We start from the raw sequence: 125,313 nt of genomic DNA on the forward strand, positions 1-125,313 counted from the left end.
GACTGTAACTGAGCACTAATGAGCCAATGTGTTAAGAAGGCAATGTGACCCACACAGAGGGTGGCAGTATTCAAGTGAACACAAAGTGTGAGTGCTAAGAAGACAAGCTAAGAGCCATAAGATGCATCTTATGCAGATACATGACAGGTGTGTGTGTCCCAATGCCCAAATTAACCTGGCAGAAGCATGCAGGTTTGAGACATACCTTTGATGGCCAGGGGAGCGTATTCAGTGAACATACTCTGATTTCCATGTCAAAGTTCTTGGAGAAGGGAGGAGAGTTTGAATTGGGGTTAAAGGTGAGTTTAATGAGATGAATTTCATGGAGATAAGGTATTGTGGCCCATTGGTGAGATTCTGAAGTCACCTTTAAGGCTTGAAGGAAGAAACAAAGTTTTCTCAAGGTTAATGTTTCTAATTTTCTCACTGTCTCCTTTATTCTCGACATTTGCTCACACCACATCAGGGAGGAAAACACTCTGCTCCATATTTCCAACCCTGATTATGCAGAAAATGACAAAGATACATTTAGATGAATTCCCCACTGGAAACCCCTGGACAGGAGTCTCCCCATCCAAGAATCTAAACATGGGCTAGTGGGAAGTTCAGAGTGGGATATTCTCTGCGGCATGGACTAAACTGGGAAGATCAGAGCGGGATATTCTCTGTGGCATGACCTAAACTGGGAAGTTCAGAGTGGGATACTCTCTGCGGCATGACCTAAACTGGGAAGATCAGAGCGGGATACTCTCTGTGGCATGACCTAAACTGGGAAGTTCAGAGTGGGATATTCTCTGCGGCATGGACTAAAATGGGAAGATCAAAGCGGGATACTCTCTGCAGCATAGCCTAAGGTGGGAAGTTCAGAGTGGGATACTCCCTGCGGCATGTACTAAGGTGGGAAGTTCAGAGTGGGACATTCCCTGTGGCATGGGGCAGGCTGGGAAGTTCAGAGTGGGATACTCCCTGCGGCATGGACTAAGTTGGGAAGTTCAGAGTGGGATACTCTCTGCGGCATGGACTAAACTGGGAAGTTCAGAGTGGGATACTCTCTGCGGCATGGACTAAACTGGGAAGTTCAGAGTGGGATACTGTCTGTGACATGGACTAAGGTGGGAAGTTCAGAGTGGGACACGGGTGTGCTGTAGCAGCAGAGAAGGGAAGTATTGGACTGTCTTTAAGTTATCTTTTTTGTTCTGTGAATGGCAGTTATGTATGAGTGACAATACACACTTGTCACTGTATTTTATATAAAATGCATGTGACAATAAAGGATATTCGATATTCATGACCAACAGGAAAGCGGATCAATTTAGAAACTAGGTTGTCTTTTACAGCGCTAAGTTTCTTTTTATTAACTCGTGAGATTAGACATCATTGGCTGATTCAGTGTTTATTGCTTGTCCCTGTTGAAATGGCCATGGATTTGGAAAGTGCTGTCTTAGGACCCTTGTTTAAATTTCTGCCATGCATTTTGTAGATGGTACACACTGCTGCTACTGAGCATCAATGGGGAAGAGGGTGGTTGCTTGAGGATGTGGTGCCAGTCAAATAGCCTGCTTTCTTTTGAATGGTGTCACGCTTATTCAGTGTTGTTCGAGCTGCACCCATCCAGGAAAGTGGGGAGTACTTCATCACACTCCTGACTTGTGCCTTATAGATGGTGAATAGGTTTTGAGAAGGCAGAAGGTGAGTTTCTCATTGTAATACTCCCAGCCTTTGACCTGCGCTTGTAGCCACCGTTTGTATATGGCTAGTTCAGTTAAGTTTCTGGACAATGGTAAGAATGGTATAGTGTGCTGTATTCTATTATTTAAATATCCAATCGTACATTCTACCCTCCATACTCCTTCACAGTAGCTCTCAGTGTGGGGCACGTGTGTTATTGTGCCAAATGGACAAGTAGGTGATGAGGGAGTAAGGTGCCAGGAGGGAATTAGCTAATAGCCCTGTTCCCAGTGACTTTTGAAAGATCTCAACCAATGCCTCTGCTATTTCCTTAGCCACCTCCCTCAGAACTCTAGGATGTAGCCCGTCAGGGCCAGGAGATTTATCAATTTTAAGACCTTTTAGCTTTTCTAGCACTTTCTCTTTTGTAATGGCAACCATACTCAACTCAGCCCCCTGACTCCCTTTAATTGTTGGGATATTACTCATGTCTTCCACTGTGAAGACTGACGCAAAGTACTTATTAAGTTCTCCAGCTATTTCCTTATCTCCCATCACTAGGCTTCCAGCATCAGTTTGAAGTGGCCCAATGGCATCTAGGTTGTGACCCACTCCACAACATACTTCTTGTTGTGTTCATCAGAATTTCATAAATTTAAAGACTTCTATTAGTTCAGCCCTCAGCCTTTTTAAGTGAAAAGGAAGGCAGCATGTCAGCCTTGTCCTGGGAAGTATTTCCATGCAGCCTGTGCTGTCAGCTGCTAGTTCAGGCCACAGGAAGTGTTTGAGGACTGTAATCATTCCACCTTTTCCAGCTACTCCAGTCAATTTGCCCAGGGAGAGAGGTGTCCTTCCTGGAGCTGGGAGACAAGGCTGCAGCTGCACCTACTCCCCTCCACCCCTCTGATGATTCAGGCCTCCCAATGCTGGATTCCTTTTCCTTCAGTTTGCAGACTATAAGCGGTGCCATTTTTCAAAGCAGCTGCTGCTTTCCCTCTGTCAGGTCCTCACTGTGCTACATGCCCTTGATCTCACCAAGAAGTGACGTTTGCAACAGACCCAAACTTTCCAGTCTCATCTTTGTAAATCTTTTATCTTCTCAAGTGCTTCTGTCTGCTTTTCTAAACAAAGCAACAATAATTGTGCTCTAACTGAGGTTCAATACTGGTTTATCCGAAATTCCGCATTTTTGTTAAGCACATTGCTCTAGAAATAAAACTCTCGACTTGATTTGCTTTGTTTATTGCCTTGAGAACCTATGACACAACTTTCAATGATTGATCTATTGACATTCCCAGATCTCTTCATTCCTCTATCTTACTTAGCTTCACACCTTCCAAGTAATAATTAATCTCCTGCTTTATCCAAAGAAAATATATGCCTCCCATTTATCTGTGAAGTTCAATTGCGAACTAATAAACATCCAGAATCCACAAGTAATGTCCCATAGATTTCAACCTACTGCGAATCCTCTTACAAGGATGCCTTCCTTAAAGAAGCTCTCTGCCTCTCTCTCTCCTGTTCCCTGGATGCTGCCTGACCTGCTGTGCTGTTCCAGCAATAAAGTTTCAACTTTGATCTCCAGCATCTGCAGACCTCACTTTCTCCCCATAGATTGGAGACCTCCTTAGTATTGACTATGTTCTCCCTCACCCAAAATTTGATGTCACCCTTGTTGTTGTAACAGATTGATTCACTGTGGGTAGAACTCATTATAAATTATGAAGTAGACTGTACTGCAAGCAAACGGATTTCTTGCAAATCCAAAATAGCCACACTGCTAGGAAAAGTGACAATATTGTATACACACAGCACATGTAGTCCTGAACATGAACTATCATGCATACATGCAATGACTACTTTTAAGGAGTGTTGTATTTTTAAAATTCAAATCCTTAATATAAATTGTGACCAGCAATGGCTACAGCACTCTGTTTTCTGCCTCGAAGCCAATTAACAGTTGTAGGTATATGGCTTGGTGGGAGCGGCCACGGTTGCGGTCGGGGGAACGAGATAAACAGCAAGGGTTTTACTGCCCTGTGCGTACAGATACGGGATGTGTGGAGACTATTTCGCGCACAAGAGGAGGTCACGTGGAGACTGTTTTGCGGGCAGAAGGAGGTCACATGGGGTCAGACATCCGGGAACACGAGAAGGCGGAGAATGGAGTCAGATCAACAGCCAATCAGAAGACAATCCCACCTCAGTGATTGCATGACGTTCTGTATAAAAGACTGGGAAGACCTAGACCCAGAGCTCTGTATGTTTTATCCACTTACTGCTAAAATAAACTAAGAGTTTGAGACCGAATACCTTCTCCTATTGCTTCATTGAAAGAACACGCAGGACTCGGGGTACACATAGAGGAAAGTAAGCTGGTAGATTGAGCCAAAGTCCAACACAGTCCATTGTCATTTGGCCCAACTTCACATTCTGCGGCCTTATACAGATTTATTACAGGGAATTTTATCAAAAGTCTCTTTAAAATCCAAATCATTTGTATTAATTGTCAGCATTCTTTACATTCTTCATTACCTCCTCAAAACACTAAACATTTAGTCAAGCAAAATTTCCCTCTGAAATCTGTGTTGACTTTCTGTTTACTCCTTTACTAATGATTCAGTTATCTTTCCTACCACTGATAGTGAATCTGACTGATCAATAATTTCCTAGGGATATTTTAAATGTAGGAATTACATTACTATCTACAAGTTCACTGGCACTACACATTTTTCTAACAAATGATTGAATAGGAGTCAATGTTTCTATTATCTCTTCTTTTAAATCCTTTGAAACTTTATGGATGCCATCTATCCAGAGTAGGGACTTTGTCGTACTTGAATTTATTTTATTTGTTTTAAAACATCCTGCTTATCTTAAATGCGTTACCACATTATTCATATCATTATTCAATATGTCTACCTGATTGATCGCCTTGGTAACTACTAAAATGTGTAATAATTATTTACTATTTCTGCCATTTCTCAATGTGGTATATTATGCAGTCTCTACTAATATTCCTATCCCCATCACAACTGTTGTTTTAATATTGATATGCCTGTAAGAATCTTTACTGTTTTATTACATATTCCATTATTTAATCTCGCAGCTTATTTTACCAATTTTTTTTTTGCTTCTCTCCTAATCTTGTTCTTTTGCATCAAAAGCTATAGAAGCGACTGCTGGGCCCTCTGCAGAGATATTTGTATCATCATTAGTCACAGGTGAGGTGCTGGAAGACTGGAGGTTGGCTAACGTGGTGCCATTATTTAAGAAAGATGGTAAGGAAAAGCCAGGGAATATACTCTGGTGAGCCTGACGTTGGTGGTGGGCAAGTTGTTGGAGGGAATCCTGAGGGACAGGATGTACATGTGTTTGGAAAGGGCTGATTAGGGATAGTCAACATGGCTTGATGTGTGGGAAATCATATCTCACAAACTTGATTTGAGTTTTTTGAAGAAGTAACAAAGATGATTGATGAGGGCAGAGCAGTAGACATGATCAAATGGACTTCAGAAAGATGTTTGACAAGCTTCCTCATGGTATACTGGTTAGCAAGGTTAGATCTCATGGAACACAGGGAGAACTATCCATTTCGATACAGAACTGGCTCAAAGGTAGAAGACAGAGGGTGGTGGTGGAGGGTTGTTTTTCAGACTGGAGGCCTGTGACCAGTGGAGTGCCACAAGGATCGGTGCTGGGCCCACTACTTTTTGTCATGTATATAAATGCTTTGGATATGAACATAGGAGATATGGTGAGTAAGTTTGCAGATGACACCAAAATTGGAGGTGTCGTGGACAGCGAAGAAGGTTATTTCAGAGTACAACAGGATCTGGACCAGATGGGCCAATGGGCTGAGGAGTGTCAGATGGACTTTAAGTTAGATAAATGTGAGGTGTTCCATTTTGGAAAGGCAAATCAGGGCAGGACTTATACACTGGGCGGCACAGTGGCTCAGTGGTTAGCACTGCTGCCTCACAGCGCCAGAGACCCGGGTTCAATTCCCACCTCAGGCGACTGACTGTGTGGAGTTTGCACGTTGTCTGCGTGGGTTTCCTCCGGGTGCTCTGGTTTCCTCCCACAGTCCAAAGATGTGCAGGTCAGGTGAATTGGCCATGTTAATTGCCCGTAGTGTTAGATAAGGGGTTAATGTAGGGATATGGGTGGGTTGCGCTTCAGCGGGTCGGTGTGGACTTGTTGGGCTGAAGGGCCTGTTTCCACACTGTAATGTCATCTAATCTAATCTTAATGGTAAGGTCCTGGGGAATGTTGCTGAACAAAGTGGAGTGCAGGTTCATAGGCCAGACTCCCTCAAAACATTTCAAGAAGGTAACCCAGTCCCTAACTTTGCTCGTTGTTTTAAGCAGGTGTACAGTGGATATTCCAGGGGAGAATCAGCTGGTCAAACCACTTAGTTGAAAACAAAACAGAATTTATTTACAAGATTACTGAATGAAACACTAACAAAAAAAAACAGAATAACTTATCCAATCTGAAAACCCAACAGACTATCCCAACTTAATGATGCTGTTCCAAATACTTGCAACAATCCCCATAAACACCCCTTGGCATAAAAAGGTAAAATCAAACACAAGCTCTAACAGGATAGAAGTCAGAGAGAGAGAGAGAGAGAGAGTACCAGCATGGACCTGCTTCTGTTTGTCCAGCTGCCTTTCTTTACACTACCTACTCAAACCAAACTAGAGAAAAGCTGAGCTGAGAGAACTGGCCACTCCCCTGTCATTGTACAAGTGTTTTATTTAAAACTGGAAAGCCTTCTGCCTGAGGCAGTATCTGTTAGCTATTGATCAATTGACCTTAAAACCCTTTAGCCTCCAGGCTTTTCGGACATGTGACATTTATGACTTTGCTGAAAAAAGCCAAGGATTGCATAAATTCGATAAAAGATCAGTTTTGTCACAATAGTTTCTTGAAAGTAGTCACTGGTAGATAGGATAGTGAAGGAGATGTTTGGTATGCTTGCTTTTTTTGGTCAGAGTATTGAGTACAGGAGTTGGGAGGTCACGTTGCAACTGTACAGGACATTGGTTAGGCCACTTTTGGAATATTGCATGCAATTCTGGTCTCCTTCCTATTGGAAGGATGTTGTGAAACTTGAAACAGTTCAGGAAACATTCACAAGGATGTTGCTAGGATAGGAGGATTTGAGCTATAATGGGCTGAATAGGTTGGGGCTGTTTTCCCTGGAGCATTGGAGGCTGAGGGGTGATCTCATAAAGGTTTATAAAATCATGAGGGGTCTGGATAGGGTAAATAGACAAGGTATTTTCCCTGGGGTGGGGGAGTAGAGAACTAGAGGGCATAGGTTTAAACCTGAGAGTGGGACCTAAGAGACATCTTTTTCATACAGAGGATAGTGCATGTATGGAATGAGCTGCCAGAAGAAGTGGTGGAGGCTGGTACAATTACAGCATTTAAAAGGCATCTGGATGGGTATATGAATAGGAAGGGTCTAGAGAGATATGGGCCAAGTGCTGGCAAATGGGACTAGACCGATGAGGGAAGGGGCCATATTGGACCTGGTACTGGGGAATGAGCCAGAACAGGTGGTAGAAGTTGAGGTGGGGGATTTCTTTGGGAACAGTGACCACAACTCTAAGTTTTAGAATACTCAGATAAAGAAGAGAGTGGTCCTCAGGGAAGAGTACTAAACTGGGCCAAGGCCGATTATATCAAAATTAGACAGGAGCTGGGAAATGTGGATTGGACACAGTTATTTGAAGGGAAGTCCACATTTGAGATGTGGGAGGCTTTCAAAGATAGGTCAACGGCAGTGTAGGAAAGGCATGTTCCGTTGAAGGCAAAGGATAGGAAGGGCAAGATTCATGAACTGTGGATGACAGGAGAAATTGTACGACTAGCCAAGAGGAAAAGGGAAGCGAACATAAGGTCTAGGCAGCTGAGAACAGAACGGGCCCAGAAGGAATATCGGAAGAGTAGGACAAGTCTTAAACAAGGAATCAAGTGGGCTAAAAGGGGTCATGAAATAGCTTTAGCAAGCAGAATTAAGGAAAATCCCAAAGCATTTTATTCTTATGTAAGAAGCAAGCGGGTAACTAGAGAAAGGATTGGTCCACTAAAAGATAATGAAGGAAGGCTGCGTGTCGAACCTGAGAGAATGGGTGAGATTCTGAATGATTACTTTGCATCAGTGTTCACTGAGGAGAGGAACATGATGAGTCTTGAGATTAGAGATAGAAGTTTGATTAGTCTGGATCACGTTGGCATAAGTAGGGAAGATGTGTTGGGTATACTAGAGGTTATTAAGGTGGACACATCCCCAGGACTGAGGGAGGTGAGGGAGGTGAGAGAGGAAATAGCTGGGGCCCTGAGAGATATCTTTGTGGCATCGTTAAATACAGGTGAGGTGCCAGAGGACTGGAAGGTTGGTCATGTTGTCCCCTGGATCAGTGGTGCTGGAAGAGCACAGCAATTCAGGCAGCATCCGAAGACAGGCAAAATCGACGTTTCGGGCAAAAGCCCTTCATCAGGAATAAAGGCAGAGAGCCTGAAGCGTGGAGAGATAAGCTAGAGGAGGGTGGGGGTGGGGAGAGAGTGGCATAGAGTACAATAGGTCAGTGGGGAAGGAGATGAAGGTGATAGGTCAGGGAGGAGAGGGTGGAGTGGATAGGTGGAAAAGGAGCTGAGCAGGTCGGACAAGTCCGGACAGGTCAGGGGATCGAGTTGCTGGAGGTTAGAAGCTAGGATGAGGTGAGGGAAGGGGAAATGAGGAAACTGTTGAAATCCACATTGATGCCCTGGGGTTGAAGTGTTCCGAGGCGGAAGATGAGGCGTTCTTCCTCCAGGCGTCCTTCCTCCAGGCGTCTGGTGGTGAGGGAGCGGCGGTGGAGGAGGCCCAGCACCTCCATATCCTCGGCAGAGTAGGAGGGGGAGTCTCCCATTCTGCCGAGGATTTCAACTCCCCCTCCCACTCTGCCGAGGATTTCAACTCCCCCTCCCACTCTGCCGAGGATATGGAGGTGCTGGGCCTCCTCCACCACCGCTCCCTCACCACCAGACGCCTGGAGGAAGAACGCCTCATCTTCCGCCTCGGAACACTTCAACCCCAGGGCATCAATGTGGATTTCAACAGTTTCCTCATTTCCCCTTCCCCCACCTCATCCTAGCTTCTAACCTCCAGCAACTCGATCCCCTGACCTGTCCGGACTTGTCCGACCTGCCCAGCTCCTTTTCCACCTATCCACTCCACCCTCTCCTCCCTGACCTATCACCTTCATCTCCTTCCCCACTGACCTATTGTACTCTATGCCACTCTCTCCCCACCCCCACCCTCCTCTAGCTTATCTCTCCACGCTTCAGGCTCTCTGCCTTTATTCCTGATGAAGGGCTTTTGCCCGAAACGTCGATTTTGCCTGTCTTCGGATGCTGCCTGAATTGCTGTGCTCTTCCAGCACCACTGATCCAGAATCTGGTTTCCAGCATCTGCAGTCATTGTTTTTACCATGTTGTCCCCCTGTACAAGAAGGGTAGTAGGGATATTCCAGGTAACTACAGACCAGTGAACCTGATGTTGGTGGTGGGGACGTTGCTGGAGCGGGTACTGAGACATAGGATCTATTTATATTTAGAAAAGAATGAGCTTATCAGTGATAGGCAACATGGTTTTGTGCGGGGAAGATCATGCCTTACCAACTTAATAGAATTCTTCGAGGAAGTGACCAAGTTGTTAGATGAAAGAAGGGCTGTTGATGTCATATACATGGACTTTAGTAAGGCATTTGATAAGGTTCCTCATTGTAGACTAATGGAGAAAGTGAAGTCACATAGTGTGCAGGGTGTTCTAGCTCTGTGGATAAAGAATTGGTTGAGCAACAGGAGACAGAGAGTAGTAGTTGAAGGGAGTTTCTCGAAATGGAGAAAGGTGACCAGTGGTGTTCCACAGGGGTCAGTATTGGGGCCACTGTTGTTTGTAGTATACATAAATGATCTGGAAGAGGGCACTGTTTGTGTCATCTGCAAACTTGCTGATCATACAAAGATTGGTGGAGTAGCAGAAAGCATAAGGGACTGTCAGAGAATACAGGAGGATATAGGTGGACTGGATAGTTGGGCAGTAAAGTGGAAGATGGCTTTCAATCCAGACAAATGTGAGGTGATGCATTTAGGCAAGTCTAATTCTAGAGCGAATTATACAGTGAATGGAAGAGCCTTGGGAAAAGTTGATGGGCAGAGAGATCTGGGAGTGCAGGTCCATTGTACCCTGAAGGTTGCTGCACAGGTGGATAGAGTGGTCAAGAAGGCATATAGTATTCTAGCCTTCATTGGACGGGGTATTGAGTATAAGAGCTGGCAAGTCATGTTAAAATTGTACAAGACATTGGTTCGGCTGCATTTAGAATACTGTGTACAGTTCTGGGTACCACATTACCAAAAGGATGTGGACGGTTTGGAGAGGGTGCAGAAGGTTTACGAGGATGTTACCTGGTATGGAAGGTGCTAGCTATGAAGAGAGGTTGAGTAGATTAGGTTTATTTTCGCTAGAAAAAAGGAGATTGAGGGGGGACCTGATTGAAGTTTACAAAATTACGAAGGGTATAGACAGGGTGGATAGAGACAAGCTTTTTCCCAGGGTGAAGGATTCAATAATGAGAGGTCATGCTTTCAAGGTGAGAGATGGAAAGTTTAAGGGGGATACACACAGCAATTACTTCACACAGAGGGTGGTGGGCGTCTGGAAGGCATTGCCAGCAGAGGTGGTAGAGGCAAGCACGGTCGAATAATTTAAGATGCGCCTGGACAGATGCATGAGTAGGTGGGGAACAGAGGGATACAAATGGTTAGGAATTGACCAACAGGTTTAGACAGTACATTTGGATCGGCTCAGGTTTGAAGGGCCGAAGGGACTGTTCCTGGGCTGTAAATTTTCTTTGTTCTTTGTTCTAGATTGGGTTAAGTGATCTGGTTGGCATGGACGAGTTGAACCGAAAGGTGTGTTTCCATGCTGCACATCTCTATGACTCTGTAACTGACAATTCATATCTGCATATTTTGCCACCACTGAGAATACAACTCATCAATTAAACAATCACGGTCACAAGTTAAAAAACTTAACCTTAACGATGCCAGGGACTTCTAAAACTGCAGCGTCTTTACTCTTCCTCGCTGTACTAGGTGCATTTTAAAATTTGTACCTATGTTTATTCATGTGTTCAATGTTGAATTTTATGACTTGAAGTTAGCAAGTAACAAAATTTCTCATTCTTTCATTTGAAAACTTTGTAATTGGTTTATTTGTGTTGATTTAATGAACTACACTTTCATTGAAGTGTGAGACAGCTACGTGCTAAAAAGAATGCTGTCAAACAGATTTCATCCCCACTGTTATTAAACCAGCAGCCATGATCACCACAGCAACAATAACCACCACAAACCCTGGGCAGAATCACAATCAGAACAGAAAGATACATTTTTTTTCTTGTATAAAAATAATAGTTACAAAACCAGACAATGGAGTCAATGTCACATTTTATTAAATTAACAAAAATATAAATACATAGTGGATAATAAAAAAAAACTTCCTTCCCTGTTAAATACACATTGTCAATTTGTGGCACAAGTGGGCTAGTCTCCTTTCAGCCAGCACCTCAGACTGGAGCAAACCCAGTGTGCAGAGTTAAGAGTCTTTACACTGACACCTGGAACAGTCTGATGTGAAAGAAACCTTAATGTTCTCACCTCGGCTGCTAATGTTTCAAGATCTTAAATTTTAAAGTCTTCATATTTCAGCATTAATGTTCACTGAGAACTCAGAATGAGGATTCCCAAGCAGAACGTAAGGTAAAACTAGGACAGGGGAAGAAATGTTTTGTGTTGAAGCTTTCTGCTTTCCTTTGACAGATCCATCACCAGTTTCCGTACACTTGTTGCAGGCACGATATAGTATGACCATTTCCTGACCTTGGGAAGCCAGTTTTCCTACAATCTGCCCTCAAACGCGAGTGACATTAAATACATTTGGCCTTATTTACTCTTGTTAGATACTTCGCTTTTACATGATTGGAAAGGAAAACATTCATTTCACAGCCCTTAACAACTATGTGCAACAGAAGATTAATACTACTTTATGGCACAAATGCGCGAGTCACACTAAGATTCTATCTGGACAACACATGAGAAATTGCAGATTTTTCGCAAATGTTGAATACTAAGAAATATCATCATTTTCTTGTTTAATCCTTGCACTACACACCCATAGTTCAGCAGGCAAAGGACAAATCTGCACCTCCCCTACTGTAAAGGCAAAACTAGATCAACAAAAGGACAAAGTAACAGGCATATCAAAAGTCTACTACATTTCTAAACGGTTTTACTGCATAATAAACAAAAACGCTGATTTTTTTGATTTAGTTTTCATGTTTTATACAGATAATTTGAAGAGGATTTGAATGACTTTTAACTAGCCAGTTGGAACAACATTTTATCACTTACTGATATAAAGACGGTGAAGAAGCAAGAGACAAACAAAATTCAAGCATCAAAATGTGAGAACCATTCGATCAGGCTCTGTGGTTTATGTAACAGAATACAGAACAGACAACTGCTGTTGCCTGTTCTATCAATAACATGGGTACCCATTAAGATCAGTTGACTTTGAGGTGAGGTGCAGTGTTTGTAATAGTGTTTATGGCAGCACCTCATTAGGCAAAATCCTAGAGGTGAAGACCTGGTTGTAGTACTCAATCAGTAGCTCAGTAAACATGTTTATTGGAGTTAGAGCATGCAACGTTGCAGGTCCATTCGTGGGCCAGATCAGGTTCACTCCAAAGACACATGCCAGGTTTGATGGGTTCATTTTATTGAAGATACTTTCCTGCGATACCTATAAGACACAATGGACTTTATTAGATTTTTGCAATATATCAATGCAAAATTTATCTACAGATTTAGTTAAGAGTTGTTATGGTTCTAGTCTAATTATTGTTCTTGCAGGAGTATGGGGCAAAGATGGTATCCTCAGAGCAGCTCAATATGGAGTGGGTGGAGATTCAATGTAATCTGGGATAATCTGGCATTATTGGTGCTTTTGAAAAGACAATAGGTTAGGGAATAAACAAGGAGTAGATTTTGACATATACTTCATTGCTATCATTTTTGATTTTGAGAGTCCCATTATTCACTTTCAAGACTGTCTTACAGCGCCCACATCTTAGATTAGATTAGATTTTAGATTAGATTACATTACAGTGTGGAAACAGGCCCTTCGGCCCAACAAGTCCACACCGACCCGCCGAAGCGAAACCCACCCATACCCCTACATTTACCCCTTACCTAACACTACGGGCAATTTAGCATGGCCAATTCACCTGACCCTGCACATCTTTTGGACTGTGGGAGGAAACCGGAGCACCCGGAGGAAACCCACGCAGACACGGGGAGAACGTGCAAACTCCACACAGTCAGTCGCCTGAGGCGGAAATTGAACCCGGGTCTCAGGCGCTGTGAGGCAGCAGTGCTAACCACTGTGCCACCGTGCCGCCCACAGACATCAAATTTACCTTAATGCAAAATGGCAATTTTCCAAAGGAAAGAGAAGTTCTCCATTGGTTGGAGTCATGCCTCATACAAAGAAAGATGGCTGCCATTGTCAGAGGTCAATCACCTCAGCCCCAGGACATCTCTGCAGGAGTTCCTCAGAGTAATCTCCGAGGCCCAACCATCACCAAGCTGCTGCTTCCTTCCATCACAAGATACGAACTGCAATTTTCCCTCCCACACGGTTGACAATGCCCTCCAGCGCATGTCCTCCACTTCCCACACCTTTAACCCCACCCCTCCCAATGCAACAAGGACAGAACCCTCCTGGTCCTCACCTACCACCCCACCAACCTCTGGATACAATGCATCATCCTCCGCCACTTCCACCACCTACAAACAGACCCCACCACTAGGGATACATTTCCCTCCCCACCCTTATCAGCATTTCGGTGAGACCATTCCCTCCGTGACACCCTTGTCAGATTCACACCTCCACCAGCCCACGCCCCACTTCCTGCCACCGCAAGAAGTGCAAAACCTGCGCCCACAATTTCCCCCTCGACTCCATCCAAGGCCCCAAAGAATCTATCCACATCTGACACAAATTTACCTGTACCTCTACCAATGTCACCTATTGTATCCACTGCACCCGATGTGGTCTCCTCTACATTGGGGAGACAGGACACCAACTTGCGGATCGTGTCAGAGAACATCTCTGGGACACCCGCACCAACCAACCCCACTCCCCTGTGGCTGAACACTTCAACTCCCCCTGCTACTCCACCAAGGACATGCAGGTCCTGGGCCTCCTCCATCACTAAACCCTAACCACCCGATGCATGGAGGAAGAATGCCTCATATTCTGCCTTGGGACCCTGCAACCACACAGGATTAATATGGATTTCACCGGTTTTCCCATTTCCCCTCCTCCCACATTATCCCAGTCCCAAGCCTCCAACTTGGCACCACCCTCTTGACCTGTCCTTCACCTTTCCCATCTATCCGCTCCACCTTTCTCTCTGAACTATCACCTTCTCCCTCATCTTTATCTACCTATTGCCTTCTCAGCAACCATCCCCCACAACCCCACCCCCCTCCCATTTACCTGTCAGCCCACAAGCCTCATTCCTGATGAAGAGCTTATGCCCGAAATATCAATTCTCCTGCTCCTCAGATGCTGCCTGTCCGGCTGTGTTGTTCCAGGACCACACTCTACTCTGATCTCAGCATCTGCAGTCCTCACTTTCTCCTAGGTGCACAATGTCCCGCAGTATTCTGCAGCTCCTCAGATACAGAAGCAGCCTATGTCTATATGCAGAGAGACCTGAACCATATTCAGGCATAGGCAGACAAGGTGCCATAAACACTTGGATCACATGAATGCCAGATAATGACCAACTCCAACAAGTGAGAATCTTATCTTGCCTCCTTGATGTTCACTGGAAAACCCATCACTGAATCCCTTCCCATCAATAATCTGGGGTGTTACCATTGACCAGAATTGGACCAATCCTATAAATATACAACCACACAGCAGGTCAGAGACTTAGGAATTCTGAAATGGGTAACTTCCTGACTTTCCATAGCCTTTGCACAATTAACAGGGCACAAGTCAGGATTGTGATGGGATACTCCCCACTTATCTGGTTCAACTCCAGTAGCACTCAAGCAGCTCAACACCATCATGGATAAAGTAGCCTGTTTGACTGGCGCCTCATCCAGCATCTTAAACATTCACTCCCTGCATCACTGATGGCATCACAGCACCAGCAGTTTCAACCATCTATCAAAGATGCTGCAGCAGCTCGCAAAGCTTCCTTTGACAACACTTTTGAAATCGACACCTCTATCAAGGGCAGCAGGTACATGGGAACACCACTACCTCCAAGTTCCCCTCTAAGGCACACTCCATGCTGACTTGGAACTATATCTTTGTTTCTTTACTGTTACTGCGTTAAAAACCTGGAACTTCCTTCCAAAGATTATTGTGGGGGTGTACCTATACCATGTGGACTGTAGCGATTAAAGAAGGCAGCTCACCTCCCATTCTGAAGAGCAATTAAGATAGGCAACAAATGCTGCCCTGTGACATGGAAACACACACACACCAGTACACAGGACAAATGGACTTTTGAAAATTCATATTGACACGTCATGGCCCAGACTGGCACAGTGATAACAGCCAAAAATCTCATTATACACCAGAGGAACAAGGTCTGCCTCACTGTCTCATTAAGCATTGAACCATAGTGAAAGAAATGTTTCCAAATATACAAACACTTTCCAAAAATGAATGGTGTGAACTGATGGGGCCTGCCAGGTCTTTGAAAAATGGAATGCCATTGCATGTTGCTCAAGTGTTTCTCAGGCCAACAAAAATCAACTACTTCAAGAATTTATACCAAAGAGTATAAAGATGGTATCTTTTCATTTTTCTGTCTGTCTGATTGCAGACTGAAATGCAAAAGGAGCTGGTTTAAAAACCAAGGATTGTTGAAGGATGATCGCATTTTTAAAAACAAGCAGTTGACATAAAATCAGTGAGCAAGAACAGGCCATTTCGCCCCTCACGCTGCACTGCCATTTGAGAAGGTTATGGCTGATCCTACTGTAACCTCCAGCCCTACGTTCCCACCTAGCACAGAATATTTTTAACATGGAACGGAATACATTGTTAGCAAGCAAAGGAGCAGAAGACAATCAAAGACTTCCTTTATGAAAAGATGGTGGAAGCAGCATTCCAAAGATGAACAAGTCCCAGAAAAAAGAAAAATGTCTCACCCCATCTGAACAGGTCAGAGGTCACATGACAACTGATCATCTTCCAACAGATTTATCTGAAATCATAAGCTTTCGGAGTGCTGCCTCTTCATCAGGTGAAGTCTTCGCCTGTTGAAGGAGGAGCATTCCAAAGCTTGTGCTTTCAAATAAACCTGTTGGACTATAACCTAGTGTCGTGTGATTTCTGACCTTGTCCACCCCAGTCCAACAGCAGCTCCTCCACATCGTGGCTGTCTTTGGAAATGTAACCATCATGAGTGAATTAAGTAATGGGCCTTTATGTGCACCCAGGAAGCCAAATACTATATTGGGATTTGAAAGACTAAAACAACTAGCAGTTTCAGCTTGAGGGGCTGCAGGCAATTAATTCAGAACAGTACAAAATTCAGTAACAATTTCAACTGTTTTCCCAGTTTAAAGTATTAGTATCACCATCAGAATCTCTGCTTCAAATCAATAGGCCAAAGAACTAGAATTCTGTTTCAGAACTGCCTTTCCATGAACATAAATAGCCATTAATCTTGGGCATTTCAGTGATTTGTCTAATGATAGGTGTATACCATGTTAGCTCCTCCATCTCACAGATCAGCAATGCCTCAAACAGCACCTCCACACTGCACAACTGTGCAAGGGTTACGCATCCACCAAAGGCCTACAGATACTGAAGGCTGCAGATGTCAACCCCAACTTGTGCTGAATTCCCTGACGTAATATTTCTGTGTGAGAGAGGGGTGGAGTTAGTCAGATTGCCATCTGGTGACCTCTGCTGAAAATCGTACATCTGGCCTTCAGAGAAAGGGACCAGACCCAATTCCATCGCAGTTTGAATGGGCCACAGCCATCTACCATCCAGGCTGATATGCAAGCCCTGGCAATTTGAATATGTTTTGTTTTAAGAAACAATTGCCTAATGCAAAGGAACAGTGGTCTAACAAAAATAAACACTGAGAAAGCCTGAGGGGGGTGAGGGAGAGAGAATGATCAAGGTGCAGCACAAAGTGGTACAGTGCCCACTTCCCTTTGGCTGTTGGAGAACACCCTTTCAACATTGTGTTAGCTCACCAGGTTTGTGCAAATGCTTCTTTACAAATCTGATTTAAGCTGCTCTACTCCACTGCATATCACTGTACTTATGGAACCACATACATATAACAACCAAATATCAATCTTTACAAATGACACATAGAGCAGTGCACAGTTTCTTTTTCAATACTCACCATGTTAAGAAAGCATATCAGGTATTTTGCCACAATGTAGTTGTGTTCTGGAAGTTTTTGTATTATTTGTTTGCATCGAGTTACTCGTAGACTGCTTTCAACACCTAGAAAGAATTGTTTTAAAAGTGAACGCATCAGTTAAAGCTCAAGTCAACTGCATAAACAAAAACAGCAGTGACATGTACATTGTCAGCTGCTAACAATATGTGCCCACTTGTACCACGAGGGAGTTGGTCCTGTACCAGGAGGCTGCAGATTATCTACAGTAACCTGGTGTGACAGTCTGAGATGCTGATGTACTGGTGCTCAGATACAGCCTTAAAGGTGATCCTTTGTCTGTAGGCCCTGTGTTGAGGTTCTGCCTCATTCTAGCCAAGTGAAGGTGCACCTGGCTGAGGAGAAGGAAGCTGGTGGTGACATGATACGTGTGTGAAGTACCTTACTACACACTGGCCATCAGCTGCCAAGCAGCAGAAGCACTCTCTCAGTGGCCATGGCTGAACTTATTTAGTTTCACTGATAAAAGTCTTCCCAAGCTTGTCAGTCTCACAGAGAAAGCTCTTTGCTCTATTCACTGCGTAGTTAGCTCCATAACCTTTAACAGTGGTAAAAGTAGGAAGTAGGTCAATCTTGAAACTTCATAAGTGACAGTTAATGCCATTTTTATATTATCTTACTAAATTACCAACAGATCAAAAGATTCCCACCCCACATTGTCTCTCACAATAAAAGATTATCTTGGACTTTGCCTTTGAGTGTACAACACAGCTTTTACCCTCGGCCCCCAGGCATTCTTCCTAACTGTATCCAATTGTTATGCAAATGCAATGATCATTTCATTCTCATCAGCACATATATAGATACCTCTGCTTGCACCATCAGAAAGAATAGTTCTGTATATAGAGTGATGAAGCAGAGCAATTTTGGCAGTTTTCTTTTAATGAGAACAGTTTAATCGCTTTAATAGCACAGATTTCCTGCTGACTGATCCGCATTAACCAATCTCATTATGACCCATTTGACATAAAGTTATTTTATAGTTTAAAAACAAGTGAAAACTATCAGCCAAACGTCTGCAGCTTTAAAATATTTAAAATGAAGCACGGAGCCTCAGTGGTTAGCAACGCTGCCTCATAGTGCCAGTCAGGGGAAATGCAAAGTAATAGGGGGGGGGTGGGTCTGGGTAGGAGGCTCTTCGAATGGTCAATGTGGACGCGTTGGGCTAAATGGCCTGTTTCCACACTGTAGGGATTTTATGAATTCTATGAATTAAAAGGATCTTCACAGCCAGTGCCACAGACTATAGAGCCCTGGGGCTCTCACTTTACCAGTTGAGCAGTTTTTGAGGAGCTATGGTGCTGGCATTTATTTAAGGAAATCTGGAGGGGGGTTACAGCACAGAAAGTGGACCCTTGCATGAAGACAGTGGGTTTAGCATTTTATTAGCGGGAGCATTCTGTTCAAAATATGTTGCAGAATGTACCCTCTATCTCCATAATTGTCTGATTTTCAGCCAAGTATATAAAGAGTGTCTTTTCCCTGGCCGTCGAGCTCTGGTCTTTGTATGCTCCTTCACTCTCTCTCTCCTTGTCGACAGCAGAATCTTTTGTGCTACGTCATCCAGTGAGCTGTCCTTTAGCTGATCAGTTGTGACTCGCACAATAAACTTCTGGGCATCATATCCAGATTTACTAAATTAGCATGTACAATTTGGACAGGGATTACCTAGCAGTGATCAAAAAAGTTCATTTTTTCTACTTCTGAACTCAGGGACGCAGAATTCAAATATTGCAGTCTCCTCTTCTCTCACTTGAGAAGAGACTTTAGTTTTTCTTGGAATAAAAATGAACATCACTTTCAGAGATTCTGTATACAGCACACAAGAGCATTGTGAAAATTCCGACTGTAGCTGTAATTGATTGTAATACCCCCATTTATTTCCTACATCTCCTGAAGGAAAGGCTTCACATTGGGATACAATTAGGCACAGTCAGTCCTGACAATGGTGGCTGGTATACAGCCCCTGTCAGCCCTTCAGTACTCAACAGTTAGAGAGTTTCAGTGCTCCTCGAAGTAAGTTGACCTCTTCATGTTTGACCTGTAGATTGTTTACCAGCAGTTTGAGGCGATATCAGCATTAAGGTCCATGCATAAATATCCACTTCTCAAAATGGCATTCCCAACAAATTTGTTACCTTTCACCCACTCTAGCAACCTTCACAGCTGAACAAGCCACTAGTACAAAGTATAGCACAGGGCAGAAATGTAAAAGGGTCCTTTTTGATTTGCACGCTTAGAGTAGACACACCAGGACAGAGGAAAGTCTACATTGTCAATCTGTTGAAATATAATGAAACCAATACAGGCCAAAAAAAAAACTGCTTTTGCAATTATCAGCTACTTTTGAAGCCAAGGACAAATTACGGATTGAATGGCAATTGTTACAAATTTGTTTGGTGATGCAAAAGTACTAACTTACTGCAACTCCAACAGCTTTGATCTGGGTTCATTCATTACAAGTTGTTGATATCAGCCAAGGTGACAGCTCATTAGTGGTGTCTCTGCGGAACACTAACTGTAAGGCTGAACCTACAAGATATCCCTCAGCCCTTGCACAAAAACTAAGCAACCTATTGCGCCTTATTGTAATACCCATTTTTCATGCATTTATCTCTACAATAGCAGATTCAGCTTATATTTCACACTGCACCAGAAACATTACTCCTCACCACTTTAACCTTGCAGATTACTCAGAGAAAACCATTAGTTCTTTTTGTGAGATAACTGAAAGGAGCAAAACCTGTACCAACACTGGAAGGTTTATTATCTAGTCATGATGTAAAGATAACATGCTTGTTACATTTCAACTGATTAGAGCTAGCTCTAAATTCTAGTACCTGCATATGTCTGGAATTGCATGTCAGATCACGCACATGTTAGAACACAGAACAGTACAGTACAGGCTCTTCAGCCCTTGATGTTGTGCCGGCCTTTAATCCTACTGTAAGATCAGACTAACCTAAATAACCCTTCCATGTCGCTGTGCAAGAGTCGCTTAAATGTCCCTAATGTACCTGACTTCTACTACCATCACTGGCAGTACATTCCACGCACTCACCACTCCATGTTGTGAATATTTAGTTCATCATTCATAAGTTTTAAAAATTAAAAACAAAACGCTATTATAAAGTTTTAACTATACAAATGGGAAACTGGTGAAACTAACTTCGAAGTAAATGAAACACAATCGATGAATAATTAATTTTCTGAAGTTTGTGAAGGAACCAGGGAGTCTGGACGAGTTGTAAAAAATCTATGAGCAACAGAAATTATTCACATTGGTTGCAGAATCAACCAGTTGTGCTGGAGGTAAAATAATTTGTTGGCATTTTTGTTTGAATCATCTGAAAGCATGCCACTTCAAGGAGGGAGTATATCTGGGTTTTGCTTAATGAATTAGTGTGTTTGCTGACATAAGCAAATAGTTTTGCCTGGGCTTTGTAAGGGAAGAGCAGTTGGAAGATTTGCTCCAGCCTGCAACTCAGTAAAGGAACCATCAGGGGGGAATGGACAAAACTGTCTACAGCCTGCGCATGGAGCTGAAGAGATCAAGTCATGAGGTCTTTATAAGATATTGGAGAATCACTAAGCCAAAAGTGAATTGCTGTATAATTTGTACCTCAGGAAATTCCAGAGGTGCTGTTGCCTTTTTTTAATTTCTGGGACCAGCCCAAAAGGTCTTTAAAATTTCACAAGTTAAGGGAACTCTTGGGGAAAGAATAAAACTGGCTTTATGACATAATTTCATAAAACTATCATGTGAAGTTAATGGTTTGTTTTGTTTCAGTTCTCATCATATAAATGGTAATGTTTGGTGTGTTCAAAACATGAAATCTGTAGCGTAGATCTGTCAGGTAATTGCTGTGTATTCAGACTTCTTTTACAAACATTAAGAGACCCTAACAGGATTGTGACACAATGTTGCTCCATATCAGAGGAACCGAAAGTTCCTAGAGTACAAGATACAGTTGGATCGTCACGTTTTCCACACAATTATATAAGTATTAACAATACGTAGATGATAGCATTGATGTATACAGGGTTCTGTTCATAAAACTAATGGCTGTCACTAGTGGGCAAGTTCTGATATACATCAAGGATTTCCAAAAGAAGCTATTTTGAGACATCACTGTAGGGTGCTGGGAGAGGGTACAGAGAGATAATTATCTGTGGCAGGATTTTGTTTATTTCATGAATTTTTGTAATGAATTTCTCCAAGTCCTGAAACTGTGGGAATGTTATATAAAATAGTTCATTAAAATCAGCATGCACTGAAGAGGGTACAGAACCACAGGTAACACATTATACACAGACCTCAATTCTACTCACTGTACACTATAACGGGGCTTCAGTTGCGTAGCAACTATCCAAACAAAGTGAGCTCAGAACAGACTCAAGTACTTTCTTTTCCCCAGTTGTGTGCATTATTCCTACCATGGTGTGACCATGAAAAATCAACACACAGTTAAAGACAGAAAACATGAAGGAAAACACAGAGGTTATCAATGTTAAGGAGCATGATAATGAATTTTTCACATCAGTACCAGCTGACATTGTGAGGGAGACAACTACTGATTCAAGATGCAAATCCCATGCTATGAAGCAAAATGCTGAGACAAGAAACACAACAGGGCCTACATCAGAGACATAAGGGCCAACCTCACCCGGGCCATCAAAGAGGCAAAGCGTGCACACGCACAGAGAATACACAGCCACTTTCAGGACAGCAGCGTTTACGTGGAGCATGTGGAAGGGCATCCAGACCATCACCAACCACAGGACAGCATCGCCTGCTTGTGCTGGTGATGCCTCCCTCCCGAATGAGTCGAACAACTTCTCTGCACGGTTTGAAGCATGGAATGATGTGGCAACGAGGAAACCTGCCTCCCCACCCCCTCCCAATGACCAGGTATTGTGTCCTACCATGGCCAACAATGAGGAAAGCCTCTATGCAGAGTCAACCACAGAAGGCTGCTGGACCAGAAAACATCCCTGACAAACTGCTTAGAGGATGCTCTGACAGACGTTCTCACGGACATCTTCAACATCTCCCTGAGCTGTACCATGGTTCCAATGTGCTTCAAGGCCGCTACCATCATCCCCGTCCCAAAGAAGCCTTCAGCATCCTGTCTCAATGACTACTACTCCCTGCTGTACGTACACCCATCACCATGAAGTGCTTCCAGAGGCCCATGATGAGGCATATTAAAACCCTGCTGCCCCCTCACTGGACACCCTGCAGTTCATGTATCAACCCAACCGCTCAACAGATGGTGCCATTTCCACACCCTCCATCTGGCCCTCACCTACCTGGAGGTGGAGGACACCTACGTCAGACTTCAGTTCATAGACTTCAGTTCTGTATTTAACACTACTGTTCCTCAGCACCCGATTGGAAAGCTAAGTCTGCTGAGTCTAAATACCTAAGTAACTGGATCTTGGACTCCCTGACTAGGAGACCTCAGTCAGTCCGGATTGGCAACAGCATGAACACCACGGCACTGAGCACACCCCCCCCATCCCCCGGGCAGCAATGCACAGGTCGAATCACATCATCAAGTTCACTGACGATATGACTATAGTGGGTCTCATCATCAGGAAACACAAGTCATCATACAGAGAGGAGGTGCAGGGGCTAACGGACTGGTGCAGAGCCAACAACCTGCCTCTGAACGTGGACAAAGCAAAAAGAGATGGTTGCTGACTTCAGGAGGGCACAGAGCGACCACTCTCCGCTGAACATCGTTGGCTCCCCTGTGGAGATGATGAAGAGCATCAAATTTCTTGGCGTACACCTGGCGGAGAATCTCACCTAGACCCACAACACCAGCTCCATAGCCAGGAAAGCCCAGTAGTGTCTCTACTTGCTGTTCAGGTTGAGGAAAGCCCATCTCCATCTCCACCTCCACCCCCCCCACCCCACCAACCCCCCCCCCCCCATCCTCATCACATTATACAGAGGGTTCATTGAGAGTTGTTGCATCACTGCATGGTTCGAGAATTGCACTGTCTCGGATTGTAAGACCCTACAACAGATAGTGAGGACAGCTGAGAGGATCACCAGGGTCTCTCTTCCCTCCATTACGGATGTTTACACCACATGCTGCATCTGAAAGGCTAACAGCATTGTGGAAGACCCCACACTCCCCTCACTCAAACTTTTCTCCCTCCTGCCATCTGGCAGAAGATACCGGAGTATTCTATCTCTCACAGCCAGACTGTGCAACAGTTTCTTCCCCAAGTCAGACTCCTTAACACAGTATGATTGGACTGTTTCCATCTGAAATTCTTTGCATGACTTCAAATTGCTGCTAGAAAAATGTCTATTATGCATCATTTTTCTATTATACTGTAACTTGTGTGTTTTGCACTTCTAATGCAGTTTATGCCATGTACAATTGTGTAGTTTGTGTCGTCCACGTAGCACCCTTGGTCCAGGAGGAATGCTGTCTTGTTTTTACTGTATCAGTTGTATATGGTGGAAATGACAAATAAAAAGCTTCTCTCTCTCTCTCTAAATGTGACAAAACGTACACTACAGTGGGATTCATTTGGGCGGAGGTGCAGATGCTGGAGATTACAGTCAAGATTAGAGTGGTGCTGGAAAAGCCCAGTAGATCAGGCAGCATCCAAGGAGCAGGAAAATCGACGTATTGGGCAAAAGCCCTTCATCAGGCAAAGTCCCACCATTTCCTGATGAAGGGCCTTTGCCCAAAACATCGATTTTCCTGCTCCTCAGATACTGCCTGACCTGCTGTGCTTTTCCAGCACCACTCTAATCTTGACTGGGATTCATTTGGACCAGGGAATATTTTTAACTGCAGTGTGTGATAGATAGATAGTGGAATCATACCATATAATCCCAGCCCAAGAACGAGCAGCAGGATCTTTCTGATGGGAGAGTTTACAGCCCATGCTGCTTGCACAGGAAATTTTTACCCTCTTCCCCATGTCACACTCTTGCCAGACATGTTCCCCTGGAGTGGGCCTCCTCTTGCTGCAGGTACATAACCACAGGGGCAGGATGGGGCACTAAGGGCTTCAAATGGGGACAAGGGTACCCCATTGCCCGATGCCATTCCACTGCTTCGGCTCAAAGACTGGTCAAAGCGGGCGAGTTGACAGACCGCAGGCCACAGCCCTAACATTTTATAAGCCCTCCCTCCATCGACAGAAGAGCCTCTTTAAACTATTGAGAGCAATCGAAGGCTTCAGGAAGGAGGCTACGTTTGCTTAGGAAACAAAAAGGATATGGTAGCACTGCAGGGCAACTGTTTCAATAGAGTACCCAGAGGAAACGGAAGGGAAAAAATTGTACACACATTAAAAGAAAGCAGCAACTAGAGTAAAGGATGAAAAAAAATTATAAAAAGTTAAAGATGACAGCCCTTTACTTAAATATGCTTGCAACGACAAAGATTAGTGGTAAACCAGAGGATTGGGCAAGTATTAAAAGCTAACAAACAATGTCCAAAAGTATAGGGAGAAAGTTAAATCTGAAAGCAAACTAACAAGTAATACCAAAACAGATAGTAAGAGCTTCTTTAAATCTTTTAAAAAGGAAGAAAGATGCCAGAGTGAACATTGGCACCTTGGAGAACAAAGTTGGGGAAATGAGAAATGGAGAGCCAGGAAATAGTCATAGAGATGTACAGCACAGAAACAGATCCTTCGGTCCAACCCATCCATGCCGACCAGATATCCCAACCCAATTTAGTCCCACCTGCCAGCATCTGGCCCATATCCCTCCAAACCCTTCCTATTCATATACCCATCCAAATGCCTCTTAAATGTTGCAAGTGTACAAGCCTCCACCACTTCCTCTGCCAGCTCATTCCATACATGTACCACCCTCTGCGTGAAAACATTGCCCCTTAGGTCTCTTTTATATTTTTCCCCTCTCACCCCAATCCTATGCCCTCTAGTTCTGGACTCCCCAACCCCAGGGAACAGACTTTGTCTATTTATCCTATCCATGACCCTCTAAATTTTGTAAACTTCTATAAGGTCACCCCTCAGCCTCCGACGCTCCAGGGAAAACAGCCCCAGCCTGTTTAGCCTCTCCCTATAGCTCAAATCCTCCAACTCTGACAACATCATTGTAAATCTTTTCTGAACCCTTTCAAGTTTCACAACATTTTTCCAATAGGAAGGAGATCAGAATTGCAAGCAATATTCCAACAGTGGCCTAACTAATGTCCTGTACAGCCATAACATGACCTCCTAACTCCTGTACTCTGACCAATAAAGGAAAGCATACCAAATGCCTTCTTCACTATCCTATCTACCAGCGACTCCACTTTCAAGGAGCTGTGAACCTGCACTCCAAGGTCTCTTTGTTCAGCAACACTCCCTAGGACCTTACCATTAAGGTGCATAAGTCCTGCTAAGATTTGCTTTCCCAAAATGCAGCACCTCGCATTTATCTGAAATAAACTCCATCTGCCACTTCTCAGCCCATTGGCCCATCTGGTCAAGATCCTGCTGTAATCTGAGGTAACCCTCTTCACTGTCCACTACATCTCCAATTTTGGTGTCATCTGTAAACTTAATAACTGTACCTCTTATGCTCACATCCAAATCATTTATGTAAATGACAAAAAGTAGAGGACCCAGCATCGATCCTTGTGGCACTCCACTGGTCACAGGCCTCCAGTCTGAAAAACAACCCTCCACCACCACCCTCTGTCTTCTACCTTTGAGCCAGTTCTGTATCCAAATGGCTAGTTCTCTCTTTATTCCGTGAGATCTAACCCTGCTAATCAGTCTCCCATGGGGAACCTTGTCGAACACCTTACTGAAGTCCATATAGATCACATTTACCGCTCTGCCCTCATCAATCCTCTTTGTTACTTGCTCAAAAAACTCGATCAAGTTTGTGAGACATGATTTCTCACGCACAAAGCCATGTTGACTATCCCGAATCAGTCCTTGCCTATCCAAATACATGTACATCCTGTCCCTCAGGATTTTCTCCAACAACTTGCCCACCACCGACGTCAGGCTCACCGGTCTATACTTCCCTGGCTTGTCCTTACCACCTTCCTTAAACAGTGGCACCAAGTTAGCCAACGTCCAGATAGTATAACTGTTGAATAAATATCTTGTGAAAATCTTTTCATGAAAGAACGCTTAATAACATTCCAAAGCTCCTAAATTAAGGGGCTAAACTTGAGGGTAGTGATGAGAAGAGGAAATAAACACAGTACTTAACACGAAAAAAAGAATTACTAGGAAAACTGATAAGTCTCCTGAACCTGATGGACTGCAGCCTAGGATTTTCCAAGGGAGTTGGTACGGTGGTAGTTGGCACACTGGTAGTAAGTAACCTTTCAAAAAATCCCAGGGAATTGAAAACCACGAAAGTATCACTCTTATTCAAAAAGGAAGGGAAATTAAAATTTAAACAGACAGATAACTATAGGCCAGTTAGCTTGACATGTGCCCCTGAGAAAAGAGTCTCTTATAATAACACAGAACATTTAGAAAGATGTAATATTACCAAGCAGAGTCAGCGTGGATACATGATGGGGAGATATGCCTGACAGATGCTTTAGAATTCTCTGAGTAGGTAACAGGCAGAGAGGATAGATAGAGGGGACCAACAAATGTAATATATTTGGATTTTCAAAGGCATTAGTAAGAGTCCATGGCACTGGGAGAAATATATTAGCTTGAATTGAAGACTGGCTAACTAACAGAAGAAAGTTGGGATAAAGGCGACGATTTCAGCTAGCAACGTGTAACTAGTGGAGTAACTCAGGCATCAGTATTGGGGCCACCATTATTTGGAATATATATGAATGACTTGGATGAGGAAAGTGAATGTACAATTGCTACATTTGCAGATGACACAAAAATACATGAGAATGCATAAAGTGAGATAGACAAAGTCGATAGATGGAGAGTAGGGGGAGGTGATGGCCTACTGGTTTTAATCGCTGGACTGGTAATCCAGAGATGCAGGTGATCTCCTGCAGACCCTTGTTTGAATCCTACCATGGCAGGTGGTGGAATGTGTATTCAATAAAAATCTGGAATTAAGAGTCGAGTGATGACCATGAATCCACTGTCGGAAAAAACCCTAAAGATTCTTTAGGGAAGGAGACTGCCATCCTTACCTGGTCTGGCCGACATGTGACTCCAGACCCACAGCAATGCAGTGGACTCTTAACTGCCCTTTGGGCAATTAGGGATGAGTAATAAATGCTGGTCTAGCCAGCAATACCCTCATCACATGAATGAATAAAAAAAACAAAAACCTAGTAGGTGGAATATAACACGGGAAAATGTGAATATAACACGGGAAAATGGCGGGAGGAATAGAAGACTGAATATGATTTATGTGGGTAAATATTGTGGAAAGCTACAGCACTGAGGGAATTGGGGGGTGGGGTCCTCCCTCATGAATCACAAAAAGCTTTCAACCAAGTTCAATGGGTAATAGAGAAGGTAAATGAAATGCCGGCCTTTATTTCAAAGGGAGTGGGGAGGTTTTACCAAAGCAATACAAGGCACCAGTCAAAAACAGCTCAAGTACTATGGACATTTTGGACTCCTTATCTGAGGAAAGATCTACTGGCTTTGGATGCAACCCTGAGAAGGTTCTCCAGGCTGATACCGAATGTGACCTCCCATGAGGAGAGGTTGAGTAGATAGGGCCTGTACTTACTGGAATTTAGAAAAATAAGAGGAATCCTTATAGAAACATCTAAGATTTCCTCAGGCAGCTGAGGAAATTTGGCATGATAGCGTATACCCTTGCCAATTTTTATAGGTGCGCCATTGAGAGCATTCTGTCTGGATGTATCACTGACAACTGTACCATTCAAGATCGGAGACGGTTACAGAGAGTGGTGAACTCAGCCCGGACAATCACAAAGGCCAACCTCCCATCTACAGAATCCATCTCCCAGGCCTGCTGTCAAGGAAAGGCTGCTAGGATTCTCAAAGATCAATCCCACTCTCGTAATATTTTTTGACAACCCCTACCATCGGGGAGAAGGTACAGAAGCCTGAACACACACACCAGCCGGTTTCGAAACAGTATCTACCCTACTGTTGTTCGAATACTGAATGGACTCTCAAACTCTTAGCATTCGCCCGTACCTGCGTTTTTGTTTTTGCCGCTGTTTACCTATTATTTACTTAGCTATGCTACTTAACTCTGATCTGCCTGTATTGCTCGCAAGACAAAGCTTTTCACCGTGCCTCGATACACGTGACAATCAATTCGATTCAAATTTGATTCAAGATTCTGTGGGGACCTGACAGGATAGATTCAGAAAGCTTGTCTCCTCTTGTGTAAGGGTCTAGGACCAGAGGGCCTAACCTCAGAGAAATGGATTGCCTACTTTTGAGAGAGAAAACGATGAGTTTCTTCTCTCAGATGGTAATGAATCAGTGGAATTCTTCACCACAGAGAAGCTGTCCATGCTGGGCCAGGTATAGTCAAGGCTGAGACAGACAGACATTTAGAAAAGCAGAAAAGGGGAGTTGTGGATCATCAGGTCAGTCATGATCTCACTAAATGGCAGTGCAATAAAGAATGGACTAAGCAGTGTTCTTCCGCTCGTCCGTCTTCCGAACCATAATACCCCAGCCCATCTCTTGTACACTTGTATTAAAGTATGAAGAAAATATGGACTAACTGCCACTTTTTGTCGAACAGAGCATGCCCAGCTTTTCTGTCAGTGAGACCATTGTGTACCCCACCCCGCGGTTACTGACAATAAAATTGTTATAAATGCAAGGTTTTGTAAGGTGACGATGTTCTGGACCAGTTTCCTATATTCAAAATAAAATGCGAGCTTGCAGAAAACCTGTTATCAGCTGTGAACTTAGCCTAGCAATGGCTTGGTTACCACAGAAATAGGAGACCCACGCTGAGAGACTTACTGAGAGTAAACTGCAAAACATATACAGCTGACAGGAAAGGCAGGAACAGCCAGGCTAACAATGGACAGACATGGAGTGTCGGAGAGGGAGCATGAGAAAGAGAAAGAGAGAGAGAGAGAGAGAGAGAGAGAGAGAGAGAAAGAAAGAAAGAGAGAGAGAGAGAGAGAGAGAGAGAGAGAGAGAGAAAGAGAGAGAGAGAGAGAGAAAGAAAGAGAGAGAGAGAGAAAGAAAGAAAGAGAGAGAGAAAGAAAGAAAGAAAGAGAGAGAGAGAAAGAAAGAAAGAGAGAGAGAGAAAGAAAGAGAGAGAGAGAGAATGAAAGAAAGAAAGAAAGAAAGAAAGAAAGAAAGAGAGAGAGAGAGAGAGAGAGAGAGAGAGAGAGAGAGAGAGAGAAAGAAAGAGAGAGAGAGAGAGAGAGAAAGAGAGAAAGAGAGAAAAAGAGAGAGAGAGAAAGAGAGAGAGAAAAAAAGAGAGAGAGAGAGAGAGAGAGAGAAAGAGAGAGCGAGCGCGGGAGAGAGCATGAGAGAGCACGAGCGAGCGAGAGACCAGGAATTGCTTTTCGACAGGGACTCAATGTCACAACTCGGTGAAGCAGGAAGACATGAACCCATTAGAACCTGGGAGTGGCTGTTTCCTAGAATGACTATAATACTGTGAAATGTGTGTGTTGTAATGTACATGTACCTCACATGGGGCAATTGATAAGGGTCACCATTTCAATAACAGAAGGTACTGCAGAAACTCAGTAGGTCTGGCAGCATCTGGGGACAGAGAAACAGAGTTAATGTTCTGAGTTCCATGCTCTGAAGGGGCACTGGTTAACTCTTGTTTTTTCCCCTCCACAGATGCTGCTCAACCTGAACTGCTCCAGCAATTTCTACTTTTGTTTCAGATTTGCAGAACCTACGGTTCTCTTTTATTTTATCATCTCTACGGTGTAGAGTATTAGCTGCTTACTTGTAAGATTTAGTCAACATTGCTTTTAACTCACATGTTGTAATGAAAGATCTTAAAAATCCTGAAATCTTACCGTGTGATTCCTTCAGGCTGGTCACTAGAAATTCAAATGTATTTTTAAAATAAAGTTATTGATCTCTACTGAAATTGTAACATTATGACACAGGAAGCCTCAGAATATAGAGTTGTGTAGTCAGGAGGATTTCACACCGTGGTAGAGTAACTAATACTTTCTTCAGCTATTGACGAGGTCTGCACAGTAAATGCTATTATTCCCAAGGTAATGTAGGTGTACTGTAGTACACATAGAAAAACACTCACTGTCAATGGCATCTTGACCAACTTGAAGGAGGTGCTGCAAAATACTATAATCGCTTGATCTCTGAATTCCAGAATTTTCTCTACCAAATGAGGTGGGAAGTGAGCAGGTCAATGTAACACCTCACACAGAGCTTCCGTGACAATGTGACTTTGATCTTTACTTCAGGTGAATTGACGCTTGAATGACTGCTCATTCCTCCTCTCTGTATTACACATGCTGGTGCCCATTGTGGACCGCTTGGCAGAGACCGCTCTTGCTTGAATGAAATAAATCCGGGACTTCATAGCTTAGGAGCAAGCTGACTGGAACCCCTGAAATCCCGAGCTTGCATTGTGGCTGCAAACAACCTGAACAAGGTATTGTTCCCCAAGGTGCCTGAATTCATGACCACAGACGGAGCACGCATTTATACAGTAGGGGTTGCTGAACAAGTGAACCAACACCTAATTATCTCTCCTCTACAGTGGGTGGGGGAAGCAAACAGCTGGATCTGCCACCTTTTCACTAAGGTGTCTGCACTGCCACTGCTACTGGTCTTGCCAATAAGAGAACTTCCTCAGCATTTCAGGGCTGAGTTTTAAAAAAAAACTTGGCTGGGCTTTGGGTCCAAATGAGAACAAATTTCCCCAATTTAATGGACAGTGTTACAAAGGCATTGATACTGTTAATCTACAACCTGCTTCTCAAACATATCTCGAATTCAAAGTTATGAAGTGATTCAAGTGGGTGGCACGGTGGGTGGGTGGCACGGTGGCACAGTGGTTAGCACTGCTGCCTCACAGCGCCAGAGACCCGGGTTCAATTCCCGACTCAGGCGACTGACTGTGTGGAGTTTGCACGTTCTCCCCGTGTCTGCGTGGGTTTCCTCCGGGTGCTCCGGTTTCCTCCCACAGTCCAAAGATGTGCAGGTTAGGTGAATTGACCATGCTAAATTGCCCGTAGTGTTAGGTAAGGGGTAAATGTAGGGTATGGGTGGGTTGCGCTTCGGCGGGGCGGTGTGGACTTGTTGGGCCGAAGGGCCTGTTTCCACACTGTAAGTAATCTAATCTAATCTAATCTAATCTAATCTAATCTAGAATCCTCATGCAGAAAGGAACTTATGGCTTATCATCACCCGAAACATGACATTCCTTTGCTTAAACCAAGATGGTACCAGAGTATGGGGCTCCTTGTGAGCTCTCCTAAGCAGATCATCCCCATACATCTTTTATCATTATACCCTAACGTACTTTGGTAAGGTATGATTTGTCTGGCTAGCATACAATACTGTAACTCGACACCAGTGATAATAAAGTAAATCAAATAAGCAACCATTACTGTCACAAAAACAGCAAGTAGCATTTGCAAGGCATTGTTGAAGTCGTAGGAGTATGTTAAAAAAAACCTGGACACTTTGTTGAATGCTTGGATATTAAAGAGGTTGAAATATCAAACCGACATGCTGATAGGGGTACAGGACCACAGGTAGCTCAGGAAGCTATAAGGGATATGTGACTAATTCAAGGAAGCCCAGCTTTGTAGCATTAAGTAAATATAAGACCATAAGTATGGCCATTCCACTCTGCCATTCACTCATGGCTGATGGACGTTTCAACGCCACTTACCGCACTCTCCCCGTATCCTTTATAGTAGTGTCACAAAGGAAATTACATCACCATGTAGTGTGGACAGATTTCTACACTGGCATCCTATTATATTTACAAACCAAAAGCTGGAGGTAAAATAAAACAACTCCAGTTACACACCAGGATCTTGTACATAGCCTCCGGAGAGGCCGCACAGCTCCCGGACAGGCCGCACAGCTCCTGGAGAGGCCGCACAGCTCCCGGACAGGCCGCACAGCTCCCGGACAGGCCGCACAGCTCCCGGACAGGCCGCACAGCTCCCGGACAGGCCACTGCACTATATCTATATTCATTAAACAGCCAAAGAATGAATAACACCCCGATTTCAGATTGTGCACCTGAATTAAGATGTAAAGTGGAGAGAAGAATCCTTTAGCTTACTTCCAATGCTTTGGACCTGGTCGTAAATCTGAGAGGTTAGAAGTGGCTGTGGAAGCTCACGGAAGAAAGTTTTCAAGATGACAGCTGGAATATGCTCATCTCCATACTCCTCAAATTCAATTGGTTTTCCTGAAAAAGATGCAATTGACGATACTGTGTAAAGATTAGAGTGGCAGAAGACTTCTAGAAGAAGCTTTACATATAGTGCACTCTTTGTATTTCACCATTCCTAATTGCTTTCTAGGATTAGCTGTCTGTTCTTACCATACATACCTAACTTTTGGTTCCTGTTGATTGATTGGTGTCCTCGCAGATGCTGATTAGTTTTATTCTCCTGACTATAATCTCAAAGACACTGGAGGGAGAGTTGGCCAGTCTCAGGTGTCAGCAGCACTGCTGCTCCATCAGCGAGTATCCTCACCAGAAATGTGTGAACCCATCCAACATTGTTGCCTCTTCCCTGCTTCTATCGCCATCCCAATGTCTGCTCCCTTTGGTTCCTCATCAGTGCCTGCTCCTACTCAATGCTCGGCACCAGGACTTCTCGACAATCCTGTCAGGTTAATGCAGACCCAACAAAACCTTCATCTGTATAAATCCCTCCAAAGAAACTCTCACCACCTTTCCCTAATCTATTCTAATTCTTTCACCATTTCATATCCTGACTGCAGATTGCCGTCCTATCACACTCTGGCTACTCTCACCATTAAATATCAGAATCACTGACCTTGATGCCACAGAGCCACACTTCCTTTCAGCCATGACTCCTTCCCCCAGCGTTCATACCTTTTGCTACTCCCCTTCCAATCACAGCCCCTTGCGATACTCCCACATCCAAGTGTCCCAAGCACCAGTTCAGTTATTCATTTACTGAATGCACGTTCCTTTCCAGCACTCCCTGTTACCACTTCACACTCCAATGTGAAACCTTACATCTCCGCATGTTTCTAACGGCTTTGACCACTCTCACTCTCTATGCCCACTTTTCCCACCACTCCCTTGGCCTCGGTTGCATTACTTCCCGCTGTCTCCCTACACCTTTTACTGCTCCAACCCTCAGTACTCATCTTTTCCCATTGTATTTCTAACCCCTGTAAATTAGTGCGAAGTTACCAGTTGCTAGATGATTTTTTTAAAAAATCCATATAGTTTGTCCATCCCTCAAGAATTATGAACTTGGGCAAGGGAGTAGGTCAAATTCAAACTTATTCAATGAATTCAATACCATCACATGCAAACGCAATGGTTTTAATGGGTTACAATTCTTTGATCATGCTGATCTAGCTAGGACACTCCATTTGAAGAACTGCTCTGTCATGGATGGCCCCAACACCTGCTCTTGCTTTGGTTAATCAGCCTCTGATCCTGGGCCTGTGTCCCCTTTGACCTTGGGTTCCCGTTTACCCCGATCCTGGGCCCATGTGACCCATGATCCTGGCTTCTCATTCCCCCCGATCCTGGGTTAGTGATCCCACCCATTCCTGGGTTTTCGCTCGCTTCAATCCTGGGCCACCATTCCCTCCAATCCTGGGCTCGTGTTCCCTCCAATCCTGGGCCACCATTCCCTCCAATCCTGGCTGCCCATTCCCTCTGATCCTGGGCCCGTGTTCCCTCCGATCTCGAGTTCTCATTTGCTTTGATCCTGTTTTCGTGGTTCCCCCCCCAATCCTGGGTTCTTGTTGCCCTTGACTTGAGCTACACGTCAGTACTTATTCACTGGCCCAACTGCAGCTTCTCAACAGCAGCTGGCTTCACCAAGCTGAATATGTCCCTGGGTTTCTCCCGAGCTCCGACCTCATTGAGTTGTATGAAGCAGATGCTGCCATTGGGCTTTTTAATCCCCTACTCTTTCAGCTGTACTGAAGTATTAATGCTCACAAGATTCTTCCCAGCCCCTCAGAGCTACCCACACAGAGCCAGTGACCTTCATACTTTCCTAGCTCCCCTGCACCTGTTCTGAGTTCCAACTACACAGAGCTGCTTAATTGTTTCTGCCTTCTTCTTTGCGTGACAGTGAAAATTCAGCATTCCAAACCTGGGAGCCTGCCCTGTTTCTGTCTAGCCTTGTCCCTGGAGCTGCTTTTCAGTGATCTCTGAACTGCCCCAAGTGACCTATTGAAAGCCTTGCTAAAAGCCCCTCCGTGATCATAGGGCAGAATTGAATGTAGCTCTCTAACTACTCCTGGAACTGGTATGTCCCCAGCTGATGTTATCACTGGACACATCTAGTCTCAGGTTAAAATCTGGCTTGATAGATCATTTTCTGAAATTCAATGTGGTGGGATGGCCTTTCACTGAAACATAAGCATGCAGTGTGGCAGATTTGGTTTTAACAATAAAACAGATGTTTATTGCAGGAAAGATGATAAACTAAAATAATCCAAACTATTTACATATGACACAGTTCAAAAGATATCGGAAAACATGGCATCACTCCCAATTCCATCCCTTTATCGTTCTCAATTACCAGGGAACATTCCCTTCGCTATCACATCTATCAGTTTGATTTAATGATTTCTGTAGTTCCTAGTCTTGAGGGTTTGATAGCTTTTGCCCTGGTTATTTACACAGCTGTGTTTAAACTTTCTTAGCTTCAAGTTACCTCTTCATGTTTCTAACCAAACATTTCTACTCAAAATGATCAAACGTAAAGCCTTACATCTTGGTGACTGAGCTCCTAAATAATTCTTTTCTCCAGAAGAAACTGCTTTTACATTTAACTCCAGCCAAGTCTTCTGTGAACTGTTTCAGTCTGTATCCCCTAGCAGACAAAACTAAATTTCTGATTTTTCTAAACCAAAAGTGAACTAATGCTTTTCAAATTTATTCTCTCCAATCGTAAATCTCTCACAACACAAACAACGACCTATTATCACCCTGTCAACTGCTTCAGGACACAAAGTCCACATGCCACTAAACAATATTAGTATACTTAAATCTCCACACCTGACACCACAGAACTGGATTCTGTAAATTTTACATACTCACAGAATGTTGGAAATAGCTTATACATGGATTATTTAATAAACGTTAAATTTAAATATTTAAGCCTGAACTCCAAATCAGCTTTTTTTCTTTGAGGGATACAATTCCATATCCCAGTATCTTTAGTTCAACGCAGCTTCTGAGTGACTGGCCTCCAAGCTAACTCTTCTAATATTTACAGACAGGAGTCCAGCTGTTATCCTGCTCGGATGCTGGAAAAGTCAAGTGTGTCTGATTCATCTAAAATAGGGCTAGGAAGGAAGTGTTTACCCAGGAACCAGTCCACTCTGTCCAGTCACCCAGAACTTCATCTAACCACGCATCAGTATAAACACATGTTTAACATTGTTGACACATGAAGGAGAATCAAACCAATATTCCACACTTGTGAAATCCATCATCTGATGTGAATAGATAACTAACAGAAAAAATTACTGTGCATAGTTACTAACAGCCCGAGGAAACCATCAAATACATGCGTGGAACAGAAAAGGTCACAATGCTAGGTACTCTACATCTTATTTATTTCTCTTCCAGCATTGTAAACTAACGCGTTGGTGGTGATTACAGTGACACAGATGGCCAATAGGACACTTACCCAGGTTATACTGTTTCTGGATTTCCTTGATGACTTGGATGTTGGCTGATCGTCTGAATAAACCTTCAGTTTTCAGTGCTGTGAATAAAATATTTAAAGTTTTCAGCAAGCTGTGCTGTCTTACAGTGACATATATATTAGATCTGACGAACACATTTAAAACATGCCAGACATCATGGTGTTTTCGGAAATCTTCCTACTGGTAAAGAGCTTGATATATGGTTACTGTCATGAAACAAGTGCAATTTCTCACGCATTCATGAAAGTGAGGAGAAAAACTGACATGTCTTCTTGTCGGATGTGGGAATTTTGGGAGAGTTTCTGGGTTACTGAGGTTATATCTGCAGCAAATGCCTTTGGTTGTGAATCCTGTCAGATTGAATGGATTGGTTGGAGCGACAGTTAGAAGCAATGAGGAATTTGCAAGAGCTGGTGGGGTGGGGGGGAAGAGCAGGGGGAGGTGGATGGCAGTTATAGGAAGGGAGAAAAGTCACAGATCCAGTCAGGTGGATGGGTTAACTCCAAGAAAGATAGGAGAGAGAGGCAGGTAGTACTGGAGACTTCTGTGGCTATTCCCATTTCAAACAAGTATGCCATTTTGGAAAATGTAGGGGGTGATTGATTCTCAAGGGAATGGAGCAGAACAGACAAGTTTCTGGTAACAAGACTGGCTCTAATGCAATGAGGGGTACATCGATTTCCAAGCAATCGATTGTGATAGGGGACTCTCTAGTCAGGGGCACAGACATTTCTGCCGCCAGCAGCAAAAGAAAATTGGTCTTTGCCTCCCTGGTGCCAGGATCAAGGATGTCTCAAAGAGGGTGCAGAATGTTTCAAGGGAGAGAGGGCCCAGCAGGAGGTCATTGTACACTAACGACATAGGAAGGGAAAAGGGTGAGATTCTGAAGGAAGAATATAGAAAGTTAGGCAGGAATTTAAAAAGGAGGTCCTCGAGGGTAGTAATATCTGGATTACTCCCTGTACTATGAGCTAGTGAGGGCAGGAATAGGGGGATAGAGCAGATGAATGCATGACTGAGGAGCTGACGTATGGGAGAAGGATTCACATTTTTGGATCATTGGAATCTCTTTTGGGATAGAAGTGACCTGTACAAGAAGGACGGATTGCACCTAAATTGGAAGGGGACTAATATACTGGCAGGGAAATTTGCTAGAACTGCTTGGGAGGATTTAAACTAGTAAGGTGGGGAGGTGGGACCCAGGGAGATAGTGAGGAAAGAGATCAATCTGAGACTAGTACAGTTGAAAACAGAAGCGAGTCAAACAGTCAGGGCAGGCAGGGACAAAACAGAGAACAAGGCAGGACTGATTAATTAAACTGCATTTATTTCAATGCAAGAGGCCTAACAGGACAGGCAGATGAACTCAGGGCATGGTTAGGAACATGGGACTGGGATATCAAAGCAATTCCAGAAATGTGGCTCAGGAATGGACAGGACTGGCAACTTAATGTTCCAGGATACAAATGCTACAGGAAGGATAGAAAGAGGGGGCAAGAGAGGAGGGGGAGTGACGTTTTAAGAAGGCATAGCATTACAGCTGTACTGAGGGAAGATATTCAGGGATATCCAGGGAAGTTATTTTAGTGGAACTGAGCAATAAGAAAGTAATGATCACCTTATTCAGATTGTATTATAGACCTCTCTAATAGTCAGCGGGAAACTGAGCAACAAATTTGTAAGGCGATCTCAGTTATCTGTAAGAATAATGGGATGGTTACAGTAGCGGATTTTAACTTTCCGAACATAGACTGGGACTACCTTAGTGTTAAGGGTTTAGATGAAGAGGAATTTGTAAAGTGGTGGGCGGCACCCTGACACAGTGGTTAGCACTGCTGTCTCAATACCAGAGACCCGGGTTCAATTCCCGCCTCAGGCGACTGTGTGGAGTTTGCACATTCTCCCCGCGTCTGCGTGGGTTTCCTCTGGCTGCTCCGGTTTCCTCCCACGATCCAAAAATGTGCAGGTTAGGTCATTGGCCATGTTAAATTGCCTGTAGTGTTAGGTGAAGGGGTAAATGTAGGGGAATAGGTCTGGGTGGATTGCGCTTCGGCGGGTTGGTGTGGACTTGTTGGGCCGAAGGGCCTGTTTCCACACTAAGTAATCTAATCTAATCTATTGTAAAAGTGCATACAAGAAAATTTTCTGAGTTAGTATGTGGATGTACCTACTGCAGAAGGTGCAAAAGTTGACCTACTCTTGGGAAATAAAGCAGGGCAGGTGACTGAGGTGTCAATGGGGGAGCATTTTGGGGCCAGTGACCATAATTCTATTAGTTTTAACATAGTGATGGAAAAGGATAGACCAGATTAGATTAGATTAGATTAGATTACTTACAGTGTGGAAACAGGCCCTTCAGATCAACAAGTCCACACCGCCCCGCCGAAGCGCAACCCACCCATACCCCTACATGTACCCCTTACCTAACACTACGGGCAATTTAGCATGGCCAATTCACCTGACCTGCACATCTTTGGACTGTGGGAGGAAACCGGAGCACCCGGAGGAAACCCACGCAGACACGGGGAGAACGTGCAAACTCCACACAGTCAGTCGCCTGAGGCGGGAATTGAACCCGGGTCTCTGGCGCTATGAGGCAGCAGTGCTAACCTCTGTGCCACCGTGCCGCCCACTGCCGCCTGATCAAACATTTGAAATTCTAAACTGGAGAAAGGTTAATTTTTATGGTATTAGACAAGAACTTTCAAAAGCTGATTGGGAGCAGATGTTCATAGGTAAAGGGGGTGGCTGGAAAATGGGAAGCCTTCAAAAATGAGATAACAAGAATCCAGATTCAGCTAGGGTGAAAGGAAAGGCTGGTAGGTGTCGGGAATGCTGGATAACTAGAGAAATCGAGGATTTGATTAAGAAAAAGAAGGAAGCATATGTCAGGTGTAGACAGGAGAGATCGAGTGAATCCTTAGAAGAGTATAAAGGCAGTGGGAGTATACTTAAGAGGGAAATTAGGAGGGCAAAATGGGGACATGAGATAGCTTTGGCAAATAGGGTTAAGGAGAATCCAAAGGGTTTTTACAAATACATTAAAAACAAAAGGGTAACTAGGGAGCAAATAGAGCCCCTCAAAGATCAGTAAGGTGGCCTTTGTGTGGAGCCGCAGAAGATGGAGGAGATACTAAACGGGTATTTTGCTTCAGTGTTTACCGTGGAAAAGGACATGGAAGATATAGAAAGTGGGGAAATAGATGGTGACAGCTTGAAAAACGTCCATAATTACAGAGGAGGAAGTGCATACAAATGGATAAATCCCCCGGACCTAATCAGGTGTACCCTAGAATTCCGTGGGAAGCTAGGGGAGTGATTGCTGGGCCTCTTGCTGAGATATTTGTATCACCGATAGTCTCAGGTGAAGTGCCGGAAGACTGGAGGTTGGCTAACGTGGTGCCATTATTTAAGAAAGGAAGTATGGACAAGTTAGGGAACTATAGACCAATGAGCCTGTGTCAGTGGTCAGCAAGTTGTTGGAAGGAATCCTGAGAGACAGGATTTACACGTATTTGGAAAGGCAAGGACTGATTAGAGAAAGTTAACATGGCTTTGTGCGTGGGAAATCATGTATCACAAACTTGATTGAGTTTTTTGAAAAAGTAACAAAGAGGATTGATGAGGGCAGAGCGGTGGACATGATCTATATGGACTTCAGGAAGGCGTTCAACAAGGTTCCCATGGGAGACTGGTTGGCAAGATTAGATCTCGTGGAATACAGGAAGAACTAGCCATTTGGATATAGAACTGGCTCAAAGGTAGAAGACAGAGGGTGGTGGTGGAGGGTTGTTTTTCAGATTAGAAACCTGTGACCAGTGGAGTGCCACAAGGATCGGTGCTGGGCCCTCTACTTTTGTCATTTTCATAAATGATTTGGATGCGAGCATAAGAGGTACAGTTAGTAAGTTTGCAGATGACACCAAAATTGGAGATGTAGTAGACAGCGAAGAAGTTTACCTCAGGTTACAATGAGATCTTGATCAGATGGGCCAATGGGCTGAGAAGTGGCAGATGGAGTTTCATTTGAGGTGCTGCATTTTGGGAAAGCAAATCTTAGCAGGATTTATACACTTAATGGTAAGGTCCTAGGGAGTGTTGCTGAACAAAGAGACCTTGGAGTGCAGATTCATAGCTCCTTGAAAGTGGAATCGCAAATAGATAGGACAGTGAAGAAGGCGTTTGGTATGCTTGCCTTTATTGGTCAGAGCATTGAGTATAGGAGTTGGGTGGTCATGTAGCGGCTGTACAGGATGTTGGAATATTGCGTGCAATTCTGGTCCCCCTTCTATGGGAAGGTTGTTGTGAAAGATGAAAGGGTTCAGGAAAGATTTACAAGGATGTTGTCAGGGCTGGAGGATTAGAGCTATAGGGAGAGGCTGAATAGGCTGGGGCTGTTTTCCCTGGAGCATCAAAGGCTGAAGGGTGACCTCATAGAGGTTTATAAAATCATGAGGGATATGGATAGGATAAATAGACAGTCTTTTCCCTGGAGGGCATAGGTTTAGGGTGAGAGGGGAAAGATATAAAAGGGACCCAAGGGAAAACGTTTTCACGCAGAGGGTGGCGTGTGTGTGGAATGAGCTGCCAGAGGAAGTGGTGGAGGCTGGTACAATTACAACATTTAAAAGGCATCTGGATGGGTACATGAATAGGATGGGTTTAGAGGGATATGGGCCAGGTGCTGGCAAATGGGACGAGATTAGGTTAGGAAATCTGGTTGGCATGGACGAGTTGGACCCAAGGGTCTGCTTCCTTGCTGTACATCTCTATGACGCCATCTGCAATATCTTCCCAATATGTACAGCAACTGTACATAGTAGCAATGCTGCACACTGTGTCAAACATAATAAGGGTTCTTTTGGTTAAATTTGATGTTCCTTCAAATTGAGAAGGATCAGTACAGAAGTAGTATCAGACAGCCTAAGTGACAACCATGGCAGACAATTACAAAAATAAAAGTGTTGGAATGTATTTTAAATCCCAAGTTTGAGAGAGATTCTAGCCCTGAACAATAGTAAGATCAGCACAGTACTTGTCAGCTGTTATTCATGGTGCTTTTCTTAGAAATCAGGAAGCAGCTTTTATTCACAATTTACTGCAGCATTTCTCACTCAGTTACAATGTCATGGGGAAGGTGAACAAAAGATTTCCAACAGTGAAATGGGGAATTGAGAGGGAAAGTTAGAGCAAAATGTGATCAAGTTGTATACCTTTAATCTCTCTAAGTAACTCACTTTGCAATAATATTAAAGGATGATGCAAATGGGACTAGATTAGGTTAGGATATTTGGTCAGCATGGACAAGTCAGACCGAAGGCTCTGTTTCTGTGCTGTACATCTCTAGGACTCTATGATGGCCGGACATTTTGGCCCTGGAGGTATAGAGTGTTGAAAGATACATAGAGTAGATGGGGTGTGTGTGTGTGATGGGGAAGAATGATCAGAAATAACAAGATCTAACTAACCTTGAGCAACTGTCAATAAGTAGCCAAGAACTCCATGTCAATAATGTGTAACACAATTCTGAGCCCATTCTAAGCACTGAGATTAAAAACAGACTGTCCTTGACATTAACCCAGGGAACAACACAGTTTACAGTTTGAAAATTGTTATCTGTATTTCCTCCACAGATGGCACTCAGTTTTGTTTCTAAACCGAATCCAGCTTCTACATGCACAGGATCCCAGCATTCCCACTGCATTCAGGTGGTCTCTAGGCTAACAGTAGAGTATTCCTGGAAACACAGTAGCAGATGAGATGGGTGGTAGGTGCAGCACACCTATTTTAATGTCCCTACCAAACTAACCGTGCTGCCTAGCTCAAGTAAAAATTAGTCAACTTGTCAACCTATGAAGGAAGATTAAAACTCTCTAACTTCACAAACTTTGAGGCAAATCATTTATAAATGATTAGGTGATGTCAAACAATGATTTTAAAATGTCCCTTAGCAAGAAGGAAAAACTAAGGTAATAAGATTACACAAATTTGAGGTGTTAGAAGTTCATTAGTTTCAACAAAAGACTATGCAACCAAAAGCTTATTGAATGTTTAATTTTGAAGTTTGTAAAGGATATGGAAGCAAAGTTCAGAGGAACAATAACCATAATAATGTTTCAAAACTAAAAAGGCTAGAAACGCTGGCAGCAAAGCAAAATGGGAACAGCAGAAAACAAGCTTTCTCCTACTTCTGAGAAAAGGAAGATCACAAACATGATCAAAGGCAGCCAACAAGAAATATTGACATAAAATTCACCTTAGATTGTGGGAACAGAGGAGCACATTCAGTTCCTCGATCTGACCTTCACTGTTCTAGGTCACAGCTGAACACCCACCTATATTGTTCCTTGTAATCTCTGTACCCTTTAGTGTCATTAATACCGAGAAATCCACGATCTCAGTGTTATACACACACTATACTGAGATTCACAGCCCTCTGGAGCAGCCAATTCTAAACTTTAAAAACCCTTGGAACGAGAAATTCCTCATTTTGATCCCAAATGGTCTGCTCCTCATTTGGAGGCTGCAGGCCCTGGTTTGAGAGCCCACCAGAAAACACACCATCTAAATCTACCCTGTGGTTCAAAGAAGTTGTATTAGACTCTAAGCGGTTTCACTTTGCACAGATGCTGCCAGATCTGTTGTGTTTGTCCAACACTGGCTGCTGTAATTCCATCCTGCCACACTAACAATTTCGTTCATTTCTAGGAGGTCAGCCCCCCATTCTTCAGAAGTCCAGGAAACACAGTCTCTGTCTGCTCAACCACTCCTGCTAAAGCAATCCCAGGAAATACTCCAGTGATCCTCTCTGCTGAACTCCCTCTATGGCAAGTAAATCTTTCCTTGGATAAAGGGACCAAGACTGTACAGACTACCCCAGCTGCAGTCTCACCACGGTATCACGCAAGGACATCTTTGAGAAAATGAAATGAACCATCCTGATGCAGGTAAAGCAATGAACAGAGGCACAATATTCACGCAGGTAGGGAGTGCAAGAAGTTGCTAAACTAAGGACAAAAATGGTGGATGACTGACAAGAGGTAGCAGCTGGTCTGACATAAAAAAGAGATTAAAGTAAATGTTTTCAAATTCATACTCTCAGAGGGAAGTAAAGCTTCAAAAATAAGCACAATAGGAGGCAACATTCTTATCATTGTTAATACACAGAAACAAGGTAAGAAACATACCTTTCTGCTTCAGGAACTGCACAGTCTGTCTCACTACCAGAGGAATGAGATCTCCATTTCCTTTGTCTCGGAGACTACCATTTTAAAAAAAGTAACACGGTCACATCTGTCAAAGGTTAGTTGCATGGAAATCACTGTTCTTAAAATATCTTAACTTTAAAAAAAAATGTGTTGTGGAAATTGCAACTTAGAAGAATTTGGTTTCAGGTAGCATCATAGTAAATCATCCCAAGGCATTTCTCAGTAGGTGGAGTGGACCTTGAGACAAATGAAGGAGAACAAAAACTTGTTCATGAAGCTGTTTCAGCCAAAGCATAAAGGGAAAGGGAGGTCTGCAAGGAGAACTGTTGAATCCAATGATTATCCATCCCCAATTGCTGATGAGAGTGTGGCCTTGAACTACTCTAGGTCGTGTGGTAAAGAAAATGTTAAGGGGCAAATACAGAGCGAAAGGCTGTGATAGCTGGAAGTGCAGACATCTTGGGGCAAATGAAAGAAGGAATGTATGAGGCATCAGAATTGGAGGAGTGGTGTGAAACGATTGTGGATGGTTGCAGATTTAATGAGATGGACAAGGTGATACAATAGAGGCGGGAGAAAGCAGTCTTGACAATGGATACAATTAAAGTTAGCTTCACATCAAACAGTCTGCTTCACTTCAAGGCAGTGAACAGGGTGGGCTCTGGAATCAGTGGTGACAGAATGGGTCTGAAGATAATTGTTCTGGCCTTCTCACAACGCCTAATTGGAGGAAAATTTGGCTCATCAAAGACTTGATTTCAAACAAGCAGTCAGCCAGAGGCATAGGAGTCCACAGATGTGATGGTAAAAGTTACGCCAAGAACACTTTGTTCTTTACAAAACCTTTCAAATTCTGTTACCAAGGGCAGTCTACAGAGGAGGATTTAAAGCAGCCAAAGACAGACCCTTGAGGGACACCAGGAAGTAAATGTTGCAGGAAGAGGCAAAAAAGCCATTCGTAAAGCAGCTCTGGCTGCAATTAAATATTTCCGAAAGTGTAATATCAAAATTGGTTTGGACTTTTATTTTATATTTCACCATTTGAACTACTGCTCCAATAACAGATGCCCAAATTCTAAAGAGCTTTAAGTAAAAGATCCAGACATAATACAGCCTAGGAATTTGAGAAAACTTTCTTTCTATAAATGTTCGTCACACTGCACTAAATATACCACAGGAATGGAGAGAAATGAATAGGATAAGATTTAAGGTCTTTGATAAAGTGGCTCTGAACTTGATGTAATTGAAAGAGATGCACACCTTTGATAAAAACTTGCAAGTGTTAGGACCAACACACATCACTATCACAGTGAATATGTGGCCATTTCACTTGTTTTAATCATTCATTGGCTGGAAATATCTTTGGAGAAGGGGTCTTTGCCCATATTTGATGTGATGCCATGTGACCTCATACAGACTGAAGTCACTGATGAGAACTCCCAGAGCAACTTTGCCGTGAGTGACTCCCAGTGTGCTGCCACCACTGGTGGGTCTGTCCTGACAGGGGACTGGCACATATTCATGGAATGGTGCCTGCGAGACAATGTCAGGCTCTAGGACAGCTCTCCGAATTTTTACATAAGACCTCAGATATTACCAAGGAGTACATTGCAGGGCTGACAGTTTTGCAACTGTCATTTCCGATGCCCATGTTAATGCCAGATGGTCAACCTGGTTTCATTCCTCTATAGCAAATGGGGTATAAGGTCATTTCAGAGGACAGTTAGCAGTCAACTACATTGCTGTGTCATATAAGATCAGGTGAGGTACGGACTGTAGATATCCTTCCATAAAGCACTTCAGTGAATTAGCTTTTAGTTCCAGATTTATTAGGGGATTTCAAATTTCACCATCTGCTGTGCTAGGATCTGAAGGCATGCCTCCAAATCATTAGACTGCCCTCTGGATTTGTAAACATATAAACATTTTGACAGGTGTGTGGGAAAGGAGGAGGCAGGGATCTATACAGTATGGTTTAGATTACAGAACACAGCAATGCAAATATTTCTTGTATATTCATTAATGTACATTTGTAGTAATTTTCTTGTCAGCTTTAAGCATGATCTTGCACACTATGCTGATTGAAACAATGACAAAAAAATTGAAACAAAAATATAAAATAGCCAAGAATCATACAGAAGTCAATCCCAAATCTGTACTGAAGCCACAGTACAAAAGGTACTACACAATTTATTCATGTGCCCCAACACTATCAAGGAGACACATCAGGGTTCCCACTGCATTTGATCATTAAATGCTACTGTTTCTCAGATGTGGATGGGATCAAATAGCATTTCTAAAAAACGAAGTCATATATTCAATGTCCAGACACGCAAATGAAAAATGTTCTTCTCTAGAAAGCTATATAATATGGAATCAGAGCTTGAGAGAGTTAGGAGTCGATACTAAGTCCTCAAGATGGGTGGGCGAGGGTTGGAGAAACAGTTCAAATGTGAAATACATGTAACCCGATCTGGAACATGGCATATACCCACTTGCTACCATTTTACTGTGAAGGATAACAAGCAACTAGAGTTCCACTATGAGGGTGTTGATACTTAACATATATTCTAACTGGGCAAGTGCAATTGTGACACTGACCTGGAACCAATTATTGCACATGTTTCCTGCCGGTTAGAAAACTCATTGAAACAGATGGGAGCTAGTTGTTTACATGGCTAAGGAGGTTTCCAGGAGGGGCACCTCCACAGCCTTCAGCCTTTCCCTGCCTTTCTGAACCAAAACAAACACTTTCCTACTTTAGCTCCTAGTCCCCTGACAAAGCTGGGGCTTTGTCCCAACCAGCTAAGCAGATCCACACAACAAACTCTGCCATCCTGAGATTCTTCAGGTGAACACACTCTCATCATCACAAAGATTGGGGTCTTGGAATCTCAAAGAGGGGAAAGGGTAGAAGAGCAATCATTTTTGTTAATTTAATACATTGCAATCATATTTTTGAGAATTGGTCATCAGTTTTCTACTTCAGCAATCAACTCGGCAATGTACACAAGTGCTACTTTTTTTCATACACGAAACAAGGTGGTCTTAAAACATTGTAAAGTTAATCACAGTAAAAGCAGAAATGAAACAAATAAAAACTGACTACTGCAGACTGACTCCGAATTGTTGCTGGGGAAGTGGAGGTCGAGGTGGGGGTGTCTTTGCTGGTCTAGGTGGTGCTCCCTTTTGAGATGCTCTTAGGTTTTCATCATACCTGTTGGAAGATACAGTCAGGAATAATTATTCCTCCACCACAATCCTTCCTTCAAATTCCTATTGTTACACTTGCTGAGAGGAAGATGTACAGTGAATTTCACTCAGTGCCATTCCGTGATTTCAACAACAGGAACTCCATCTCCATAACGTCAAGGAGCCAACTCCACTGTACACCTGGAGACTTAAAATGATTTCTGAAAATTGCTCCAAATTTAAAAATCAGCAAATTCAGGTGCAACTTGCTGTGCCTGGCTAACAACTGTTCACCAGGTTTCCACTCAAAACATTTCATAAAGCTTCAAAGCTTTGATTAGATTTTCCTTTACATGCCCAGCTCCAGTGAAAAGGTCCAAATCTTTTATAGCTTTGCTTGTAACTACAATTGCTCTATCACATTACCACTTCCATGAATTTGTATTGCCCAGAACAACGTCCAATACTCTTAAATCAATTCTGTCCAATGTCTTTTATACATTCAAATTCATTTTCAAATTCTTGTATCTAAAGTCCTTAAGTGTAGACTACAGAGTCTGATTTACTTTAGTGTTAACTTGGGTTTGCAGTGAGTAGCAGTGATGCAAAAAAAATGACATAGAAGAAAAATAGTTAAAGTGAAAAGAGAGAGAAGGAAGGAAGACAAGAGACAGACGAGCAAAGGATAGAGGGAGACAAAGGCAGAATTGGAAAAATTCTTTGGCCCAAACAGAATATCACCTAAATGGGTGTAAAGAGGTCAGTGAGCTGGCAAAACAACTCCACACATCTTATGCCTCCTCACAGTCCTAGGTGAACTGCAGAAATGCACCTAGAAGCTAAAGCCAGCAGGATGATTTTATCACATTTTACACTTCCACATTCAAAAATTTGAATCTCGCCTGGTTTCCAAATTGTTAAAAACAAACAATTCAACTAATACAAATACAATCAACTTAACCTTCTGCAAAGAATAAACAAAAGTGCAATATTATACCCAGATCAACTAGCAGAACTTCAATTATACACCAGATAGCTCCTATGGTCATCTTGAAAACACTCCAATTTTCTACAAAAACAAATATTTCAACAGCTGTCTCAATGTAAATTGGGAACAGATTTTCTTCATGTGCTGTGATTTATGGCTGCTTGGTTCAATGGTTCAGACTAATGATCAAGCTTTCATCATTCCAAATCTAGTACCATTCACAAGTGTCGTGTTTTTGTGTATACTACAAATTATTGCCTTTTCCTTCTCTTCCTAAAAGGTACAGTAAATGTAACAATAAATCTGATGCAAGTCCAGTAGATAGATTTTATTGGCTCATGTCATATCACAACAGAATTTATCACTTTATTAAAAGTGCTCCCACATTCTATGAAATGTTTATAGTTATTCGTTCAAATGCCACTCAGTAGTTGCTATGTTGCATTTAGTCTTGCTAGCTTCAAGGTAGAATATGTAGGACACAGAGATCTTTAGAAACAAAGTTCCAAATGATTGTATAGAATGGCTTTACAATAGCTTAGCAGTCTATCACAGAAGCAGTTCATTCCCATTATTGTGATTGTGCCAGCTCTTTGAAAGAGTATGCCAGTTTATTTTACTCCATTTGTCTTTCTTCACAGGCTTCACAATTTTATTTCCTTTACAAGAATATTTCATTTTGATAGTTACTTGCATCTTTCCACTATTGTTGAACACAGTGCATTCATATCATGTCACAAAAAAATTCCCCATTACTTTGCTTAAATCTTCACTCTCTGGTTACCTGAGTGGACAAATGCATGGCTGATGAAGTAAAATGTGGATAAATGTGAGGTTATCCACTTCAGTAGTTAAAACAGGATGGCAGATTATTATCTGAAGGTCAACAGATTGGGAAGGGAAGGTGCAACAAGAGCAGATTGTCCTAGTATACAAGTCGCTGCAAGCAAGCATGCAGTGGCAGCAGTCATTGAAGAATGCAGACAGTATATTGGCCTTCATAATGAGAGGATTTGCATACAGGAACATGGGAGGCTTGCTATAATTATACAGGGCCTTGATGAGACCATATTTGTTGTATGCAGCTTTGGTCACCTTATCTGAAGGAGAATGTTCTGGCAATGGTGGGAATACAACAAAATGTTTACCAGACGGATTCCTGGGATGGCAGGACTGACATATGAAAATAAACTGGATTGGTTATTTTCACTAGAGTCTAGGAGAAGACGGGGGGACCTCATAGAAACCAATAAAATTCTAACAGAACTAGACAAAGTAGATGCAAGAAAGATGTTCCTGATGACCATGGAGTCCAGAACCAGGGGTCAGTCTAAGGTTACAGAGTAGACCATTTATACTTTAGATGAAGAGAAATTTCTTCATTCAAAGAGTGATGAGCCTGTGGAATTCTCTGCCACAGAAAGTGGTTGAGGCTAAAACACTGAATGTTTGCAAGAACAAATTATAGATAGCTCTTAGGGATAAAGGGACTGACCAGAGTACTGAGTTGGATGATCAGCCATGATCATATGGAATGGCAGGGCATTCCTATTTTCTGTTAGTGACAGTGGAAAAACTCTCTCCCTATATATTCTGTTAAAGCCACTCATGACTTCTAAATATCTCTACCAAGTCTCCTCTTAACCTTCTCTGCTTTAAAGAGAACAATACCAGCTTCCACCACCTTTCAATTTAATTGACGTCCCTCACCTAACCTTACCCCTACTAACATAGTAAACTTTCATTGTCCCATTCAAGTGCCTTAACAGCTTTCTGAAAATTTGGTTATCCAAATTTATGAGCAACTTTCCAGTCAAGGCCTGTACAAAGACTTAGCATACACGTTTCTTACTTTTGTATTATATTGTTCTACCTATAAAGCCAAGGATTGTGTTTTTTTCAAAAACTCAAAATTTTTTCAAAAGATTTTTTATTAAAGCATAGAAATGTGTTACCATTTCAGCAGATTTACTGTAATATTTCTAAATGCGAAAAGTATAGAAATTGGAGGAGAGGGAAATTGAATTGAAGCAATGATATGACATGTGCTGTGATTCATAATGCCTTAGCTTCTTTAATACTTGCTCACTTAGGTTCACTGACCCAGAGATATTGTGACAAAGAGTTAACATGTGGCATGGACCTCAGTCCATCAGTAGCACAATGACCAACCATGATACAGTCTGCTTTCAAACTGATCTGGCCAAAATCAGAAACTGCTGGAAAAACTCAGCAGGTAAGGCAGCATCTGTGGACAGAAAGCAGATTTAACGTTTCGGGTCCCGTGACCCTTCTTCAGAACTGTTCTGACCAGCTGGGTTTTTGATTCCAGCATCTGCAATGCTTTATAAGATCTAGCCAGTTATACAATGAATAACTGATCCTATATTTTCAGTTTTAAGGCCCTGCTGGGGATCTTCAAGATGACTTGAAGTTAGTATAGAATACTTGAAGGGGAGTACAAAACTGAGAAATGATAAGTTATAGTAATTAAATAAAAATTTGGAAGAGTTAATTTACTTTTGGAGAACTGTAAAAATGAAAAATATCTCAAACTTTATTGTTCATTTCTTCCTTATTTATGTCCAACCATTTGACTGTGTACGAGATTGTACACCCTTAAGCCAGTCGGTCAACTGGTAAAACAGGCTGGGAGTCCCATTCACCATTAGAACTCAGCTGCCTTGAGTAGGCATTCCATCTTCTCTCAGCTGGGCCTGATAAAATGCCTCCAGCAACAGAACATTTCAATTTCAGGGAACAGGTGACAACAGCAAGAGAGAGGAAAGGGAAGCCTATGAGATTAAACCTTCCCACAGTTCATGCCTTGCAGCAATGAGAGATGTACCATTAGAAAAGACATCCACACCACTTTATATAAAAATGGAATCAGTGCCCTTGGACATTACCTCAATACATACCTAATTACTTCAGAAGGAATGATGAGCTGATCGCAGTTCAGATGTTCTCTCAGTTCACTTAAGTAATTTACATATATTACCTTCTTTCCAAATTTATGACTGAAAGAAAATTAAACAATGAATTAGAACACTAAAAAGAGCCATTTCTATGAGATTACACATTATTTTTAAATCTATTATTGCGAACCAATATTTGAACTTGCTATAGAACAGCTTAAGAAAAATGCTTTAGGATATGGAGATGATTTTATTTTAGCAAAAATTAGTTGTGAATTGCTAATTTTGGAGGTGGAAGCACTGTACATCAAAAGGAGGTTTCTTTGCTGCTTGCGTTTGAAGGTCTGTCATATACTGAAATATATACTTTTTGTTTACACTTAATTTCTTTTATTTGCAGCAATTGAACAGACTGGATTTACAGTTGCAGAAGTTGTATGTTATACAGTTAGGATTTCACTATGTACAATAAACACAAAAAAAGATACTCCCTTGCTGGCTGAGAATTGATCAGGTTAGTAGTAGGTAGAAATTGTCAATCTACAACCAGAAGCCACCCAGCATTTAACACAACCAGTCAGTTCCAGCACCACAGTGCAAAGGGAGTAAAATGAATATAGTTGTAGGAGAGGATAACATATTAAATCAGAAGAGATATTGTTCTCTGCAGCCAAGAATGCACATGCATTAGACACATCTACTTAGGGTTGGAGAACAGAAGGGATAGCATTCACCTGATCTAGAGCAAATTGGTATCAAGTGTAGAAGTCTAGAGGGCTGAACTCAAAAGATTAATGTGGAGGGAGAGGCTTTTGATCCATTGGACACAGGCACGAGTACTCAGCAAAGAGAGCTGCAGCATGAAATGGCTGCATCTGAACCACTTTGGGCACCAGTAGAAATACATACATTATACAGTGGCCATGGCTGGGGCCTGACAGTTTAAGGGAATCTGATATTTGGAAGGACAGGAAGAATGGAAAAGGAGGCAAGAAAGCTCTGCTAATATAGACTCAGATCATTGCAGTATTGAGAAATAATCTGGATTAGAAACAGCAAAGGAAAGAAAGTGTCAGTAATTTATAGACTGATTATAGCTACATTGCAAATATAAACCAAGAAATAATTGTAGTTTATAAGAAAGCTACTACAATAACGTGCAACTTTAATCTTCACAGAGATTCGATAAATCAAATTGGCAAAGATAGATGAAGGACAAGTTCATAAGACTGTATTCAGGACAGATTCTTAGAACAATATACTGCAGAACCAATCAGGGATAGGTTACCATCCACCTAGTAATATGGGGTGGTGTGACAAAATCAATTAATGATCTCATAGTAATAGGATATTTTGACAAAACCAATCAGAATATGATAAAATTTCACTTACAGCTGGAGGGTGAGGAATTTTGTTCTGAAACCAGAGTCTTAATCTCAAATGAACACAATTATATGGGTATGAATATATAACAAAGTAGACTGGGAAAATACATTAATATACAAGATAGTTAAGAAGCAAAGGCAGATCTATAAGGAGACATATCAAACCCTCAGAGCAGATACACTTCATTGAGAAAGAATGATTCTGAGATGGGTTCACAACCCAAAGCCAACCAAGAAAGTTAAGGATAGAACATAGAACATAGAAGAATACAGCGCAGTACAGGCCCTTCGGCCCTCGATGTTGCGCCGATCCAAGCCCACCTAACCTACACTAGCCCACTATCCTCCATATGCCTATCCAATGATAATATCAAATTAAAAGAAAATGTACACAATGCAGCAAAGATCAGGAGTAGTTCAGAAGATTGGAAATATTTTAGAAATCAGAAAAGGGATGACTTAAAAAAGAAACTGGAGGAGAGAAAATTAGCAAGATGGATTAAAAACTTAAAAGCTTCTGCAAATATATAGAAAGTAGTTAAAGTGAGGGGCTGGTCCTTTAGAGAGTGAGATGGGAGAAATTAGGAAGGAAATTACAGATTTTGAACAAGTATTTTGAATATTTCTTTACAATAGAAGGCATAGAAAGCATTCCAAAAATAATGGAAAACGAAAAGGCAAAATGAGAGAGAGAATTAGAGGGGTCAGGTATTAGGAAACCTAATGGGACTAAGGGCTATCACATCTGCTGGAGCTAATGCTTTAAGACACTGGGTTGCAAACTAAGTGCCTGCAGGGATAGAGATTGCACTGATTGTAATCGTCCAAAATTCGCAAAGCTCGGGAAAGGTCCCAGCAGGTTGCAAGTCCACACATATATAACACCTCTTTTCAAGAAAGAGGGGAGACAATAGGCCAGTTTAGCATTTGCCATTGGAAAAATACCAGTCATTAATTAAGGAGGTAGTAAAAGTCCACTTATAAATCATAATACAATATTTATTCTGATCGTTTATGTGAAAGGGTAATTGTATTTGATAATCTATTAGAGTTCGGAGAAGATACATGGAAATTAGCAGATTCAGTGTTTTTGGATTTTCAAAGAACATTTGACACAATCTACATAAGATTATTGTCCAAGATATGAACTCAGGGCTTTAAGAGGAGGTATACTGGCTTAGTAGGAGGCTTATTTAACTAAAAGGAAACAGAATGAATTCATTATTTTTAAGGTGGAAAACCATAATAAGTGGAGTACCATAGAGATCAGTGCTGGACCCTCAACCAATTGTCATTTCTATAATGAGATGGATGAAGGGACTGACAGTATTGAAGCAAATCTTCAGATGATAGACAGGAAAGCAAGGTGCAAGGAGGATTCAGAGACTCCACAAAAGGGAGATGAAAACATTAATTGGGAACAGGCAAAACATTTCACAGATTTGACACATTGTGACGCAGGGTGAAGAACAAAAAAAAATGATTGAGAAGGCAAATAGAGTGATCACCGTTACTACATAATGGAGTCCAAGTACAAAAAGTAAGGAGGTTTTGCTACAACTGCACAGGTCATTGGTGAGACTACAACTGGAGTACTATGTACAGTTTAGTCTCCTTACTGCATTTGAAGCAGTTCAGAGAAGAAGGTCATTGGGATGATTCTTAAGACTAAGGGGTTGGGTAGGGAGAAAAGATTGAACACAGTCTATCATCTGTCTATCCTCATTAAATCTGAATGAGAGACATCCTCACAAAACATATCAGATTCTGAAGGAGCTTGGTAAGGAAGTAGGGGGCATAGTTTAAAAGCAAGGGATCACCTAGTCAAGGCCGAGATGAGAAGGAATTTCTTCTGAGGACCCAGTGAAGGCTGGATTCTGAATATATTTAAGACTGGATTTTGATTGACAAGGATGACAAGGGTTCTGGGCTTAAGGGAGGTAGAGGGGTGGAGGGGATAGTGACAAGGCATGAAAGTGGAGTGAAAACCACATTCAGATCAGCCAAGGTCTTACTGGATGGTAGGACAGGTTTGATAAGTCAGTGGTTTTATTTCTTATGATCGAAGAAAGCCAAATGACAAGCAGCTACCAACACAACAGCACATCAGCAGGAATCAGTCAGTCAGTCAGTCACCAAAAAGATATAAATTGCCAGCCACGTAGCACTAGCCAACATAAGAAGCCACTCATCAACTGACTGCAGCTTGGTTTCTGACAGTCATCCGTTTTCTTGACACCAAACTGTTACAAATTCACATCCACCTTTGGGTCTGTTTGGACTCGGTGTAAAGCCAATAAACAGCAGCCAAACACCTGTCTCAAGTTTACAGGAATTTGACAAGAAAAAGGGCTGCAGAATCACCAACAGGAAAATTATGAAAATTAAGATGGTGGTTGCGGTTGGCAAAGGGGACTCAAGAACTTTCAAAATCAGGAATGGGGCGTTGGGGTGCAGAGTGTTTTTAATTAAAAAGAGCAGAAATAGGATGGGGAGAAGAAGAAAAAAAAAGATAAAAAGCTTGAAGAATTTACAGAACTGGGAGTGAAGAGAGAGAGCGAGAGAGAGAGAGAGCGCGAGATAGTGAGAGATAGTGAGAGCGAGAGCGCTGTGTCACATAAAAGGTGCAGTCAGCTGACTTAGTTTCTTTGAAACCTTCAATAAAAGCACAGGCGTTTGTGAACTGTGATGTTTCCCCTGCTACCAGAATACTGCTATATTGATTCAAACTCATTTTAAAAGTCGGATCCAAATCAGCGATATTACCTCCTCATTCTGTCAGAATCACTGCCCAATACCATCATAAAAGTGGCTGAGACAAGTGTACAGCAGTCAGAAAAATCCACAGTTCCATTGCAACAAGAAACCTGGACAAAGCATTTTGCCACATCACCTTTGTCAGCAATCTCAGAGACCTCCTAACCTTAAACTTCCCATGATTCCATCCTTCGTTCTGTAGAATCTCAGATTGTTACAGATTGTAGAATAGAAGCTCTTAGGGGGTTTGACCCAGCGATAGGGCAGCCCAGCATGTTTGCTAAACATACCTTATAAGTGGCTTGAAAATATTCCAAAGGATTCGGATAAAATTTGTTGGGTGTACAACGTAAAGGGCTTTGAGATTTTTCTTGTATCTAGAGAAAAGGAAAAGCCATCTTTGAATCAATGCAGCAGAAAAATACAAGTTATCTTACTGTAGCATCAAATCATTTCATTAGTACTGGTTTGGAGAGAAGTGAAATTTTAACAGCACATTTGATTTAGAGGTTTTTTTGAATTTAGAATTCAACTGGGACAATGTAACCATCATGGTACAGACAAAACAGAGACAAACAAGAGAATTCCTTGAAACCTGGCACCCCAACCAGAACTCAATCAATAAACACATGGAACTGGACCCCATCTCCAAACCACTCAGATACAGAATCGGAAGTACCAAAAAGCAGAGACACATAAATACCAGGCAGGATAGACCACCAACTCCAAAATCGAACACGCACTGACAATGTCATCTAGAGAGGCGACGAAACGTCTGCAGAAAACCACACCAGTTGGCGAACCAATCTATGACCTCAGCACATTTTATGTCACCAGGCAATAATCAGGAGAATTAATCCCATGCATCATGGCCAATCTTTGGTAACTTAACCCAACTTATCAATGGATTGATAAATGCGAAGTGCTGCACTTTGGTAAGACAAACCAGGGCAGGACTTACACAGTTACTGGTAAGGCCCCAGGGTCACTGGTCAAATAGACCTAGGGATTATTCCTTAAAAGTGGTATCACAGGTAGACAGGGTGGTGAAGGCGGCGTTGGCATGCTTGCTTTCATCAGTCAGAGCATTGAGTACTGGAGCTGGGATGTCATGTTACAGCTGAACAAGGCATTGGTAAAGCTGCATCTGGAGTACTGTGTACAATTCTGGACACCCTGCTACAGGAAGAATGTTATTAAACAGAAAGGGTGCCAAAACAATTTACCAGGATGTCACTGAGACTGGAAGGTTTGAGTTACAAGGAGGGGCTGGGACATTTTTCACTGAAGCATAGGAGGCTGAGTGGTGACCTGATAGAGGTTTATAAAATCACAAGGGACATAGACAAGTTGAATAACCAAGATGTTTGCCCCAGGAAAGGGGGGGGGGGGTCCAAAACTAGAGGGCACAGGTTGAAGGTGAGAGGGGTAAGATTTAAAAGGGACCTGAGGGTGGTGCATATATGGAATGAGCTGCTAGAGGAAGTGGTAGAGGGGGGTACAATTACAACATTTAAAAAGACCTTTGGACATGTACATGGATAGGAAAAATTTAGAGGAATATGGGCCAAACACAGGCAAATGGCACCAGTTCAGTTTAGGAAACTTGGTTGGTATGGATGAAATGGACTGAAGGGCTTGTTTCTGTGCCGTGTGTGTCGAAGACTCTGGTTGGGGGGGGGGGGGGGGGGGGGGGGGGGGGGGGGGGCGGGGGGGGGTGTTAGACTCTGGTTGGGGGGGGGGGGGGGGGTGTTAGACTCTGTTGGGGGGGGGGGTTTGTTAGCCCCAAACTAACAAATGCCTTTACCAATTTAACTATTGGGGAGTTCAGTACAATTTAACCATTGAGTATATGTGGAGTTTGTCATCAACATAATGTGACTGCACTCTCCTTGTTATCATAGGTTAAACTAAACAGTGTAGTCAAGAATTGTCCATACAAAGTTCTTCATTCCTTTGTTTCTATGGATATATTTACTGTGTATTCAGTTATCTATTAAAGACCCAAGCATTATCTTCGACAATTCCCAATAGGTAAAAAGGATATTATGACATTCACTGTTCATCGTTTTTTAGCTGAGGATGGTAAGCTGTCAACTGTTTCATGTTTCCAGGCGGTTATTGATATAAAAGGCTTGGGGAGATAAGAAAATATCTTAGTGGACTTCTGATTTATGAAATAGCAATAAAGTCATGGATTTATCTTCAGGTCCATCATGGTTACAAACATCTTCGATGATGTTACTAATTTTGAGCTGAATATAATCAGAGTGTCACAGAAACGAAAGATCAATATAAAGTACACAACAAAAAGTCAATTAGAGAGCACATTAGAAAATTTTCAAAGCCTTTTTTCAGAGCAGAAACTTATTGCAGCTTCCTCTGACTCATTACTTCAAACTCTCTGCCTCCAAAATCATTTTATACCACTTTACATTTTTTAAATGTCAACTTTTGGCAGAAAATGAAATTTCCTAATATAAGTTAGAAAATGCACACCAGCAATATTCTTGGTACATTCCCAATGACAAAACAAAATGATGTAGCACAAGCTGTACTTTTGCTCAAAATAATTCGAAGCACTTGGGACACAAGGACACACTTATTCAATAAGTAAAAGAGAAATTGCCAACTGACATATCTTTCTTCTCAATGTTACTGTTTTGTACAAGTCACATTGACTGGATGTCAAACTGAAGCACCTGAAAAAATAGAGAAACAGAATAATCCTTAACAGATTTTGCAACTGAAAGGGAACCCTTGGTTGATAGTTTGGACAGACACATGACAACTGTACCCAGTGATTATAGCCTTGGTGGAACTCTTGTCCAAGTCATAACGTTTTTGCCGTATATACAATTCCAGAGTTGAGATATAACTTAGGCAGATACTGCAAGACTGATGGAGAGTACCAAAGTAGGAGATACTGCCTTGCAAATGAAATCTTAAACCAAGATCCTGTCTTATTATTCCAGGTCAACATGAAAATCCTGAAGTTCTATTCAAGGAAGAGAAAGGGGAGTTCCACAGAGTTTCACCTAAAATATATCGCTCAGTCAACACCTACAAAACATTAACTACATTGCAACCGATGTCCTTACTGTTTGGGAGACCTTGCTATTAGAGGTAGAAATCAATCACGAGTCAGATTAAATTAACAGCGAAACCTTTCATGAAAAGGTTATCAAATAGCTCTTACAACATATAAATCAAGTTCATAGTAGGGCTTCAAAGAAAGAAACATAAAACATCAGCTGTTCTTCCTGATATATGCAAGGCTGACATCAATGCAATATGTCAGAGACAGTCCACATTAAAGTGGGCAATTATGTGAATTGGAAAAAGAGACAGAAGGTCAGGAAGGTCAAGAGTGAATTTGTGAGAAAGAGTTGAGTTCATATCCTAAGGACTGGAGTTCTAGATGTCAAACAAAACACACATGGATCACTAAAGGAGGTAATAAACTACATTTAAATTAAATAAAAAGTCTACAAAATTTACAATTCATCCTACATGACATAACAATAAAAATAGAAATATAGAAACTAGGAGCAGGAGTCTTCTTTGTCAGTCAATATGATCATGGCTGGCACCCTGCTTCCATGCCATATCCCTGCTTTCTCCCTACACACCTTGATGCCTTTAATATCTCAAAATGGGTCAATCTCTTCCTTGAATATATTCAGTGGCTAGGCCTCCAGCCTTCTGCAATAGAAAAATCCACAGGTTGACTACCCTTTGAGTGAAGAAATGTTTCCTCATCTCAGTCCAAAACAATTTTCCGCACACCCTGAGATGGTGTCCCCAAGTTCTAGACTCGCCAACGAGGAAAACATCCTGTCGAGCCCTGTTAGAACTTTAGATATTTCAATCAGATCCCCATTCATCCTTCTAAACTCAAATGAAAACAGACCTATTCAAACTAATCTCTCCTCATTCAACAGCCCTACGATCCCCAGTATCAGCATGGTGAACCTCTTGGGTAGGGAGACCAAAACTGTATACAGTATCCGCACCCCACCCCACTCCCTCTGTGTGATCTCAAGGTCCCATACAACTGCAATAAAACATCCCTACTTCTGAACTCAAATTCCCTTGCTATCAGTACTAATTTACCATTTGCCTTCTGAATCACTTGTAGCACCTGCCTGTCTACTGGTGGACAAAGAGAGAGACTCAGAATCCTTTGTACATCCACACATTCCAATATACCACTAAGCAACTAATACTCCTTCTTTCTGTCTTTCACACCAATTTCACATTTATTCACATTGTTCTGCATTGTGTTTGCCCACACACTCAACTTGTCTACATCACCCTGAAGCCTCCTTGAATCCTCCTCACAATCTAAATTTTGCCCAGTTTTGCATCATTGGCAAACTTGGAAATGTTGCACTTGGTTGTCTCATCCAGGCCATTGATATAGATCATAAATAGTTGGTGCCCAAGCTCTGATCCTTGCAGCACCCACAAGTCACTGTGCATTCCCTTCTTCTCTTACTTTTGCAGAAAGGAATGAATAATTGTTGTAATTCACACACATGTTCTTTAAATATGAACCATTGCCTTTCCACTATCAATCCTTTTAGTAAGGTTCCCCAATTTACATCACATAGCCTCATAGTTGCTTCTATTTTGACTCAAGATTCTAGTTCAGATATGAGTACTTCACTCGAGCCTAACAAAGAATTTTATCATATTATAATCACTCTTCCCCAAGGGACCCTGTACAACAAGACAGTTCATTAAACCTTTTTCATTGCACATTAAAATACAATTTGCAATTATATTCTAGAATAAAATGAATTCAATACTTGTGTTATTCTAAATTAGATTGGTACACGTTTCTAACCAGAGGTTCCAAGGAATATTTGGCAAAAGAGAAGACATGGATTTATGTAACTGAAAGACTAAATGGACTCGAGATGCCAAATAACAAACAGGAACAGGAGTAGGCCATGTACAAATCTGCCGCTGTGTTCATTTATAAAACCACAGCGATTGCATTGAAAAAGCAATTTTTTTGGTTGCAGAGGGTGAAGATAAACTTTGAAGGTAAATGTTTTTTACATTAACCTGTTCGGACATGTCACTACAAATCTTTCGAACAGATGGAACTTGAATCCAGGCCCAGAGCCAAGGTCGTTATCACTATCTAAATTATGACAGTACACTTGCAAGTAATATCAAGCTGGACAGCAAGAGCTTCTTTAAATATATAAAAACAGAAGAGAGGGGCCAAACTTAATACAGACTGCTGGGGAAATAAAGATGAAAATAAATAGAAAATGGTAAAGGAATTGATTAAATGTTTTGCTTCAGTTTCACAACAGAATATATGAATAGCATATCAAAATTAATAAATAATCAAGGGGCAAAAGGAAGAGAAGAAAAAAACGAACTAACTGCTACTAGAGAAAGAGGTTCTGGATGTAAGTTTGCTCGCTGAGCTGGATGGCTCATTTTTAGACATTTTGTCACCATACTAGGTAACATCAGTGAGCCTCTGGTGAAACACTGGTGCTAGTGACCCGCTTTCTATTTATGTGTTTAGGTTTCCTTGGGTTTGTGGTGTCATTTCCTGTGGTGATGTCTTTGATGTGATGTCATTTCATGTTCTTTTTCTCAGAGGGTGGTAAATGGGGTCCAAGTCAAATGTGTTTGTTGACAGAGTTCCGGCTAGAATGCTGTACTTCTAGGAATTCTCATACATGTCTCTGTTTGACTTGTCCCTAGGACAATGTGTTGTCCAAGACAAAATGGTGCCCTTCCTCATCTGTATGTAAGGACACTAGTGAGAGTAGCTCATATCTTTTTATGGCGAGTTTATGTTCATGTATGATAAGTCATTAGCCTGTTTAGTTTCCCAGCACCTATTTACAAAATACCTTGCAAGAACTGTAACAAACACTACATTGGACAAATAGGCAGAAAACTAGCCACCAGGATACATGAACATACCCTGGATCTGATGAGCTGTATTGTTGGATTTTAAAGAAGCAGCTACAGTGATAGTGGATGGACTGGTAGTAATCTTCTAAGAGTCCTTAGATTCTGGAAAAGTCCCAGAGGATTGGAAGACTGCCAGAGTGACACATTTATTTATAAAGGGAAGGAGACAAAAACAGTTAGTTAAATGGCTGCAACTGGGAAAACATTAAGCCTCTATAATAAAGGATAAAAAGTTGAACATGGGGTGGCATAGTGGTTAGCACTACTGCTTCACAGTGCCAGAGACCTGGTTTTGATTCCAGTCTCGGGCGACTGTCTGTGTGGAGTTTGCACGTTCTCCCAGTGTCTGCGTGGGTTTCCTCCGGGTGCTCCGGTTTCCTCCCACAGTCCAAAGATGTGCAGGTTAGGTGAATTGGCCATGCTAAATTGCCCATAGTGTTAGGTGTAGGGGAATGGGTCTGGGTAGGTTGCTCTTCGGAGGGTCGGTGTGGACGTGTTGGGATGAAGGGCCTGTTTCCACAATGTAAGTAATCTAATCTAATCTAGAAATTATATTTAGCATGGCTTCATGAAAGGGAAATTTATTACAATTGTTTGAGGAAGTGATGGGCAGGATAGATTAAGGAAAAGTAATGGATGGAATATGTTTGGATTTGAAAAGCGCCATACATTTGGTTACTTAATAAGAGCCCATAGTGATGGAGGTATATTAGGATGTATGGAGAACTGGCTAACTAACAGGAGACAGAGCTGGGATAAGGGCATTTTCAGGATGCCAAGCTGTAAGTAGTGGAGTGCCACAGGGACCAGTGCTAGAGTTACAATTATTGATAATATATTTCAATGACTTACTTGAGGAAAATGAACAATAGCGAAATTTGCAGATGGGAGAAAAACCAATGGGAAGGCAAGTAGTAAGGATTACTCAGAGTGTACAGAGGGATCCAGACAAGTTAGATGAATCGGCAAAAACTTGGTAGATGTGGGAAAACGTAAAGTTTTGCATTCAGCAGGAAGCAGAGAAATATGAATATCATTTACATGAAAGACGACTGCAGAAAGTCAGACAGCCGAGGGATTTGACTGTCCTTCTGTATAAATTACAAAAAGCTAGCCTTTCTTTCTAAAGGAATGGAGTGCAAAAAAGGGAGCTCTTGGTAAAACTACACAAGGCACTAGTCAGACCATAGTTGAAAATTGAACAGTTTTGGGCAGCATTTCTATGCAAAAGCCTGGCCCATGTCTTGCTCCTACATCTTATGGTGGTGTTCTGATGCATTTGCTGTCCTTGTGCTTCTAAGTGCATGGAAAAGATGCATATACATTCAAGTTCATTTGATTACATTTTCTCTTTTCATAAAGATCATATTCAGTACGTTTTAAACTAACCTTGGCTTTTCTTTACTCAGCAGCAGAGAAAAGATGGTCATGTTGTGGCCATGTCACTGAATGAGTAATCCAGTGGTCAGGCCAATGCTGTGGGAACATGGGGTCAAATCACACCATAGCAAATCAATTCAATTAATAGATAATACCAAGCTTGTCCCAGTTGGGCAACTATCAATTATATAGTTAAAGCTCAAGATGCTGTTAGTATTAATATTTGCGGCCAGCTGTATCTACCTTGCCTTAGAAAAGTGAAAGCTCAACTTCTTTTTCTAAGCTCCGGACCCATTATTGACACAATGACCATCTCACTTTCTCTGCTGGAACCATTACATACTCTGCTTAATATGACAGTATGCTTGCACTGATGATCCCCACAACCCGTCCAGCATGAATTTCTGCAAAATGTCAGCTATGCAGAACCGAATCACAAACTGATAAAGTCACAGAGTGATAGAGATGTCCAGATCAGAAACAGACCCTTCGGTCCAACTCGTCCATGCTGACCAGCTATCCTAACCTAATCTATTCCCATTTGCCAGCACTTGGCCCGTAACCCTCTAAATCCTTCCTATTCATGTACACATCCAGATGCCTTTTAAATGCTGTATTTATAGCAGCCCCTGGACACCCCCACCCCAGGGAAAATACTTTAGAGCTTAAAAATGTGTTGCTGGAAAAGCGCAGCAGGTCAGGCAGCATCAAACGAACAGGAGAATCGACATTTCGGGCATAAGCCCTTCTTCAAGAATGAGGAGGGTGTGCCAAGATAAAAGGTAGGGAGGAGGGACTTGGGGGAGGGGCGTTGGGAATACGATAGGTGGAAGGAGGTTAAGATGAGGGTGATAGGCCGGAGAGGGGGTGGGGGCGGAGAGATCGGGAAGAAGATTGCAGGTCAAGAAGGCGGTGCTGAGTCCAAGGGTTGGGACTGAGATAAGTTGGGGGGAGGGGAAATGAGGAAAGTGAAGAAATCTGCATTCATCCCTTGTGGTTGGAGGGTTCCTAGGCGGAAGATGAGGCGCTCTTCCTCCAGGCTTCGTGTTGCCATGGTCTGGCGATGGAGGAGGCCAAGGACCTGCATGTCCTAGGCGGAGTGGGAGGGGGAGTTAGTGTTCAGCCACGGGGCGGTTGGGTTGGTTTGTGCGGGTGTCCCAGAGGTGTTCTCTGAAATGTTCCGCAAGTAGGCGGCCTGTCTCCCCAATATATAGGAGGCCACATCGGGTGCAGCGGATGCAATGATGTGTGTGGAGGTGCAGGTGAATTTCTGACGGACATGGAAGGATCCCTTAGGGCCTTGGAGGGAGGTGAGGGGGGAGGTGTGGGCGCAAAGTTTTGCATTTCTTGCGGTTGCAGGGGAAGGTGCCGGGAGTGGAGGTTGGGTTGGTGGGGGGTGTGGATCTGATGAGGGAGTCGCAGAGGGAGTGTTCTTTCCAGAACACTGATAGGGGTGGGGAGGGAAATATGTCCTTGGTGGTGGGGTCTGTTTGGAGGTGGCAGAAATGATGAAGGATGATACAATGTATCTGGAGGTTGGTGGGGTGGTAGGCGAGGACCAGTGGGGTTCTGTCCTGGTGGCGATTTGAGGGGCGGGGTTCAAGGGCAGAGGAGCGGGAAGTGGAGGAGATGCGGTGGAGAGCATCGTCACCCACGTCTGAGGGGAAATTGCGGTCTTTGAAGAAGGAGGCCATCTGGGTTGTTCGGTATTAGAATTGGTCCTCCTGGGAGCAGATGCGGTGAAGGCGAAGGAATTGGGAATATGGGATGGCGTTTTTACAGAAGGCAGGGTGGGAGGAGATGTAATCTAGGTAGCTGTGGGAGTCAGTCGGTTTATAGTAAACGTCCGTGTTGAGTCAGTCATCCGAGATAGAAATGGAGAGGTCTAGGAAGGGGATGGAGGAGTCTAAGACGGTCCAGGTAAGTTTGAGGTCGGGGTGGAAGGGGTTAGTAAAGTGGATAAACTGTTCAACCTCTTCGTGGGAGCACGAGGTAGCGCTGATACAGTCATTGATGTAGCAGGGTCATCTCCCAGACCATCCATAACCTCATCACCTCAAGGGATCTCCCATCCACCGCCTTCAACCTCATAGTCCCAGAACCCCGCACCGCCCGTTTCTACCTCCTGCCCAAAATCCACAAACCTGATTGCCCCAACTGACCCATTGTCTCAGCCTGCTCCTGCCCCACCGAACTCATCTCTGCATTCCTCGACACGGTCCTGTCCCCCTTAGTCCATGGAAGAACTCCCCACCTACGTTCGGGATCCCACCCATGCCCTCCACCATGATTTTCGCTTCCCCGGCCCCCAACGCCTTATCTTCACCATGGACATCCAGTCCCTATACACCTCCATCCCCCATCACGAAGGACTCAAAGCCCTCCGCTTCTTCCTTTCCCGTCGAACCAACCAGTACCCTTCCACTGACACCCTCCTTCGACTGACTAAACTGGTCCTCACCCTGAACAACTTCTCTTTCCAATCCTCCCACTTCCTCCAAACCAAAGGAGCAGCCATGGGCACCCACATGGGCCCCAGCTATGCCTGCCTCTTTGTTGGATATGTGGAACAGTCCATCTTCCGCAGCTACACTGGCACCAACCCCCTCCTTTTCCTCCTCTACATCGATGACTGTATCGGCGCTACCTCGTGCTCCCACGAGGAGGTTGAACAGTTCATCCTAACAGTTTACTAACACCTACCACCCCGACCTCAAATTTACCTGGACCGTCTCAGACTCCTCCTTCCCCTTCCTAGACCTCTCCATTTCTATCTCAGGCGACTGACTCAACACGGATGTTTACTATAAACCGACTGATTCTCCCATTCTCCCAATTCCTTCGCCTTCGCCGCATCTGCTCCCAGGAGGACCAATTCCAATACTGAACAACCCAGATGGCCTCCTTCTTCAAAGACCGCAATTTCCTCTCAGACGTGGGTGACGATGCTCTCCACCGCATCTCCTCCACTTCCCGCTCCTCTGCCCTTGAACCCCGCCCCTCAAATCGCCACCAGGACAGAACCCCACTGGTCCTCACCTACCACCCCACCAACCTCCAGATACATCGTATCATCCTTTGTCCTTTCCGCCACCTCCAAACAGACCCCACCACCAAGGATATATTTCCCTCCCCACCCCTATCAGCGTTCCGGAAAGACCACTCCCTCTGCGACTCCCTCGTCAGATCCACAACCCCACCAACCCAACCTCCACTCCCGGCACGTTCCCCTGCAACCGCAAGAAATGCAAAACTTTGCGCCCACACCTCCCCCCTCACTTCCCTCCAAGGCCCTAAGGGATCCTTCCATATCCGTCAGAAATTCACCTGCACCTCCACACACATCATTTACTGCATCCGCTGCACCCGATGTGGCCTCCTATATATTGGGGAGACAGGCTGCCTACTTGCAGAACGTTTCAGAGAATACCTCTGGGACATCTGCACCAACCAACCCAACCGCCCCGTGGCTGAACACTAACTCCCCCTCCCACTCCGCCTAGGACATGCAGGTCCTTGGCCTCCTCCATCGCCAGACCATGGCAACACGACGCCTGGAGGAAGAGCACCTCATCTTCCGCCTAGGAACCCTCCAACCACAAGGGATGAATGCAGATTTCTTCAGTTTCCTCATTTCCCCTCCCCCCACCTTATCTCAGTCCCAACCCTCGGACTCAGCACCGCCTTCTTGATCTGCAATCTTCTTCCCGATCTCTCTGCCCCCACCCCCTCTCCGGCCTATCACCCTCACCTTAACCTCCTTCTACCTATCGCATTCCCAACGCCCCTCCCCCAAGTCCCTCCTCCCTACCTTTTATTCTTAGCCCGCTTGGCACACCCTCCTCATTCCTGAAGAAAGGCTTATGCCCGAAACGTCGATTCTCCTGTTCCTTTGATGCTGCCTGACCTGCTGCGCTTTTCCAGCAACACATTTTTAAGCTCTGATCTCCAGCATCTGCAGTCCTCACTTTCTCCCAGGGAAAATACTTTGTCTATTTATCCTATCCACACCCCTCAATTTTATAAACCCCCATATGGTCACCCCTCAGCCTCCAATGCTCCAGGGAAAACAGCCCTAGCCTATTCAGCCTCTCCCTATAGCTCAAATCATCCAACCCTTACAACATTCTTGTGAATCTTTTCTGAACCCTTTCAAGTTTCACAACATCCTTCCGATAGGAAGGAGAACTGCACACAGTATTCCTTCCAAGTTTACCAATAACGTGGTCTCCAACAAGCTAAAAAAGGAGATCAGAACCAGACAATTACGAGGGAACGATGCAAAATTCTCTAAGAATGGGAAAAGAAACAGACATTCCTTTCATCGCAGTAAATACTTTGGAAAACAAGCAAAGAAACTGGTACCTTCATCCTACACCATTTATAAGCAAACACAAAGATCCACTTTGAAAGATTTGGAACGAATTGCCTTACTTTCTGTCAAACTCCTTGTAGGCCTGCTGTAGCCAACTTAAAGATGGCTTGTTGCTACTCCGGAGCCCATAGTGAAAGTAAACAAGAATGTAATCACTCTCAACATACTGGTCCAGTGTGTACTTCAGGTACCTGCATTAGTGGAGAAAGCAAAGCAAATTATTTAAATAGCAATGAAATGTCAGTGTTACTTTTAAAATTTAAGCCCATGTGAAGTTCCACTTTGACATGCGATACAATCAGGGACTGATTTTGAAAACACTTTTGCAAGATACTGATTGATAGAAAGTTACCATCCAATCTAAAATAAAAGCAAACTTTGCACCTAGAATGTTTGCAGGAATGAAAAGATTTGAGTCTCCAATGAGAAAATTACTTCACTTTCAAACTGTTTAAAGTTTTTATATAGTTGGGGCAATGACACTGTTTGAATTATTGCTCTACCGAAGCCTGTACTCATCTAACTTCTGCAGACCAACCAAGGCAAATAATGACAAGGGTTACAACTCAAACCAACTCCTTGCCCCAATCATCTCTCCTTTTATCTGTAAATCCTGAAGGAATAGTTGTTGCTATCAAAGGATGCAGACCACACATTATAGCTGCCAGGACATTGGATTTGAAAGCAAGTTCTATCAAATGTAGCTTACTTTTCCACAATGCTAAATGTAGCAAAGTGCTTTTCATAAAATTGAGCTCAGGTAACAAATTTCAAGCCAATTTTGTGAAATTGGAGAGTTATAGAAGGGCAATCTATTGCTGGAAGATAGAAATCAGAGTTGACTCATGATAAGAAAAACCTTTAGGTGGAAGTGCATTTTAAGAGAAATAATTTTATGAAAACATTCACAGTACAGACTGCCAAATGAATAAAATGAATGCAAATTCTTTCCTTCACACAGAAGATTTCTGGTGGCTTTTCTCAATGATTGAACAGAGGGAAAGAACAACTACATTTGGTGTGGACCGAATGTACATGATGAGACAAACGTGACAATAGATCCAATTTTCTTCATTGCCTTAGCTGGGAACAAGTATAATGTGGAGTGGACCGAGAAACTACTGACAAAATAAAAGTCAGGATAGATTCATCAGAATACCAATATCACATGTGCTAGAAACCACAAGGTGGCACTGTCAGATCAATTTTTAATTCAAACACGGAATGAAAAATCGAAGTCTGGGTTGAAAAGTTCCAACATATCAGTTTGCAGACAGAGGCATCAGACTGATAATTATGACTAACAATGCAGCTAGTATGCTAGAGGGGTTCAACTTGTTGGGATATTTTCAAGCAAATTTAAATTGCTTTCAACAAAATCCTACCTGTCACCCATTTGACAAAATCCTATCTTGCCAAAGTACAAATTGTGGAAAATTAATTTTAAGCACGAAACATGTTTAATATGCAAGTCAAATTTTAGAAAGTTTAAAACGTAGTTTAATTCAAAGTAAACAAATTTCCCGAACAAGAGAGGAAGTTGCTTAACCAAATTACACATCGTAAGCATAGTACAGAAATGCCAATGGGATTCTTGGGATCATTAATGAAAGATTTTGTGAAAGATATTTGGATCTTACTCTAGTAACTTCCGATGGTTAAGCTGATGGGAAGGAGGCATTCGACAACTGCTAAAAATAACCAGTTTCCTTCCATAATTGTCATCACCTAATTGGAAAGAAACCAGATTAAATTAAATTTACAACACTATAAAGCTGAAGAGAGATATAACACATCTAGAAGAGACACTGGTAGGATTTTTCAGACCAAATACATTACATGTTTCAATACTGTCAGCTATTCTTGTATTGTAAAAATCCTTGCTTTTATTTAATGCAAAGTATATCTATGCTGTGGCTCGTAACATTATACTCAGATTAGACTATAGCATCTATTGAGTCAAGTTGCTGGTCATCTGCAAATTTATGCACTTAAAATTGTAGTATTGGACAGCAACTGCTCTGGACAATGTACCAGCAACTTGTAATGGTTCTGAAGGGGTTAATGTGTCTGTTAAATTGACTCCATCCATTCGACTGGGCAATGCGGTGGCTAGTGGTTAGCACTGTTGCCTCTCAGTGCCAGGGTCCCAGGTTCAACTCCACTTTCGGACAACTATCTGTGTGGAGTTTGCATACTCCACCAGTGTCTGCATGTGGTTCTGCCCACAGTCTAAAGATGGTAGATTGACCATGTTAAATTGCCCATAGCGCCCAAGAACATGCAGGCTAGGTGGACTGGCCATGGGAAATGTAGGTTTATGGAGATAGGGTAGGGGTCTGATGGGATACTTTTCGGAAGGTCAGTGTGGATTCGATTGGCTGAGTGGCCTCCTTCTGCACTGTAGGGATTCTATGACGAATGTCACATAGTGGGTGGAGACAAGGAGTTCGCCACTCACTTTCAGATGGAGCAGGTTTATCTGTACCAGGTCCCAGGTCCTAGTAACTATACCAAGCCAAATGGATCAGTAGTTATTGCAATTGTGCAACAAATTTTCTTACATTTTGTATATACTGCCTGGTGGTGCAGCTACAAACATTAATCAGTGGATAGTCTCAACATAAAGATAACAATGCTGGATTGGTAAAAAGGGACTACCTCAATAACTCCTACTCAGTACTACAGGCTGGTACAGGCGCCAAATATCACAAAAAGTGCCAATAGTGTTCATCTGGAAAACTGATCCTATAAATTCTTTTTACTGGTAGAGAGAGACACCGCAAGAGTGTCTTATACTGGAGGACTGAGTACTTTCAGGTGGTAATGGCTATTAGGGTTCAAACTTGCACAGAGTTGTGTCTAGTCTAAAACGAAGTGACGAATTTGTTGTTGTAAATATTGTGTTATCTTATTCAAAACCTACAGTAAAATGAAATCCCCCCAAACTCTAAGATGATGAGCAAACAACAATACTAGTCACAGGGTATAAATTTCTAATTGCAGTGCATTATCAGTTTTAATGAAATAAACTAATAGAGAGTGATTTGTGTTGGCCATTTTACCTAACTATAAGAATGGGATTGCTTTGCCATATTTTCTTTGATAATTTAATATATCAATTACATTACTTAATAACCTAATTAGAAAGAGACTCTGTTGAGAATGACTCTAGCTACAAGACAGGCATCAACCACCTTAAAAAAAAAAATTACACGACACCAGCAGGTTTATTTGAAACTGCAAGCTCTCAGAACCCTTGCTCCTTCCTCAGGCAGCTAGTGAGAGAGAATACATCAGGCACAGAATTCAGATGTAAAAGATCAAAGGGTCATGCAGTTTATACAAATTTATTGAACAAACCTAGATGGCTATTAGATTAGATTACTTACAGTGTGGAAACAGACCCTTCGGCCCAACAAGTCCACACTGACCCGCTGAAGCACAACACCCCCAGACCCATTCCCCTACATTTAACCCTTTACCTAACACTACGGGCAATTTAGCATGGCCAATTCACCTAACCTGCACATTTTTGGACTGTGGGAGGAAACCGGAGCACCCGGAGGAAACCCACGCAGGCTCGGGGAGAATGTGCAAACGCCACACAGTCAGTCGCCTGAGGTGGGAATTGAACCCAGGTCTCTGGCGCTGTAAGTCAGCAGTGCTAACCACTGTGCCACCGTGCTGCCCACAATTAAAGTCTTTAATCAGTAGGAATGAAGGTGAAGGTTTCGATTGATTAATATGTAAATCCCTGCCCCAAGATAACTTGAGGTTTTATCAGAATAAAGGTGACACCTTGGGTCAGACAATGCATTTCAGGTGTGAGGCCACGTTTCAAATCTGCTTGGATCTCATCCTGGAGCGAGACTGGTTTTTGGCTTTGTCCACCCCAGTTCAATACCAGCACCTTCACATCAGCAACCATCATGTCATTCGTAGCACACACGCAGAATGTGAACATAGGAGTTCGGAATGGATAGTTGCCAGAAGTACATGTAAACTTTAGTAAATTCATCTTTTAAGTGTTGTATTCAAAGCCAAAGGAACTTTTAGGGTCAAGGTACAATTAGGTGAATAGGAGAGAATTAGACCAACCTGGACAGAAGGGACAGAAGGGAAGGCAATAGCAGAATGAATAAAGTCTCACATCTTTCATTGATAATTGGCTACATGGCTTCCTTTTCTTTATGATTTTTGATACAGGATGGAGGTTCACAATTTATCCCTGGGTCATACTGCGAAGGGAAGATTTATTTTTTCCCAATCATTTCAGTCCAACAGATAAATATTTCCTACAAGAGACAGGCCATCTGCAATAACAGCTTCTCTGAGGTCTCAGTCTGCCAGTCAGCCACCAGAGATTCTCAGCACTTTCTCTAATTGTGCTTTGGATGGATTTACATGATCAAGCTCCATGCTGCTTTTGGAGAGGAAGTTCCATATTCCCTTAGACGTAACTAATATATATAGTCATAGAGATGTACAGCATGGAAACACACCCTTCGGTCCAGCCCGTCCATGTCGACCAGATATCCCAACCCAATCTAGTCCCACCTGCCAGCACCCGGCCCATATCCCTCCAAACCCTTCCTATTCATATACCCACCCGAATGCCTCTTAAATGTTGCAATTGTACCAGCCTCTATCACTTCCTTTGGCAGCTCATTCCATGCACGTACCATCCTCTGTGTGAAAAAATTGCCCCGTAGGTCTCTTTTATATCTTTCCCCTCTCACCCTAAACTTATGCCCTCTAGTTCTGGACTCCCCAACTCCAGGGAAAAGACTTTACCTATTTACCCTATCCATGCCCCTCATAATTTTGTAAACCTCCAACGCTCCAGGGAAAACAGCCCCAGCCTGTTCAGCCACTCCCTGTAGCTCAAATCCTACAACCCTAGCAACATCCTTGTAAATCTTTTCTGAACCCTTTCAAGTTTCACAACATCTTTCTGATAGGAAGGATAGAATTGCATGCAATATTTTTGGGGAAGGGATGGGGGTGCTGCATGATTCTAAAGGATAGTTACTTCTCTTGCTTTGGGTGGCCACATTATATAATGGTATTGAACCTCAGATCACCACCTGCACTCTATTATTGTTGCTATATTGTGACATTCATGACTTTTGACATAAATTGGACTTGAAGTTAATCACGAGATAAGCATCTCTTGTTTCTTCAACTCTAATTTGATTATATTTGCAGTGTAGTTCAGCTGTATTGTTTCATACCATATTATTTGCATTTTCAATAAACAGGAATCTCAGAAAAAAAATTCTTGCTCCCATAATGGATACAACAGCAAGGACATTTAAATTTTCTTTACTCACCTGCTATTTGGACTATTCCATGCCTTGCAACATCAAAAAATGGGTCTCTGAGATCTAGGGGAGGGACTGCAGCAAATGGAGTAAGCACTGAAACTAAACTTGCACCACTCAAAATCTTCTGCTCTTCCTCATCTTTACAAAGTTCTGATTAAAAAAAAAATCTAGATTACTACGTACCACCACATTTACTTACGTTGCTCAGATTTTTTACAGGCGAAAGAATAGGAGACATTCTTTCTGTCCTTCCACCACATTCATCGTGCTGTTTTTGAAAGGTTTCCATTGTAACATAGAACATTTCACTCGCAGTATGTCAATCATCAGTTTGATGTAATCATACTTAGATTTTGGGAAAACTTCCTCACGTCATTTCTGTTGCTACTTATTAACAGACATTTGGTCTAATGATAGCATGTTTCCATTGATTTAGGCAAGAGTCAAGAGGTTTTTTAAAATTTGAACTAAAGCTAAATTTACAGGACTGGCGTTTCATATTTACATGCACAATGGAATGACACCAACTTCAAGAAAAAGGACCACATTACCGTCCCAGTGTACAGAGCTTCTGCTAGGCTCTAAGCATAATAAGTGAATGTTAATTTGTGTCCACTGTCCTGCATGAGTTAATGAAGGACTATGTTATTGCCTCTGGAAGATAGTGAACATTAACCCAACTGAAGAATAGTAAGAAATAAAACTAAAAAAGAAAAGACCTTACGCTGCCTTCATATTAAAACAACTTACTATTAGACTCCTGTTATTCAGGACCTTTGCTAAAGTTACACTTTAACATCCTTTTGTAAAAAGCTCTGGTGATGCCAACAGCTTAGTGCAATTATTTCACACCTCACAGGCTTTCATGTAGGCATTTCTGACATTGATGTCAAATTCCAGCGAACTGAACTCACTTTCAAAGTTAACCATTACTCTGAATCTCCACTTACCTTTCTCAGCCAACTGCTCCAGGTTCATGTCAGGTCCTTGAGTCACACTGAGTTGTTGTTCAATTGTCTTTTTTCCAGTGAAGAAACAGCTTTTGATTAATTTAGAATCTGAAAAGAAATCTAAATTGTTTAAAAACAGAAGTAGATTACATTATTATATAAGGACCAATGATTTTCCCTCCTCTCTAACAATGGGTACGTATGCTGTGTGTCATAATTCATTGCATGCCTGACTCACAAATAAGTTAGTGAGTCATTCAAAAACACATTTAGTTTCATAATTGCTCATGTCATTACCATAGTTCAATTTAAATAGAAACATTGGCTGCTCACAACAGTAGTAATTTAAGAAGTTATCCCAATTCCATTTAGGGCTGTTTCACAACCCAAAACTAAAAGAACCATACTCTGAAAAATAGTATCCTCCTATAAGACCATACAAGTAACAGAAGAAGGCAGTTCAGCCCATCGACTCAGCTCTGCCAATTAATGACATCATGGTTGATCTAATAATTCTCAACTCCATTTTTCTGCATTTTCCCAATAACTCTGGATTCCCTTACCGATTTAAAAAACTGTCCATCTCAATCTTGAGTACATTTAATGACCCGGTGTCTACAGTCCTGTGTTAAAGAACTGCACAAATTCACTACCACAGTAGAAATTCCTCATTTCCATCTTAAAATGTGTGACCCCTTAGTCTGAGATTATGCCCTCTCCTGGACTCTCCCACCTTTTAACATCTAACCTGTTAAGTCTCCATATGTCTTGTATAAGGTCATCCCGCATTCTTACAAATTCCAATGAGTGCGGGCCCAACCTACACAATCACTCCTTAAAAAGACAGTCCCTCCTACCTGGTATCAGTCTAGTAAACATTCCCTGGACTGCCTCCAATGCCTGTACAAGTAGTTCTCCTAAAAAATCTCCCGCCTCCCACACACATACACCTTCTTTTGTGAAGTCACCATGTTTTGAAGCTTCAGATAGCCAGCAACTGAGTCTCAGCTTAACAAAAGGCCCTGCTTACTCTCCAACATTTGCTGGGCGTCGTTGCATTCACACCTTCTTTCACTGTCTCTTTCCGCTCCTTGTTCCCCATGCCCCAACCCCAAGCATTATCCCAGTAAACATTCCAGAGTGGTGTGGTATTACTCCTGAAACAATTAAACTGTTAGCCCTGGGAGCAGATTTGAGGCGCTCACTTTGTTTTTCTCACTGATGGAAGCAAATAAAACTACCTTAGTCGCAAATAGAAGCAAAAAAAAATACACAAACGACAACCTGTTGCAATACATGTGCCAGTAGAATAAATAACAGCTGACTGGTAATACAGGGGATGGCATTGCACAATAACCAACAAGAGTTTGCTCTATATAAAAAAGTGTCCACAACTCAGAAATTGCATTTACGAAACACGTATAATAGAAGAACTACCTGTATATCTTTTCTTAGAGCAGGGTCTCAAAACTGTTCAAAAACTCCACTTGCAGTCTGACTAGCGTCTTGTGTTTTTAAATCAAAGCCTGCCTATTTTTATATTGCATTCCCTTTGAAATACAGGCCAACACTCCACATTCTTTCTCTATTTCCCACTGAAATTGGATGCTAGGTTAGTGTCATTCAAGGATGGGGACACACACATCCCTCTGTTCTGGAGCTTTTTGCTGCAGTTATTCTGTAAATGAATATTCTTCTATTCTTCATGCCAAAATACATAACGTCATATTTTCGCACCTTATATTCCATTTGCCAAGTTTGTGACAAATCTATATCCCTCTGCAGACTCGACTATCTTCACCACTTGCTTCTCACCTATTTTGTATTCCGCCAACTTGGCTATAGCGCATTAGTTTCCTCACCCAAGTCATTAACACATACTGCAAATAACTGTAGCCGACCCTCCCCCTCCCAGCACTCCACTAGTTGTAGTCTGCCATTCTGAAAATGCCTCATATTAAACTCAATCTTCTATTAGTTAGTTAATCCTTTATCCAAGCTAATATACATTGAACATTATGGGCTCCTATCATATTAAGTAATCTAATGTGTGATACCTTCCAAGAATCCAAATAAAGTACTTCTGCTGCTCCCCTTTATCCATCCTGCTTGTTACCACCTCGAAGAATTTTAGTCCATTTGTCAGGCAAGATTTCTCCTTCTTGAAGATATGTTGACTCTGCTTCATCATATTAAAATATTTCAAAATACTCTGCTCCTTTATAATAGACACTAACATTTTCCCAATAACAGATGCTGCACTAAATGGCCTATTTACTCTTTTTTTTTGTCTCCTTTCATTCTTAAACAAAAAGGTATTACATTGGCATGGGGAGGTGTTGGCCTAGCTGTATTATCATTGGACTATTAATTCACACACTCAGGTAATATTCTGGGGACCTGGGTTCAAATAGTGGAATTTGACTTCAATAAAAATTAATGATGACCATAACGCCCATTGCCAATTGCTGGGGAGGGAAAAACCCATCTGTTTCACTAACGTTCTCGAAAGAAATCTGATGTCCTGACCTGGTATAGCATACATGTGACTCCAAACCCACAGCATTGTGGTTGACTCTTAACTGCCCCTGGTCAATTAGGGATGGACAATAAACATTACTCTAGCCAGTGACACCTTCATCCTTTGATTTATTTAAAAAAATGTTTTCTGCTCCTCTGCGACTTTTCCAGAATCTAAGGATTCTTGAACAATTACGATCAGCGCATCTCTACAGCTGTTCACCATTCAATTTTTAAAAAAATCTTCCTACTGAACAGTGAACAACTTCACCATTTCTCACATCATACTCCATCTGGCAGAATGTTTGTCCATTTGTTCAATGTCTTTATATTGGTGTGCAGCCTTTCCCATCTATCTTTGTCTCACCTGAAAATTTAGCCACCAAACCATTAACCTCCACATCCAACTCATTGGATATTAAAACTTTGTAACAAGTTGAGGGACCAGCACAGATCTCTACAATACAAGTAGATAAAGAGTATGGAGCGATGGCCTTTATTTCAAAGTAGATAGGCTTTGCTTAATAAAAGTACAAGACGCGAGTCAGACTACAAGTGGAGTTTTTGAACAGTTTTGAGACCCTGATCTAAGAAAAGATATAGAAGCAGCTCTTTTATTATGCGTGTTTCGTAAATATGATTTGTGAATTGTAGACCTTTTCACATGCTGCAAATGTTAAACCGATTTGTTTCAGCAGTTTTCTGCTAGCCAGCACTGTATCCAAGTCAGTATGTTACCCCACACCATAAGCTCCTAATCTGTGGTAATAACCTTTGATGTGACACCTTTCCAAATACCTTTTCAAAATCCAAGTACAGCACATTGATGGGTTCCCCTTTACACATAGCGCGTGCCATCCTTTCAAAAGAATTTGGCTATATTGGTTAAACGGGATTTTCCTTTCACAAAACCATGCTGACTCATCCCAATTACCTAGAGGCATCAGTCCAGAGATTACTACCTTGGGAGTTTGGGTGCTTTTTAAAAACTTTAACACCTAATTCCTCAAAATCACTGAGCAGAATCTCCTTCCCATTTTGACTCATCTCATTAGCATCGATATGGACTACAGCCAGTGGATCCAAATCTTCCCACTGCAGGTTCTCCAGCCAAGAGCAGATATCTATACCCTGTGCAGTGTAGACAGCGCAGCCTTCTGGACTTGTGTTCTATTCTATCAATCTCCCTCACACTACTGCTTTACAAATATAAAAATGGTTTTCACACTTTGATGAGGTTCAGTCACCCATCCTTCACAGGAAAGGAAACCAGCTGTTGATGACAATAAACCGCCTCCTTTCCCCACTTGGCAGATGAAATCAGTTCACGTTGAACAATACTTGGAGGAAGCAAGAATGCAGAAGGTACTCTGAGTGGGGGATTTCAATCTCCATCACCAACAGGGGCTCGGCAGCAGCATTACTGATTGAGCCGGTGGGGTCCTAAAGAACACAGACTGGGTCTGTGGCAGGTGGTGAAGGAAACCCACAAGAGGGAAAAACATACTTGACCCCCATCCTTACCAATTTGCCAACTGCAGCTGCATCTGTTCATGTGGAGAATGATTGCTGCACAGCCCTTGGGGAGACAAAGTGCTGCCTTCACATTGAGAATACTCTCCATCGTTTTGTGTGGTGCTATTGCTGTGTTAAATGGGACAGACTTTTAACAGATCTAGCAACTCAAGACTGGGCATCTATGAGGCACTGTGGGCCATCAACAGCAGCAGAACTGCACTCCTCATGGTCTGGCATATCCCCCACTCAACCATTACTATCAAGGAAGGGGTTTCAACTCTGTTTCAATGGAACAGCACCAAGCAAACCTAAAAGTGAGGTGTCAGCCTGGTGAAGCTATAAAACAGGAATATGTACATGCCAAACAGCATAAGCAGCAAATGATGGAGAGAGCTAAGTAATCCCACAACCAACAGATCAGCGATAAGCTCTGCAGTCCTGCACAATCCTCTGTTGTAGTGGACAATTTTAAATAACTCACTGGAGGAGGCTCCCCAAATATCCCCAACCTCAGTGATGGAAAAGCTAAGACATAATTTTTCATTTTAAATCAGAGATCGTTTTTTGTAAAGCAAAGGTTTTAAGGAATATGGGCCAAAGGCAAGTATATGGAGATACAGATCAGTACACAGATCAGTCATATGACTCTATGAGCCCACTTGAATGGGTAGAACAGGCTTTATGGACTGAAGGGCCTACTCCTGTTCCTACATTATTGACAGAGTAAAAGATGTGGCTGAAGCATTCACACCAATCTTCAGCCAGAAGTGCCAAGTGGTTGATCCATGTCAGCCTCCTCCAGTGGTGCCCAGAGCATTACAGATGCCAAACTTCAGTCACTTATTAAGAAATAATTCGAAGCACTGGATTTTGCAAAGGCTATGGGCCCTGACAACATTCTGCCAATAGTATTGAAGACTCACATTCTGGACTTTGTCAGGTAGGGACATGGCAATGTGAAAAATTGACCATGTACGTCCTGTACACGAAAAGCAGGTCAAATCCAAGGACCACCTTAAACTACTGTCAATCATCAATAAAAAAATGTAGAGAGCGACAACAAGCTGTATACATGGACTTATTTGATCTCATTAAGTTGTTTGACGGTCAACCGAGAAGGAGTGTGGTGTGGGGCCCTCCAACTTGGCTGCACATGGAAATCCACCCAGATTCCCTACTTGCTGCATGATGGTAAGGGACTGTGGTCCTCACTAACAGACCCAATGAGTGGACCAATCAAGGTCAAGCAAGGCTGGGTGGCTGCACCAATTTCCTTCACTATCTTCCTCAGCTCAACATTCCACTCCATATCCATGAAGCTTCCGACTAGAGTGGAGCTTATCTAAGGATGAACAAGAAACTTCAACCTCCATTGCAGAACCAACTCCACCCCGAACCTCTCATCGAGCCACAGCTGACACACAATCTTTGCCTGTGCACAGACCAGGAGGTGGAGTTCCAAAACGATCATTGATGCATTCACCAGAACATAACAGAGTGCACTTCAGGATGTAATTTGGAAGACAAATGGCCCTATTCCAGTCTGTTTCCACCGCACAAACTTACTGCCTGACCATCAGGATCACTGCAAGCCACTGGAAAATATGGATCAAATCCATACCTTGGGTAGATAGAAGCTAGACATTGACAATGAAATTTATTCTCATGGCCTTTGGCTATCTGAGGAACACTGGAGACACAGTGCCTGATGACAAAGACCTCAAACCTGACCCTTGCTTCCAGGGTAGCAGAGTCAGAGCTTTCTTATATGCATCAGACACATCAAGTCCCTTGGGACACATCACCAGCAATGCCCCTGTTGGACAGGTGCTCCAGTCTTATCTCCCAGGCAAACCACCCCAGCACTGAGGTACTGGTTACAATCAATCATTGTTAGGGGGAGCAGGAACATCATCTACATCAGACATAAGCTTCAAGCCGTGTCACAGCAAGGGGGTTACCAGGACAGGAAAGGGAACATTTTCATGGATGCCCTCAAATCTTTCCTGAGCAAAAAACTGCAAGATTCACACAGACTCATGGGCCTCTCTCACCCAAGACCGGGGAGGAAGTGAGGACTGCAGATGCTGGAGATCAGAGTCGAGTGTGGGGTGCTGGAAAAGCACAACAAGTCAGGCAGCATCCAAGGAGCAGGAGAGTCAACATTTTGGGCATAAGACCTTCATCAGGAATGAGGCTTGTGGGCCAGGGGGCTGAGAGATAATTGAAAGGGGTGGGGTTGGGGGGGGGGGGGGGGGGGGGGGGGAGAGTAAGGAAGCTGAGAATGCGATAGGTAGATGAAGTTGGGGGTGAAGGTGATAGGTCGGAGTGGAGGGTGGAGCAGATAGGTGGGAAAGGTGATGGCCAGGTCAGAAGGGTGGTGCCGAGTTGGAGGCTTGGGACCAGGATAAGGTGTGGGGAAGGGAGATGAGGAAACTGGTGAAATCCACATAAATCCTGTGTGGTTGCAGGGTCTCAAAGGTGGAAGATGAGGCGTTCTTCCTCTAGGCATCGGATGATTGGGGTTTGGTGATGGAGGCGGCTCAGGACCCTGCATGTCCTTGGCGGAGTGGGAGGGGGAGTTGAAGTGTTCAGCCACTGGGTTGGTTAGTGCGGGTGTCCCAGAGATGTTCTCTGAAACTATCTTCAAGTTGGCATCCGGTCTCCCTGATGTAGACGAGACCACACCAGGAGCAACAGATACAGTAGATGACATTGGTGGACGTACAGGTAAAAACAAGGAGGTGAAAACTGCAGCCGCTGGACATTAACTCCCCTTCCCAGTCCACCAAGGACATGCAGGTTCTGGGTCTCCTCTAATCGCCAAACCCTAACCATCTGATGCCTGGAGACTCTTGTACCTTGGGACTCTGCAACCACACAGGATCAATGTGGAGTTCACTAGTTTCCTCATTTCCCCTCCCCCTACATTATCACAGCCCCAAGCCTTCAATTCAGCACTGCCCTCCTGACCTGTCCCATAACCTTCCCACCTATCTGTTCCACCCTCTTCTCTGACCTATCACCTTCTCCCTCACCTTCATCTACCTATCGCATTCTCAACTATCTTTCCCCCAACCTCACCCCCATCCCATTTATCTCTCAGCCCCCTGGCCCACAAGCCTCATTCCTGATGAAGGGCTTATGCCCGAAACATTGATTCTCCTGCTCCTCGGATGCTGCCTGACCTGCTGTGCTTTTCCAGCACTACACTCTCGACTCTTGCCCAAGACTCTTGCCCATTTCCTGAAGAAGGGCTCATGCCAGAAACGTCGATTCTCCTGTGCTTTTCCAGCAACACATTTTCAGCTCTTGCCCAAGACCACCCAATTCAGAAAGCAACTATGCAGGAGCCAAGCACTGAGCATGTCTGATTGGCCCAGATGAAGGACAAGTGCAAACAGCAGATAGACTGCAAAATCCAGAACTACCCACCACTTCAGCAACCACCTGCAGCCCAGTGTGCTGATCAATATTGACCGTTTGGTCACTCAACAGGAGAAGTGGAAGGAAATGTCATTCTCAATCCAAAAGGGAGTGCCTAAGAAGAAAGTAACCTGTTACACTACTGCCACACTATACTACACTCGACAATGCAAGCTGCACTGACTGCCTCTGCATCCTCATTTGAAACTGGTTTATAGTGTTCTCTGTCCCCTCTTGGGGCACCTCATTTTAGGGCATCAATTAAATCTCAGTGGCTCGTCCATGTGCTACATCGAACCTTTCTGCAGCTCTGAAAGCAGTGCAGGCCCTTTAAGTGGCTCCAGTTTTGTTGAAAGCCAGCACCAGAACAAAATTTGCATTGATGATGTATGTACTTATCCGCAAAAGTGGCAGATTAACTTGGTGGGTGGTATCCCTACTCCACCTTGAACATGCCCAGGAGGAGAATTCAATACCCTATGTCGGGTCTAGTTACATAAGGGCTACACAATGATACCAAAGGTTATGACAAATTCAAAAATCAATTTCTGACACATGGGGCAAGAAGGGACAAAAACACGTAAGCTAGTTCCAATACTTTTTAAAATACTAGTAAACAGTTAAATGATTGTAGACTTCCAATTACTTCATAGAACAAAAGATGTTGTTGTCTGGTTTTAAAACATGCAAAATATTATTAAGAATAGTCAGGATGTTTGAAGGCTAAAAAGAAGATTTTATTCCAACAGATGCAGGAAATTGATTGCTTTTTAGAAGGTACATGTTCTGTTCCTCCACGATAATGCTGCATCTCACTTATGATATATTTACCAAATCATAAGCTTTCATTAAGTTTTCTTGGCTGAACAGAATAGAAATGAAATGTACAGCACAGCATGTACCCTTTCACAACTCTGAACCTCTTTTGGTTTTTAAATTGAAGGATTCCTTTTAAAACCAGTGTTGCCAGAGTGATAAAATGCAGTTCACTTGATTCCTTCTCAAATGGATTTCATGAAGCACAATAGACGATAAATAAATTTCCTGTCACCAGAGATGTGAGAAAAAAAACATTAGTATTTCAATGACAATATTTAATCTGCCATCATTAAATAATACTTCCACAATTATTTGGCATAATTCTATGAAGATACTTGCATTTGTCTTCTTGCAGTATTCAATAATACAAATAATTTTTTTTAGTACTGGTTTGCATTTGTTTTTCCATTTCCATTATTGAAAATAATTGAAAGATTTTAAAATCCATGAAAAGCCCTAACTCTCTATCTTTTCACTTTTTGCTTAAATCAAAACAGTCCCTCAATGTTTATCAGCTCAACAATAATATCAGATTTCACTCTGCTGCTCCAGCTACTCCCCACACCAGCAAAGGTCAGTTAGCTCAGTTGACTGGATGACTGGTTTATGATGCAGGGTTTAATTCCCATAAAAGCTGAAGCCATATGAAGGACTTATCTCCTCAAACTCTCCCCTCATTCTGCTAAACCACCAGCAGTTGTCTCTCTAATGAGAGGGGTGCCCTGTGGTTTGGGTGGACTAGGGCGACTTTACCTTCCATCAGCAAGTGACTTTATCATATTAAGCTATCTGACTGCTGGGAAGTCATAATAGAGCCTAATCGTGTCCTCAACCAATAACCAGAACAGGGTTTGTTAATGAAAACTAATAAAAAGAGCCCCAAGGGATGTTGTAGAGCACCAAAATTTTGACAGGTTAGTTGTAGGACCTAGCACCATTCAATCTGAACAGCTTAGTTCACTAATCAATGTAGTGACCTGGGAAAGAATACTACCATACAGCCCCAATTTAAAAACTGTATTTTAATTGAAAACATTAAATGCTAATGGCATATTTGAATTAAGCTGATTTTGGCGAAACAGTGGCTGTGTCTAGTCATGTAGGAAATCTGAAACAACAACTGATAAGCAAAATACAACAATAATCTCAAAATGTTGACTGCAATTCTGATGTTACATCTGTCATGCCTAGTAACATCTGCAAATGTTTACCAAATCATAAGCTTTCATTAAGTTTTCTTGGCTGAACAGAATAGAAATGAAATGTACAGCACAGCATGTACCCTTTCACAACTCTGAACCTCTTTTGGTTTTTAAATTGAAGGATTCCTTTTAAAACCAGTGTTGCCAGAGTGATCCCTTGAAATGTGGAAATAAAGAGGTAATGCAAATTAAGTCAATGAGAACATACTCTTCTGAACAGAAGGATATCTTTAAATCACTATTAAAACCTTTTAAAACATAAAAATCATTGTCTTTGGCATCAAATGCAAAGAATTCATTTTGAATCACTTTGGCCAAAAGATCCCACTCTGGTTCAGATTTGCTATTTCTGGTTGCAATATCATCTTCCTATCCATCCACCAAAATGGATATTCCACATCTTTTGAATGACCAGATAACAGTTTTTTGGCATGTCTTTAATGCACACTTGATGACAAAGCCACAGAAATTGTCAAGGAGGGTGGCACATGTATTTCCACAATTTGTGAAGTCTTTTCTGCAAGAAAAAACCACAAACATAATCCTTTAATAACTTGTTGAAGCGCTCTTCTGAAAAAAAGGTCAATCAACAAATGTTTGACCCTCTTGGTATAATTACAATCAAGTGTCATTTCTTTCCATACTTTTCTTTATCTCATCAGTTCAATTGGACCTGAACATATCCCACACAGAAACTACTGAATGTGTAGCCCATCAGATGTCTATGGTAAACTTTATTGATCCGTAATTACAATCCGTCCGCATGTACTCAATGTTGTCATGGACTTGTAAAAAATTTCCTATTGCAGGGAATGTGACTTTCAGCATGAATTTCTATTTGAAGAGGACAATAATCTTTAACTCTGTTTTCCATGCAGACTAATACCATCCAGATTTGATTATCCTCAGTTCCTACAGTGTTTCCTGGAGTTGTTTTGGAATGTTTTCTGTACACTGTTCAGCTGTTGACCATGTAATCCATGTTACTGCTGTGGCATCATGGATGTGTGGGTGCACGTGCGTGTGCCTGCTGACAATCTGCTGCTAGTTTTGACATGGCTGCGTTTTGCTAGTCTCAGAGACATCCTGGTCTTCTGCTGCAACACTGGACATTCGCATAAATAATTCACTAAACCAATTAGCTGTTGCTCCAAATTCTTTGCTGGCCACAGGGTTTGATTTGACCCACTTCGTTGTATAAGTATACACTGCATTTCTGGAACAGTTATATCATCACCAATGAGTGGAAAACCCAATCCAATCTATGTTGCTCAAGATCAGGCCAATAGATGGTTCCTGGTCTCATGATGCATTTAGTCTTCTTTGGAATGAATTCCTCCTGCTTCCATTCCCACACCGGTTTATGACTAACACTGAGATCCCCTTCTGCAGCACAGCTATTTGATGAGTTACTAAATGCTCATGTGGAATTATTCATCTTGCTAATGAATAGTGTTACCCACTGACATGTGAAGTCAAAGCTCAAAGTAGGGCCGAGCCTACAAGATTCTGGGGTTGCTCGCTCCTGTTCATTTATGTAAAGAGTTGATTAGATCCCGTACAGTGTGGAAACAGGCCCTTCAGCTCAACAAGTCCACACCGACTGGCCGAAGAGTAACCCACCCCCTCTGACTAATGCACCTAACAACTTTGGACAATTTAGCATGGCCAATTCACCTGACCTGCACATCTTTGGAATGTGGGAGGAAACCCACGCAGACACTGGGAGAATGTGCAAACTCCACACAGACAGTCGCCCAAGGCTGGAATCAAACCTGGGACCCTGGTGCTGTGAGGCAGCAGTGCTAACCATTGAGCCACCGTGCCGCCACCGTTAATAAAAGGTTATTCAAAGAAGACAGACCCATCACTCTCTACAACCTCAGTACAATCTCACTACATGGTAAAGTGGTAGTGGACCCCTTGCTCAGTAAAACCTCCTGACTGATGGGGTTAACCTTCAACGCAGTTAGCAGCACGAGATGAATCTTTGGGGAAGACCTGGTCAGAAGCAGAGACACACACACACTGGCTTCATTGACACTGCTGGAGATGAGCTCTGGAATTGAGCAGGCTCAGATTAAAGCGCGAGAACAATTAAAAGCGTTCCAATAGCGGTCACTCAGGCAGTATGGCAGAAAATAAATTACTCTGTGACTGAACACAAAGTAATTAAACTCTCATCAAGGTTTAGCAATACATGATCTTAGCATATAGTTTGTCAGCGGTAACTGACCTCTCACTCAATAGATCTCAACAACTCCTTGCCTGACCCTATGGAACATGAGGTTTGCCAAGACTAGGAGTGTCAGTGGACAGTTTACCTTATACCATGACACTTCAGGCCTCTAAACAAGCTAATGCTTAGGCTACTTTACTCATGAATGTACCATCAATAATGATGTGATAAAGAAAAGCATGAAAAGAAATGACACTTGTTACTGATACAACTTGCCCAATTCAAGATAGATGAAGACACATCTATAAAATACGATGCTTTAATTAAAGCTCTTGATACTTCATTTAGTCTAAGGTATAAAAGTTATGGACTGCATAGGGTTTAGTTACACTGCCAGGAACTAGGAATAAGTATGGATTTTTTCCAAACTAACCTCCAGCTTTTAGCAGACCACCATAATCCCATTAGATGGGCTTATCTGACACCACATTACCCTGGATAAGACTCTATAGAACATAGAACATTACAGCGCAGTACAGGCCCTTCAGCCCTCGATGTTGCGCCGGCCTGTCATACCAATCTGAAGCCCATCTAACCTACACTATTCCATGTACGTCCATATGCTTGTCCAATGATGACTTAAATGTACTTAAAGTTGGCGAATCTACTACTGTTGCAGGCAAAGCATTCCATACCCTTACTACTCTCTGAGTAAAGAAACTACCTCTGACATCTGTCCTATATCTATCACCCCTCAATTTTAAGCTATGCCCCCTCATGCTCGCCGTCACCATACTTGGAAAAAAGGCTCCACCTGCCCACCCTATCTAACCCTCTAATTATCTTATATGTCTCGATTAAGTTACCTCTCAACCTTCTTCTCTCCAACAAAAACAGCCTCAAATCCCTCAGCCTTTCCTCGTAAGACCTTCCTTCCATACCAGGCAACATCCTAGTAAATCTCCTCTGCACCCTTTCCAAAGCTTCCACATCCTTCTTATAATGCGGTGACCAGAACTGTACACAATACTCCAAGTGCAGCCACACCAGAGTTTTGTACAGCTGTAGCATGACCTCATGGTTCTGGAACTCGATCCCTCTATTAATAAAAGCTAAAACACTGTATGCCTTCTTAACAACCCTGTCAACCTGGGTGGCAACTTTCAAGGATCTGTGTACATGGACACCGAGATCTCTCTGCTCATCTACACTACCAAGAACCTTACCATTAGCTCAGTACTTTGCCTTCCGGCTACCCTGACCAAAGTGAATCACCTCACACTTGTCCGCATTAAACTCCATTTGCCACGTCTCAGCCCAGCTCTGCAGCTTATCTATGTCTCTCTGTAACCTACAACATCCTTTGTCACTATCCACAACTCCACCGACCTTAGTGTCGTCTGCAAATTTACTAACCCACCCTTCTATGCCCTCATCCAGGTCGTTTATAAAAATGACGAACAGCAGTGGACCCAACACCGACCCTTGCGGTACACCACTGATAACTGGACTCCAGGATGAACATTTCCCATCAACCACCACCCTCTGTCTTCTTTCAGCAAGCCAAGTACTGATCTAAACTGGTATATCTCCTACAATTCCATTCTTCTGCATTTTGTAAATAGCCTTATCGCATGCCTTGCTGAACTCCATATATATCACATCAACCAGTTTACTCTCATCTACCTGTTTGGTCACCTTCTCAAAGAACTCAATAAGGTTTGTGAGGCACGACCTACCCTTCACAAAACTGTGCTGACTATCCCTAATCAAGTTATTCTTTTCTAGATGATTATAAATCCTCTCTCTTATAACCTTTTCCAACACTTTACCAACAACTGAAGTAAGGCTCACTGGTCTATAATTACTAGGGTTGTCTCTACTCCCCTTCTTGAACAGGGGAACCACATTTGCTATCCTCCAGTCTTCTAGCACTATTCCTGTAGACAATAACGATTTACAGTCAATGCCAAAGGCTCAGCAATCTCCTCCCTGGCTTCCCAGAGGATCCTAGGATAAATCCCATCCGGCCCAGAGGACCTATCTATTTTCACACTCTGCAGGATTTCTAATACCTCCTCCTTGTGAACCTCAATCCCACTTAGTCTAATAGCCTGTATCTCAGTATTCTCCTCGACAACATTGTCGTTTTCTAGAGTGAATACTGTCGAAAAATATTCATTTAGTGATTCCCCTATCTCCTCTGACTCCATACACAACTTCCCACTACTATCCTTGATTGGCCTTAATCTTATTCTCGGTCATTCTTTTATTCCTTAAATACCTATAGAAAGTCTTAGGGTTTACCCTGATCCTACCCACCAACAACTTCTCATGTCTCCTCCTGGCCCTTCTGGGCTCTCTCTTTAGGTCTTTCCTGGCTACCTTGTAACCCTCAAGTGCCCTAACTGAGTCTTCACATCTCATCCTAACATAAGCCTTCTTCTTCCTCTTGACCAGAGATTCCATTTCCTTCATAAACCACAGCTCCTGTGCTCTACAGCTTCCTCCCTGCCTGACAGGTACATACTTATCTAGGACACGCAGGAGCTTTTCCTTGAATAAGCTCCACATTTCTAATGTGCAGTTTTCTTCCCCATCCTATGTTTCCTAAATCTTGCCTAATTGCATCGTAATTGCCTTTCCCCCAGCTATAACTCTTGCCCAGTGGTAAACACCTATCCCTTTCTATCACTAAAGTAAACATAACAGAATTGTGATGGTATCACCAAAGTGCTCACCTACTTCTAAGTCTAACACCTGGCCGGGCTCATTACCCAGTACCAAATCTAATGTGGTTTTGCCCCTTGTTGGCCTGTCTACATACTGTCAGGAAGCCCTCCTGCACACACTAGACAAAAACTGACCCATCTATAGTGTTCCCAGTCAATATTTGGAAAGTTGAAGCCCCCCTGACAACTACCCTGTCTCTCTCTCACTCCTATCGAGAATCATCTTTGCTATCTTTTTCTCTACATCTCTGGAACTATTCGGAGGCTTATAGAAAACTCCCAACAGGGTGACCTCTCCTTTCCTGTTTCTAACCTCAGCCCATGCTACCTCAGTTGACGAGTCCCCAAACATCCTTTCTGCAACAGTAATACTGTCCTTGACCAACAATGCCACCCCCCCCCCCCCCCCCTTTTACCATCTCCTCTGTTCTTACTGAAACATCTAAATCGTGGAACCTGCAACAACCATTCCTGTCCCAGCTCTATCCATGTCTCCGAAATGGCCACAACATCGAAGTCCCAGGTACCAACCCATGCTGCATGTTCACCCACCTTATTCCTGATGCTCCTGGCGTTGAAGTAGACACACTTCAAACCAACTTCTTGCTTGCCGGTGCCATCTTGCGTCCCTGAAACTTGATTTCAGAAATCCCTATTCTCAACCTTTTCTATACTCTAACTACAATTTTGGTTCCCATCCCCCCGCTGGATTAGTTTAAACCCACCCCAATAGCCTTAGTGAATTTCCCCCTCCCCCAGGATATTGGTACCCCTCTGGTTCAGATGAAAACCATCCTGTTTGTAGAGGTCCCACCTATCCCAGAAAGAGCCCCAATTATCCAAGAATCCAAAACCCTCCCTCCTGCACCATCCCTGTAGCCACATGTTCAACTCCTCTCTCTCTCCCTATTTCTTGCCTCACTAGCACGTGGCACGGGCAACAAACCAAAGACAACAACTCTGTTCGTCCTAGCTTCCATCCTAGCTCCCTGAATTTCTGCCTTCAATCCCCATCTCTCTTCCTATCTATGTCGTTGGTGCCTATGTAGACCACGGCTTGGGGCTGCTCGCCGTCCCCCTTAAGAATCCCAAAACACGATCAGAAACATCACAAACCCTGGCACCTGGGAGGCAACAACCAACTGTGAGTCTCTCTCATCCCCACAGAACCTCCTATCTGTCCCCTAACTATGGAGTCCCAATGACTACTGCTCTGATCCTCTTCCCCTTTCCCTTCTGAGCAGCAGGGACAGACTCTGTGCCACAGCCCTGTGCCCCACTGCATTCCCCTGGTAAGTCGCCCCCCCCAACAGTATCCAAAACGGTATACTTATTGTTGAGGGGAACGGCACAGGGAATCCCTACACTGCCTGCCAGTTCCCTTTTCATCCCCTGACCGTAATCCATCTGCCTTTTTCTTGTACCTTAGGAGTGACTACCTCCCTGTAACTCCTCTCAATAAATCCATCTTCCTCCCAAATGATCTGAAGTTCATCCAGCTCCAGCTCCCTAACACGGTTTTTGAGGAGCTGGAGTTGGGTGCACTTCCCACAGATGTAGTCAGCAGGGACACTAATGGTGACCCTTACCTCCCACATTCTGCAGAAAGAACATTCAACTGCCCTAACCTCCATTCCCACTATTCTAAATTCCCAAAGAGACTGTTGAAAAAATAAGGAATAAAAAATAAAACTTGTTACCTTACCAATCTGGCGCGCAGAACCTTTTTTTTGGGTTAGAGGAGGAGGATCATGGGTGGGAGACACTACCAGTGTAGTGTTTCGGGTAACACAATCACACAAATATAGGACTTCCCAGAAGTCCTTCACTCCTCCCTCGCACCTCTCGGCAAATGGAGGCCCGACTCCTGAGGTAAGTCCCTTTTAATGCAGGAAAGCTCACCCTTCCCGGCAGCCCCTGCTTCACCACTCCTTCTCTCCTCACCGCTCTGGTAAAATGGAGCTGATCTCTTACAGCTGAGAGAGGACCTGACATGGTTCCGGTTGTTCAAATAGCTGGGCAGGCTTTTCCCTGGAGCCCACAGCTGAGGCTGCCCAGCATAATTGTAACCCAGCCTGGCCACTTACCCATCAAAAACAATGGGAGTACGGCATAGTCACCATTATTGTTCCTTGCTGACAGTGCAACAGAAAACATTCCCACTGGTGGGAAAACACCTCAGTCCTGAATGCAGAGTGACACTCAATAAAAATGCAGCTCAGAACAGTCTGCAGGAATAGAACAATAGCAATAAAGCCCCCAAATGTCAACAGTGTATTCCCATCCCAAAAAGCAGATACTAATGAAGACAAAGATGAATTATTTTCCTAGGAAAAACTATGGAACTTGGAGAGGACACCTGCGCATCTAATGTTTATGATAATGGCCAGACCATATGTTTCGTTTAGATACAGGGCCAGTGCATTTGTATTTCCCTAATGTCCTTTGGCCCAAAGTGCACCTTCTTCAACCCTCTAACCTGTGACTGCAAAATTTAGGAGGTACTTCAAATCAAAATGAATGGGTAGCTGCAAACTACACTTCACTGTAATGGATGGAAATTCTGTGTATCATTTCCAATTAACCATCTTCTCTAGTGAATGGAGAAGCCCATCTCATCCTTAACCTTCTTTACTCAGCCTTAACAGACAATTACAATCTATCCTTCACTGACCACATTCCACCTTTAGGACCACATGCAAATTTTCTGGATCTTCCATTCATTTTGTGTGTGAACACGTAGGTGACTAGCCTCAGCGTACCATATTTGACCCGCACGTGCTCTTTGATGATAGCATGAGAAGGAAGATACCTTCAAAAGAATCATCCGCACTGGTGGTAATGATCTTGGGTCTAGCTGTGATCTTTCAACACAGCACAGAAACTGACAATCTGCATTCATAGTCTCCCTGGTCTCTTTTTACTGACTCACTGGTAAAGCTTTGCTCCTGCCTCAAACCCACTCACACATTGTTGCGTTATGCAGGTGTAGTGGTGTACTGTATCTTTAAAAGAGAGAAGTTAGCAAGGACTGACTGAAAGCACAGAGGGTGCTGAACAAGGTAAAAATGTATCACTTGGTCAAAACAAAGAGCTGGAGTTGTGTTGCCATGGTATAAAAACAAATTCCAGTTCAGCCAATCTGTATAAATTATGCCCCGGATACTAAAATCCAATCGAATTTGAATTTTACTGTTTGGGATGACATCAAACCAATGAAAAGAGTCAATATTTTGGGGTATAAAACTGGATATTTTGAGCAGTTAGGGGGAGAACTGCCAAGCACCAATAAGTACAGACTGCTAGTTGAATAGCTGTCTGAAGGGTACCTGTTCATATGAAAGACCTGTGAAGCAGAATACTGAAGAAAAGGTGACAGAGGAAAATCTGCAGAGGAAGATACAAAGAGAAGATTTGATAATTAGCTGGTTTTGAAATTTGAATTTTTTTTTGTAAATCTTAAATCAGGGTTTTTAGTCAGACCAGTATTATAGAGTGGGAGGTAAATGTTAGGTTTAAGAGAAATGAGTTGTAAACAGTTGTTTAATGTTCTCTTTTGGACTTAAAGGATAAAACTGTTAATTTTTACTTTAAACAGTGACCTCTGGGATAGTTCTTTGCCTCTCGAAATTTAACAGATTATTGTGCAAGGTGAGCTTCTCTGTGTTGGGGTTAAATTAGCAGAGGGTTTTACCCCATGTTGTATCAGGTACACAGTCAGATGGCCCAGTCCTGTCATCAAGAGTTTCTGTGCTGAAGTGATGCCACAATGAGTCAATTGTGTGGAGTTCTTTGAATATCCATCCAAGGTGCTCCATTCCATTTTTCTTCAATTTACTTGAAATTCAAGCAACAGCACACCTCTAGACATAGCCTCAGTATTTCTAACTTGAACCTAAACTTAGGCTACAGCAGTGTATCCTACTCAAAAGCTTCAAAGAAGGTCCACTTTCTCCACATGCTGATGACAGTCTCCTATGTTGGATAAGGCTGAAGCTAACAGGAAGTGATAAGAGGCTTTACAATGGGTTGTTATGGGAGTGGAATGACTCAGGTATTCAGGTCATCTCAGATCACAGGGATTCAGTAACTGCTATTTCTACCAAATAAGGCATACATTCAGACAATCAGGATTGGTGCATGGATAATTCTAACTAAGGCACCTACTTGGCTCATTGTGGCATCTCTTCAGCATAAAACCTCTTGATGAAAGGAATGAGGCATTTGATTGTACCTGCTGTTATACAACAATGGTGTGTGAGCGGGTCTGAGGACAAGTAGAAAGCTGCCAGAACGCGATTGTTCAGTAGAACTTTGAAGATTCACGCTGCAAGAGGTACCCCATGTCAGCAGGCATGAAGACATCAAGCAGAGTTTCAGCCTGGCCAGCTGCCAACTCTCCTGGGTAATATTGTTTGGGGGGAAAGTGAGGACTGGAGATGCTGGAGATCAGAGCTGAAAATGTGTTGCTCATGCCCGAAACATCGATTCTCCTGCTCCTTGGATACTGCCTGACCTGCTGTGCCTTTCCAGCAACACATTTTCAGCTAATATCGTTTGGGGTCAGTTACAGAAATCAGTGAAAGACAGTGATTGAGATATCGCTAGTAGTTAAAAGTGTCTGCTATTCATTTAAGTACTTAATAAATAAAGTGTTTTATGGAGCTCTAAGTATCTCTGCAGTGTCTTTGTCTATGTATGATTTGGAGGAAACGGTGTTGGACTGGGGTGGACAAAGTTAAAAATCACACGACACCAGGTTATAGTCCAAAAGGTTTACTGCATTTGCCAAATAAATGTGTTGGACTGTAATCTGGTGTTGTGTGAGTTTTAACTTTGTCTATTTAGGTACTCAGAGACGGGCAACACCCAGAACACGCAAGCTATCAACACCGTTCACAGTTTCTTGCACTCCGCAGGCCAGGTGTTGGTGGTTTGCCCAAGTCCATTGCTCATTAACCCTTCCTGCAGTCACCCTGTTCAATGTGCCCCAGGTGACCCTGCTCTCGTCGGATTATGTACCTTCCTACTGGCAGAAAGTGATTCACCGATGTCTCATCATTCCCAAAACGACTGAGAACAGAGTCAGAAACCATCTCAGTCCTGACACATGTTGTGGAGTGACAGGAGTGTTAAGGTTTAATCAAATATTGTTTAAACATGAGTGTTATTCATTAAAAGACTTCTGAAAAAAGGGACAGAACAAAACACTTGGGGGAGAATATAGCATAATAGGTAGTGATTATGCTAATGAATATCATAAATCAGTGATGACTGCTGGGATAGTGAGTGTTGCAGGAATGCTGTCTCCGCCCACTCATGTCTACAGAGTAGCTGATGGTGGTTGTTCTATAGTATAAAGTCAGACTCACCTTGCTCTATGCACTCAGTACCATCTCATTACAGTTATGATTTTTTAGCTTCATATCAGATTTATTCTCTATTCTTTTTGTTGACTGACCCATGTGTGTTCATCATTCACCCTCTGTGGTGCACAGTGAGTGTGCCTTAAATCCCTCCACATCTTGGCAACACATCCCATTTCACATGTTTGATCCTATGTGCTGACTTAAGCAATTAAAACATCCATTTCAGAGGAGGAAAAATTAAGACCAATTCTAACAAAAGCTTAGCAGAAGGTAGGGAAGTTGACAATATACACCAAGTATAGTCCTAAAGACGTTTAACTAAATCCAAAATGCAGACAGATTTTTATACTTTTAAGAACAGCTCACAGGCCACTTCAGTTAGCACATTCACTGTGAACATAAAGTGGCATTACTGGCATAGGCATGGGCAAACAACTCTTTGGGAGATAGCTGTACCTTGTATCTTCAGTGGTTGAATGTTACCAGTAGCAGCTATAAAACCACACAATCAAATTAGAACCTCTCATTTGATGTATAGAGGTCCTGAATGCATAAACCATATAATTATTCAGTACTTCTAACATGGAATGAAATTTGAGATTCTCACTGAAGATTCAGAAATATACATCCAACAACGTTAATGTATCAAACTTACGCATGCACAAATCTTTCCATATATTGGTCACCATCCATTAAAAGATTTCAGTGTTTATACTTGTGATAGATTCCAGAGAATCAACAGAAATACAAAATCAAGAATAGTATTGCATGTGCAAAATGCTTCAGAAGTTCCAAGGACAGTTGTCATTTCAAGCCTTGAACCTTTCCTGATGCTTGGCACAGATCAAAAAGAATGTGTCCATGTAACCAAGAATACCAATTTAATCTTCTAGCTCAGGATAGAAAAACATTTCCACAGTTCCTCTGTGGAAGCAGGATACAGCTGCCTTATTTATTCTGGAGCATTAAAGGCAGACTTCCACGAGTGATAGCACTAATACAAACAACATTTCACCAAAGTCGTCACGGGGAACAATTCGCAAAGGGAGTTGAACCAAGTGCAGAATTATTATTTCTGCAATGGAAGGATTGAGCTTCTATATATAATTAAATGGACAGCAAACATCAGTACCTATGTCTCTCCAGTGTCACTGGAGCACTTTTCTAAAAATAAAATCAATGATCCAGTCCATAACATAGTGCTGAAGAAGTTAACTAAACATCTGCTGTCCATGGTTCTTCAATTAAACCTACTTTTGTCGCCAATTTGCTCAGTGCTAACAAAATCCCAGCTTCACTCATGCTCAGTGCTTTATTTTCTTGCAAGGTCTCCTCTTGCCTACTTTACACGAGTTATGCATTTTATTGAACTGAACTTTATCATAAGTTCTGTATTTAGAATAGATGCTGTGTTGTCTCATCATTGTATCCTGCTGAGTACAGAAATCTGGCAAAACATTTTACACCAGAAGATCTGCAGGAGACTTTCTGCTATTCACCATGGTGTGACTTTCTGTAAATCCATACTTCATTTGAAAGCAAGGCTCACAATAAGCCTGCAAGTAATGAATGACAAACGTTCAGTGACAGTTTAACAGCTGTGTCCCGTTCCACGAAGCTTTCATAACTTCTGCAGTTATAAAAGTTCTGACCTCATGCAGCTTCCTCCATACATGCAAGAACATTTTTTTGTTTGCCTGCGTGGTTACTTACCAAGGAAATCTCTTCAGCTATTAACATTCAATACATTGCTCAAGGCCTGTGATTTGTTGCAGCGCAATTTATTTAAATACTAGCAATCGCTCTGGAAATTTTAAACATCATTTTCTACATGTTGGCAATGTTGAAAACTATGAGCTCCCCTATGGTTTGAGCTCTACAAGCTGGTTAGACATGACTTCAAAGTACTTATAAACATCGTGCTACGACTGAGCTAAAAGCTTTTGTACAAACCAATAATTATGTTATGATATGTATGTCTGGCCTCACCTTTCTCCCAGAAAGGATCTGAAGTTAGTGTTTAAACAAGTGAGGAAGAACCAAAAGTACACATTAATTAAAAAAAAAAGGCCAGGGATAAACAGAAGTTACGACCCAGAAACAAACAGTCTCGCCTGAATGTTGAGCTGTTGTCCTAGTTTCACAAGATTGTTTGGTCACAGCTTCACTTCACACCCCATTTCTTCCACAAAAAACTGCAAATGTGTAGCTGAATAAAAATCTAATACTAACTTAATAACCTTCGGATAGAAATAACTGGTGATACAGCCCACATCTACATGTAACATTAAGGCAACAATGAAGAATCATTTCAACTATATTGGGAGAAGTGGAGAGAAGGGTAGCAATCAGATTGTACTGAATATTGTTCATAGAACATAAAGTAAGAAAAGGAAGCTTAAGACAAAGATTCAATGACACAAACCAGAGAACAGTAACATAAAGGAGCACTAAAAGATTGGAAATTTGCATTAATATCTACCGACATGATTAGAAGCATTAGTAAAATAAAATGCTAAAAATGAAAGTTCGGCATCATCAGGGGAGTAGGTAAAATAGGAATATTGAAAAAAATTCAAACGCTAAGAGGATATTTACAAATGTAGCAACAGTGCTCAAAGACAGTAAGGAGCAAATAAAGTTCAGTATGTAAAGGATATCTGGGAAGCAAATGAAGAGGAGTGCGAGAGAAATAAATTGCCACACAGAACAAATATGGTCATAATGTGAAATAGGGAAATGTCATTGAACAGAAGGGAAGGGTCAAAAACAAAATAGCTTGTTCTCTTAAGAACAAGAAAAATATGCAAGGGCAAAGGTTTAGATAGTATCCAGAAATGGAAGCTGTGGCAATGTTAGAGTCAGCAATCACACAATGATTAGTCAATAGATTCTTATTTCAAAAATTCTAAGGACTTACAACTAGGTATATACTTTCAAGTTAACATTTTGAAAAGCAACAGGAGAACAGATCAAGCAAATTTATTTGGAATGGAGTATTCAACAAGATGTGGATAAGAGGGAGAATTGAACACTTTTAAAAAGGAATAATACTGGCAATATAACAAATATACAGCAAGTCAAAATGCACTTGAGAAGATCCCACATAAACAAATTACTGTACAAGATATGAGCGTATAGTGTTCAGCATGATATATTTGTAGGGGATCGATTAACACTCCAGAAATGAGAGTCAGGATAAATGATGGCACGGTTGCTCAGTGGTTAGCACTGCTGCCTCACAGTGCCAGGGACCCGGGTTCAAATTCCACCCTTGTGCAATGGTGCAAACTCTACAGAGACATTCTCCCTGTGTCCGTGTGAGTTTCCTCCCACAGTCCAAAGATGAGCAGGTTAGATGGATTGGCCGTGGGGAACGCAAGGGTATGAGGGTGGGTTTGGGTCGGATGCTCTTCGGACAGTCATTGTGACTCAAATGGCTGAATGGCCTACTTCCACACTGTATGGATTTTATGAAAAGTGTCACTTAAAGATGGCAAACCCGACCTGAACTAGTTACAATCTATATTAATGACCTGAAGGATGAAGATCTTTTTCTCACTTATACTTTTGGTACATTACATCAGAAAAGAACAATTATCTATGTAACATTGTTTTGATATTGATCTTTCAGACCTTTAACATATAGCATAGTTTGATAAGCTTTTTTCTCAAAATCATTGCTGCCCCTTCTACAAAAAGCCAAGATGCATTATAAAGATGCCTAAAAGATTTTCATTTTAGTGCTAAAAGAACATAGTCAGTTCGATTGTTCATCACCTTAATGATAACATAACTGCCCTTACTGAAAAATAACACCCCCGAGAAGCTCATTTGAATCATTAATGTGTTTATCCATTATCCAGAGCTTTCTGTCCATTCCTTAGGGAGGGGGTGGAAGAATGCTGCCCTTTCAAGTTGTCTATCCTTAAGAAACACTGCTTAGAACATTCTATCTTTTAAAAGGTCATTCCAAAAAAGGGTCACTGAAATCAAAACTTTTACTCTGCTTTCTCTTCACGGAGGTGTCTCTCCAGCAATTTCTGTTTGTTTCAGCTTTATAGTATCTGCAATTTTGTTTTATTCCAATATAACCATATATAGAATCATTCAATCACAGAATCCCTATAGTGTGGAAGCAGGCCATTTGGCTCATCAAGTGCACACTGACCCTCTGAAGAGTATCCCAACCAAACCCAACCTCCTATCCTTTCCCTGTAACCCTGCATTTCCAATGGCCAACCCACCTCACCTGCACATCTTTGGACAGTGGGCAAAACCGGAGCTCCAAGAGGAAACCCGCATAGACACAGGGAGAATGTCTGTGTAGAGTTTGCACAATTGCCCAAGGCTGGAATCAAACCCGGTTCCCTGGTGCTGACTACTGAGCCACTGTGCTGCCCTCAATATGGCTTAATAATTCATACAGAAGAGAAAACTCTCTACAAGTTGTTGGACTGGAACCAGACCACGTGCTGAGCTGCTGCTACTTGAAATTCGCTACCGGACTGTAATGTCATTCCATTAACTATGTTATAACCACCTAATTTCTAACTTATTTTTGAGATACTAAGTTATGCTACCATTTTACCTTTTATTCCTCTTTTGTATGCAAGATTTGTACCTAACTACTTGTACTTAAGATGCCGCCATTAAAGGCAGCCATAGTAAACAACCTTTACTTGTTATGGACTAGGCCAGACCACTCAAAGCGTTCTTAAGCAGGAGCTCAGACCATAACCTTGCAATTTGTTTCGGCAGATTAGTGAAAATTAGCCAGATCAAGTATTCACAAAATTACAAAATGAGACACAAATAAGAGAATAAAAGAACCCTACAGAACTCAACTTATCCAACTAGACTTAATTATGCTGTTCCGAATATACACAACAGTAAACAAACTCCCTTTAAAAACCAGTATAAATGGAACACATGCTTACAAGTTGAAGTCGAAGAGCAGAAAGAGAGAGGGAGAGGGAGTGTGTTTCCACTTAGCTCCCTGTTGAACTCCTCCCCAGTTCAAGACTGAACTAAAACTGCTCAGTTCAGCTAGCTGGAGAGATGACAACTCCCTTTCCATTATACAGGTCACTTCTAAAACATGACCATCCTGGCCTGAAGTCTCATCTGTTTACATATAAACAAAAGGCCTCTCAATCTTTTTCATCTCGGTACCAAACCAGACTGATCGGAGCCCAGCCTGGTTTATTGCCCCTCTGAAATAAATCAAGGGCAGAGTCTCCTTGAGCCAAGGAACAGTTTTTAGAAAAAAAAAGGGACTAGCTTTGTAATACCTCCCCCATTAAAATAAAATGAACCATCAATACCAAAAGATGGCTTCATTTTTAACCCTTCAAAACCCAGTTAGAAATCTAAACACACATATACACATTACTAACTATAAACACGCACAACTACATGCAAATTGAGGCCACAGTATACCCACGATCAAACACCTCTGTGTCTCATTCAAGTCTTGAGAACACATCAGAAATCATGTTTTTGCGACCTGCCACAAGCATAATTGTAAAACTGAAGAGCTGCAACAACAAACTCGATCTAAACAATCTGGCATTTTTGTCCTTAGATTTTTCCACAAATATCAATGGGTTATGGGCGGCACGGTGGCACAGTGGTTAGCACTGTTGCCTCACAGCGCCAGAGACCCGGGTTCAATTCCCGCCTCAGGCGACTGACTGTGTGGAGTTTGCACGTTCTCCCAGTGTCTGCGTGGGTTTCCTCCGGGTGCTCCGGTTTCCTCCCACAATCCAAAAAATGTGCAGGTTAGGCAAATTGGCCATGCTAAATTGCCCGTAGTGTTAGATGAAGGGGTAAATATAGGGGAATGGGTCTGGGTGGGTTACGCTTCGGCGGGTCGGTGTGGACTTGTTGGGCCGAAGGGCCTGTTTCCACACTAAGTAATCTAATCTAATCTAATCTAATCTAATGATCAGTTCAAGGTTTGTGCAAAGATTTGTAGCTCGGGTGCTCGTTGTTCGCCGAGCTGGGAATTTGTGTTGCAGACGTTTCGTCCCCTGTCTAGGTGACATCCTCAGTGATTGGAAGCCTCCTGTGAAGCGCTTCTGTGATCTTTCCTCCGGTATTTGTAGTGGTTTGAATCTGCCGCTTCCGGTTGTCAGTTCCAGCTGTCCGCTGCAGTGGTCGGTATATTGGGTCCAGGTCAATGTGCTTGTTGATTGAATCAGTGGATGAGTGCCATGCCTCTAGGAATTCCCTGGCTGTTCTCTGTTTGGCTTGTCCTATAATAGTAGTGTTGTCCCAGTCGAATTCATGTTGCTTGTCATCTGTGTGTGTGGCTACTAAGGATAGCTGGTCGTGTCGTTTCGTGGCTAGTTGGTGTTCATGGATGCGGATTGTTAGCTGTCTTCCTGTTTGTCCTATGTAGTGTTTTGTGCAGTCCTTGCATGGGATTTTGTACACTACGTTGGTTTTGCTCATGCTAGGTATCGGGTCCTTTGTCCTGGTGAGTTGTTGTCTGAGAGTGGCTGTTAGTTTGTGTGCTGTTAGGAGTCCTAGTGGTCGTAGTAGTCTGGCTGTCATTTCAGAAATGTTCTTGATATATGGTAACGTGGCCAGTCCTTTGGGTTGTGGCATGTCCTCATTCCGTTGTCTTTCCCTTAGGCATCTGTTGATGAAATTGCAGGGGTATCCGTTTTTGGCGAATACATTGTAGAAGTGTTCTTCTTCCTCTTTTTGCAGTTCTGGTGTACTGCAGTGTGTTATGGCACTTTTGAACAGTGTCTTGATGCAACTTCTTTTGTGTGTTGGGGTGGTTGCTGTCGTAGTTCAGGACTTGGTCTGTGTGTGTGGCTTTCCTGTATACCTTTGTGGTGAATTCTCCGTTCGGTGTTATGATCAGTGTATACGATTGTCTCAAATGCATTGCTGGTAATATAAACACTGAAACGTTGTAATGCCAACACCAAGCTCAACGTCTCTTTCCCCACCATTGAATATTTCTGCTGATGAATGTTCAACTTCCTGGAAAAATATCTGATGGGTCTCTCTATCCCTTTGTCATCCTCCTGCAGGAGCACCGCACCGACACCCACATCAGTTTAATGTGGATAAATGTATGGTTATCCACTTTGGTGGCAAGAACAGGAAGGCAGATTACTACCTCAATGGAATCAATTTAGGTAAAGGGGCAGTAAAGAGAGACCTGGGTGTTCTTGTACAGCAGTCAATGAAGGCAAGCATGCAGGTACAGCAGGTAGTGAAGAAGGCTAATAGCATGCTGGCCTTCATAACAAGAGGGATTGAGTATAGAAGCAAAGAGGTGCTTCTGCAGCTGTACAGGGCTCTGGTGAGACCACACCTGGAGTACTGTGTGCAGTTCTGGTCTCCAAATTTGAGGAAAGACATTCTGGCTATTGAGGGAGTGCAGCGTAGGTTCACGAGGTCAATTCCTGGAATGGCGGGATTACTTTACACTGAAAGACTGAAGCGACTGGGCTTGTATACCCTCGAGTTTAGCAGACTGAGAGGGGATCTGATTGAGACATAAAAGATTATTAAAGGATTGGACACTCTGGAGGCAGGAAACATGTTTCCGCTGATGGGTGAGTGCCGAACCAGAGGACACAGCTTAAAAATACGGGGTAGACCATTTAGGACAGAGATGAGGAGAAACTTCTTCACCCAGAGAGTGGTGGCTGTGTGAAATGCTCTGCCCAAGAGGACAGTGGAGGCCCAGTCTCTGGATTCATTTAAGAAAGAGTTGGATAGAGCGCTCAAAGATAGTGGAATCAAGGGCTATGGAGACAAGGCAGGAACAGGATACTGATTAGGAATGATCAGCCATGATCACATTGAATGGCGGTGCAGGCTCGAAGGGCTGAATGGCCTACTCCTGCACCTATTGTCTATTGTCTATCACTGGAATCGATAGCTACCTTGGAAGGCTTCGTGTAATCTGGTGCGATTAATACTGGGGCAGTGGTTAACACAGTTTTTAGGCTGTCAGATGCCTGTCCACTGAAACTTTATGCCCTTTTTTAAACAATTCGGTGAGTGGAGCAGCCACTCTGCTAAAGTTCGGCACAAACTTACGGTAAAATCTATTCGACTCCAGGAACAGTGGTACTGCTTTTTTGTTGACGGTGTGGGAAATTCCCCAATTACTTTCATTTTTGCATCCCGTGGGGGCATTCGTCCATGTCCAATAACATGGCCCAGGAAGGTGACTTGGCCCTTCAACCCACAATATTGTGCCGAGGATTATTCCTAATCTAAAATAAAATCACCTAACCTACACATCCCTCAATTTGTTGCTGCCCATGTGCATGTCCAACAGTCGTTTAAATGTCCCTAATGACTCTGTTTACACCACTACTGCTGGTAACACATTCCATGCATTCACAACTCTCTGTGTAAAGAACCTACCTCTGATGTCTCCTCTATACCTTCCTCCTAACACCTTAAAACAATGAGCCCTCTTGCCCTCTGTTCCTCCACACTGCCAAGAATCTAGGCTTTAATCCTATATTCAGCATTCAAGTTCGACCTTCCAAAATGCATCACTTCGCATTTATCCAGGTTGAGCTCCATCTGCCATTTCTCAGCCCAGCTCTGCATCCTGTCTATGTCACACTGCAGCCTGCAATAGCCTGCAATACTATCAATGGCACCTCCAACATTTGTGTCATCAGAAAATGTACTAACCCACCCCTCAACCTCCTTATCAAAGTCATTTATTAATTTCTCCTTCATCAATTTTAACGGTCCTCTTACTTCATGCCCAAAAGTTAATTCAAACGAACTGAATTCATTCGGTGCATCTCTGATCGCAAACAGTACAAATGGAACTCCCTTATCCCAATCATCTGGATAATCCTGACCATAAGCCCTTAACATGGTCCTCAGCCATCTCTCCAGTGCTCCCTGTGATTCCAGATGGCAGATAGATTTGAATTGCTTTATTCTCAAGTTATTCATAACCTCCTTGAATAGTTTGAATGTGAAGTTTGATCCTTGATCTGACTGGATCTCTACTGGTAATCCGCATCTTGTAAAATAATTTAAGTAATTCTTCTACAACCCTTTTAGCTGTGATGTTGTGTAATGGGATTGCTTCTGGAAATCTAGTCAACACATCCATTATTGTTAATAAATACTTATTCCCACTTTTTGTTTGGGGTAGGGGAGCTACGCAATCAATCAAGACTCTTGTGAAAGGTTCCTCAAATGCTGGAATAGTTATTAAAATTACTGATTTAATTACTGATTTTATTACCGCCTGTGGTTTTCTGATTAGCTGACATGTATGACATCTGGCAAAATTCAACTACATCTTTGTGTAGTCCAGGCCAGTAAAATGCCTTTGTATTTTAATCCTTAATCAACCTCTGATCATTTTGTATGCTCTGAGGCAGTTGTCTAACTTCCCTTGTGCTTTTTGTTACTAGTCCAATAAAACTTCCAGACTTGTCTGGTTTTCCTACATCTGGCTTCTTCCTAGCCCACCACTGTCATTTCCTGTGGCCCACCTTATTACAATGAAACGCTGGTGCTTTTTAACTTCTTTGTCCCCCTCAAGGGTTTCTTTTTTTACCCTGTGGTAAGTAATGCTTATGATCTTCACTGAGATCTATCTATCCCTTTCCAAGTGAGGATGTCTCTTTGCCCCAATTTCTATCCCTCATGGACTGAACTTAATTCTGGAAGCCAAACCATGTTTTATGGACCAGCTCATATTCATCAGCCACTTCAGCTGCTAACCTCGCTGTTTTACTCTCTGCTCTTCCACATGAACTCGCATTACTTCCTCACTGAGCCTATCCTCAGCCTTTATCTCCAGCCTTTTAAGCTGGCTTTCCTTTATAAGTGTCAGTCTTTGAAGGTCAAACACTTTCTTTTCCTTTCTCTACTCTCTCCTGCTTTTAACTATAACTCAAACTGTTTCATTTCTGCTGCCCTTTCCCTATCTCTCACCTCTAACTCAAGCTGCTTCATTTGCAATTGAATTCTTGCCATTGCTATAGATTCTGATGGTTTCTCCAGCAAGTTTAAATGCGGATCTACTGCTGTAATTATCTACCCTTTCATCACAGAAGCAGGCAGTTCCAATACCAGCTTCTCTGCTAATTCCTGCAACCTGGTCTTATTCATTTTTTGCAAACCTTCCCAAGTCATCGCATCCACATCCAGAAAACCTTTGGCGACTGAAAGAGCCATTATTATCCTCAAGCTTTGTCTACCCAACCAAACCAATACCCGAAATAAAGACACGAGCACCTACCACTCGCTGTTTAAAATCCCGCAAAGGGCCCCAGTCTGCTATGGACTAGGCCAGACCACTCAAAGCATTCTTAAGCAGGCAGCTCAGACCATAACCTTGCAAATTGTTTCGGTAAATGTACAGTGAAAATTACCCGGAGTAAGTTAGCGAGGTTGACTACTAGATTTTCAAAACAGACAAACATGTATTCACAAAATTACACAATGAAACACAAAGAACAGAATAAAGAACCCCTACAGAACTCAGCCTATCCAACTAGACTTAATTATGCTGTTCTGAATATACACAACTGTCCCCAATAAGCAAACTCCCTTTAAAACCCCAGTATAAAGTAGAACACATGCTTACAAGTTGAAGTTGAAGGGCAGAAAGAGTGAGAGCGAGAGCGAGACTCCACACAGCTCCCTGTTGAACTCCTCCCCAGTTCAAGACTGAACTAAAACTGCTCAGTTCAGCTAGCTGGAGAGCTGACCACTCCCCTTTCATTATACAGGTCACTTCTAAAACATGACCACTTTGGCCTGAAGTCTCATCTATTTACATATAAACAAAAGGCCTCTCAAAATATTTTTCATCTCTGTACCATCCCAGACTGATCGAACCCGGCCCGGTTTATTACCCCTCCGATAAAAATCAAGGACAGAGTCTCCTTGAGCCAAGGAACAGCTTTTAGGAAAAAAAAAGGGACTAGCTTTATGACACACTGTACTCCAGCACAGGAGAATTTGTGACAATAAAAGGATATATTCGAAAGAGGGATATTCTATTCTATTTCCAGAGAAAAAAGGAAGAAAGATACCATTGCCTTCAAGATATATACCTCTGCAGATTTCAAAGGATCTTTAATGGCTATTATAATCATGTTTCTTAAGCTAAATTCATGTTTCAAACTATCCGTTTTATTTCTTAAGCAATGTGTGTTCATCTACAGTCAAGTAGTGTGGCACTGGAAAAGCACAGCAGGTCAGGCAGCATCCAAGGAGCCAGACAGCCGACGTTTAGGGCATAAGCCCCGCATCTACAGACAAGATTTTGCTCATTGTCAGGACTCACCCAACATGTCCCCTGGTCTTTTCTTCATGTTTTAAACAGACCATGTGGACTTCCCACTCCATCCCCTTGAGAGAGAATGTGTTTGTGAGGGAGTGTAAGAAGAATCAGTTATTTTAGAAAGAGAATTTTAAAATGAATGACAAAGCTGCAATGTCAAAAGTGGTGATAGGTAGAAAAAAAAAATAGGCATTGCACAAGAACGCCAATGCTTAGAGGTGGAGACTTTCCTGATTCCTCAAGGGGAAGGCAGGGTTCGGCCAGTGTTAAGCCAGAGATTTTAAACAGATATGGATAAGTACTTCAAACTTGAAGGACAGGGTGCAGCAGAGTCAATAAAAATCAAATTTTGGGAGGACAAGTGACTGGATAAAATGTAGAAGCAATTAAATGATGGTACGGTGGAGAAATCTAGATGGGAATGGAAGCAGAGAAAGAGGAACAATTATTGAAGGTGCTTTAGTGATGTTTGAGTAAGGAGGAGTCATTCCATCTTGGAATCATTTGCTGGAAGTGAAGACTGGAATGGTAAGGTCCTGGGAAGTGCTGCTGAACAGAGGGACCTTGCAGTGTAGGTTCATAATTCCTTGAACGTAGAATCGTAGATAGGATAGTGAAGAAGGCATTTGGTATGCTTTCCTTTGTTGGTCAGAGAATTGAGTAGAGGAGTTGGGAGGTCATGTTGCAGCTGTACAGTACATTGGTTAGGCCAATTTTGGAATAGTGCATGCAATTCTGGTCTCCTTCCTACCGGAAGGATGTCGGGAAACTTGAAAGGGTTCAGAAAAGATTGATAAGGATGTTGCAGGGTTGGAGGGTTTGAACTATAGGGAGAGGCTGAATAGGCTGGGGCTGTTTTCCCTGGAGTGTTGGAGGCTGAGGGGTGACCTTTTAGAGGTTTATAAAATCATGAGGGGTATGGATAGGAGAAACAATCAAGGTCTTTTCCCTGGGGTCGGGGAGTCCAGAACTAGAGGGCATATGTTTAGGGTGAGAGAGAAAAGATATAAAAGGGACCTAAGGGCCAACTTGTTCATGCAGAGGGTGGTGTGTGTGTGTGTGTGGAATGAGCTGCCAGAGGAAATGGTGGAGGCTGATACAATTACAACATTTAAAAGCCATGGGAGGTCCTCGTGTTGGATTGAGGTGGACAAAGTTAAAAAAAAAATTCACACAACACCAGGTTCTCATCGAACAGGTTTATTTGGAAGATCATAAGGCACAATTTGTAGCAAAAGATCACAGTATCATGCAATTAAAATGATATATTGAACAAACTTTGATTGCTATTAAGTCTTTCTTATTTCAGCATAGGTTGCAGGTTTCAGTTCATGAATATGCAAATCCCAGAACTTCTTTTAAGTTACCTTCTTGAGATAACGCAAGGTTTTTTCATAAAAACTTCTGCCAAAAAGTGTTAAATAACAAGTTGGAAGGTAACAGCATGAACAATGACCCGCAGAAAAAGAAGAAAAATGGCTGTGAGATGATAGCGATGAGATTGGGGTGGAAGGGTTGGAACTTAAAGTCTAAAGTAAAGATGAAACCTTCCATTAATCATCCTAGCACTCAGCTAATACATAACAAGTAGCTAAACTGGTGACATGTAGAATATCAAAATATCAAAAGCATAAGTAAAGCATATCTTTGAACAGCTAATCTTGATTTTTTTTACATTTCCCAAATGTAGCAAATTAAATGGCAATCCTGTTTTGTCAACTAGCATCAAGAAAACATTCTACGAAGCAGCTTGGTCAGATCAGAGTGAACCTGGCACACCAAAGAAAAATGCTCTACAGAGGTATTTAAAGGATGGATGATACTAACATGACAGACAATTGCTGAACATCTTGCCAAATAATTTTGTTTTTGCAGGATTTGGCAATTTATGACTCAGTGTTGCTTTTAGTAAAGCAGTATGCTGGACACATGAAACACTTATGTCATTGAGGTAAAAACAATGACTGCAGATGCTGGAAACCAGGGTCTAGATTAGAGCAGTGCTGGAAAAGCACAGCGGTTCAGGCAGCATCCGAGGAGCAGTAAAAATCGACGTTCCGGGCAAAAGCCCTTCATCAGAAATACAGGCAGAGTGCCTGAAGGGTGGAGAGATAAGTGAGAGGAGGGTGGGGGTGGGGAGAAAGTAGCATAGAGTACAATAGGTGAGTGGGGGAGGGGATGAAGGTGATAGGTCGGGGGGAGGGTGGAGTGGATAGGTGAAAAAGAAGATAGGCAGGTAGGACAAGTCATGGGCACAGTGCTGAGCTGGAAGTTTGGAACTGGGGTGAGGTGGGGGAAGGAGAAATGAGGAAAATGTTGGAAGCCCACATTGATTCTCTGGGGTTGAAGTGTTCGGAGGTGGAATATGAGGCGTTCTTCCTCGAGGCGTCTGGTGGTGAGGGAGCGGCGGTGAAGGAGGCCCAGGACCTGCATGTCCTCAGCAGAGTGGGAGGGGGAATTGAAATGTTGGGCCACAGGACGGGGTGGTTGATTGGTGCGGGTGTCCCGGAGATGTTCCCTAAAGCGCTCTGCTAGGAGGCATCCAGTCTCCCCAATGTAGAGGAGACCGCATTGGGAGCAACGGATACAATAAATGATATTGGTGGATGTGCAGGTGAAACTTTGATGGATGTGGAAGAGCCCTTTAGGGCCTTGGATGGAGGTGAGGGGGGAAGGTATGGGAACAGGTTTTGCAATTCCTGCGGTGGCAGGGGAAGGTGCCAGGATGGGAATGGTGGGTTGTGGGGGGGCGTGAACTTGACCAGGTAGTCACGGAGGGAACGGTCTTTGCGGAAGGCGGAAAGGGGTGGGGAGGGAAATATATCCCTGGTGGTGGGGTCTGTTTGGAGGTGGCGGAAATGTCGGCAGATGATTTGGTTTATGCGAAGGTTGGTAGGGTGGAAGGTGAGCACCAGGGGCTTTCTGTCCTAGTTACGGTTGGAGGGGTGGGGTCGGAGAACGGAGGTGCAGGATGTGGACGAGATGCGTTGGAGGGCATCTTTAACCACGTGGGAAGGGAAATTGTTGCCTCTAAAGAAGGAGGCCATCTGGTGTGTTCTGTGGTGGAAGTGGTCCTCCTGGGAGCAGATACGGCGGAGGTGGAGGAATTGGGAATACGGGATGGAATCTTCGCAGGAGGTAGGGTGGGAAGAGGTGGGTTTGTAAAAAATGTCAGTGTCAAGTCGGTCGTCATTTATGGAGATGGAGAGGTCCAGGAAGGGGAGGGAGGTGTCAGAGATGGTCCAGGTAAATTTAAGGTCAGGGTGGAATGTGTTAGTGAAGTTGATAAATTGCTCAACCTCCTCGCGGGAGCATGAGGTGGCGCCAATACAGTCATCAATGTAGTGGAGGAATAGGTGGGGAGTGGTGCCGGTGTAATTACGGACGATGGACTGTTCTACGTAGCCAACAAAGAGACAGGCATAGCTGGGGCCTATATATGTGTGCCCATGGCTCCCCCTTTGGTCTGGAGGAAGTGGGAGGATTTGAAGGAGAAATTGTTAAGGATGAGGACTAATTCAGCCAGACGAATGAGAGTGTCAGTGGAAGGGTATTGTTGGGGACGTCGGGAGAGGAAGAAACGGAGGGCTTGGAGGCCCTGGTCATGGCGGATGGAGGTGTAGAGGGATTGGATATCCATGTGAAGATGAGGCATTGGGGGCCAGGGAAATGGAAGTCTTGGAGGAGGTGGAATGCATGGGTGGTGTCTCGAACATATGTGGGGAGTTCCTGGACTAGGGAGGATAGGACAGTGTCGAGTTAGGTAGAAATGAGTTCAGTGGGGCAGGAGCATGCTGAGACAATGGGTCGGCCAGGGTGGTCAGGCTTGTGGACCTTGGGAAGGAGGTAGAACCGGGCAGTGCGGGGTTCCCGAACTATGAGGTTGAAAGCTGTGGATGGGAGATCTCCTGAGGTGATGAGGTTCTGTATGGTCTGGGAGATGATGGTTTGGTGATGGGGGGGGTGGGGTCATGGTCGAGGGAGCAGTAGGAAGAGGTGTCCTCGAGTTGGCGTTTGGCTTCAGCGGTGTAGAGGTCAGTGCACCAGACTACCACTGCGCCCCCTTTATCTGCCGGCTTGATGGTGAGGTCGGTTTTGGAGCAGAGGGATTGGAGGGCTGCACATTGTAAGGGTGAGAGGTTGGAGTGGGGTAGACAGGTTGAGGTGGTTAATGTCCCGGCGGCAGTTGGAAATGAAGAGGTCGAGGGCGGGTAATAGGCCAGCACGGGGTGTCCAGGTGGATGCAGTGTGTTGAAGGTGGGCGGGAATCCTGATTGTGAAAGTAAGCTCGGAGGCCGAGGTGGCAGAAGAAGTGTTCGACGTCACGTCGTGTATTAAATCCATTGATGCATGGACGGAGGGGGATGAAGGTGAGTCCTTTGCTAAGGACTGATCGTTCGTCCTCAGTGAGGGGGAGGTCTGGAGGGATGGTGAAAACTCGGCAGGGCTGGGATCTGGGAGTGGGGGCGGAACTGGTAACTGGTGTGTGAGTGTGGTGTTGGGGGGGAATGGGAGTGGAGTCATGAGGAGGGGTGGTGTTCTCCTCAGGATTCTGGGGGGGGTATTGGTGATAGTGGGATCTGTGGGGGGCATGTCAGCAGAATGCAGGTGAGTGGTGTTGGTGGGGGCGGAAGTGGTGGCAAACACAGCAGTGGGGGGGCGCGGAAGTCACTGAGCGTGTGACATCAGCGATGATGTTGGGGCAGAATGATGTCACGTGTGGTGCATGAGGAATTGAGAGGGGCGGAAGTGCCTGTGGAAGCGACCATGATGGGGACGGAAGTGACATCATCAATCAGGGTGGGCTTATGTCATAGAGTCACAGAGATACAACATGGAGGCAGTTCCTTCGGTCCAACCCGTCCATGCTGACAGGTATCCTGAATTAATCTAGTCCCACTTGCCAGTATTTAGCCCATATTCCTTTAAACCCTTCCTACTCAATACTTCTGGCAGCTCATTCCAGACACACACACACACACACACACACACACACACACACACACACACACACACACACACACACACACACACACACACACACACACACACACACACACACACACACACACCCCTCTGTGTGAAAAAGCTTGCCCCTTAGGTCCCTTTTATATCTTTCCCCTCTCACCCTAAACCTATGCCCTCTAGTTCTGGACTTGTCCACCCTAGGGAAAAGACCTGGTCTGTTTATCCTATCTCTGCCCCTCATGATTTTGTAAACCTCGATAAGGTCACTCCTCAGCCTCAGACGTTCCAGGGTAAACAGCCCCAGCCTATTCAGCCTCTCCTTATAGCTCAAGCCCTCCAACCTTGGCAACATCCTTGGACATCTTTTCTGAATCCTTTCAAGTTTCACAACATCCTTCCTATAGCAGGGAGATCAGAATTGCATGCAATACTTCAAAAGTGGTGTAACCAATGTCCTGTACAGTCGCAACATGACCTCCGAACTCCTATACTCAATACTCTGACCGATAAAAGAAAGTATACCAAACACCTTTTTCACTAACCTATCCACCTGTAACTCCACTTTCAAGGAATTATGAACCTTGAAAGTGGAGTTACATTGTTTAGCAACATTCCCCAGGACCTTACTATTAAGTGTATAAGTCCTGCTAAGATTTGTCTTTTCAAAATGCAACACCTCACATTTATCTAAATTAAACTCCATCTGCCACTCCCCAGCCCATTGACCCACCTGATCAACATCGCATTATGTTGCAAGTATCAACATCATGGCTTGCAAATAAAGGAATTAGCAGGGGCCCTCGATCCCAAATTGCTCAGATTTGTTGTGGAAGCAAGTGGAAAGTGGCTGAAGCTCATCAACCCACTGAGGAACTTCCTCAATAACAGGAACCAGCCATTCTCACAACAAATCTCAAGACCAACGTTATCCCTAATGCTTAAGATCCTGTGAATTTTCAGCGACACGGAATCGATTCAGAAAACCATACAGCCTAGATATGGGCTCGTGTTAACAAGCCTACCCTTGGTGCCAGGGTACGGTGCTCCAGACAATGATGGGCATGACAGGCACCTAATATACATGTTGGCAGTAAAAGAATAATAATAATTAATTTTTAAAAATGGTTCATCAAAACACATCAGATGATGACACCTTTTCCTAACTAATTATCGTTAGGTCTTGTTCCGCATCCAGGAATTATAACTTTTCTCCAGACATTCACATTTGCTGGAGACTGCAATGAAGTTAAAAACACTAGCGCTAAGTAATGGTGGTGAGAATAGTAGAAGCAATTGGAGGTGGGGAGGTCACAGCATCATTCAAGAGGCAAATTGCAAAACCATATTAAACTACATTACCTCAGTGAAACTTTTTCTGCAAGTAATTGTATCAATAAAGTCATCCAATATTCAGCCAACTGGAAAAGGAGGACAGCAAATCAGGAAGATTGACTTGAATTATGAGATTGCTGCACTAACAAAACAGGGTGCTGTTAAAAAATCTTTCGGCCAAAAGTACCATTTCTGGACAAAACCTTCACATTTCGTAAACTACAAAAAAAGTGCTAAGCAGGCACTGTCAAATCATTTCTTAAAAAAAAAAATGCTTAAAATCAGATTTTGCACAATTTTTTATGAGTCAGCTCTTTCCCAAAGAATATTAAATGTAAGCTTTTTATTGCATATACATTATTAAGTGGAAAGTGATGGGGAATGGAATACAGTTTACTTCTTAATAAAACTGAAACAAAACCATAGTCTTTAGACCTTATACTATTAAAGATCCTCATGTCTTCTTCAAAAGGAAAGTCATTGTCTATGAAGACACCTTGTCCTATTTACATAATTTCTTTATAACTTAAATTCCCTGTATCTTTATCCTATTCCATTAATAACCGATTTCAAAGTCTTCAGATGCTTGGGTCTGTCTTCCTAGAATTTCCTTCTCAAGCCTAAACTCTTCACCCGATCCTTTAAAAAGAAAATCAACCTTTCGGCCCAATGTCTGATTTTTTTTAATTTCCCCTTTACAATTTGTTTTAAAATCATAATTAGTCTATCTGAAAATAGTTAAAAATCACAACACCAGGTTATAATCTAACAGGTTTATTTAGATGTACAAGCTCTCGGAGCGCTGTTCCTTCACCCAAGCATCTGAAGGCTAGCTACCTGATGAAGGAGCAGCGTTCCGTGAGCTTGTACATCCAAATAAACCTGTTGGACTATAACCTGATGTTGTGTAATTTTTAACTATGTACAGTCCAGTCCAACACTAGCACCTCCATACTTGAAAATAGGTGCTGCATTTCGAATGAAAATGGGCTGATCAGACTCCAGCATTTTCTGGGTGAAGCAAAGGTAGAGAAGCTTCCAACAAAAAGCAATTGCCATTCATCCTTTTTAAAATTTAATTGTGCAAAACAAAGTCCTCAAGAAAATGGAAAATAGCTACAGGGGTGGACTTTGTAGTGTTCTGACATGTTATCTGACGTACATTGGTAAGGCACGAAAGAGCAGAACAACAAAGTACCTTTAACAAAAACAATACCCGAAAGGTGCTCTACAAGTAAACACTCCAGAAACAGCCATTAGGTTGGAGCAGGACGGGACCATTCGCCGCCAATTAGCCACTGCCCTTTCACCTCTGAGGACGATCCACCACCACCCATTGGCCACTGAGGACGATTCACCAGTTCGCCACTGCGTCAATTTTGGTTTTTGGAACAAGAATTTTTAGTATGGAAACAGATATTATTAGTAAACGTGGAAATAAGAACTTTTACCACGATGGTTTGATATATATTTTTGATAAACTATCCAAGAGTGATTCAAGTATTAAGTTTTGGTGATGTGAACAAAGGGGCCGATGTAATGGACAGATCCACACCAAGAGTGGCACTGTGATAAAAACAATTAATGGACACACATTCTCCTTCTGCAGCAAGTGTCCAAGTTGCGAAAGTGAAAACAAGTTTAAAACGTCGTGCAGAAGAATCGCAGGAAGTACCTAGTGTTGTTATCAATGAATGTGTAGCTGATGTCCCTCAGTCAGTCCTAGCATCTTTACCGACGACAAGCAGCATGAAGAAAATAATTCGACGAAAAAGGAATGATATTAGTTTAGTGCCACCAAACCCTACTGATCTTCAGCATTTGGTGATTCCAATTAGATACAAAGTATATAAGCCAGATAACGGAGCAGAAGAAAAATTTCTTTTGGCGGATAGTGGTCAAGGAAGTAATCGAATAATCATATTTGGTAGGGAATCTTGGATACATCATTTAGCAGAATCCACCTTGTTTTTGGATGGTACTTTCAAAATAGCCCCTATTTTATTCTCTCAGGTATATTGTATTTTAGCAAAAAGACTTGATGGGGTTCATCCAATATTGTATATACTTCTACCAAATAAGCAACGTTCAACGTATGTATGCATGTTTGCAATGGTGAAGTCCTTGGTACCTAATCCCAGACCACAGTATATCCATTGGGACTTTGAGCAGGCAGCTATCAGTGCTATGAGAGAATGTTTTCCCGAAGTTAGAATTAGGGGCTGTTTCTTTCATTTGGCGCAAAGTATGTATAGACATATTGCTGCAGTTGGAGCAACTCGTCAATACAACACTGATCCTGATTATGCTTTAAAAGCAAAAATGATAATTGCTTTGGCTTTTGTGCCACTTACTGACCATGATAACTACGTAGAAGCACTCACAGATTTTTTGTCTCAAGAACTACAACCAATACTAGATTGGCTTGAATTTAATTATATTGGACTCTACAACAGACGTGGCAGTAGCCGAAGGGCACCTTTGTTTCCCCATGATATGTGGTCAGTCTATGAGACAACAATAAGTGATGAAGATCGCACAAAACAAAAATCACACTGAAGCCGCTCATCGGAGAATTGCTTTTGAACTCGGAGCTCACCACCCAACCATATGGAAATGTATTGGAACGTTAATGAAAGTGCAAAAGGGGCATGATTTATAAATGGAACAGCTGATAGCGGGTTACCCACCACAAATAAAGGTTAAAAAGTATCGAGACGCAGACGATAGAATAAAAAAAATTGTTGAATACGGCGAAAGAGATTGTTTGGAATATCTTAGAGGAATAGCGTATAACTATCAAATGAACTGAAATTTCATTATTTAATATTAAATGTGAGATTTTACTGCCATTATAAAGATTTTAAAAATATATTTCCTTTCTCTGGTTAAAGGAAAGTCATTTTTATATATAAACCAATAAAATGATATTTATTTTACCTCTTTTTTTAAATCAATATGTACTATATAGTTGCATAAATAAAGTACATATATACATTTCCGGTGGGGAATAGTCTCCAGAGGTCAAACGACCCCAGTGGAGAAACGCTGGTGGCGATCCGGCAGTGGCTCATCGTCACCAACCCAGGCTGGGGAGGGAGAGACAAGGACAGATGATAAAAGACTTTGGCTATTCCCAACAAGAAGGCATTTCCATCCTCCCTTGGCATTCAGTTAGCACCCATCAACATCGTTTTGAAGCTATTGACCAGCAATTTAATTGGACTCTGAAATCCACATGAATCCTGCAACTACAAGAGCAGGTCAGGAGCTGGTTGTTGTTTAGTGAGTAACTCACATCCTGAATCCCCAATGTCTTTCTTCCAGTTACACATCGCAAAGTCAGGAGGAGGATGGAATATTTATTATTTTCTTGTACGAATTCTTGTCAAACTGGAGTTTACACCATTCGGGAAAGAAAGCCTGCTTGATCAGCACTCACCAGAAAAATTCACTCTTTCCATCACTACAAGCTCTTGAAAATGGTGCATTGCATCAACTCCCCCAATCGCCCAGGAGCATAGGAACAGGAGAACACCAATCTGTTCATTGAGCCAAGCCCTCATCACTCAATTAGATTGTGGCTAATCTTCATGGCTCAATGCTACTTTCCTGCACAATTTTCAAATCCTTTAAAATCACTCGTGTCTGAAAATGTCTCAATTTCTGTCTTAAATACGCTCAATAACTGAGCTTCCACAGCACTGCTAATTCCAAGAAGTCACCACTCTCTGAATGAACAAATGCCCCATCACATCTTAAATGTCTTAACCCTTATCCTGGTCTAGAATCATGAAGCAAGAGAAAAATCTTTTATATTCACCCGGACACGCTCGAAGAATTTCTGCAAAGTTTCAATCAGGTCACCTCTTACTTATGAAATTCGAGGGAATTCAGACCTGATTCCTCAAGCTCTCCTCAACAACAACCTGCCACCCCACAGATTAATTTTGGTGGACAGCCACTGCACTCCCTCTATCGCAGACAAGGGAACTAAATCTGTGGACAATATTCCAGGTGATTTCTCACTAAGGGAGTATAAAACTGCAGCAAGACATTGTTACTCAAATCCCCACTTTGAAGTGAATGCTAATATACCATTTGCCTTCCTAATTCTTTCTGCACATACCCGCTGGCTTCTAGTGAGTCGTGGACAAGAACACCCGAACTTCCCAATCTCTCTCCATATAAAAATTATTCTGCCTGTTTTTCTTATTAAAAAGGGAATAATTTCACACTTCTGTCCAGTTTATTTGTTTGCCATATTCTAGCCCATTCACTTTGTCTGCCCAAGTCCTATTGAAGCTTCCTTGCATCGCCCTCAACTTACATTACACCAAACTGGGTGGCAATCTGCAAATGTGGAAATGCTATAATTGGCTCCCACACCCAATCATTTATATATGTGCTGTGAACTGATGCAGTCCTAGCTCTAGGCCTTGCAGTACTCCACTATAAACAGCTTGCCACTCAGAGAATGAGCCATTTATTCCTACTGTTCTCTTTTTACTCACCAATTCTTAAACTGTACTGGAATGCTCCCTGCAATCCCATGTGCTTTGAAGTTTAATGATTAACCTTCTTTATGAGACCTTATCAAAAGCCTTCTGCTAATCTAAATGCAACCATAGCCATCGACTCTCCTTTGCCACTGCTAAAACAAAGATCTTAAAAACCTCCAAGTTTGTCAAATATAATTTCCCTTTCATATATCCATGTTGACTATGCACAATGTTGACATTCTTTTTCCAAATGTTCAGTTATCAGAGCCTTTATAATAACTTAATATCAATTTGAGGGAAAATGTCAGAAACCATTAGGTCTGTGGTTCTCCTCTCTCCCTCCCTTCTTAAACAGTAGGGTCAGTCTTCCAGTCAGCAAGGACCTTTCAGAATTGGAAGGTAATCACCAATGCATCCAATATCCCTCTAATCAACTCCTTCAACACTCTTGGATGAAACGTAGCTGGTCCGGGAGATTTATCAGATCAGCTAATTTTTCCAAGTATCACCTCTCTACTAATACTAATGTCTTTTAGCTCTTCATTTACACAAGTCCTAGTCACCCAGCATTTCTGGGGAGATTCTCTGCATCTTCTTCTATGAAGTTAAAACGTAAAGTAATTGTTTAGTTTCTATTACTTTTACGTAGACTTTCCAAAGCTCAACGTCCACCACCCAGAAGGACAAGGCCAGTACTGGCATGGGAATATGGTAACTTGCATATTCCCTTCAAAATCATACATCACCCTGACTTGGAATTATAATAATTGTTTCTTCACTGTCAAAAGGTCAAAATCCTAGAGCTCCCTAACAAATGTATTGTGAGAGACCGACAGCACAGACACCAGAGGTACAAGAACAGGGCTCATCTCTATCTTCTCCAGAAACATAAGGGCTGGGCAATTAATACTGGCAAATAATGAACAAGATAAATGGTTGGGGTGGGAAGATTGACAAAAAAAAATTTCTTCCAAGCAGCTTCTTGCATTCAATCATAACACATAGAATCATTGCCACAAGATGCAACTTTGACACAAAAGAAATCTCAATACTTTTAGAAGTGAACACCTTCCCCCATGTTCTTTATCCAGTCCCTCACCCCTGGCTCTGTTAACACATGGACTGCTTTCAGCACAGTCAGGCCATTCTCACCTACTCATGGACTCCACCATCAGCTTTTCTTTCTTCTTGGATTCCCATTCTCCTTCCATCCAAGATGGAAGAGCTTCTCTGCCAGAGATTGTCTGCTCTGACTGCTCTTCCTTTCCATCTCTTTTCTTTTATTGTTAATTACTTACCTTGTCCTGAGCTTGGATGGCATTGGTGAGAGCCCAGTGTGTGGACGTGCCGGGCCCAGGGTGCAAACTGCAAACAGGCCCAGCCCAGAGGAGAGTGAGCCCTGTCTTAGTTTTCTGCAGCAAGCACAGGACCTGGAATCAGCAGCTGTTACATCAGCAGAGGCAACATCGGCCAAGTGACGGCTGAAGGGCATCGCGGCAATATCGGTGAGGTGGGCCCAGGGCGAGAGGTATGACTCTGACATTGATTGGTATGGTACAATTGGCAAGGAGGTGATGGTGAAGGAGTATCGGCCCAGCAGCAAAGATGGTGCCTGAGGATTAGCAACTTTGACGTTGGTTGGGACTGGTGTAGATGCCAGTGAAGTGCTGCCGGCGAGATAACGTACAGCCGTCATTGAGGGTGATGAACTGGTTCAGGGCTAATGAATTCTCTTCAAGCTATATCAGTTTTTTCCCCCTTATTCTTAAATGATTCAAAATGTCACCATTTTGTGGTGACAGATGAAAGTTTTTCCACTGTATTTTATTGTATTCTTACTGCAAAATAAACGTGACAATAAAATCAAAACCAACTCCATCCCTTTGTCTGCCTCTGCATTCCACTTATTGTATACTCCTTAACCCATCCCCCAACCCCTTGTATTCAGCACACATACACCACCTTTTCCTAGCTATTATCAGTTCTCAAGAAGGATCACTGGACCCAAAAAATTAACTCTTCTTTTTCCTCCACAGATGCTGCAAGACCTGCTGAGTTTCTCTGGCAATTTCCATTATTTTCTCATGAATTTGTGGCAGTTGTATACTATGCTTTAAATCAGAGGTCATCAACTGGATATATTTATTCACTGGCAGATGCTACACAATAACATATTCTGCCTCACTAAGACAAGGGGAATTAAGCTTGTAATTTCTTCCACTACACAACAATCAGTGACTTGTTTTGAACTTGTTGGAGCTTGCAATGCCTCAACCACAGTATTCATTTGATCAGAAATAATGTCATCACCATAGAAAGTTTTATTTTTTAAAACATTTTAACAGAGATGGTGTCATCATAACATATCCCAATCAATCAATGGAACTGTTTCCTTTTTAAAGTTTACTTTGAAAACCCATACATTCTGATTTTAGCACCACATCTTTCGTTCTACCTACAGTAATTTGATGACACTGATGTGAATCATGACTCCTGGCTGTCTACCCTCACACCCTCAGGGTAATCTGCAGTCATCCATTATCCTGATACTAGGTAGGTAATAAACCATCCTGATTCTAGTCTGCACAACAGTCAATTAAATATCCTATTACTATTGCTCTTATGGTCTTCCTCATGCTCTAACTGAGCCACTGTGCCATCACATGCACTATCATTCAGAACCAAACACTGGCTGGGGAATGAAATGCACTCCTGCACTACCTGCCTACTTCTTCCTGATGTCTAGTGATCACCCTTTGTCTCTCTCCGTGCATATGTTTAAGCTGCAGGGTGACCATGTCTGTAAAGTTGCTAACCAGCAAGGTCTCAAACCTCATGGAGAGATTGCAGTGACGCCAGCTATAGCTCACGCACTGAGCTCATAGCTTGAGATGCTGCAGCCAACAACATTTCCTGTATATATGATTACCCAGCATATAGGAAATGACAGGAGTTCACACGTGGAATAGGTTGTGCACTCTAAGGGTCAAAAGCTGCCCTTCCATTCACACAGCACAGAAACAGACCCTATGGTCTAAGCAGTCCATGCCAAACATAATCTCAAACTAAGCTAGTCCACCTGCCTTCTCTTGGCCTACATCCCTCCAAACCTTTCCTTCATGTACCTATTCAAATGCCACTTTAATGTTCTAATTGTGCACAGATCCACCACTTCCTCAGGACATTAATTCCACATGTGAACTATTCTTGGTGTAAAACATTTGCTCCTCACCTCTTAAAATCGCTATCCTCTCACCTTAAAAATGTGCCTGTAGGATGGGAGCCATCAAGACTAGGGAAAAGACAACTATCCTTAATACTATCTATACCTCATGATCTTATAAATTTCTATCAGGTTACCTAATAACATCCTATGCTCTAGTGAAAAAAATCCCAGCCTAAAAGCCTTTCTTTATAACTTAAACCTTCCACTCCTGGCAACATCCTGGTAAAATCTTTTCTGAATCATCTCCAGCTTAATAACATCCTTCCTATAACTGGCCGAATCTATCAAATAATAAAAAAAAGCTTTTAAAAAAAAAATACTCATTAGCTACTCACATTTTCGGTTATCCTTAAACACTGATAGGTTAATTGATTTTTTTATTCTTGCATGGGATATAGGCATCACTGACTAGGTCATCATTTCTTGCCCATCCCTAACTGCCCTACTGAACTGCTGCAAACCCAAGTAGCAGGTACACCCACAGTGCTGTTAAGAAGAAAGTTCCGTGATTTTGATCTAGCACCAGTGAACAAATGGCGATTTGGTTCCAAGTCACGATGGTGTGGGGTTTAAAACGGAACTTGCAGGTGGTGGTGTTTCCACACATCCATTTCCTTTGCCTTGGTGGAGGTCAGGAGTTTGGAAGATGCTGTAAAGAAGCCTTGGTGAGTTGTTCTTTCTCTAAATGGTATACATTGCTGCCAATTTCCAAGCTCCTTAAACCAACTCTTCAACTTTGGGGAAAGAGAAACAAAGCCAAAATACTTACTAAATGATCAACTCTCTTGGCCTTCCTGTGATGTCAGGGGTCTCTCTACTGTCTTGTGTCAGTGCTCCTGATCTATTTCACCCTACTTAGTCTGCTCATAGTGATCTTGTAGGAGAAAGTGAGGACTGCAGATGCTGGAGATCAGAGCTGAAAATGTGTTGCTGGAAAAGCGCAGGTCAGGCAGCATCGAAGGAGGAGGAGGATCGACGTTTCAGGCATGAGCCCTTCTTCAGGAAGAAGGGCTCATGCCCGAAACGTCGATTCTCCTGCTCCTTGGATGCTGCCTGACCTGCTGCGCTTTTCCAGCAACACATTTTCAGCTCATAGTGATCTTGATCAGCTTTTTGACGAATCTGACTTGTTTCCCAGTGACCGCCATTATTCTAGTGCCTGAACACCAGCCAGTACTAGTACTGTGGAATCCGCACTGGGCAAACATTGATTGGTGGGCAAGATATAGGTCGACTCCAGAAGCCCTTTGGTTATATTGCCTGTTGTTACTTACCATCACTGCTCATTGCAGGTATGGGGAGAAAAGGGGTGGCACTGTGGCTCAGTGGTTAGCACTGCTGCCTCACAGCTCTAGGGACCCAGGTTTGAGTCCAGCCTTGGACAACTGTCTGTGTGGCGTTTGCACATTCTCCTCACATCTGCATGGGTTTCTTTCCACAATCTAAAGATGTGCAGGTTAGGTGAATTGGCCATGTTAAATTGCCCATTGTGTTCAGGGATGCGTACAGGTGGTGTATTAGTCAGGAGTAAATGTAGAGTAATATGATTGGGCAATAGGTTTGGGTGGGATACTCTTCAGAGGGTTGGTATGGACTTGTTGGGCCAAAGAGCCTGTTTCCACACTGTAGGGATTCTATAGAAAACTCTTGCCTCCCACACAAAGCAACTAAATGTTAATTATTGAAGAACTTGGCACAGCTTCAAACAACATGGAGTATTTTAAGATATGATATACTTGCTAACAATGGCACAACTTGTGCTGCTAATGGACACGATTGGTGACTTGCCTCATCAGCACCTCTCCAAGTTACATCAATTATAATTGTTTATTTTGTAACAGTTTCTGAAAATAGATCTTCAATTTCGAAAATATTTGGTGGTAACATTCTTTTGTAAGGCACTTGAGAAACATAGACATTTCTTATTAACCAATGTAAACCTTTTGGGAGACAATAGTAGACTGTAACAGTTTTTATCTATTGCAACATAAGAACATTTACTTAAGCTTCCGGGCCCGGACTTTACACAGTGCAGACTAAATAGTAAAGCCTGGGTTTTACCTGTACCGACTGTCCGTCCAGGTAACCCCTGAGAAGCAGCTCCCTAGACAGCGTGTTGTTGTTCTCCCTTCCGTTGCACAGAAGCAAACTCTAGAAGGACTTTCGAAATGCGAGGATTGTCGAAAGAGGTGAATCACATAAACCTCGGCAAAAGCAGCCCTTCAAAGAGTGAACGCCGAACTCAGCCGGTTGGCAAGGAGACAGCATGCAGGCAAACACAAGTTAGCCAAAAGTCCAACACCACTTAGGACCTGTTGGGAGGGGAGGGGGCTTTCCTAACTCTTCACTAAGAGCAGCAACAGCTCAACGCTGGAGCTGGTATTTCCGACACACCTCCTCCAACACATTCCACCAGCTATTCTTTTTAAAGGGAACGATTTCTATTTTCTTTAGCCGACTGAAAATGCCCTTAATGAATTCCTCCCCACTGGGAGGCGGTGGAAGTAAGAGAGAAAACAACTTGAGACAATCGGCATTTGTTTTGCTGATTTCACATCAAATCATTGTCAGAAATTCACCAGTCAGGCTGAGTATTTCTGCACCGTCATGCTTTCAAAAAGTTAAAACTATTTAAAAATAAAACAATTTAAATAAAGTGCCTTTAAAAATTAAGTCAAGAATAAACAGGTTCCATATGTTCTTTGAAATTGGGGTATTAAACTTGTAATCATCATGAATAATATTAGGTAGTGATTTTATATTTTGTGGAGGGAAATCAGAGTTACGTTATGAGTAGAGTGACCCTTCTTCAGTTATAGATGTTGCCAGACCTGCTGAGCTTTTCCAGCAATTTCTATTTTTGACCAAAGAAACTACGTTATTTCCAATGTTAACAAATGTCTCTGATTTACAGCATCCACAGTTCTTTCGGTTAGTTACTTTTGTCTAAGTGCATTAATGTACAGCTATTACTACTTTTTAAAGGCATTATCTGGGGCAAAAATGAAACTGATGTTCAGGCTATTTCACAGATGCTGCCTGACCTACTGAGGTTCTTTAGCAATTTTTGGTTTTGTTTCAGATTTCCAGCATCCAGCAGTCTTAGTTTAATTTGTTCAGACTATTTTCTGGGTTTCAGCAAAAGCCTTGACAATGTTTTGCAATCTAATAAATTACCCTTTCTCGTGTCCCATCAGAGACGGACACCTTAAACAGTTAATTTGCATTTCCAGTGGCCAAATTGAAAGAAGTACACACTAGATTTCAGGTTTTAAGACCGTTGCAATAACAAAATCAGAAAGCAACATCAACTAGATATCATTTATAGAATCCTTACAGTGTGGAAACAGGCCATTCAGCTCAATAAATCCATACCAACTCTCCAAAGAGCATCTCACCTACACACTCCTCCTTTTCCCTGTATTTCCCATAACTAATCTACCTAACCTACACAGTACAGGTAATTTAGCATGGCCAATCCACCTAACATACACATCTTTGGACTGTGGGAGTGAACTTACACAGACAAAGGGAGAATGCACAAACTCCACACAGCCACCCAAGGCTGGAATTGAATCCAGGTTCCCGGTACTTGTAAGGCAGTAGTGCTAACCACTGAGCCACCATGCCACCCACATACACATACACACACACACTCCAGACATTGCATTGAACAATGAAAAATGGTTCACTTTATTTTCGAAGGATTTTTAAATCGAATGCCAGCAGTAAGACAAGGACAAATCTTTAGAATACATCTCACTCACTGGACTTTGCTCCTCCTCCTATATCCTGTGTGGTACCATGCAATCTTATGACTGAGTCTTACCCCACTACCCATGGGTCACACCATAAAATAAAGCATTTTTTCCCCTACCAAGCTGGCTAATTTAATACCTTATCTATAACAAGTAGACAAAATCACAGCTTTTTATCAAAACCAAACATATTCAATAAAGGTGCAACAATGTCCATCATCACTATAGAAGTATAGCTTATCCCTCAAAACACACAGACACACACTCAAACAGAAAATAAGAAAAAAAGGATTTCTCTGCAGAGCTTGGCTTTCTGGGAAAAAAAGACCAATGAGTTATTTTTGAAGGCAAAAGGAAAAAGTGTAATGTTATGAAGATGTGGGTGTCCTGTAACTTTAAGAGAGTTAAAATCTAGCAGGACTATCTGACAGCACCAAGTGTTCTGAATAAGATTCAATGTAACATGTGGTCTGGCAGCTAGGGTAGCTGGTTGCCTGATGCCAAAAACAAATTTGAATTATACCAATCAATTTAAATCATACCCCGAAAAATACCAAACTCCAATCAAGTTTGAATTTAGTAAATTGACCATCTTAAAAGCCAATGACAGAATCTTTTGGGGTATAAGCCCAGGGAAAATTGAACAGTTGAAGAAGAACTGCCACACCACCAGCATGTAGAGACTCCCCAAAAAATAGCACTCTCTTATAGGTACCTTTTAATGATCAGTGACTTGTGAAATAGAAATCCCTAAGAAGGAAAGAAGACTGAGGACGAGAAGATTTGATGTCTGGCTGGTTTGGAAAACTTGAATTTTTGTAAACCTTAATCAGAGGGTTTTATCGGACTAGTATTGTAGAAAGGGAAGATAAAAGATAGGTTAGAGGAAGGAGTTGTAAACAGTTGTTAGTTAATTACTCTCTGTTAAACCTTAAGAGATAAAGTTGTTAATTTTTACTTTAAATAGTTCTTGTCCTCTCAAATTTTCACAAATTACTACACAGGATAAATCTTTTCTGCGTTGCTGGTTTAAATTACGCAGGAGGGTTTAGCCTGTGCCATAACAATTTGGGGGCTCAGTGCAGGATTTGAACTGGTTCAGACAGATTTGAATAGTTTGGGGGTATGAAACCCCAGCAGATTTAAATATTTCAGGTTAGTGTCTTAGACCTTTAAATAAAAGGTGGTGAGACAATTCATTTAATTTCAGTGACTTGTGCTTGATTATATTAGTTGGAAGAAATGACTCTTAAAATTGCTAAAGAGGTTCTGGGATTTAAAGATGATTCTCAAAGTTGCCAGGATGTTTAGAAGGAAACAAAAAGGCCATACTTTTAGAATTAGCAAGTAAGTTAGATTTGGGTTTAATCAAGGACAAAATTTGAAATTGTAAGGGAATTACTCAAACATTCAAGTGTATTAGAGAAAGAAACAAGTGCAGTCGAGGTAGGAAAACTTAAATTACAATTGAGGAACATGGAGTTAGAAGATAAACAAAGGGAGAGAGAAAGAGAGAAAAGAAAGAGAGAGAAGGTTCTTAGCTGAGCAAAATGAGATAGAATTTGAACTTGAGAAGTTACGACTTAGTCAGCCACGTCATATTAACAGGATGGAGATTACAAAAGAAGCTGGTGCAATGTATAAATATGTCAAAACTCTGCCACATTTTGATGAGAAAGATGTTGAAGCTTTCTTTATTTCATTTGAAAAATTGGCTAGGCAAATAAAGTGGTCCAAGGATTTCTGGGTAATGTTAGTTCAGACTAAACTGGTAGGCAGAGCAAGCGAGGTATTTGCCTTGCTGTCAGATGAGGTGTCAAGAGATTATGAAGTGGGTAAACAGGCTATTTTAAGTGCTTATGAATTGGTACCAGAAGCTTATACACAGTGATTCAGAAACACATAGAAGGAACCAGGTCAGCCTCATGTTGAGTTTGAAAAACTAAACAAAGTCATTTTGATCGATGGGTGCATGCTTTGAAGATAGATAGGAACTTTGAGGCCCTAAGAGAGATTATGCTGCTGGAGGAGCATAAGAATACACTTCCAGAGATGATAAGAATTCATGTGGAGGAACAGAAAGATCAGGAAGTGAGAAAGGCAGCAAATGAATACATATTGGTGCATAAGATAGGCTTCCAGTCAGAATTTCATCCTGTCAGGGACAGCAGTTGGGAGAAGGGAAGATCCTACACTATGACTTCAAGAGTAGAGAGCACTGGCAAGTATTTACCACAGGCTAAAGAAGCGCAAGAGGGTGGAAAGAAGGTGAAAGGCCTCAGGTGTTTTAACTATAATGGAGTGGGACACTGAAAATTATAGTGTCGGTAGTTTCAGAAGGGCACTGGGAAAACTTGTTTTCACTGCCAGAGGTGGGATACGTAAAGGCACAGTGCTGGTCATTACAGAAAGGCACTAGGGGAAAAGATGTGGTAAAAGAAGCTCAGCCAGTGGCATTAGTGAAGGTGGTAAAGGAGACCCCAAGAGCAGCTGAGGAGCTACAGGAGAGTGCACAGCCTAGGCAGGGGCTGGGTATGGAGTTAGTACCTGATCTCTACAAAGAATTCGCCTCTGTGGGCAAAACGTACTCAGAAAGAACAGGGGGAGAAGGACAAGAAGTTATAAATTTGAGAGATACAGGCTCTAACTAGTCGCAGATAGTAAGGATTGAGCGACTATGCACTCTTTCTGATCTAATACCCGAGAGTGTGGTAATTTGTGGGATAGATGGACAGAAAATTTTGCATTCCCCTATATAAGATCAGGTTGGAGTGCCAACTTAAGACTGGGGAAGTTACAGTGGGGGTGATTGACAGAGTGTCAATTCCAGGAATTCAGTTTGTTCTTGGGAATGATTTGGCAGCATCCAAGATGGGAGTGACACCCCTTGTTGTTGAGAAGCCCAAGGAAGACCAGTGAACTGAGGAGTTAAAACAGAAATATCTTGGTATTTTCCCAGACTGTGTGGTAACCAGATCCCACTATCATAAGTCACAGTACAAAGCAAAAAATAAAGAGAAAGATGACTGAGTTGAGGTTCAGTTAGTGCATATCCTATTTGACGTAATGATGCAGGAAAAACCTGAACAGGCAGAGGGTCAGACAGAAGTGTTTAGTCCTGAAAGGCTAAGGGACTTGCAACAACAAGACAAGACAATAAAAGATATATATGAGGATACATACTCCGAAAAGGAGGCAGAGAATATTCTGGAGGGTTATTATCTGAAAAATAGAATCCTAAGAAGGAAATGGACACCAGGGCAGGTTAGTGCAGAGGATAAATGGGCTGAAGTGCACCAGATTGTGTTGCCGGTAGCATACAGACAGGAGGTGTTAAGGGTAGCACATGAACTACCTGTAGGAGGTCACCTAGGGGTACGAAAGACTCAGGCTAAAGGTACAAAAACATTTTTATTGGCCTGGAATGCACAAGGATGTGGTTAACGTTTGCCGTACATGTCATACATGCCAAATGGTAGGTAAGCCACGGGCGGTAATAAAACCAGCACCTTTGTTGCCAATTGCCACATTTGAAGAACCTTTCACGCAGGTTATAATTTATTGTGTAAGTCCCTTCCCAAGAACTAAAAGTGGGAATCAGTACTTGTTAACCATAATGGATGTGTCTACCAGATTTCTGGAGGCAATTCCATTATGGAGTATCAAGGCAATAAAGGTGGTAGAGGAGGTTTCTTCACACAGTATGGGCTACCCAGAGAGATTCAGTTGGACCAAGGGTCAAACTTTACTGTTAGGCTATTTAAGGAGGTTATGGATAGCTTAGGTATACAGCACTTTAAATCCAGTGCGTATCATCCTGAATCCCAGGGAGCTTTAAAAAGGTGGCATCAGTCCTTGAAGACCATGTTGAGAGCGTACTGTCAGGATTACCCAAATGATTGGGATAAAGATATCCCATTTGCCATTAGAGATACCTCAAATGAATCTATTCAGTTTACTCCCTTTGAGTTAATGTTCAGAAATGAA

General features: G+C 42.5%; 1 protein-coding gene across 4 annotated transcripts; it reads right to left on the minus strand.

Annotated features, from left to right (window-relative positions):
* Positions 1–11,161: 11,161 nt before the first annotated feature.
* LOC122559556 (rho GTPase-activating protein 8-like) lies at positions 11,162–119,944 on the minus strand. 4 transcript variants are annotated; one of them, XM_043709223.2, is made up of 13 exons: positions 119,630–119,943; positions 72,465–72,572; positions 71,521–71,664; positions 67,825–67,912; positions 66,244–66,375; positions 54,768–54,854; positions 50,339–50,437; positions 46,344–46,454; positions 43,217–43,290; positions 36,011–36,088; positions 32,428–32,556; positions 17,187–17,290; positions 11,162–12,532 (listed from the first exon to the last, which is right to left on the minus strand). In XM_043709223.2, exons 2-13 carry the CDS (start codon positions 72,490–72,492, stop codon positions 12,335–12,337), a joined length of 1,272 nt encoding a protein of 423 aa, XP_043565158.1. In that variant the 5' UTR covers positions 72,493–72,572; positions 119,630–119,943; the 3' UTR covers positions 11,162–12,334. The 4 variants fall into 4 exon arrangements, with proteins under 4 accessions (XP_043565158.1, XP_043565157.1, XP_087853516.1 ...); XM_043709222.2 differs by having other exon boundaries at positions 72,465–72,584; XM_087997390.1 differs by lacking the exon at positions 71,521–71,664 and having other exon boundaries at positions 119,630–119,944.
* Between the last annotated feature and the right edge of the window lie 5,369 nt (positions 119,945–125,313).

This window comes from Chiloscyllium plagiosum, unplaced genomic scaffold (assembly GCF_037043375.1).
Source record: "Chiloscyllium plagiosum isolate Xiang-an unplaced genomic scaffold, Cpla_swu_hap1 HiC_scaffold_19, whole genome shotgun sequence".
In the NCBI taxonomy this organism is placed as follows: Eukaryota; Metazoa; Chordata; class Chondrichthyes; order Orectolobiformes; family Hemiscylliidae; genus Chiloscyllium; species Chiloscyllium plagiosum.

Bases quoted from the DNA above. Each gene is read 5' to 3' on its own strand.
- LOC122559556 (XM_043709223.2), bottom strand. From the start codon at position 72,492: ATGAACCTGGAGCAGTTGGCTGAGAAAG. The intron at 71,665-72,464 runs GTAAGTGGAGAT...TTTTTTAATCAG, and splicing joins GGAGCAGTTGGCTGAGAAAG to AACTTTGTAAAGATGAGGAA. The intron at 17,291-32,427 runs GTAAGCTAAAGG...AATTCTTTCTAG, and splicing joins CCAGGTCCAAAGCATTGGAA to GTGTTGAAAGCAGTCTACGA.